The sequence below is a fragment of the Eschscholzia californica genome, unplaced genomic scaffold, assembly GCF_041429995.1.
Source record: "Eschscholzia californica isolate CP2 unplaced genomic scaffold, dmEscCali1.0.p SCAF_4, whole genome shotgun sequence".
NCBI classification, from domain to species: Eukaryota; Viridiplantae; Streptophyta; class Magnoliopsida; order Ranunculales; family Papaveraceae; genus Eschscholzia; species Eschscholzia californica.
The window spans coordinates 14,887,673-15,027,735 of record NW_028238461.1 but is presented as its reverse complement, the minus strand read 5'-3'; the positions used below and the strand labels follow the sequence as shown (position 1 = coordinate 15,027,735).

At 35.7% G+C, this 140,063-nt stretch overlaps 17 protein-coding genes, 7 non-coding genes and 1 pseudogene across 34 annotated transcripts; 14 read left to right on the top strand and 11 right to left on the bottom strand.

Annotated features, from left to right (window-relative positions):
• Window positions 1-12,747: 12,747 nt before the first annotated feature.
• On the top strand, window positions 12,748-18,521 carry LOC147543074 (uncharacterized). Its single transcript, XM_086636171.1, has 14 exons — window positions 12,748-12,805; window positions 14,426-14,812; window positions 14,911-14,973; window positions 15,092-15,289; window positions 15,688-15,756; window positions 15,856-15,924; window positions 16,024-16,092; window positions 16,192-16,260; window positions 16,360-16,428; window positions 16,531-16,599; window positions 16,698-16,784; window positions 16,907-17,488; window positions 17,591-17,763; window positions 18,257-18,521. Exons 2-13 carry the CDS (start codon window positions 14,452-14,454, stop codon window positions 17,725-17,727), a joined length of 1,842 nt encoding a protein of 613 aa, XP_086492297.1. The 5' UTR covers window positions 12,748-12,805; window positions 14,426-14,451; the 3' UTR covers window positions 17,728-17,763; window positions 18,257-18,521.
• An 8,592-nt stretch (window positions 18,522-27,113) lies between these two features.
• Window positions 27,114-31,076, top strand: LOC147543072 (pentatricopeptide repeat-containing protein At2g36730 pseudogene; annotated as a pseudogene). Its single transcript, XR_015224186.1, has one exon. The product of XR_015224186.1 is annotated as a pentatricopeptide repeat-containing protein At2g36730 pseudogene (transcript).
• Window positions 29,520-31,076, top strand: LOC147543073 (pentatricopeptide repeat-containing protein At2g36730-like). The gene has a single exon (XM_086638054.1). The coding sequence runs from the start codon at window positions 29,520-29,522 to the stop codon at window positions 31,047-31,049; it is 1,530 nt and encodes a 509-aa protein (XP_086494180.1). The 3' UTR covers window positions 31,050-31,076.
• A 1,435-nt stretch (window positions 31,077-32,511) lies between these two features.
• Window positions 32,512-34,518, bottom strand: LOC147543071 (DCL-like protein). The gene is made up of 2 exons (XM_086637458.1): window positions 33,996-34,518; window positions 32,512-33,010 (listed from the first exon to the last, which is right to left on the bottom strand). The coding sequence occupies exons 1-2, from the start codon at window positions 34,344-34,346 to the stop codon at window positions 32,663-32,665; spliced, it is 699 nt and encodes a 232-aa protein (XP_086493584.1). The 5' UTR covers window positions 34,347-34,518; the 3' UTR covers window positions 32,512-32,662.
• Window positions 34,519-38,095: 3,577 nt separating this feature from the next.
• Window positions 38,096-40,719, top strand: LOC147543070 (aquaporin NIP2-1-like). Its single transcript, XM_086634996.1, has 5 exons — window positions 38,096-38,346; window positions 38,415-38,639; window positions 39,856-40,050; window positions 40,163-40,224; window positions 40,326-40,719. Exons 1-5 carry the CDS (start codon window positions 38,182-38,184, stop codon window positions 40,585-40,587), a joined length of 909 nt encoding a protein of 302 aa, XP_086491122.1. The 5' UTR covers window positions 38,096-38,181; the 3' UTR covers window positions 40,588-40,719.
• Window positions 40,720-46,181: 5,462 nt separating this feature from the next.
• LOC147543069 (uncharacterized) lies at window positions 46,182-49,637 on the top strand. 8 transcript variants are annotated; one of them, XM_086637536.1, is made up of 9 exons: window positions 46,182-46,245; window positions 46,614-46,654; window positions 47,274-47,535; window positions 47,687-47,758; window positions 48,353-48,429; window positions 48,577-48,733; window positions 48,850-48,930; window positions 49,021-49,110; window positions 49,309-49,637. In XM_086637536.1, exons 2-9 carry the CDS (start codon window positions 46,617-46,619, stop codon window positions 49,423-49,425), a joined length of 894 nt encoding a protein of 297 aa, XP_086493662.1. In that variant the 5' UTR covers window positions 46,182-46,245; window positions 46,614-46,616; the 3' UTR covers window positions 49,426-49,637. The 8 variants fall into 8 exon arrangements, with proteins under 8 accessions (XP_086493662.1, XP_086493666.1, XP_086493659.1 ...); XM_086637540.1 differs by having other exon boundaries at window positions 49,283-49,637; XM_086637533.1 differs by having other exon boundaries at window positions 46,614-46,663.
• A 383-nt stretch (window positions 49,638-50,020) lies between these two features.
• On the bottom strand, window positions 50,021-50,094 carry TRNAI-AAU (transfer RNA isoleucine (anticodon AAU)). The gene has a single exon. It is a non-coding gene; the product is annotated as a tRNA-Ile (tRNA).
• A 2,928-nt stretch (window positions 50,095-53,022) lies between these two features.
• On the bottom strand, window positions 53,023-55,726 carry LOC147543067 (putative arabinosyltransferase ARAD1). The gene is made up of 2 exons (XM_086637475.1): window positions 54,023-55,726; window positions 53,023-53,865 (listed from the first exon to the last, which is right to left on the bottom strand). Exons 1-2 carry the CDS (start codon window positions 54,947-54,949, stop codon window positions 53,341-53,343), a joined length of 1,452 nt encoding a protein of 483 aa, XP_086493601.1. The 5' UTR covers window positions 54,950-55,726; the 3' UTR covers window positions 53,023-53,340.
• Window positions 55,727-62,711: 6,985 nt separating this feature from the next.
• On the bottom strand, window positions 62,712-62,908 carry LOC147543066 (U2 spliceosomal RNA). Its single transcript, XR_015224475.1, has one exon. It is a non-coding gene; the product is annotated as a U2 spliceosomal RNA (small nuclear RNA).
• A 463-nt stretch (window positions 62,909-63,371) lies between these two features.
• On the bottom strand, window positions 63,372-63,531 carry LOC147543065 (U1 spliceosomal RNA). Its single transcript, XR_015224427.1, has one exon. It is a non-coding gene; the product is annotated as a U1 spliceosomal RNA (small nuclear RNA).
• A 754-nt stretch (window positions 63,532-64,285) lies between these two features.
• LOC147543064 (gibberellin-regulated protein 6-like) lies at window positions 64,286-66,031 on the bottom strand. Its single transcript, XM_086635369.1, has 4 exons — window positions 65,957-66,031; window positions 65,682-65,696; window positions 65,547-65,583; window positions 64,286-64,781 (listed from the first exon to the last, which is right to left on the bottom strand). The coding sequence occupies exons 1-4, from the start codon at window positions 66,029-66,031 to the stop codon at window positions 64,600-64,602; spliced, it is 309 nt and encodes a 102-aa protein (XP_086491495.1). The 3' UTR covers window positions 64,286-64,599.
• Window positions 66,032-75,734: 9,703 nt separating this feature from the next.
• On the top strand, window positions 75,735-78,118 carry LOC147543063 (gibberellin-regulated protein 5-like). Its single transcript, XM_086636693.1, has 4 exons — window positions 75,735-76,358; window positions 77,233-77,256; window positions 77,395-77,431; window positions 77,612-78,118. The coding sequence occupies exons 1-4, from the start codon at window positions 76,284-76,286 to the stop codon at window positions 77,791-77,793; spliced, it is 318 nt and encodes a 105-aa protein (XP_086492819.1). The 5' UTR covers window positions 75,735-76,283; the 3' UTR covers window positions 77,794-78,118.
• A 3,645-nt stretch (window positions 78,119-81,763) lies between these two features.
• Window positions 81,764-83,240, top strand: LOC147543062 (zinc-finger homeodomain protein 11-like). The gene has a single exon (XM_086636692.1). The coding sequence runs from the start codon at window positions 82,185-82,187 to the stop codon at window positions 83,076-83,078; it is 894 nt and encodes a 297-aa protein (XP_086492818.1). The 5' UTR covers window positions 81,764-82,184; the 3' UTR covers window positions 83,079-83,240.
• A 1,416-nt stretch (window positions 83,241-84,656) lies between these two features.
• On the bottom strand, window positions 84,657-87,416 carry LOC147543061 (Tetratricopeptide repeat (TPR)-like superfamily protein). Its single transcript, XM_086636691.1, has one exon. It carries the CDS (start codon window positions 87,201-87,203, stop codon window positions 85,275-85,277), a length of 1,929 nt encoding a protein of 642 aa, XP_086492817.1. The 5' UTR covers window positions 87,204-87,416; the 3' UTR covers window positions 84,657-85,274.
• A 1,010-nt stretch (window positions 87,417-88,426) lies between these two features.
• Window positions 88,427-89,638, top strand: LOC147543060 (uncharacterized). The gene has a single exon (XM_086635368.1). It carries the CDS (start codon window positions 88,700-88,702, stop codon window positions 89,636-89,638), a length of 939 nt encoding a protein of 312 aa, XP_086491494.1. The 5' UTR covers window positions 88,427-88,699.
• A 9,386-nt stretch (window positions 89,639-99,024) lies between these two features.
• Window positions 99,025-103,205, top strand: LOC147543059 (uncharacterized). Its single transcript, XM_086633002.1, has 5 exons — window positions 99,025-100,134; window positions 100,236-101,389; window positions 102,019-102,438; window positions 102,527-102,753; window positions 102,861-103,205. Exons 1-5 carry the CDS (start codon window positions 99,965-99,967, stop codon window positions 103,110-103,112), a joined length of 2,223 nt encoding a protein of 740 aa, XP_086489128.1. The 5' UTR covers window positions 99,025-99,964; the 3' UTR covers window positions 103,113-103,205.
• Window positions 103,206-105,292: 2,087 nt separating this feature from the next.
• Window positions 105,293-107,761, top strand: LOC147543058 (large ribosomal subunit protein eL34). Its single transcript, XM_086633005.1, has 4 exons — window positions 105,293-105,624; window positions 105,889-105,968; window positions 107,149-107,258; window positions 107,364-107,761. The coding sequence occupies exons 1-4, from the start codon at window positions 105,546-105,548 to the stop codon at window positions 107,452-107,454; spliced, it is 360 nt and encodes a 119-aa protein (XP_086489131.1). The 5' UTR covers window positions 105,293-105,545; the 3' UTR covers window positions 107,455-107,761.
• On the bottom strand, window positions 107,759-108,707 carry LOC147543057 (glutathione S-transferase U10-like). The gene is made up of 2 exons (XM_086633004.1): window positions 108,338-108,707; window positions 107,759-108,227 (listed from the first exon to the last, which is right to left on the bottom strand). The coding sequence occupies exons 1-2, from the start codon at window positions 108,662-108,664 to the stop codon at window positions 107,853-107,855; spliced, it is 702 nt and encodes a 233-aa protein (XP_086489130.1). The 5' UTR covers window positions 108,665-108,707; the 3' UTR covers window positions 107,759-107,852.
• A 1,664-nt stretch (window positions 108,708-110,371) lies between these two features.
• LOC147543056 (protein FEZ-like) lies at window positions 110,372-112,256 on the bottom strand. The gene is made up of 3 exons (XM_086633003.1): window positions 111,871-112,256; window positions 111,287-111,588; window positions 110,372-111,204 (listed from the first exon to the last, which is right to left on the bottom strand). Exons 1-3 carry the CDS (start codon window positions 112,052-112,054, stop codon window positions 110,524-110,526), a joined length of 1,167 nt encoding a protein of 388 aa, XP_086489129.1. The 5' UTR covers window positions 112,055-112,256; the 3' UTR covers window positions 110,372-110,523.
• Window positions 112,257-117,783: 5,527 nt separating this feature from the next.
• Window positions 117,784-122,178, bottom strand: LOC147543055 (CAAX amino terminal protease family protein). The gene is made up of 10 exons (XM_086633680.1): window positions 121,784-122,178; window positions 121,487-121,578; window positions 121,291-121,398; window positions 120,822-120,904; window positions 120,396-120,529; window positions 119,745-119,794; window positions 119,524-119,616; window positions 119,019-119,110; window positions 118,172-118,278; window positions 117,784-118,063 (listed from the first exon to the last, which is right to left on the bottom strand). Exons 1-10 carry the CDS (start codon window positions 122,054-122,056, stop codon window positions 118,022-118,024), a joined length of 1,074 nt encoding a protein of 357 aa, XP_086489806.1. The 5' UTR covers window positions 122,057-122,178; the 3' UTR covers window positions 117,784-118,021.
• Window positions 122,179-123,036: 858 nt separating this feature from the next.
• Window positions 123,037-126,913, bottom strand: LOC147543054 (Pentatricopeptide repeat (PPR) superfamily protein). Of its 3 annotated transcripts, none has more exons than XM_086633678.1 (3): window positions 123,629-126,913; window positions 123,405-123,519; window positions 123,037-123,249 (listed from the first exon to the last, which is right to left on the bottom strand). In XM_086633678.1, exon 1 carries the CDS (start codon window positions 126,092-126,094, stop codon window positions 123,806-123,808), a length of 2,289 nt encoding a protein of 762 aa, XP_086489804.1. In that variant the 5' UTR covers window positions 126,095-126,913; the 3' UTR covers window positions 123,037-123,249; window positions 123,405-123,519; window positions 123,629-123,805. The 3 variants fall into 3 exon arrangements, with proteins under 3 accessions (XP_086489804.1, XP_086489802.1, XP_086489805.1); XM_086633676.1 differs by having other exon boundaries at window positions 123,037-123,290; window positions 123,326-123,519; window positions 123,629-126,892; XM_086633679.1 differs by having other exon boundaries at window positions 123,395-123,519; window positions 123,629-126,707.
• A 3,160-nt stretch (window positions 126,914-130,073) lies between these two features.
• Window positions 130,074-130,191, top strand: LOC147543053 (U5 spliceosomal RNA). The gene has a single exon (XR_015224457.1). It is a non-coding gene; the product is annotated as a U5 spliceosomal RNA (small nuclear RNA).
• A 1,566-nt stretch (window positions 130,192-131,757) lies between these two features.
• Window positions 131,758-131,875, top strand: LOC147543052 (U5 spliceosomal RNA). Its single transcript, XR_015224456.1, has one exon. It is a non-coding gene; the product is annotated as a U5 spliceosomal RNA (small nuclear RNA).
• Window positions 131,876-132,407: 532 nt separating this feature from the next.
• Window positions 132,408-132,525, top strand: LOC147543051 (U5 spliceosomal RNA). The gene has a single exon (XR_015224460.1). It is a non-coding gene; the product is annotated as a U5 spliceosomal RNA (small nuclear RNA).
• Window positions 132,526-133,105: 580 nt separating this feature from the next.
• Window positions 133,106-133,221, top strand: LOC147543050 (U5 spliceosomal RNA). The gene has a single exon (XR_015224459.1). It is a non-coding gene; the product is annotated as a U5 spliceosomal RNA (small nuclear RNA).
• Window positions 133,222-140,063: the final 6,842 nt, after the last annotated feature.

Sequence of the window (140,063 nt, the reverse complement as noted above, 5' to 3'; positions counted from 1 at the left end):
AGCTCTTGGTCTTCTTTAATCTATTCAACTAGCTCGAAGGAAATAGCGATTAAGGTAATCTACTATCTTCTTATTAGTTAATTACTAATTTTGCATGATGATCTTGGGGATACTAGTGTTAGACATTAGATGTCATTATCCACTATAAACACTAGTATAAGGGTATAAATCTCTTCAGTGGCGTCAGAGTCTCTTGCGATTAAATAGTTTTTGCTAAGAGTCGAACTAATTGATATTTGATATGCTTGATAGTTTGAGTTTATTAAGTTTTAAAAGTGTTTTAAAAGGTATTATAAACTCATGATTTGATTACAATGAATATGATTCAACTAGTTTTCAAATTAAAAATCGAAATTGATGATTGAAATTGTTTCAAAACATTGAATTTCATTGATTTTGAATTGGTTTTCAAAATTGTTCTTGAAAAAATTTCAAAAACCTAGAATTTTGATCCAAAATTGGTTGATTAAAAGAGTTGTTTTTGAGTTTTAGGAAACTCCCAAAAACAAAAAATTTTGAATTTAGAAGTATTCTTAAAGGAGTTGTTTTGAGTTTTAGGAAACTCCCAAAACAAAATTTGGAAAATTTAAAAGTTTCTAAAAGTTTTGAGTTTTAGGAAACTCCCAATTTTTAAAATTCTTTCTAAATTTTGAAATCCTTTTAGAACACTTCTAAAAATTTTCAAAACTTTAGAAGCTTTTAAATTTTCCAAATTTTGTTTTGGGAGTTTCCTTAAACTCAAAACAACTCCATTTAGAATACTTCTAAATTCTAAATTTTTGTTTTTGTGAGTTTCCTAAAACTCAAAAACAACTCTTTTAATCAACCAATTTTGGATCAAAATTCTAGGTTTTGAAACTTTTTCAAGAACAATTTTGAAAACCAATTCAAAATCAATGAAATTCAATGTTTTGAAACAATTTCAATCTTCAATTTCGATTTTTAATTTGAAAACTAGTTGAATCATATTCATTGTAATGAAATCATGAGTTTATAATACCTTTTAAAACACTTTTAAAAATTAATAAACTCAAACTATCAAACTATCAAGCATATCAAATATCAATTAGTTCGATTCTTAGCAAAAACTAGTTAATTGCAAGAGGCTCTGACGCCACTGAAGGGATTTATACCCTTATACTAGTGTTTATAGCGGATAACGACATCTAATGTCTAACACTAGTATCCCCAAGATCATCATGCAAAACTAGTAATTAACTAATAAGAAGATAGTAGATTACCTTAATCGCTATTTCCTTCGAGCTAGTTGAATAGATTAAAGAAGACCAAGAGCTTCAAACGTAGCTCCTCTACTTGGAACACCGAATAGTGTATTTAATCTCCCTCCTTGAAAGCTCGCTAGCACTCCAATGGTGGTTTGATAATAAGAAGACCTTCTTCTTGCTTGACTAGAAGATAGCTTGAGAATTAGCTCACTTTCTCCTCTCTACTTGATGTAGTAGAGTAAAAAAGCTTAGAGAGAAATTTCACACCTTATTCTCTGCCCTAAGAGTATTTATATAGAACCCTAATAAGAATCCACCTCCTTTTAGGTTTCCTAAAACACCCTTTAGAATAAGATTTAGGGAAATTGTCGAAAATAACAATTATTGATATTTTCTCAATTCCCTAAAGAGGAGGTGTCCAAACACCACGAAAATCGGCAGATATAATGCTTATTATATCAGCAACTAACCCTCCAAAATTCAGCCCAATCCGTGTCCTAGAAGTACCCGAATCGGTCTAGGTTCAAAACCCTTATTTCGGGCCTTTTTGCTATCTTTTGCCCAAATTCAATTTAGGCCTGTGAGATATGTCTATGGAACATTCCCAATATTATATCACACTCCAACTAGTCATATCATCCGATTAAATACCTATTCTTATGTGTAACCCGATGTAGGATCCGATCGAAGTTAGCCGCGAATTACTTCGTAATTCGACGATCGTAGTTGGTTTCTAGCTAAACACTACGACCCCTAAATCAATCGGACTTGATAATCTTCTTCATCAATTGTCCTAGCCGACATATTGCTCGCATTGCCATCTTGGTCGAAGGACATCTCCTTCAACTCCTTCAGTCCCATCACCAATAATCCACAATACATATTGTCCCATTGTTTGTTTGGTTTTATTAATAGCTTATCAAAAAAAATTAACCCAAAATTAATTTAGGTCCAAAATTTGGGGACGTAAGATCTAAAATAAGTATTAGATAGAGTATCGGCCTATTAAGAAGCATGGTGGATTTTATAACCATTTTTTATCTGATAAAGAAATGTGTCTTAAAACTCGTAAATTAACCTAAGACGATTATTTTGTGTAAATGCGTAGTTGTGGTCTTTCGCCTTTCTTGTATTTAGAGGTATCAGTAAAGTTACAATTAGACTATACAGTCACCCTTCCGTTTCATATTACAAAGAATTTAAGAACACTTCATATACGAGAAAGTAATTCAACAAACCAAACAATATCTATATAGAAGAAATGTTCGAAAATCTCATACTACACTCAAATAGAGCCTTACTCAGTATCTGCAACAAGCAATACCTCATCCAAGTTACCAGCCGGTGTAGATAGGCATGTAAGTTGCCTGTTTATGTAGAAATCAACTCAGATGTAGGTGAAATCACATGTGTAGGTGAAAGCACAAGTGTATGTGAAACCATAGGTGCAAAAATCAACTCTAATGTAGGTGAAACCACATGTGTATTTAAGGACCCATTTACGATTCATAAGTACGTCCATTGGCAACGTCTGAGAATCTCTAAGACTGCAACCACGAATGTAAGAAGAAGATACCTGGAGAGAAGGAAAACAATAACAGAACTTATTAATTTCTTATAAAATTGAACTTGATACTTTAAAAAGAGAAATAACAAGATAACAAAAGAGAAATATAACAATTCGGTTCTTAAAAAGTCGAATTTGATACTTTACAGAGAGCAACAAGAAGATATTGGGAAAGAAAGAGCGAAACAACATACCTGATTCAATTGCAGAATTGATTCATTTAGGAACTGATTCAACTTCTTAGAAAACCGAGATACTCTAGGGAGAGTAAGAAAGGGATAGCTAGAGAAAAAGATAGGAAAAAATTTACTTTCAGAACTGATTCGATTTCTTAAAAAAACAAACTTGATACTTTATAGATATTTAGAAGAATCTAGTTGGAGAGAAGGAAAGCAATAACAGAACTAGTTCACTTTCATAATTGATTAAAATTCAAAATTACTTCAGTTTCTTTAAAAGTCGAACTTGATACTTTACAAATTTCTTTAAAATTTTGAACTCATTCAATTTCTTAAAAAAACAAACTTGATACTTTTTAGAGTGCAAGAAGAAGATAGGTGTAGAAAAAGAGAGCATTAACAGAACTGATTCAATTTCTTAGAAAACATAACTTGAGCGATAATAGAACTGATTCAATTTCTAAACTGATTCAATTTCTTTAAAAATCGAACTTAATTGATGTTGTCTGGTATTATGGGAAAACCAAGAATCTGGTCTTCATGTTTTAATAAGAATAGGGATAACTTTTAGAGTATCTTTCTGAAATAAATTCAGAGATAACTTTAAGTCAAAAAGATATTATTGTTTTTTGAAACGGATCAAAAGAAACCTAATATAATTTTAAAACAGAACTTGATTAGAAAGTTAGAGAGAGAAAGCCGAGTCGAGTTGTCTCTTTCCTTTAGACAGTGAACACCCTGGTATTAATACTAAAACCAGTCAGATGTTTGTCTCTCAGGATACAACGACTATACCTTTCAAGACAACGACTAAGAGTACTTCGTGTTCTAAAAGCGTGCGAACTTCAAACAAGTAGTAAGAACCATATGCAAGTGACTACTTAAACTCTAAATGCTCTTAGCTTTGAATGCTAAAATTTCCGTACTGTGTTTGCTGGATTCTGTTTGGTATTTATAGAAGTATTGGTGACACTTCAGCCAGGTGCCTATAGACGAATGGATGCTTCCCAACAAACATATTTGACTGTTGGTTTTCGGGTGCCATCTTGACTGTCGATCTCAACGGATCTATCAAGATCTCGCGCCTTGAACGGCCACCGTTAGATCATAAACGGATATATCTTAAGGGTGTCAATCATACTGACCGTCGGAGATTAAAATAAAAATTTGAAACTGTGAACTCCCTGTTAAGATGATATCATCAACATATAAAAGCAGAACCATAGTGTAATTTTGTGAATGAAGCACGAACATGGACTGATCAGGCATGCTTTTCTCAAACCCATAATCATATAAGAAGGCTGCAAATTTTGTGAACCAAGCTCTTGGAGCTTATTTTAGGCCATAAAGAGCTTTATGCAATGAAGGAAAGCATTTGATACATCCAACTGCGTCATGTGCCAAGACCTTGTTATAGCAATAGAGAGAACAATTCTGGTTGTATTTGCTTTCACAACAGGACTAAAAGTTTCATTATAGTCCACACCTTCTTTTTGATGAAAATCCTTGGCAACTATTCTTGCCTTGCATCTCTCTATAGACCCATCACTTTTCTGCTTCAATTTGAACACCCATTTGCATCCAAGAACATTCATGGTGCTAACATATGGTACTAGAGACCATGTTTCATTATTTTTAAGGACCAAATATTCATCATTCATAGCCTGAATCCATTCATTGTGCTTTGATGCTTCCTTAGAAGTAGTTGGTGCAGTGGGTAGTTGAAGAATAGACAAATAAGCTACATTTAAACTGTGAGGTGATGTAAAATGAGCAACAAAATCAGCTGGAAGCTGTTTTGGTTTGAGAATGCCATTTCTACCTCTAGTTGTGATATGATCAGTCTGTTGATGGGGTGTTGGAACTATTGAGTTGCTGGTGTACTAGTAGGTATACTAGAGATGCCCTCCTCATATGAAGTCATACTCCTAACCACATAATTTGTCGGTGGGCTAGTGAGAACACTTGATGTCTCAAATTCAGTGGAAATAGGCTGATAGTTAACCAAGGATGGTAGAGGTAGTGAAATATGTTGCTCAGTAGGCTGATCACTACTAGACTGTATCTGATTGATGTTGGCATATGGAAAGTTGCCTTCATCAAAAGTTACATGTCTAGAAATATAAACTCTCTTTGTTATAGGATCACAACACTTGTATCCTTTATGCTCATTGTTATAACCCAAAAATACACACTGTATGCTTTTGGGGCTAAGTTTATCCTGTCTTAATTCCCCTAAATGTGGATAACAAGCACACCCAAAAGACTTAAGGGATGTGTAGCCAGGAGAAGTATGAAAAAGTTTCTCAAAAGGTGATAAACCATTTAAAGTTGGTGGGGGTAGTCTGTTGATGATGTAGACAGCAGTATTAAAGGCATCAAACCACAAAAACTTCGGTAAAGAGCAATAAAAAGAGAATGTGTTACCTGATTCAGTGATGTGTCTGTGTTTCCTCTCAGCCTTGGCATTTTTCTGAGGAGTATATGGACAAGAACACTTGAATATAATACCACTTGTGTTTAAAAAGTCTCTGAAAACTCCTTGTTTGAGTTCTGGTGCTCCATCAAATTGAAAATAAATGCACTTTTCTTTGAGAAGATTCTCATTTGTAGATTTAAAATGAGTGAAGCACTTTATACTGTCTGATCAGAGTTTCATAGCATATATCCTACTATACTTGCTGAAATCATCATGAAACAAAATATAATACCTCGTCCCATTAGGTGTAGAAATGGGTGCAGGACCCCAAACATCACAGTGGACCAAATATAATGGTGTATTAGTTGTTGATGAAGAGTTTTCAAACGGAAGACATTTACTTTTGCCTAACTCACATGATTTGCAAAACTTCTTATCATTTATATTGAAGACTGCAATTATGTTTTCATGATGTAACTGCTTAAGAACCCCATGATGAGAATGCCCCAGTCTAGTATGGCAAATATCATAAGAACATACTGTCTGAGATGCATGAGCTTCAATAAATCTGGTTTTCAGAGTATTTGCATGAACTTCAATAGGATATAGGTTTTTTTACTAGTCCTTCATCTAACACTTTCTTGGACCATATATCTTTAATGTTATAACCCCGTGACATAAATTCAACTGAACACGAGTTGTCCTTGGTGAATTTTGATATAGATAGTAAATTTCTTTTCAAATTAGGAACACAGAGCACCTTGTTGAGACTGAAATCATGATTAGAGGTACATAACTTTGATGAACCAGTACTAGTTATGGGTAAAAAAAATTCACTGCCCACCATTACAGCTTTAGTCCCTTGATATGGTATGATAGAATTGAGATTTTCTGAATTATGAGTCATATGACTACTTGCTCTTGTATCTGCCAGCCATGATGTATCTGCACTTATGTCCTTAGCAACAACATAACGTTCTTCATTATCGATAATAGTAAAAGTAGCATCTGACAGACGATCTAGAAACACATCATCATCAACATAGTCTTTAACTATGGTTGTGTGACATTCATGAAACACACCATCATCACAATCCTCATACACATAATCATAAAGAACAACATTGTTGCCTTCTAGTAGTGTTTCTTCCTCACAAAGATAGGATTGTGGTTTCACAAACTCAATTTTACATATGTTCTTCTGGCTGAGTTTGGGACTCTGTATGATACCCAGAGGTTTGTTTGGTGTATATCTGAAAAGACACACCCCAGCTGAATGACCCCATCTCTTGCATATCCCACATGGAACAGTAGAGAAGTCAAAATCATCTGCCTTCTGATTTTTATTGCTTGACATCAATACTGTAGTATTTTAAGAAATAGAAGATGATCCATCTTTCCTAGTATAAGACTGATTTCTATAGTAAGAAGGAGAAGGCTTATGTGACTGATTTTGATTTGTTCTTCTCACATAATATACTTCTTGATCATGTTCCTTGGACAGTAACCATTGTTCATGCATAATGAGTCTTGATTTAAGTTGTGCTAAGGTTTGATGCTCATTATTTTTCTTAAGGCAATAGTAAACTGATCATAGTCAGAACTTAAACCTAGAATAACAATTTTTACTAATTCAGACTCACTGATCCTGTCATGGACTGAAATAAGAGAGTCTGCTAACATTTTTAATTCTCTGAGATATACAATTATGGAAGCAGAACCCTTCTTAAGAGACTGTAATTTCTTTCTAGTTGATCTTTTTTTACTCAAGACCCTCATTATGAGTGAGATTAATACAATCCCACATTTCTTTGGCAGAATTCAAACCAAATGTACCATAATAGACTGATTTAGAGTGAGTACTCTTAAGATAAAACCTTACAAAACTCTCTTTACTTCTCCAAAGTTGAAATTCAAGGTTAACCTGTTCAACCCCATTAAAGATCTTAAGTGGTGATGGTTTCTCAATTACACCATTCACAAACCCTAGAAGATCATAAGTGCCAAGCAAGGTCTCAACTTGGTCTTTCCACATCAAATAATTCTTATCATCCAGCTTCTCAGTGATGAAATTAGTAACAGCAGAAATAGGAGGGAGATTACCTTGGTTTGATGCGGCCATGATGAACTCTGGAAGTTGCTGAAAGCTTGCACAAAAAAACAGTAAGTAACAAGAACTTTTGAGTTATTTCTTCAATTTTGATCGATAATATTTGATATTAACTATTATCTTCTGAAATTTCATTATCTTCATTTGGATTTTAGTAATCTTTCTTCGAAAATTTAACTATCTTTCTCTGTATTTTGTTAATTTTGTGAGAGAATGTTCGATTGTTGTTGAGTTCACAAAGAAAATCCTACCTTTTTGGATCTAGTTGGCTCTGATACCATGTAAGTTTTCAGGAACTCTTGATTTTATTCTAATCAAACTCTTTTAGTTACTTACATTCTCTATTTATCGAGATAGAAAAGAAAAGAGAAAGATAACAGAAAAAAAACTGTTATGAAAACAGAAAAATGAAATGAAGTTGAGCTGGGATGAAGATTGTAGTTGGACTTGACCTCTTTGACTGACATGCTCAACCATTGACTGCTAACTTTGACTTGTCAATTATTGTTGACCATATAAAAGACTTCTTAAACCCTAATCTCTTTATTCATCTGTTTATCAAACCCTAGTTCTCACACATTCGAAGAAATATTTTAGATGATTGATTGCTGATTATTTCCCTCAGTTTTTCTGTAATCTAGAGAGATGAAGATAAAGTAACTAGATAGACACAGTTATCTCTTTATATAGGAAGCTGATACAGAGAGAGTGTCGGTAAATTTAACAGAGAGAAAACGATGAGTGACGCGTAAATTTAAGTGTCGGGCTGACAGCCAACTTTAAGTGTCGGGCTGACGGGCAACTTTAAGTACCGGGTTGACTGGCAACTTTAAGTGTCGGGCTGACGGGCAAATTTAATTGACAGACAAATTCAAGTGACGACAAATTCAAGTGACGGGCGAATTTAAGTGACGGGCAAATATAAAGATACAGTAACTAAAGAGACACCTTTATCATTTCCTTCTATGTATGTCAATAAGTTGGGTAGCTATGCTGAAGATAGAGAGAGTGACGGGTTAAGGGCAATTTAACTGATCAGACAAGAGGAGAATGAGTGTATGAGCTTTTTTTTTTTTTTTTTGGAAGTCGACTACGATCTACGTATGTCGTTACATTTGGCACTTGGTACATCATAGATGTGATAAGCTCGATAACCGCCCACTCAAACACTAACGAGACCGGGCATATAGCCCAACTAGAACATGCCCTAAAGGCCAACAACATTATTTACACCCTAATAATCCCAATTCAAATAACCAAAGATTCCACCTTCTTTGGGATTCGAACCTGGGACCTCCAGGACTTTCTGGAGTTTATGTCAACACCTTGGAACCACTTGGGCTACCAACTGTTGACACCTTATAACGAAAATAAGGTTGTGTACAAATTCATCATTATCGATCAACAATGAAGAGTTAGAGAGATGAAAACGTTGTTTTAGAGAGAGAAAGAGAGTATAACCATTATAGGAAGAACTTTGATTCCAAATCAAACTTGATCTATGATGAAGATTTAAAGAGATAAAACCCTTGATCCAAAAACACCATTAAAATACTCTTGAAAACCTTACTCACGGACTGGTCTCGGACCAGTCCGACAGGACAGTTCGAAACCTTGCTTAGGGTTTCGGACTGGTGACGTCGAGACCTTAAACAAAGTTTTGGAGTGACCAATCCCAAATCCAAATCAAGGGCAAGATAAATGAGATAGAGATAGACAAAAAAGAGAGAGTCCAACCGAAATCGACAGAAAGTGCGAGAGATAGAGAGTGCAAGAGAGATCGGGAGAGTAAGACGAATCGAGTGAGAGAAAGTGAGTTACTGGTTGGAGTAGGGAGAGAGTGGAAACCTATCGTACTATGTAAAATGTGGTAAGAGTTTGAACCTCTTTTTCCAACTTTTTTTCCTATAGGAAATCAGTTTCTAACGTTTTTAGTCGAATCAAACGGCTGAACGTCGTTTTTCTTACGAAAATCAACTTGATTTTCTTTGTTTCAAACAGACCCTATATGAAGTTTATGCTAGGAAAGTCCTACATGGAATGAGGAGAAAATAAAAGGGCTATTTTATTTTGGCCCCTATAAGTGTCCGTCAGTTTAATTTGACCCTCGAGGACGAAAAAAAATAACTTTTTCGAACATCCCCTTAGGTGCTAAAATGGAATTCAACCTAAAAAAAAGTCTCAAAACATTTATTCCCACCTCATTTCTCTTTATCTCATCCAGTTCAGCACATCTTACCTCCAGTGCATCTCTCCCTTTCGACACCTCATCATATTCTTTAGTAAAAGAGAGACAGTCAGCAACCTTCAACCTAATTTTTCTTCTTTTTCTTCTTTAGAGTCGTCTAGTAAACTAGACCTTTATGTTATGGTTTACCAAGCTGCTTATGAAGGAGGGTCCTCCCCTTGATCACGGCGAGTGTAGGGAGAGCGAGAAGAATAGAAGCAAAAGAAGGAAGAAGAAAGAAAACTAAATTTTGTTTTTGGTAAAGGTCGTTCGTCTAGGTTTCGACCCGATGACCTTTCGCCGAAAAACAGTGGTGACGTAGCGAGTGAAAGAGATGAAGTGAGATGAGAAGTGGTGAAATGAGGAGAGAATGAGAGATGAGGTGAAAATAGTTGTTTTAAGATATTTTTAGGTTTAATTCCAATTTGGACCCTAAGGGTATTTTTAGAAAATTTGATTTTTTTTGTGCCCTTGGTGGCGGTGAGTAACAATCAGTTGTCTACCATTTAGGGCGTCGAAGCTAAATCAATGGATGGCAGTTTGGCTAAATCAGCGGTCGAAGCCGAGCTGATCAATCGTCAACCGACTTCTTTCAATCCGTTCGGTTTAACTCGACTGAGTTCGGTTAGTAGGCACGACCTATTATGATTTAAGTACCTATAAAATCTATTTCTTTCTTAGTTTTATAATGCTTTTTAAGTAACCATTATGAGTTTATAGTATTATCTAATATATATAGTTATAATTACATAAATTATATATTTCTAATTCAGTCGGTTTGGTTTGGGCGACTTTCAAAAATCCAAACTGAAGTCAAACTAAACCAAGATCGGTTGATTGTTCTTCCAGCCGAGTCGAACCGAACTTTTTTCAGTTCGGCCCTAAAATCGTTAGGTTTGGTTTGGTTCGGTTCTACCAGATTCGGCCTGGTCGGTTTAGCCGACTGTTAATCACCCCTAGCCCTTAAGGGGCAAATCGAAATATTGAACGCTTTTAGGGATCAAAACCATGAGCTACTAACAAATTAATTAGGGATCAAAATAGAATTAACCCAAAATAAAATGAAAATAAATCAATTTAGAGGACATCAAATTTTGAATGTGAATTACTCAATTTATCATCAAAGTTGTTTTTCTTTGTTGTTAACCTAAATTAGAACTGAATTTCAGTGGAGGAGTGGGTATCCAACCACCACTTAAAAAGGTGATAGATGTTTAACATGAGTTTTCCTGCGGCTGTATACTTGTATCTCTCTTCAACAGAATAGATCTTAACACAAATTAGTAAAATATATGGGAAGAAAACTAATGTTAATATTATTTTACAAAAGAAATAATGTTAGCAATTAAAGTAAATACTACATTTTCAAACACATAAATTGAGAAACACAAAAAAACTTACTGGCCTATGATCTAATGATTAATTATTTCCCCCATTCTTCTTTTGCAAACTTCCTTTTATTGTCTCCATTATAAAGTTTTTTAACTCATTGTGATATTTTCTAGTGTATAGCTTGTAATATCACAATATAAGTTTAATAATGGTTCATTATCAGGATTTTTTTTATGTGCTTATTATGTTATTTGATGTATCTTTGGGAATATAAAATCATCTAATATGGTATTATGATAATCTTAAAAAAAAAGTATAAGATAAACAAGTAAAATACTCAATAATGAATTGGAATATTGGTTTTGGAAAAGTTGGAATTGTTTTATTACATCAATCTGAATATTAGTATAAAAATCGACGGTTATCTGTAAGGGTCAAAGTCAAAGAAATTAAAATGTTAATATCTACAACTAAATGGAACTATGGTTGACATAATACGTTTATAACTCGGTAACAAACGTTTCGTTAAAGCAAGACACTTGAATTAAACTGCCATACTTGTTCCGAATTTATTATAGATATTCACTATGGGTCACAGATATTTCCTCAACAAAAAAAAAAAAGATCACAGATTTTGAATCAAAACCCAAAACAACAATTCAAAACAAAACCAAATATAAAACCAAATCACACGTCAATTACAAGTAGTTAATTTAGAAGATAATATTTGTTAGATTAATATTAGTTTATCATCAACACAGTCGCTTAGTTAGGCCCTTAGATGTAACTAGGTATAATGAAGTTTATGGCCTTTAGTGTCTTCTCACTTTTATTTATTGTTGTAAAGCCGCGTTCTTTTAAATTTCAAGTTGTAATTTATTTATTTTAAGTCTGAGGTCGTGATTTACTTTTGTATGTCTCATCTCTCATGTTATTAGTTGCTATGTAAAAAAAAATTAGTTTCCACAAAAAAAAAATTGTAAATGAAATTTCTGATTTAGTCAAAACCATGTAAAATATATTGGATTAAATTTCCTTATAAATGAAAAATTCTGGTTTACTCAAAAACATCGAAATTATTAGTTGCTATGTAATTTTATTAATTTTCCGCAAAATACATCAATCTAGGAGTCAATTCAATTCCTAATTCATAATATATTTGAAAGGTAAAAACAAAAAAATTCTCATTCCAAATTGCATACTCATATCTTTTTTCCACAAATGTGCCTTTTAAAGCCATTTATTAAACATATTATCCTAAATTATACCATTAATAATGTGAAAGAAAAGAGACAGAATTTCTTTAATCAAAATCCCAATCCCTAATTATTATTATCCCAAAGTAAATGAAGTAATAATAGAAAGATAGAAAAAAAAATATTTGGTGTTGGAATATTTTTATCCAACTCAGACTTACTAGACCAGCATCAAGAAATGAAATCTTTCCCCATATATAATAATATATATTTTATATATTGTAGAATTTTATTAAGGATTTTGCCTTAATTACACAACAGAAAATGATTAGACCCTAAATACACTATCAATTGCTAATAAACACCTAAATTTTATGGGTTTCCTTCTACATTTGTCGTTTGACAGAGAAATTGCCATTTGTCAATTTAATGTTTTTCTCTCTCCAAATGAAGAATAAAACTGCAAGAGTACTGAGAAAAAAAACTAGAGAGGGAAAGAAAGGGTTTGGGGATTAACATTGCTGCTGGTTTTGTTAGTTTCTTATACTGGTAAGCAAACACTACTCTGTTTTTTTTTTACTAATTTAATCCTATTTTTATTTAGGTTTTTGATTTATGTTTATATATTTGTTAATTGAATTAGTTTTTGTATAATTGAACTCATGAAATTTTTATTCTAATGGGACACATAAACTAGGGTTTATCATTTTTTTTTTCATTTTTTTTATACTATTGAATTTTTGCAAATTTTTCCATTTTTGTGGTTTAATCAAGTAAAAGTTTGCATCTTTTCTTAATTTTTAATCATAGTTTTAGAGTATAAATGCATGTTGGGTTTGATTATAGAGTTTGGGTTAATGCTAGAGATTCATTTTGACTGAGTTTTAGTAAGAATTAACAAGTCTTCATGAGTTAATCAAAGTCATTGGATGAACCAAAATGATGGATTTTTTCTCTATTTTTTTTCATTATTTTTGAAGTTTAAGTTTTGATATTTTTCTAGTAGATATCAATAAGGGTTTGCTAGATGAAATGGGTGAAATATAGATGAGTTTTTGTTTTATTTTAGTGAGTATCTTAGTTTATTAAACAATTCTTTTGCATGGATTGAAGCTTAAAGGATTTCAGCTTTCTCCTTTGTCCAAAAGCCGATTTACTTAGAGATTGAAAAAAGAGAGGCCAAAATTCCCTTAGGGATTCGGTTTTTGAACTTGTCTTTGATTTCATTGACTCGGGTTGACTGTCTAGATTTAGGCTTACGATTGACTGCATACTCGATAAGAACATAAGGATCACGTCTAGGGTTTGTTTTAAGATTTTTAAAGTACAAGTGTGAGTGATATAACGGTTTACGGGAGTGGCATCCATCCCACACCTTCTTAAACTATGACAAGTTAACCTTGTAAGTACGTATCTTTTATGCAACTGACTCTTAGATTATACACCATCATGTTGCCATATCTAAAAGCATCTTCTTGTCGTATAGTGGCCGCAATATTTGGATACATGTAAAAGATATACGTTTAAATGTTTTCTTTTTGTAATTGTCAACGTAATTTAAGGGGTAAGACACCGTGTCTCGAACCCGCAACCTCAAGGAGGAAACCAACTTGCGGTAATCACTCCAACTTAGGGTTGTCAGTACATTCTATCTCTAGAACACCATATGTTGTCTAGGGTTACAGAGCAACTGTTTTCTCTATAACCCATTACTCTTTCTCAAAATGGGTTAAACCTTAAAGTACCTTAAAGTGATCCGAAGTTGTTACAATGATTCTTAATGTAATGTATTTAAAACTAATCTTTTAGACGTTATCGTTTCTTTTAAATAAGCCCCTTGTTGTGAATCATTTTGACGGCTATTACTTTCTCTTTGCTTGTTATTCATGGTAAAAGTAACTCTAAATATTACTTTTATCAACATTGTCTTTAGATTGTTAGTGAATTAGAATATAAATCCTGCCTTTTGTAGTGGGTGCTTTCTTGTTTGGTAGGGGTATTTACTTTTCTAATATAACATTTTAGTTGTATCTAGATTTATAACTATTTGTTGGGTTTTATTGGAGATAATGTATATTAGTTCGGTCGCTGTCGTTACCTTTTCTATCAAGTACTTACTAGTGTACTCTATTTCAGTCCTTTCTTAATAAACTGCCATTTTAATGACAGTTGGAGAGAAAGATCAACATCAGAGTATGTCAACGGAGCGAAGCCTCACAACTTCTAATGGACAGAATGGATTAGTTGCCAGATCGGCACAAAAACGGTTGATGATACCTGATGTGAAGTGGGACCTAAGGAACAAACAATGGCAAGTTATTGGACCGGAGCAACATCAAGCTATACAAGAAAATGGTAACTTTCAGAATAATGAACTACGGATAAATCCAAGAAAACGAGAACGAAAACGAACAGTAACAGAAGATAGAACAGACCTCACACTCTCCAATGAGGGTCGAAAGTGGAGGACGGAAGATCATGTTGGAGGACTGAATCAGCTCTTGATACTTGCTGACTCCGCTGAATTAGTATCGAAATCTAGGGAGAAAGAAACCGGTATAAAGAGTAGTCCATATCTAGGTTTGTTCCCTTTTTTAACTTCAAATTTCTGTCCATTAGTGCTTATAATTGCTGTTGTTGCCATGTCGAAATAGGACCTCAAATCAACTCTGAAGTTCCGAACATGCAAAACGAGTCTACTACTCCGAAAGCTTCTGGTTGGTTCTCTACTTCATCGCCACGGAAATATCCACGACTTATCTTTTTTCCTATGGTATAACAATTATGAAGAAAAGCTTTTAATGGGATGTGTGCTGATATTTTAAATATTTTCAGATCAAACACATCCAGAGAACCCGCTTGATTCTTCACAAGGGAATCGTAACCGTGAAATCGAAAATACTGCTTTACTCTCACATGGAAAGAAGCGGCTGACAGATATTCGTCGCCTGATTCGCTCAAAAAGTCATCCATTGGGTCAAGACACCCAAGATCGGAATGCACTTGTTACTGTAAATCCAAACCCCGTTGCAGGTAACCTTCTACTTCTATCAAGCCCAGGAAAATGGATTTAAAATCGTATGCTACCCTAATCATTTAATCAACACTTCAACCAGCCGTTTCCTTTAAACGACAAGGACATATTTCTTTCCTAACGGTGCTACTTGGCTCGAATTTTATGGCCCGAAATCTGACGTGGCATGCTCTTTTCCAAATCCGGACATGCCACGCCATCCTCCGGGCAATACTCCGGCAAAAATCCCAGGCCATATAGCTCATTCCTTCTTTGCCACTTGAGCTATGCATGATGCACTTAATTTTCATCTTACCGTAATGGAGCCGTTAACTCTTATATTGAAGATCTATATGCAGGAAGTTAAGCTTGTTTATGTCACATTTGGTTTATACATAATAAAATGTCTTTTAAGCAGATAATCAAGATGCCGAAAAGGTGACTAATAACGTAAACCAAAATGCGATGGGACCTAAGGAGATCGAAGGTACCATCTAGTACAACTCTTATATTGAAGATCTATGCAGGAAGTTAAGCTTGTTTATGTCACATTTGGTTTATACATAATAAAATGCCTTTTAAGCAGATAATCAAGATGCCGAAAAGGTGACTAATAACTTAAACCAAAATACGATGGGACCTAAGGAGATCGAAGGTACCATCTAGTACAACTCTTATATTGAAGATCTATGCAGGAAGTTAAGCTTGTTTATGTCACATTTGGTTTATACATAATAAAATGCCTTTTAAGCAGATAATCAAGATGCCGAAAAGGTGACTAATAACGTAAACCAAAATGCGATGGGACCTAAGGAGATCGAAGGTACCATCTAGTACAACTCTTATATTGAAGATCTATGCAAGAAGTTAAGCTTGTTTATGTCACATTTGGTTTATACATAATAAAATGCCTCTTAAGCAGATAATCAAGATGCCGAAAAGGTGACTAATAACGTAAACCAAAATACGATGGGACCTAAGGAGATCGAAGGTACCATCTAGTACAACTCTTATATTGAAGATCTATGCAAGAAGTTAAGCTTGTTTATGTCACATTTGGTTTATACATAATAAAATGCCTTTTAAGCAGATAATCAAGATGCCGAAAAGGTGACTAATAACGTAAACCAAAATACGATGGGACCTAAGGAGATTGAAGGTACCATCTAGTACAACTCTTATATTGAAGATCTATATGCAGGAAGTTAAGCTTGTTTGTGTCAGATTTGGTTTATACATAATAAAATGCCTTTTCAAGCAGATAGTCAAAATGCCGAAAAGTTGACTAATAACATAAACCAAGATACGATGGGACCTAAGGAGATCGAAGGTACCATCTAGTGCTTTATTTCAAAGTTTAGCTACCACTAGCATTGTCTACTGGCGCTAACTCGGATCTTTTCTGGGGGTGCCTGTTATACATTTCAGCATTGCTAGCAAGATGTTATTCGCGAATGGTAGGTGAGATACAAGGAGGCGAAATACACAAGGAGGGCGACAACCGGACAAGATCCGGTAAATTTTAATTGGATATCCATTGAAAAATTAAATAGCCTTGTTTTTTCGCCATTTATTGGAGCAATATTCGATAATTGAAAAGATAATTTCGTTTAACATTTTAATGTTATCATTTGCAGCTCAAGGAGGAAACCAACAAATAGAAATCGTAAGAGAACAATCAAGCTTGACTAGAGCGCTTCAAATATTTCGCGAAAACCAATATACCATGCCACTTCGTGTATCTGCTCATCCTCGTCCCGTTCAAAATATCAGTGCTTCGCTGATGAAAAGCGATCGTATATTACTTGCACGTCAAAGACGAATGATAAGGTTCCACCTGCGGAAAAAACAGGCTGGCGAAAAACGGGCCCGTAATGTACAACAAAGATCTCTTATTTCTGGCACTCAACAAATGAATGATCCTACGCTCAAATGCGGGCCAGAAAAAAAACAGGCCAGTAATGTACAACAGAGTTCTCTTATTTCTTGTACTCAAACGAAACAAATGAATGCTCCTGGGCAAGATTGGTCAAGCCCACCGGGTTCTCAAAACTGGAATCCGTCGGAAGCTGAGAGAAAGAGATTGTCTCAGGATGTCTGTAAGCCTTTACAGAGTATCAGGCCAAGTACGGAGAATCATGTTATTGGAAGACCACAAGATCCGGACAAAGTGCAAGCTACTAATGACCCCCTGAACACTACCGCTATTGATTTTCGAGGTAAGCTTTCTACACGGTCGGATACCGCTTCAAAACTATCGAATATTATTATGCCGTTGAAATACCGTTTTTCAATTGACATGATTAAGTAATGTGAATCAGAGCAACCTACGGAGCAGCAAAATAACGAATCACTTAAAACTAATACAGAGGAGATCACATCAGTGAAACGAACCCGCGTAATTCATTTGAAACGTCAAGCTCGACTAAGAGGTTCAGTTAGTGAAAACGGGGAATGAGCGAAAATTCCCTATTGAGTCACCCAATAGACGAAGGTACAGATTTTTTTCACTTATATCATATAGATTCTTGTTCTTTCAATATCCCCGTACATAATAAAGCTCTATATAAATGTAAATATATTTATATTCTTAAAATCATAAAATACGGTTATTTTCTCTATTTAATATCTATTACGTACCATTAGTTAGTCAAGTAACTCAACTAATATAGTAATAGAATGAATTTATATTGGAAAAGGAGTGTCCAAAATGTACAAGAAATAGGTCCTTTTAGAGTGGTGGTGGTGGTGGTGGTGGTGGTGGTGGTGGTGGTGGTGGTGGTGTGGTTACAACACCGGGTTTAACGACATTGACGTTCCTTCTTCCGTGTTCGAGTTAGGGGATCTAGTTGCAGTCGAACCAAAATTATCTAGCAATTAACCTCTACCTTCGTCTTTTTCGTGTTTGGGGCCGTGTTCTAAGGGCTTGATGAGCATTAGTTACGAAAATTAACCAAAGGTTTTAACTTGTTGAATTTGCATTACAGGAAATAGGATTGGAGGTCAATATCATCTGGGGTTTCTCGTCTGCAGATAGACTTCACAAGTTTCTCTCTCAGCCACATTCTCATTCTTCACATGAGCAGTTTGGGCAATGAACTAAAAATTCTTCTTTTCTTTAAGTTTTATTTGGAACATCAAATGTTTTAGTGTTATTCAGACTGGGTCGTCAAATACCCAAATTTGGTTAAATAATTTTATTGACATTGTTTTATGATTCAAGCATTATTAGGTCATTATTTTTTTTCTTCATCTTTCTAGTTTTCTGCAGTTTTAAAATATGCTAGCTGCACAAAGGTGTTAAATTGAGGTGTAGGTTGGCGAGACACGACCAATAAAACGTAAAGCTTGAAAGGTGGTGATTCAAGATTAGAACTAAACTAAGAAAAGTGAAGTGCAAAATGGAAAAATAAATCCATATGTTGTCAAATCAAACTATGTGAGTCAAGCACATCAAATAGTGAATCAAACACCCTTTTTTTTATCAATAGCCAAGTAGTTCTAAAAGTTGTTCTTCTTCACTCTATCTAGAACTTGAATCCTTCAATCACAACCCTTGGAGACCCCTAGAAAAGCTTTAGGTTAACCCTTGGTGAAGCCAAGAAGATGGAAGAAGGATTAGAGAAAAAATAAGATGGTTCTAAATACAGTCGATGGGATAATAGTCCAAAATAATATCTTAAAAAGGTTTAGGATCCTATCTTGTCAAAAAAAAAAGGTTTTTAGTCTTTTAGGTAATAGGTTTTTAGTCTTTTAGGTGTGTGGGCCATAGTACCCTCGTCAAACAAAATACATTTACATTACCCATTAAATCCCAATCAAATTCGAGCCCAAAATTAGGATAGAGTCCATCGGTATATAGACCAAAATAATGTTCAAAATGGATTTAGGGTCCAATCTTGTCAAAAAATAGATTTTTAGTCCTTTTGCTCTTGGGTCTAAAAACCCTTACTATCTATACAACAATTCCATCCGTGTCCCAAACCATTTTCGCGAGATTTTAAATTGTGGGGTCGGATCGAAAATTCCAACGACTTAATTAACCGTGAATTTGGGATAAATTATAAGAAACAAAATCAAAAGTTTCCCAAAACGAAACGTTTCCAAAAATCCTAACCTAAATCTTCGAAACGCCATTACCAGAAACTAATCAAACGCTGAAAAGAAGGAAATCAAATTTGAGCGTTATTTGAGGGATTTATTAGCAAAAAACGGATAGAAACAAATCATAATTTCTCTCTCCTCTAAACAGATTAGGAAATCAATTTTTCTCTCTCTTCTTACAAATTTGGACCAAATCAATTGTCTCTATCTTACTATATATTTTTTTTTTTTATTCAAATCAATTTTCTCTCACTAAACTTTCAGATTTGGAAAGAGTATATTTTCTGGGATCAATTTAGCGTGATTTGGGGGTTAATATACAAAACTTATATATCACTTTCTCTCACTTAATTTTCAGATTTGGAAATAGTATATTTTTCTAGGAACATTACAACAACATTTGTTTTCGTTTTTACTCATACATAAATACACATCGAATACAAATTATGAAACAAATACGTAAATTATGTGTTATTTATGACGAGGAAACCAACATTTGTCATGTATACAACGTATTTTATCAGCTGTATGTGTGTCATGTTCAATAAATTACACATAATTTCTTTTACATTACACATCGTTTACATTCTGTTACAAAAAAATCGTTTACACTATATTGTCGAAGAACATATGTAGTCTTGAGCAGGACAAACAACATTTACACTATATTGTCGAAGAGCATATCCAAATGCTTTTGCACCACCAGGAAACAAATGACCAACTCCAGTAAATATTTTATCCCAACCATCAGATTTTAGTTTTGTGGTCTTACTTAGATTGGATGATTCTGTAGGAAATTCCATAAGTAACAGCAAAACTACACAAAAAAAAAACATATACATTTGTCAGCAAAACATATAATTTACTAGAAACGACATGCATAATGAAATAAATTATGCATACTGTTTGTTAAACTTCATAATGTGTTAGGAGACAAACATAACTTTAGTTTGAATCACAAGGTCACTGTTATGTGAAAAAAAATATGTATAATGTGCAATAAATTACATACAATTTTTGGAACATTTATTGTACTATAAACGGCAACTGTTTTGGGGAAAAAGTACGTGTAATGTTGAATAAATTATATATAATTTATGCAGATTTATAAGATGTTTTTAATATTATTTATAAAGTATGTATAATTTGTAACAAAATACATATATTTTACATTCTGTTATAGAAACATCGTACAGAAGATGTTTGCGTTATGTATGTGTTATGTTCAGTAAACATCATGTAATGTCGTGTAAATTATATATCGTTTACATTCTGTTACAACCAAATCGTACTAAATCTACTCTGGATAAAAAATGATATGTAATTTGTTGTAAACGATCCGTAATTTATTTTAAATTATATATCGTTTGCATTCAGTTATAACAAATCATACGAGATCTTCTCTGCATCAAAAATTGTACGGAAACCTTGATGAAGATTTGAAAAAATGATCTAAAATCAAAATCTATAACCTAAAACTACTAAAAAGTAACAAAATACATAGAGACAAACACTTCTTAATCGAATAAAATGAATTGTAAAGACGGATTTAACATTAACATCATAAAATCGGTTATGAATCTTAGAGAGAGAAAATATTGAATAATGATGAAGATTTGATTAGATGATAGAGAGAGAAATTTTATTATAATGAAATCCATGAACAAAGTTAAAGATGAAGATGAAAAACATTAAACAGAAAAGAAGAAACCAAACCCTTAAAAATTACCTGAAAAGCAATATTAAATCTGATTTAATGGAGGTGTTCACAGCTACTCTAATGAAGATGAAACAAGCTTTCTGAGTTTAATGGAGGTTTTGTTATGTGAATCGGATTTAGAGAGAGAAAATAAAGAGGTTCGGTTACTAAAAATAATGAAGCTAACCTTACTTTGTTTAGAAACGTGATTGGAGAGAGAATGTGGGAGATAAAAGTGGAAGAAGATATTTATGGATTTTGAAGATAAATCAGTTATAATATATGAGGAAGGTTAGATTAGGAATTATGATTTATTTGGTATTCTAGGGATTTGTGTTTTCTCTCTAGATGAGACCAAATGGACGAGATATCCATTTATATTATTATTTTGGTTTTAAATAGGACCCGTTTTTTGAGTTATAAACTCAAAAATTAATTAGGATAGTCCTTTCACTTTCCAAAACCACCCCCATTAATACTCAAATCCACACCCCCATTAAATACCCAAATCCTCTCATTTAAGAAACAAAATAACTTTTTTCTTCTCTCTTTTTCCCTCTCCCTCACTCTATTTCTCTCCCCAAACAGTTGTCGATCCATCACCCTCACTTGAAGATCTTAGTCTCTCATCATCTCCATCTGCTTATTTCATGATTTGTGGTGGGAGTCGATCTATATACAAGTTTTCATGTAAAACAAGGGTTTAGAGTTTTGGAACACCATTCTTTTTCAAGCGAAAATGGATTTTGATTTGGATATCTCTGTTTTTTCATTAGTTTAGGGTTCTTGTGATTCTCTGTATTACACAACATGTGTTTTCTTCTTGTTTTGTTATTTTGATTCAGATTTTTCAGATTTGCTTCTTGTTTTGTGTTTTGGGGTTTGACAAAACAATGTATGTTTTTTAAAATACATTTGTTGTTTTTATTGTAATAACGAAAAATGTTCGTGTGAGTAGAAAGAGTTTATGTGTATGAAAAAATACATTTTTTTACTACAAATGATATATTTTTATCAATGAATAGTATGTGAAACTCGTATTTTAGGGAAGTTTTATAAGGCCTCCCCAATTTTGGTAAAAGGCCTCCCCATGAACCATTTTACTTTGTAAATTATGATTTAGGGCCTTTTAACAAAAATGAGGGGGCCCTATAAAATTTCCCTATATTTTATTTTCAAAACATTATTACTCAGTTAAAATAGATAAAAGTGATTTTACAATATTTTTTGTTAGCTTAGAACAGATGCAAAAATGTTTTGTAAAATACATTATATACAATTTTTAATAAATAAATGATCAAAATTGTTAGTCTTATGAGGAGCATTCTTTGAAATTTCATTTGAAAAACAAGTAATGTATTATGATTAATGTGTTTTTAACTTCTTATTTTTGTTTCATTCTCAATAGCTCTGGGTATGCATGCACACTGATCTGTACAATAAGAGCCCAAGACATGCTGATACATACAGAAGGTTTGTGAGATGGTCAGTTGATGACTTGTTTTCGAAGTCTGGATGAGAGATCTGGTAGGTCTTGAACCAGAAAATGTATATATTGATGGAATCAGTACATGTTTTGTATTAGAAATAACACATATTGATTGAATTTTTTTCACCTAAATATATTGTTCATTGTAAATAATGTATATTACTTAACAGAAAATACATTTTGGTACTGTTTTTGTTTAACACAATATATAAATAATATGTTATTTATAAGATATTTTACATCTTCACTGAATATATCCATTAATATTATTCATTTGATACAGGCAAGTGAGAGAGTTGTTGATGAAGAAAGTGAACACGAAATAAATTTGTTAAAGTAGGTGGTTCTTGATTAAACTCGCGATTGAAGTTCATCGTCTCCATTATATGCATACGAATTGCATCCAACATCGTTGTAATTGGAAGTACCCTAGCGTGTCCAATCTGGTTGTTCAATGACTCTGATAGTTATGGAGATATAACAGAGTACCTATGTAACAATAATAAATTAATAACTTTTTTAGGATTTATCTTAAATGTGCACATGTAGAAATTGTGATATGCCCAATAGGAATAATGTTTTCTTATTCATAAATAAGTATAATTTATGCAAGGTCGTGGCTGACAATTTTGGGGCCCAGTGCCAAACTTTAATGGAAGCCATTTTACAAAAATTCGAGTTAAAAAATTTTTTTACACGCGAAGTAACAAGCACAAATTTGAAATAATTTACCTGAAAACGTTATAATAAATCATTGATGAACCAAATTAATGGTGTGTTCTGTGATTGTCCTAACTAAATAAAAGTCTTCTAATTTGTACAAAATTTTAAAAAATTAGAATTTCGATTTTTCTTTTCCAAGGTTTAGAAAGATAGATTGAAGAAAAAAATTATCGAAAGACAGATTGAAGAAAAAATTAAAAAAATGCTTCTTGTGGGAGATGAACCCATGACCTAGTGTGCCCAAACCAATCAACCTTACCAACTGAGCTAGGATCCATCTAGTGCTTTACAATCAATCTTCTTTCTTTATATACGCTTAATTAGACAAAGAAGTAATGGGCCCCTAGTGGTGGTGGGCCCAGTGTGGGCGCCCTGCCCGCACTGGCCCATCCACGGGCCTGAATTTATGAACAATTCTCTATAATTGGAAAACATGTTTTGTTTTTTAAATGTAAGAATGATAATTATATGCTGAAATATGAAAATATAAAACTTCACCAATAAATAACGCGTTATTTAAGAAGCAAAACAAGAATCAGAGAACAAATTGTGTACTGCAACAACATAATAATCGTGAAACAAATATGTGTTTTTTTCTATAAAAAACAGGTTATGTTTTGTAAAAATGTTGTATTTCAAGATCTGATAACAAATTAGCTCATAATTAAAAACTCTGGAGACAGTATACGGATGATGAAGAAGATGGAGGAAATGAATTATGAAAATAACGATTTTAATAAAAAAAAAAAAAATATGGGAGATGATGAAAAAAATTGGAAGATGAAGAAGATGATGCGTTTTAGAGAGAGAAACTAAAAATAATAAATAACTTACTCGATTACAAACTGATGAAGGAATGTCTCTATTTGATGAAGATGATGAACAAGAACGATGAAGATGAAACAAAGACGACTTCTCTAATTAGTTGGAGATCGCTATGAGAATGGATTTCGATTTCTGATAGATAAATGGAATAACCGACGATGGAGAGCTTCTCGGTTTTGCTTCTTACACAGAAAACGATGATAGAGATACAAAGATGGAGAAATAATAGTGGTTTTCGGTGGTGGAACGATGATTATTTTAGGTGATGGAGAAACGGTGATGTAGAAACAATGGTGGTTTTCGGATTTGAAGATGATGAAGAAACGAACAGTTATGGAAGAGGTTTTAAGATATAGATAGAGAAAGAAAGAGGGTTTCTGTTATGGAAGAGAGACGATTGGAAAAAAGAAAAATCAGAGAGAAAAAAAGGAAGAGAATTTTGGAGATGTTTCTCAAAAGTGGGTATTATATACAAGGTTATAAAGGGTATTATGAAAAATTATAAATCACAGAGATTTGTGTTTTCTATGGAGATGGGTCCATTTGGACTAGATATTCATTATAAATATTATGTTGGTTTCAAACTCTTTACTAATATTAGGGTGGACTAAATGTGGGTTTAGGTGTAGATTTTTTGACCAAAAACCCAAATGTTTTTTTAAATGTCGGTGCCATCGACGCGGGACGGTCTGGGATGCTCTCGTCCCTATTGCGTCCTGGACTCTCGTTCCTTGTCGTCTGAGACTTGGCCCAACTTCATCACTAGCTATGTTCCTTGTGTCGTCCCTAGTGGTTTAGCTTGTCTTTTGTATGCTCTGGGCGAGAGTTAGAAATGGTTGGTCGGACCTTTAGTGCAAACTGTCCGACCATCTGATCCTTCTCTCTCCTCTCTTGCTTGCTCTTTCCTCCTTTTAAAACACAAAACCTAACTTAAAGAAGATGATGAATATTGTCTGTTTTCTTTATTTCTTCGTTCTTTCCATAATTCCCTTAGCCATTTTTCATATTCACTTTTCTAAGTTTTTAAAAGGAACAAAGTACCTCTAGGACTATTTGTCTTATCTTTTCTTCTAACTTTCCGTTGTGATATATATATAAAAGACCAAAATGCCCCCAAGACTCTTTTATCTGTTTCTTCTTATGATTTCGCCCATGTTTTTTCCCCCTTAGTTCCTCCGACTCTTTTGCTTTATTTTTTCTTCAAATCTGCCCCTAGGGTTCTTTTCTCTCTTTCATTTTGCCTGAAAACCAAAATACCGCTAGCACTCATTTTGCCATCTTGACTCTCTTTTTTATTTTCCTAAAGTCTGAAATGACCAAATCGCCCTTAGTTTTTCTGATTGCTCTCTTGTTTCTTCATAAGTTTACAATGACCAAATTGTCTTTGGGTATTTCTTTTGCTTCTCATGTGTGACACTCTAAGGGAGGTCTGGGGATGGCCCAATGAGGCCAGTGCACCCGCACTGCCCCCCCCCCCCCCCCCCACCACCACAAGGGGATCATTTAGTGCCTTACCCATTCTCTAGTTCAACATATTTAGGAAAGAAGAGTAACTTCATTGTAGTGGATCGGTACTAGCTCATCTGGTAAGTTGTTTGGTTTGTGCATAATAGGTCTTGGGTTCAACTCCCAGTCTCCCATTAAAAGCATTTTTTCAATATTTTTGTAAGTTGTAACACCCAACTCTCTCACTCTTTCTAGACTTCTTCCACTTTCAAATCTTTTTGTAATCTTTTTTTCTTAACAACTTTTCTCTATCACTCTATCGTTCGAAACTTTAATTTCAAATTATGTGAAAAAGAAAAACTGAAGCTCTAATTTTTGTAAAGTCCTATAAAATTGGGGGATTTTTATGTGGTTAGGACAACCACAAAGCAACACCATTCGTTTGAGTTTATCAATGACTTATTATAACGTTTTAAGCTAATTATTTCAAATTTGTGCTTATTATTTCGCGCGTAAATTTTTTTTTACTTCGAATTTGTATAAAAGAGTCCCGATTGGAATTTGGCATGAGGCCCAAAAATTGTCAGCCACGACCTGCTGTAAGGTCTTGTTCACCATTTTTTTCTTCTTTTCATTCCATTCTGCCCTTCCTTGTCAAGTTCAGATGAAAAGTGATGTTTTGCTCCGTTATATTCTGATATATTTGCCTAGTTTCGTGTGTGCCGCCAACGATGAACACACACATAATTTATTAAGAATTTGACATAAACCTTACTAACTCACGTAATTCACATTGCAGTTTGTAATCATCCAAGTCAAAACTAATGGGTAATGAATGGAGAAGAGTTAGACATTACATTCTTAGTTATTAGAGTACCGTTTTTTCCATATGATGTTATTCTCATACTTTTGAATTTGATGCACGTTGGATGCAAAGATTGCTAGTCTAAAGAAACTACTTCACCAATCTCTTAGAATCAAAGAGATTGGAGGTTGGAGTTAATGACTTCAAATAACTGGAAAAATGTTGCAAACGAGTGGGATGAAAAGAGTTTTTGGAGAATTCCATTCGTTTTATAAAGTTGTAAATTTTTCGTATTAAATGCAGTATAGGTTTCAGGAAGTTTCTGATTAGTTAAGGCGATCCAACAAACTTTGCTTTAATTTGGAGACAATTTTAGAAATATTTCCAGTTGACGAGAGGGACTGGAAGTGTAAGAAATGGATTCATTTAGGTTGGGTTTGTGTTTTGGTTGTAGTATTTGCTCCAATTGTGACACACCCAACTTTTGGAATCTCGAGGCTCTCGTTACTAGCTAATTGTATTCGATTACTCTAGCTAGTAAAGACAAGAAAAGTCGGTCCTCGTCAGATTTAGAAGAGAAATAATCCCCTCTTTCTTCATTTGATTGAGATGCACCTGTGATCGACAACGGAATGATAAGATGTTGGTTAATGTGTGGGGCCAAAAGGTCATGTTGGTCACACTCGGGGGTCTAAAAGGAATTAACCTTGTTTTCTTGCAAAAACCCACTCATTTTTGTGACAGACTGATGGCATGGGTAGATTTCCAAGTCCAACGGCTCATCGTCTCTACCTCCCAACCAACTTTAACCATAATTTGAATTCTCCCTCTAAGAAACAAAAATGCCTCTCCCTCCTAAACGATTGTTCTTCCATGAAAGAGTTAAACCAAATTCACTCTCACCTCCATACCTCCGGTCTTCAAACAGATCCACTGATAGTAACAAAGATCCTCCAATTTTGTACCTTATCCCCGTTTGGAAACTTAGATTATGCTCAAACTTTACTCTATCGTTCTTTTAATCCATTACCCACTTCTTGGAACGATCTGATTAGAGCTTATTCAATTAGTAATTCACCCAAAAATTCAATATTGGTGTTCCTCGAAATGCGTAACAGAGGAATTAGACCTAACGATTTTACTTTCCCTTTCTTACTCAAAGCTTGTGCTAAGCTTTCAGCACTTAAAGAAGGGAAGCAGATTCAGGTTGAGATTTTGAAGAGTGGGTTGGATTTGAATGTTTATGTTCAGAATACATTGATTCATTTCTATGGGTCTTGTAAACAGATTCATGATGCTCGAAAAGTGTTTGATTTAATGTCTCTTAAAACTGTAGTTTCTTGGAATGCTATTATTACTGCTTGTGTTGAGAATTCAGTGTTAGATGAATCAATTATGCTTTTCGCTAGGATGAGAGTTTCTTGGTTTGAGCCAGATGAAGCTACTATGGTGATCTTGCTATCTGCTTGTGCGGAGCTTGGAAACTTGAGTTTAGGGAAATGGGTTCATTGTCAAGTGATAGAAAAAGGGTTGTTGATAAATTGTCAACTGGGTACGGCGCTTGTCGACATGTATGCCAAGTGTGGAGCTGTAGATCGTGCACGATCTTTGTTTGATAGGATGCCTGTTAGAAATGTATGGACTTGGAGTGCAATGATATTGGGGTTAGCTCAGCATGGTTTGGCAAATGAAGCTCTCAAACTGTTCACCAAAATGAAGACTACTTCAATTCACCCTAACTATGTAACTTTTCTTGGAGTTCTTTGTGCTTGTAGCCATTCGGGACGGGTCGAAGACGGGTATAAATTCTTTCACGAGATGGTTGACGTCTACGGAATTCAACCTACGATGACACATTATGGTGCAATGGTGGATATCTTAAGTCGATCTGGTCATCTTCTTGAGGCTTATACTTTCATTTTGAACATGCCCATTTCCCCAGATCCGATCGTGTTACGGACTTTGCTCAGTGCCTGTAACATCCATGATGTTAATGGTAGTAGCGGGGTCGGTGAGAAGGTGATGAAGAAGTTGTTGGAGTTGGAACCTAGAAGGAGCGGGAATTTCGTGATGGTTGCTAACATGTATGCCGAGGTTGGGTTATGGGATGAAGCAAAGAGTGTGAGGAAGGTAATGAGAGAAGGAGGGTTGAAGAAAATGGCAGGAGAGAGTTGTATCGAGCTAAATGGTTCTATTCACAGGTTCTTATCTGGGGATGATTCGCTAGTTGATTATGCTGGGATATATCCATTACTTGATGAATTGAACTTGCACATGAAACATATGATTGGAAATTACTGAATTTGTTTCTCGATATCAATGTCGGGGGGTCGGAGTTGATATTTGATTGAGTGTGATCTCGCTAGGTCATGTTTGGCTGGCAGGAATGGAATGCTACATTAACAAGAATCCCGTTCGGTAATGATGTTTTTTGTGCGTTGAAATTCATCAGTAATTGCATTGTCTAAGTTGATTAGGCATCTCTTTGGAAGAGGGACCCCAAACCCAGTGGGAGGTTACTTTACGAATCCCTCTCCATTGGAATCATCATCAACTCTCTGACAAACCAAACAATATTGTAAGGTACTCTGATTACTATGAATCACATTTACGGAATTGTTATTCCTGGCCATCAGATTTCTTTCAAGTGCCCTAAAATGGCCTTAATGAATGAACAGATACACGGGTAGCAGGTTTCGACATTCTTGAAGACTACTAGCGAAGTTGCATTCTTGATTTCTCTAAAGGGGAAATGGACCCATTTTTCGATTACTTGACAATGAAATATATTTCAAAAGAACTTCCAAAGATCGTCTATGTTATACTATAAAATGGACAAACAGATTCGTCAAAGGAGAATGGAGTTAGTCTTGATACATGTAACAATTATTGTTCTAGAGAGAAGCTAAAATGAAGCTTAATCAGATGACGAAACATTCAGTTTCTTTTACGATTTGATCTCTCTCGGTAGAAATGGCTTCAATGATGAACTAGTGATAAATTTTATTTCCAATGCATAATCTAAGCGCTGAAAGCTTGTCAAATGGAAATGGAAGAAAATGGTTTATTTTACAATAGTCCGGATTTATTTTAAGACTATTTTTCCAAAATATTTTTGCTTTGCCCAAAACATGGCCTTTGTGAGCATAGACCAACGGCATGGGTAGATTTCTAAGTCCAACGGCTCGTCGTTTCTCCCTATTAACCAACTTTAACCATAATTTGAATTCTCCCTCTAACAAACAACAATGCCTCTCCCTCCTAAACGATTGTTCTTCCATGAAGCAATTGAATCAAATTCACGCTCACCTTCATATCTCTGGTCTTCAAACAGATTCACAAATAGTAACAGAAATCCTCCGGATTTGTACTTTGTCCCCATTTGGGAACTTAGATTATGCTCAAACTTTACTCTATCGTTCTTTTGATCCATTACCCACTTCTTGGAACAATCTGATTAGAGGTTATTCAACCAGTAATTCACCCAGAAATTCAATATTGGTTTTCGTCGAAATGCGTAACAGAGGAATTAGACCTATAGATTTTACTTTCCCTTTCTTACTCAAAGCTTGTGCCAAGATTTCAGCACTTAAAGAAGGGAAACAGGTTCAGGTTGAGATTGTTAAGAGTGGGTTTGATTTCAATGTTTATATTCAGAGCACATTGATTCATTTCTATGGTTCTTGTAAACAGATTCATGATGCTCGAAAAGTGTTTGATTTAATGTCTCTTAGAAATGTAGTTTCTTGGAATGCTATTATTACTGCTTGTGTTGAAAATTCAGTGTTAGATGAATCAATTATGCTTTTTGCTAGGATGAGAGTTTCTGGGTTTGAGCCGGATGAAGGTACGATGGTGCTCTTGCTTTCTGCTTGTGCTGAGCTTGGGAACTTGAGTTTAGGAAAATGGGTTCATTGTCAAGTAATCGAAAAAGGGTTAGCCATAAGTTGTCGATTAGGTACAGCTCTACTCGACATGTACGCGAAGTGTGGAGCTGTAGATCGTGCACAGTCACTGTTTGATAGAATGTCTGTGAAAAATGTATGGACTTGGAGTGCAATGATCATGGGGTTAGCCCGCCATGGTTTTGCAAATGAGGCCCTCAAACTCTTCACCAAGATGAAGACTAGCTCAATTAGACCTAATTATGTAACTTTTCTTGGAGTTCTTTGTGCTTGTAGCCATTCAGGACTGGTCGAAGACGGGTACAAATTCTTTCGAGAGATGGTCGACGTTTACAGAATTCAACCTGTAACGCCACATTATGGTGCAATGGTGGATATCTTATGTCGATCTGGTAAACTTTTAGAGGCTTATTCTTTCATTTCAAACATGCCCATTGAGCCATATCCCATTGTGTTGCGGACTTTGCTTAGTGCTTGCAAAATCCATGACGCTAGTGGTAGTAGCTGGGTCGCTGAGAAAGTGATGAATATGTTGATGGAGTTGGAACCTAGGAGGAGCGGAAATCTCGTGATGGTTGCTAACATGTACGCCGAGGTTGGGTTATGGGATAAAGCAAGGAGTGTGAGGAAGGTAATGAGAGAAGGAGGTTTGAAGAAAACGGCAGGGGAGAGTTGCATCGAGATAGGTGGTTCAGTCCATAAGTTTCTATCTGGGGATGATTTATTAGTAGACTATGCTGAAATATATCCGTTACTTGATGAATTGAACTTGCATATGAAATAAGAATAATTCCATTTTGCCCCATAAAAATGACCAACTCACCAAAATGACCCTATAAAGATGCGCAGCTTGCAGTATTGTCCTATTTTTTCTTGGCCGGTGTTACGAGGAAATAAAAAAAATTTCGGGGTGTGAAGTTTTGGGTGGAAACAAAAAAAATTTACTTAAAATTTTTTGGTTCCTCCAAACAACCAAATCCTTAACACATTTCACCTTCTTCTTTCTTTCACCTGCAGCTATCATCTCCGGCGGCTTCCACCATCTCCGGCGAATTCCACCATTTCCGGCGACAAATTTTTTTTTTTTCCTCTCCATCTCCGGCGAAGGGTAGGTCCCTCTTTGCCGGAGCTCGTCTGGTTTGAACAAACCAGGTGAGTTAGGTCTCTTCAGACCAGGCGAGTCTGGTCTGTTCAAACCAGACGAGCTCCGACCCCCTTCGCCGGAGACAGAGAGAAGAGAGGGAGAAGAGAGAGAGAAGAAAGAGAGAAGAGAGGGAGAAGAGAGAGAAACAGAAGAGAGGGAGAAAGGGGAGAGATAAAATGATGAAGTCGGCGCCCGTCGCTGGCAAATCCGGCCGGCGACTTTTTCCCAGCGACTTATAAGGTGCGTTTGGTTTGGTTCTTTTAGGTTTCCACCGTCTTCCCGGAAACTTTTATGCTTTCCCCAAAACAGTGGCCTTTTTCTTCCTTTAGTCAACAGCAAAAGATATCTTTTCCTGAAAACCATTTTGGAAAATTGAATCGTACAGATTATTGAATGAATATCTTGGGTGGTTTTTCAATGAGATTAAATAAACCACCTTTTCGTTTCAGTTTCTAGATGGTGGTGGTAGTGGTCACAAAAACGAAGGAGAAGAGGGGGGAAGAAGATGAGAGTTTTTCTTTTCTTTTGCTGATGGGGTCATACAAAGAGCAGATCTCAAGGGCACCCAGGACAGTTTCACGCCTAATCAGGGCACAAAATAGGGCACCCAGGACAGTTTCACGCCTAATCAAGGGCACAAAATAGAACGATAAAAAAGGAGAGAAAAATTATGGTGTTAAAGTGACTAAGAAATACGCACAGGGTGCCAAAACGAAAATTTGTCCTCTAAACTTGAAGTGCCAGACCCTCCACGTCACGGGTCGTCGCCTCATAAACGGGCGGTGCCGGACCATTTCTGGCCGACAGGGCCAGTTGACCTATGGATCCTAATGTAGCTAACACCCATATCAATATCCACCTTCCATACAGAAATATGAACAACCTCATCCAACCAGACAAGCTTAAACATGCAAATGCCCCTGAGTAATATGCCCCAAGGCCTGAAAATGAGCACGATTTTTGCTGCTTAGAGTTTTGTTCCAATCTGTCACGAAACAACCCTAGCAACAATTAAGCACATATAACTGTTCTCTTAAATTTGAGAACCACATCCTTCATCTGGTACAAGTAGGAAGAGAAAACTTCAACCACGATAATCGAATACTCAATTCGGAATAGTCAAAATTGGGATTAATAACTTAAATTTGTCTCAACACGTCCTATAAAGCAAGAATTATAAATAAAATACTAGCTACCTCCAGAGCACAAATTAAACCAGTTTAGGAACTCATGGTGATGTGAACTTCTTCAGCTTAGTTTCTAGATCGGCCACCTCTTCCACGGCCACCACCACCTCTCCTTCCACCACCGCCTCCACCTCTGCCTCCACGGCCTCCACCTCTACCTCCACGGCCACCACCACCCAGTCCTTTGTTAGCATCTTGGTTTACTTTCATGTTTTCAGGCAAAGGTAGTATGTGATCAACACACTTCCTGAAACTAAAGTCATCCACAGATTCATCTTCCCTAATGAGAAAGAAGCAGCGACTTTTCCACATTGGGTGATATCGGATTTGGAAGGCTTTAATCCCTCCTCCAATCTTCTTGTCTGACTCTGTGTGTCCCTTCTTGAGCAAGTCAAGCAAGATCATGTACTCGTACTGCGAGTAAAAAAAGCAGTACCAATCGATCAATTATCAATCAATAAAATAATGATAAAAAACTGAAACAAGTTGAAGGTACTAATGATGATAAACTAAGAATGTAGTATAATATAGATATATTGAGGGCCAATTGGCTGACACGATCATTTACTTCCAACTAAAAATGGCCTTACAGCAAACCCCAAAAGATATAAAGTAGGTGTCTCTGAGTAGATTTTGTTAGCCCTCCGTTCTTCTTTGATCAATTCCATGAATGGTTATCAATTAAGTCGGTTCAGGGTTTTATTCCACCATGTAAAGAGTTGCGAAACAGAGAGGGAACACAAACTATACTTCGCGTCTGGTTAGAACATCCAACTCTTCCATCTTTTAGCCAATTTATATCTATTCAAATGGGTATTACAGAAAATAATTCCCTCGTGCTCGTGAAGAAAAACTAACAATATAACATGGATTTCTGTCTTCCCTGTTCTAAAAAATTCCTTGAATTCAATGGCCTAAGATATTAAATCCGAAAAATTGGAAAATGGGAATTAAACACTGCTAAATTAGAACCATAAACAGTTGGTATTTCCTAAAAAAGAACAGCTTAAGCTCAATTGGCCAGACTTGACTTCAATCTCCAACTAGTTTGACAACTCTTAACTTATAAGAAACAGATTTGGGCAACTTCTACTTAAATCAATGGTTCAACTATTTAGCATCAAATGAACTAAAAATTTGAAAAACCCTAGACTGTTATTGACCATTTCTTGTTTAAAACAAGTTTTTTTGCTACACTTTTTTACTGAGATTCTATCATTTCAATAAACCTGCTATAATCTTTTGCTATACAAATTAAGCAAGTTCATCAAAACCCTAACCTTGATTCCTATGTTGCTAAAGTTCCCACCTTTAATATAAAAAAAACAGATTGATATATGAATTATAAAATACTCATGACGAATTAGGGTTTAGTAAAAGATTGTGAGAAAAATTATACCTTGTTGACATCAAGGTTAGGAGGCCAGTAATGAATAAACTTGTGAAAATAATCAAACATCTCAATCGAAGTATTAAATTTCTTCGGTCCAAGATTAACAGGTTCAGACATTTTCTCATCTTCTTCCTCTGTTCCTTGACCCTTTTCAAGCCTTTCTTCCTCAACCGATTTTTCAACCTTTTGTTTCTTTGAAGCACCATCTTTTTCTTCTTGATTTTCATCCCCGTTTTGTTCTTCTTCTCTCGATCGTTTTGAATCACCGTTTGGTTTTGAGGTTTGATCTTCGGTTTCTACTTCCATGTTTTCTTCGGTAGTAGCTGTTTGAGGAATCTCAGGAACTACTTCAGCCATATCTTCTTCGAGGGCTCTGAAAAAATCTAGAGAGAGAAAGAAGAGTGGGAACGGAGGAAGGAGAGAGGGCGTATTAGAAACCCTAGAAGTGAACTTTTATAGGTGAGTACAGTTAGAGAGAGAGAAGTAGAAAGAGGGGGAAAAAGGCTTACGTATTTTCTTTGTTTAGGGTACGGTGGTTACTGTCTATAAGAGGTATAAACTAGGAGGTCCCACGTTTATTGGTTGACCCACGTCTTTATTTTGTTATTTCATGAAAACGTGGGTAGTTTCCACTCCATAGGAAAGAGTTATTTACTTTTTGGACTCTTAGGGGGGGGGTAGTGGTTCAGGACATTGGAGGACACTCAGAGACAAAATGTTCCAGAGACATTTCAAGACATTTCGGGACATTTGTCCGTAGACAAAATGTCTTTATGGACATTTCAGGACATTTGATTCATAGACAAAATGTCTCAGAGACATTTCAAGACATTTGGTTCATAGACAAAATGTCCTGGGGACATTTCAACATATTGAATCCATGGGCAAAATGTGTAGTGGATATTATTATTATTATTATTATTATTATTATTATTATTATTATTATTATTATTTATTATTATTATTATTATTATTATTATTATTATTATTATTATTATTATCTCATCATTGAAGGATAATTGGTAGACATTTATTATTTTAATATTATTATTATTGTCAAACCATATGAAATAATATATTTGTACTCATGTTTCAATAATATATTTTTCGACTTTTGTGGACATCTGTGGATATCTGAGGACATTGATGGCAGTTGGTAGACATTTATTATTTTAATGTAATCATTATTGTCTAATCATACGAAATAAATTTGCCCTACTACTTTGAAAATATATTTTTCGACTTTCGTAGACATCCGTGAATATCTGTGGACATTGATAGATATTTAGTTGATATTTATTATTTTTAATATTATTACTGTCTTACCATATGAAATAAAAAAATTAATTAATATTTCCAAATATATACTTTTCGACTTTCGTAGACATCTGTAGATATCTGTGGACATTGATGGACAATTGGTAAATATTTATTATTTAATATAGTTAAATGTTAATATAATATAATATAATATAATATAATATAATATAATATAATATAATGTAATATAATATAATATAATATAATATAATATAATATAATATAATATAATATAATATAATATAATATAGTATAATATAATGTAATAATAATACAATAATATAGTAATATAATAATAAGATAATATTATAATAATATAATAATATGATTTGATAATAATAATTATTTTTATTACCTTCCTTACTCAAATATATAATAATAATAATAATAATAATAATAATAATAATAATAATAATAATAATAATATAATAATAATAATAATAATAATAATAATAATAATACAATAATATAGTAATATAATAATAAGATAATATTATAATAATATAATAATATGATTTGATAATAATAATTATTTTTATTACCTTCCTTTCTCAAATATATAATAATAATAATAATAATAATAATAATAATAATAATAATAATATAATAATAATAATAATATAATAATAATAATAATACAATAATATAGTAATATAATAATAAGATAATATTATTATAATATGATTTGGTAATAATAATTATTTTTATTATCTTCCTTACTCAAATGTCCCCAAGTGTCTTCCATATTTTGAGAGACATTTTCTCTCCAAAAGCTCTCCAAATTTACACTAAAATGTCTCCAAATGTCCCCAAAAATAATTTGTCTTGAAATGTCCCTAATTTCGTGTCCCGAACGAATAACACAGACATTTGGAGACATTTGAAATGTCTCCAACCAATAACACGGACATTTGGGGACATTTGGAGACATTTGAAATGTCCCCAACCAATAACACGGACATTTGGGGACATTTGAAATGTCCCCAACCAATAACACGGACATTGGGGGACATGAAAATGTCCCCCAATGTCCCCAACCACTACCCCCCCCCCCCCCTTATTTTGTGACCAGTTTCTTTTTTGGTCACTTATTTTTCGTAAATTTAAAATTGATTTTCGTTTTTAAATCGTCAGTTATCTTTAAAGTTTAAATTTACAAAATTACTTTTTTCTTCTTCGTCCTTCACAATTTTGATCCAAGGTTAGATCATTCATTCTTGAAGATGGTGGAATCAAAAAAGCCACTTTCATTTGTGTCTTAACTAAATCGGTCAGATTTGATGAAGTATTCATGGAGATTCTATGATATTCAATTGAAAAAAGAGGTGGAATTGATGATGATGTTGGTGGTGGTGATCAACTTCAGTAGTAATATCAAATAAACTAGATCTTCAATGTCGCTGATTCAGTTTACTTCGTATGAGAAAATATTTCTGTGAGTGACTTGTCGTGACAAAATTTATTGAAATTTCTCTTTAATCTCCTTTACCTACTTTCAGTAAACCTAAGAAAAACAATATATACTCTTCCTCTGTCTATGGAGCTGAAACGACCAACATTGTCAGAGAGAGAAAGTTCTAGAGAGAAAGATGAAATCTGTGTTTGAATTAGGCAGTGGCATTAATATCAACGTCTTATTTTGCATTGAAAACGCTGCAAGTTCGTAAGTTGTGGCCATTGATGCGGCAACGCAAACAATTCCAAGATTGATTGATTTTGAGTTTGAGATTTTTGAAATTGATGAAGAAGGAGAAGGAGATTTATAATCATTCTACTCTCTCTCTCTCTCTCTAAGTTATGGTTTACTTTTTTTTGTTAAGAAGTTATGGTTTACTTGGTTTTCTAACATAGATGCAATTTCTGTTTTGCCTCATTTTTTAGAATAAGGGTAATTATGGAAACAAAAGTACTAAGAGTTAAAGTTAACTAACGATTTAAAAAAAAAAAGGAAGCTAATTTTGAATTTACAAAATAGGAGGTCGAAAAAAAGTTGGTCTCAAGCTAAGGGCCAAAAATAAAATAACCCAAAAAAAATTAGATTGACAACTTATAGACAAAGAATTCAGCAATAACAAGACAATTCGTGATAATTCAGATGAAGGATAATCTGATCGTCCCAAGCAAACAAATTAGAGACAATCACTTTAATTTTTTATTCAATTGATTTTGACAATCCAAATCTTGCTTCTGTAATGAAAACTCTTAGAGGAACTAATGGGTGCAACAACTATCTGCCAGCGAAGATGAGGACAAAGGTATTAACATACTGTAGCATAAGATGTTACGGTGATTGTCATCTCCCTAGGGGGAGTAAAGGGCAAAAAAAACAAAAAACAAAAAAAAAAAAACAAATTTAATTTTGGACCCAAAATGAAGATAATTCTTTCTTTTTGATAGATCCACTTGGAATCTTAGATTATTGATTAAGATTAATGATTAAGATTAATGAGAGAAATGAACTTTGAATAGAAAATATTATGACTTAATGTATGTCTACTGGGCTTATGTCAAAATGACCCTCTTTTTACAACATCAATATTCAAACTCTAGTCTTTCCCGTAGAAAAATATACATGTGATCACTCAACCAAAATGAATTTTAAAAATGATTACTCCCTTTAAGATTCAAACCTCATCTCCAAATAAGATAAACACACATTTCACCACCCAATGACCCAATGGAATCCAAATTTCACAGTTTGGGTTTGAGTTAAAGAATAAAAATGTCATTTTCAATTCTTTTTCTTGTTGTATACATAAATTTTGAGTGTAGTGAAAAATAAAGACATAGTATTAATAACTAGTAGGCAGCTTTTGCATCTCAAACTCATCACTCAATATTTCTTCTTCCTCTCCTCTGAATTCCAAAAGAAATGGAAACAAATCCAAACACCAAAGATGACTTAATCGAAGATCAGCACCATTCTAATATGATGAGAATCATGTCAGTCGAAAACCCAAGACCCAAAGTTTCTTCAAAACTCAATTTCATTTCCAAATTATTTCAAAAACATTACCCACAAGGCTTTCTCAAAAAGGTTAATTTTCACCTCTTTCTCTCTTTAAACAATCCTCTCTCTCTGAACAATTCTGTTTTTCTAAACAGGTGATTGCAGAAATAATAGCGACATTCATGTTGGTATTTGTGACATGTGGATCGGGTGCATTAAGTAAAAGTGATGAAAAAAGAGTGTCAAAATTAGGAGCTTCGATTGCTGGTGGACTCATTGTTACTGTTATGATATATGCTGTGGGTCATATTTCCGGTGCCCATATGAATCCTGCTGTTACTTTGGCTTTCGCCGTCGTCCGACATTTTCCATGGAAACAGGTATCAGATAACCTCTCTCTCTCTTTATTCATCGTCGTCTTCTATTTTTCATGAGAACGTCTCATGTAATCTATATTTGTTCGTTCGTCATCTTCTTTTTTATGCTTGCAAAGCGATATACCAATTTCACATTGAAAGTTGATCAGATTTTGCCCAATGAATCAAGAGAGAGAAATCAAGGGTGAAATGTGGTCGTCTATATCAATTTTCTCACCTAAGTTAGAAAGAAAAGACAGACCCGTTATACAAAACTCAAGTAGTTTTTTATTAGAGAACATGTATTTTTCGAAGACTTTTTTATTCATTTTTTTTCTTACTTTTATCCTAATTGCATGACAAAAACCTTATACTATTTGCCAATAAATAGGGTAATTGAAACAAAAATAATTAATGGTTTATTTGAGTATTTTGGCTTCATTACCCTCACTTTTTTATAGGTGAAAACAACAAAAGTATTACATGATATATTTGTACTAATTAGGTTTTTTTAGAATTCTAAGTCCAGATTTGTTGTTCGTTAATTCGAATTTAGAAACAAACAGAGAAAAATCGTGTTTTTATTATTCCGATTCTGAAGTAAGGAATTAGAATCCGAAGAATATCGGTCCCGGTTCAATTTGATTCTCCATGACCAAGATATAGACGCATGGGTGGGAACAAAGGTTAGGTCCCATTCCCATCTAACTATATTAAAGGCATTGATTCCTTCCCAAACACACTGACCCATATAGGTTGTTTCTTGAACCCTTGGTGGGTCAAATTCAATTATTCTTAGCTTTTCTATATGGAATTATATAGGCTATACCCTTTTGTGGGTATCATAATCATAACATAAACTATCTTGCACGAAATGTCTTATAGGATTGAGTTGGATTGACCCTTATGTGAACTAGTGATACTGTTCATTTTAACATTGCTTTTAAAATGCGTCACACTTTAGCATCCTATCCAATGTGGGACTACTTACAACTGTAATATCTGTTCATTTTAACATTGCTTTTAAAATGCGTCACACTTTAGCGTCCTATCCAATGTGGGACTAGTTACAACTGTAATATCTGTTATTTGTTATTTGTGATAGATATATTTGTTGAGTTACATATATGTCACAATATGGCTCTAATAGAAGAAACAAAAATCACATAAAAAGACCAAATAAACGTAATAAATATTTTTCCTATTTTCCTACAGTTTGAATTCTAATATTGTTGTCTAGGTTCCATTTTACGCAGCAGCTCAACTAATAGGAGCTACGGTTGCATCGTTTACTCTACGCGTGTTACTTCACCCAATTAAAAATATCGGTACAACATCTCCTGCTGGAACCGATCTTCAAGCTCTAGTAATGGAAATAGTCGTAACGTTTTCAATGATGTTTGTCACATCTGCAGTTGCAACCGATACCAAAGCGGTAAATGTGATATTTACATTCTCTTGAAAATGAGAAAAACAAAGTGAACGAAACTTTTCAATTTGTCATATTATTGAAGTCTTGTACATATTATCTCTTGTAATTGTTATAGATAGGTGAATTAGCTGGGATAGCGGTTGGTTCCGCTGTTTGCATAACTTCAATCCTTGCCGGGTACGTATATTGTCAATTTTTTTTATTTTTGAATTATAGTTCATTATATTTTAATAGCATGAGATATGTTTAAGTTAATCTTGGATTATGTCTTGTTTCAGCCCAGTATCAGGTGGATCCATGAACCCAGCAAGGACTATTGGGCCTGCGATAGCGAGCAACCACTATAACGGAATATGGGTTTATGTGACTGGGCCTGTGTTAGGGACAATATTGGGTGCATGGTCATATAACCTAATAAGGGTGTCAGATAAACCAGTTCATGCAATTTCATCGTCAAGTTCATTTAAGATTCGTCGATTGCTTAGTAATGGTGAAGAACAAAACAACCCCAATAAGGATCCTCTTGCTGATGCTCTCTAGTTGAAACCTGTATGTGTATGTATCAATGTATTATATATGCACGAAGGATTATATATAAACGAAACGTATATGTATGTAAAATGTATGTGGATTTCTGTTGTACCTAGATGAAATAGACTAGTTTTAGAGGCACTCCAAGACTTGATAGCCCAACCCTCACGAAGGCTTAGCCAGTCTCTTTTTAGCAAAAACAAAAGCTACAATAATTAATCGAAAACAACAACTGATAACTCAATTAGTCTCCCATCTCTCTAGAAGACTAAGAGGACATGGGGTTCGATCATTAGTTTACCCTGTAAATTATCTCATGTAATTTATGGTGTAAATAAAACTAAGTAGTACTTGTTCAAGTGGTGTGTAGGGCCTTGATGTAGTAGATGGGTTCAAAGGGTCTTTCTATGTTCTTTAGGTCACAAGTGTCGATGTTATTGCGATGTATGTGCTTGTCAATTCATATTGTATTCTCATGATGTATCAATGATATATAATAACGTAAAAACTCTGAAGAGTCATTGTCTAAAAAAAGGATGACAAAATATACGAGTACGGCTTAAATTACTAGGCCCAACCCACAAACCTTCTTGATTTGTTTTAGTCACTTGACAAGTCTTGTATGGAACAAATGAAGATCACCGTAGCCATCAACGACCACTGTCTTCTTTTTTGCACTCCTCTCACAACCACCTCCCCTTTGTCACAAAGGAAGTGGATGTGAGAGAGATAGTGGTGGTGGTGAGCAATGGTGAACTGTTGTTGAGTAAGAGATACATGAGAAAGATGGAAGAGAAGATGTTGGTAAAGATGTAAATTTAGAGGAAGACTACGAGAAACATGGGCGCCAATCCGAGCACCACTAAAATTACCCAACCGAAAAATGTCAAGAAGAGAGTGGAGTGCAATGAAAGCCTTTTATTGTTGATCGTTAAAGGACAAAGATTATTCCCAAGATTCCAAACAAGTGTTCGTCTACTTCATTTAACGGAGCCTTCCAGTTTTCATCGTCGCTTTCTATAGGAGTATCTTTGTTGACGTGTATCCCTCATCCTTATGCTTTGGCTTATTCATCTTGTTCAAAATTACTAAAATATCCACCCCAATCTCAACTTACCAAGCAAAATTTGTGGATAAATAAATGTGACCGAGTAAGAATTATGAAACAAATTCTCCATAGGAATCTTATGTGATGGGTTGTGGTTCGTATTTCTGATGATATTGATACATTTAACTACGAATTGCAGGAAACCATATGGGATTTCTATCTAGATTGTGTATGTTGTTCTTGTATCCTAACATTACTTGATGGATAAAAGTTAATTTTGCTTTTCTACTTAGAGAACTACACGAGTAAACCCATCAAATGACTTCGATACATCACAAGATGTAATTGTTAGAATAATATATGTAATAGTTAGGGGTTGTTTAGTAATTTGCCCTTTAAGGGCCTTTTAGTCTTTTATCATTAGTATATATTTGTTAAGTTGTAACCCTAGTTTAATTGAATGAGATTTATAGCCTCCACAATGTTTCTCCTTTTCCTTCTTCTCTTTGATTATTGTTATTGATTTTCACATGGCATCAGAGCATGGTTCATGAAGTTTTTCTATGGGTTGAGTTAGAATAGGGGAGAAGATGAAGGTGGTTTTGGTTTTTTTTTTTTTTAGATATTAACAGTTTTACTAGTAGGATTTGTTGGTAGTCTGAAAATTTGATTTGAGTTTTGATTTAAGAAACCAGGACGGTTTTTGCTGGTTTTGGATTTTGGATCGGCTGGTTCTTTGGTAGACCGGTTTGGTGGGTAGTTTGGAGGAGTTGTATTTAGGATTTGAAAGGCGGTTTGGCTCGGTGGGTACTTTAGCAAAGAATTTGAGAGGTTTTTGAAGTCAAGGAGAAAACCAGGAAGGATTTAGTTGAAAAGGGGGATTGGAGAAGGTTATTAGATTGGACTTGGCTGGTTTTTGGGTTAAAAAAAAAAAGGTTGGCGAATGGCGTTTTTGGATGGGAAGATTAAGGGGGAAGTGGTATACCTGGGTTGTTTTGGATTTTGAAAGAAGATGGCTGATTTGGTTGGGTGATTTTAGTTTGGTTAAAAGAAGGGATTCAAATTTATTGGCGGTATTGGTTTGTTTAGGCAGTTTAACTGTTTAGTTTGTTTAGGCGGTTTGCGATTTGTTGGCAGTTTAGAAGAAGGTGGTTTACAGTGGTTGGATTGGTGCGTTATTTTGGATTTGCTTGGGTTGTTTTGAAGAATTGGTATTTGAAGGTTGGTTTAAGAGACTTGTATTTTAAGGGTGGTTTTGATAAATCTGGTTTTGAGAAGAGCCATTATTTGAACAAGGGTGGTTTTGGTGAATTTGGTTTGAAGAAGAGGCAGTATTCGAAACATAGTTTGAACAAGGGTGGTATTTGAACATGGGCTTGTTTGGTTGGAGTGCTAGCTGGAAAATCATTTTCTTCATTGGACCGTTTGGCTTCCGCAGGAAATTTATTTTTTCATTGCAGATCTGGTATTGTTACTTCGCACTTCTTCTTCGTATTTCTTTAGCTAGTTTGTTTGGTATTGTTTTGATCTTTGGTGTAAAAAAAAAAAGGTGGTTGGATGGGAGTTTCGATTTGATTGGTAGTTTTGAGTGGGCATTGAATGGTAGTATTGAATGGTGTAGGAGGTATTGAATGGTAGTTTGGCTGAGATTTGATTTGAGTGGTTTTTTTGATAAGGTGGTTTTGGAACTTGGAGGTGGTGGTGTTAGTGAAAAATTTGAAAGTGGTTTTTGGATTTGTCATTGAACTTGTTGGTAGTGAATTTGTTGGCGGTTTTGATTTGCATTTGAATATTGGCAGTATTGCATTTGGATTCTGGGTAGTATGACATTTGAATTTTGAGCAGTACTGCATTTGAATGTTGGCAGTATTGCATTTGGATTGTGGGCAGTATTGCATTTGAATGTTGGCAATATTGCATTTGACTCTTCTTCCTCCTCTTTTGGGCAATATTGCATTTGCATCTTCTTCTCCTCTTTGGACAATATTGCATTTGAATCTTCTTTCTCCTCGTTTGGGCAATATTGCATTTGCATCTTCTTCTTCTCCTCTTTGAGAAATATTGCATTTGGATCTTCTTCCTCCTCTTTTGGGCAATATTGCATTTGCATCTTCTTCCTCCTCTTCTCCTTTTGTTGTTTAGCAATATTGGATTTTGGTGGGCAATATTGGATTTTGGTGGGCAATATTGGATTTTCGATTTTGGTTGCGAGTATTGGATTTTGGTTTAGCGATTTTGTCGTAGTTTACAGTATTTGGTTTAGCAGTGACTTGTTCACCAAGTCACACTCGGTTTCACGCTTTCGTTGCTTAGTTAGCAAACTCTCGATACTTTTCAAAATCGCATCGTGAGTTTGATGGAGGGTGTTAGAATAATATATGTAATAGTTAGGGGTTGTTTAGTAATTTGCCCTTTAAGGGCCTTTTAGTCTTTTATCATTAGTATATATTTGTTAAGTTGTAACCCTAGTTTAATTGAATGAGATTTATAGCCTCCACAATGTTTCTCCTTTTCCTTCTTCTCTTTGATTATTGTTATTGATTTTCACAGTAATATGCTCGTAATTGTTATAATAAATTACTTCAAATGAAAGTAATGTGCCTTCTTCTCAACAAAAAATAATAATAATGATAATGTATCTTCTTGTTAATCTAATTCGATTTTATGTCTGCATTTTTTAGACATTTTCATATATTTAAAGTAAGATGTTAATCGAATTTTCAAAGAGTAAAAAAGTTATTTTGTTTCATAAATCTAATGTACCACTTAAAGAATTCGACTTGAATGTACCACTTAAATTAGACGTAAAACCTGATAAACACGCACGTATTTAAATAGGAACTTAATAATTAGTTATGACAAACTAATGCATTCTTGTAATCTTTCTATCGATGTACTTCCAAACTAACAACGAGGGTTGCGATCGTTGCAAGACTTAACCCAACAGTTTACGACACAAGTTGCCGACAGCTTACCCATTTTAGCGGAAGAGTGTGATATTTGTTACATCTATTAGTTCGTAACACCAAAAAGAATTTTATCCGATTATTTCATTTTTACCAAAACCGACAACAGGTTGGGATCGTATTTTTGTTGTATTGCGATTGATTAACATATTAAATTGTCGTAGTCGTAAAATTTAGCCAACATAATTTTCGGTACTTTTTAACACAATAAACTAGTTAAATCATTAATTAATTATTCATTAGCTAAAGATAATATTTATGTATTTAAAGATAAAATTTGTCGGAATATGGTAATATTAGAGAGAAAGCATTACACAACGTGAGAGTTTGGGTCTTCAATCCAACCAGTATCATAACTCCTGAACGTCCACCCAACCCAAGATCGAGGAAGGAAGCCGAATCACAAAAATTTGTTGCATTCTACTCGGTGAAATAGAGAGTTACTTATGGCTGGAAGGACCAATCTGGTCTTTCATAAAAAAGAACGGCACACGGAACTGCCATAAAACGACTTACTACCAAATTCGTCGATCACTTTACGAATATTTATTTTTATTTTTCATTTCTCGTTTTTCAGTTTCTGTATTTTAGACGGAAGTGAAAATCAATGATTTCTTGAAACTTAAAGATAGTTCATTGAAGTTATAGACACAATCCATCCTGTGATATATCAGACTAGGGGTGTACACGAGCCGAGCTCTTAACGAGCTACTCGAGCTCGGCTCGACTATTGCTCGTGCTCGACTCGAAGATTAACGAGCACGAGCTTAACACGAGCTCAAAATCGAGCTCGTTTATGTAAACGAGCCGAGTTTGATCATTCTTTAATGTATCACGAGCTACTCGTGAAAAACTCGTTTAACATACTCTTATAATTGTGTAGTACATAATTATGTATTAGTATTAAAACTCGTACATGAAATATTAACTATTAAAAAATTATCGGAATATGAATTATTAATCATTATTATTGTATGTGACAAATGATCATTGAAGTGTTTTGATAATTTAGAAAGTTTTAATTTGAAGTATTATGATAAACGGACTTAAAACAATGCAAGCTCGAGCTCGAGCAAACTTATACGAACCGAGCTTGAACAAGTGGACAATTACTCGAACGAGCTCGACAGTCAAATACACGAACTGAGCTTGAACATCTTACTGCTCGGCTCGGCTCGGCTCGAGTACACCCCTATATCAGACTATCACCCCGTGATGATGTATGCTCTATAATTCTCAATTGTGCTTATGAAATTGTGTAAACACAACATTTGTTCCCACAATCAAATGAAGTAAATTAAATAATGCACAAGGGTATTTTGGTAATAGAGAACAAGACGACGAAATACCTAACCGTCATGCATAGAAACAAAAAAAAGTAAGAGTCACGCAACTCTCTCTGATACGTGACAGAATTACTGAAAAACGTTAACAATTTACTAACGTCCGTTTACCGCGCTAATACCAACAAAATTAGAACCTATAAACGTTAACGTCCGTTACCGGAATCTAAATTAGGTTCGGAGTATCCGACCCGATGATAACCGTTTTTATACCTATAAATTGAGGGCCCTACTACTCAAGTACATGAACACTCAGCCCGCGCGCGAGCGAGCGAGAAAAGAGAAGCTTCTTCTCGCCCGACCAGTCCAAGTACATTTCTACTTACTCTCTCTCTCTCTCTAGATTTTCTCCTCCACTTTTTCTTTCTCCCTAGATTTTGTTCTGTTCTGCTCTCTCTCTAGATTTTCTCTTTCTCTCTAGATTTTCTCTTTCTCTCAAGTATATGAAGTCATTTTTTTCTTTTTTTCTAATTGCATGTTTTTTTTTCTTTCTGAAATTGGGGAATTTCTAGGGTTTACTCATTAGATTGAAGTGTTAGGACTTGAAAGTGAACTTCTTCATAGAGGATTTGATGATGATTTTCTAGGGCATTGACACATTATAACCGTTTGATGATTCTAGTTTTCAGATTTTGAGTTGAATTTCTTTATCCTCTGATTCGTGGTTTTATAATGCAGTAGATGGAGAAGAACAACAATTGGGGTTCTTCGGCGAAAAGGTTTAGAAGGTTTTCTAAATGCTTTATTTCAGATTTGGGAGCTTTAATTTGAAAATGTGGCTTTTTTATTTCAGATTTGGGAGCTTTAATTTGAAAATGTGGCTTTTTATTTCAGATTTGGGAGCTTTAATTTGAAAATGTGGCTTTTTATTTCAGATTTGGGAGCTTTAATTTGAAAATGTGGCTTTTTATTTCAGATTTGGGAGCTTTAATTTGAAAATGTGGCTTTTTATTTCAGATTTGGGAGCTTTAATTTGAAAATGTGGCTTATAGGTGGTGTTTGTTTAGATCTGACTCGTCTAAATCTGAATTGGCTGACTCAAATCGACCGTGATAACCAATCGGACAACATTCTGAGAGAATTTCGACTTTTGAGTCAATTCAGACCTTAAGTCAAATTTCGTATCTGAACCTGACTTGTCTGACTCAAGTAGACCGCAAATCAGCCTGAATGTGTAAGGAATCAGACATCACGAGTCGGACAAAAACAAACCGTCTGAAATTTGACTCGAGACAATTCAGATTTCAGATCTGACTACGGAAATAAAAACATTCCCATAGTGTGATGGAATTTTGAAGCATCATGTCTAATTATTGTTTGTTGATTTTGGTGTGACAGAACAAGTGGAAATAATTCAAGTGAAAGGATAAATTTTAATCAAGGAATGGGGGATCATCATATAATTTTGCATGTTGATAATCTTCTCAAGCCCGAAAATTTGTCTTCCATTAGAGGACCTAATGTTCCTGAATTTGAGGGAAAAAATGATGATCCTGATGAAGATGAACCACTAATTCAGATATTAGAGTGCCGCATTTGCCAAGAAGAAGATCACTTGGTGAATCTAGAGAATCCATGCTTGTGTAATGGTAGTTTGAAGGTATACCCTTTCTTGAAATCTTTCTTGGTATTCAAATTCGATGTTTTCAAAGTTATTTTAGACTAATTTCATATTTGGGTATTTGAATTATGAGGCATTTTCTCTATGAATTGATTAATGAGCTGAAAAATCTTATTTTTTTAAAATCTAGTTTGCTCATAGGAAGTGTGTTCAACGTTGGTGCAATGAGAAAGGAAATACAATTTGTGAGATCTGCCAGAAGGTATAGATTCTCATTTCTTTGTCATCATCTCCATCATGTATTAGTGGTGTCCAACGCGTCATGCCGTGGTAGCCAGTTGTGGTGTGTCTAACACGCCATGACAACGGCTCTGAGACGTTGCCATGGCGTTTCTAGATGTGGTGGGTTTGTACAGGGTTTGCCGTGGCATTTCCGGGTCGACACGGACTGTTGGCCACCACTATCATGTATTGCTTAAAGATAAGGGTTTCAATTGTAAGTAATGCATGTTTCTCAAAGTTTAAAGATGGATTAGGGTTTAGCGGAAAAAAAGAAGAAGAGCTAAGAAAAAGTATTTCTTTTTAGTTTATTTCGAAGTTGGAATTTTACGAATTTGCATAAGTCACATTTTACTTGAGCTATTTTCATGAGCTTCATCAATGTAGTTATTGATGATTAGGTGCCTAAACACTACCCACTAGTGAATTTAACTTCGAATTTGAACTAAAAGTTAGAGCTAAATCTCTATCTAGTTTGATGATTATTCGCATTTAAATGATCCTTGACCATGACTTTCAAGTTCATTACCTTTTGAGTTGTGATGATACCAGTAACCATTCTGATTCTAATGTGCAGCCATTCGAGCCTGATTTTACTGCACCAACTCCTACGCCTACTCCACCACGCTCGCAGGATACTGCTGTAGATATCAGGCAAATGCTTCTCATGTCTAATTTCAGGATTAGGGCATTGCTTTTTTCTGCTTAGTTGTAATTAGTCCTTTTTAGGTCATTTATGGCTATTCGACTTACTGAGTTACTTTCTTCCATGTTCTCTTTGTTCTCGGATTCGTGGTGCAGTGAAAATTGGACAATATCTAGCAATGCCAGAGATATGCATGACCCTCGGCTCTTGGCAATGGCAGGAACAGGGCGCAATTTCTTAGAGGCCGACTACGATGATTACACTATTAGAGATACCAATGGATCTGCATTTTGTCGATCGGCCGCTTTAATTGTGAGTTCGTTTTGAAGATTAAACTTTTAATGACTATTTATGATCGATTTTTGCGAATGTCTTGTTGATTAAAGTCTTCTTCTTTACCTAATGTATTTGTCAATGTTTAATCGTAGTTAGTGGCACTTCTACTCTTGAGGCATGCATTATCAATTACTGGTGTTGATGGTGATGCTGATATTGCTACTTTTGTCGCAGTAAGACAATAAAATTCATATTCTTGGTATTTGATATTCATGGTTGTCGTTAATTATATTGCTCAAACACGTTGAATGAATTTTGAACAGCTGTTCTTGTTGCGGGCAATCGGGTTTCTTTTACCATGCTATATCATGGCATGGGCCGTCAATATTCTCCAACGTCGAAGACAAAGAGAGGTTAGTTAATCTCTTAGAAGCACTGTTAATAATAATATATTTTGTGTCTTATATCTTCTTTTAAACTAAATCTGCAAACTTGAAAAAGGGGTTGGATGTGGATTTGAATGGGAAATTAAGCTACCGACGATGATATAGATGATAATATGAAAGAGAATTGACCCGTCTATAGTATTGTCTGTGAATTCGTTGAACCAGGATGAAACAATTGGGGCAGCAACAGACGTGGCCATTGTGCTACAATCTGATCAAAATGGAGGATTGCAATTCACTATCGGACTCGCTTCTGCCATGGATCCTCCTCACGGCGAATAGATTCAGTCAATGACACGACCTACTGTAATTATTATCCATCTGTTCAGGTAGGTACAGCCGTACCGTTTCATGTTTGTTCGAGAGAGAGAAAGAGGTCGTTTTTTATTCCGTTGTAGTTGATTTGTGAGAAGTGTGTCGATGTACAGTCTTATATTTTGTTTTGGAGGAAGAGTGAGTTGCTTGCTCAATGGCACAGCTGAAAAGTTCATGTTTAATGTGTTCTCTCCTTCTCTACTCTTTTTCAGTTTCAATAGATATATGAAAAGAAGACTCTTCACTCCCTGCCACAATCCGGGCTGAATTCCGGAGGGGTATGTGGCTGGACAGGACTTTTAGAGAAAGTAAAACTATTTCTCTCTAAATCCTACCCCATCACATTTTGATCAGGTTTCGACCGAGATTGTGGCCGGGCAAAGTAACATCGTTGTAAATATATTGTTTCCTCTTTTTAAGCTCTCTATAAGATATTTTGATTTACAATTTTGTTAATCTATTTTTACGATAGTAATAATAAACGCTTCTTTGGGAGAACGGAAAAACAAAACGAGAAGAAGAAAGTAAAAATCTGGAAAATAAAACGAAAAGGAAAAAAGTTTGGCCCATGCAGGTCTCGAACCTGCGACCTTCGCGTTATTAGCACGACGCTCTAACCAACTGAGCTAATGGGCCAGCTGATAATTGTGTCTTGTTTCTTTGCTTATCTACCTCACATCCAGTAAGATATCTAAAGTTTTTTGGGACAATGGTTGTTGCCTCAACTTCAAAGTTCAATCCATTCTGAATAAGACAATTCATAGTTAGAATACTGTCTGCTCTTTATGGAAGGGATGTTGGATCTGCGCCTATAACAAGAGCACAAGAGTAACAAAATGATCATTCACACCTGAAGAACATGATCAGCAATGGCAAAAGAATTGTAACAAGGGGCAATTTTATCATGAGAGTTATTTCTTTCTCACTGGGAACTTGTCTCGGTCGTTGATATCACCTTAAGCTCGGTGCTAATTTATGTCAAAGTGCCTCTGAATCCCGAGTGTTTATGCTCTCTTTTTAATGTGATCTCGTTGCTATGACCCTCTAAACCTAGATTGGTTGTGCGCACTAAGCGCAACCTCTGATCTTAGAGCGGTTGTGCTCCCTAAGTGCAATTTTTTTTTCAAATGACCTCTAAATCCGTGATTATGCAATGTTTGCTCGTCATGAATGTCCAATATTACTTGGTTATTTTTCGTTATCTACACCAAATCAAAACTTGATTAACAACCAATTCAGTCGTCTCAATAAAGAGGATGTCAAAGTTGTCTCTTCAAGTTATTTTCCAAATTGCACTTTAGGTTTAATCCTCCGTTCAATTTGCCGGAAGGTAATGAGATAAGAGACCAAGGGAAGAAGGAAACTCAGAAGAATAACCGGAATATGACTCGAAGACGAAACAAACATATAGTAGATTAGGATTTTTTTTTTTTTGAGTCAAACGATTAGGATTTCTTTTATGTTTATCTTTTTTATATGTTTCTATTCTTATAACAAACAACATCTTCAATATTAAAAATAAAGTTAAAGATGAATCTACAACTCACTCCAATTTCTTAATCTATCAATATCTATGTCACTACGACCTCGTAGAGGAAGGCTAATGACATAAATATGTGTACTCACATGTGTAACACATTTGGTGGAATATCAAAATCTTTGAAAAGAATATGGTTTATCTTATGTTGGCATTTGTCCTATGGGAAGAAACATTATTAAAGCAACATTATTCAAAATTTGGTTTACAATTCTCATGTATTATAAGAACTATATACTCAATAAAAGGAAGAGATGGTCCATACATGGATAATAGAGCAACTTAAAAACAGAGAAGAAAAAGTAAAAGAAGATCTAGTAAGAGAGAATTATGGAGAAGCCTTGTGGTGGGTCTTTCTTTGGAACTTTGAATAGATGAGGGTTTAGGGCTTATCAATTCAAAGAGAGAAAAAAAAAAAGCATAAAGAACAACAATTTAGCACAAGGAAACATGAAGTGTTTTTTTTTTTTTTGTTCTCTTTGGGCATGGATATAAGAGCTTGGAATTCCTAAAGAGATCACTGCACAATATGGGCATAAAGCATGGCTTTGTTTTTTTCCTCTACATTTTATATTTTTATTACTTATATGTATAACTTGATTCCACCCTCTTCAATATTCTATCTACCCTTTTTTATAGAACACACAATAGCCTTGGTTTCATAGATTCCATTTTTAGCTACCATAGAGTATATATATACCCAAGAGCTTTCAACATTAAAAAAAAAAAGTATATGCAAGAATTCAACAATACTATTGATAGCCCAACATTACCATAAGATTCTAAATAAGTTATTGGTCTTTAGGGCTTAAAACCAAGTTGGAGAAATTGGTAGGCCTTATCGTGATGTACTTTTTGTATTATGTTTATTAGTACGCCTTAAGTCGTGGTTGCAGTTTTATTAAACTAGTTTCGTAGAATAAATCAACCAGTAATATTCATGATCCATATTATATGTTTATTAGTCTAGAAACTGGTATTATGTGTATTCTCCATAGAAGATCAAAGTTCAAATCTTACTGTATAATAAACCGGGTATACAGAACCAAAGCATGTACAGGTGGCCGATTGGAGTAGTCCAGGAGACCGGATTGGTCATTAGTAGTAGTAAACAAAAGCAAAGACAAATGATAGAGATTTAGGGAGCAACACAAAAAGATACTTAGCTTCCCTAGGCTGCTGTCTCATCTCTCTCTCTCTCTTTCTCTCTATAAGTGTCAGACAATTCTTAAACAGCCTTAAATTGCTTGGAATTACAAGCTTATGATTGAGATGAATCTAACAACTTCCCTTTAGGTGGCTCTGGGTCCCTCCTTGATTTCCTATTTTGAACATCCAAAATCCCCATAAGAAGCAACTCAAACTCAAAAACTCATCATATCTACTGAAATTTTGTCCATAAAGAGTAGAAGAATTAGTGTGTTGTAAATCTACTTACTCTCTAAAAACACCATACTTCTTGTCTATTGAGATTTTAGAAATCATGGGGTTTTGTACTTATAGAGTGTTTATTCTTCTTCTTGTTTGTTTTGGGTACTTAGTTTTTTTTCAAGCAGAACAAACTTTTGCCATTAGAAACATGGACTTTGTCCTTCAACAAGATCAAGTACACCCGAAGAATGCACGTGAACTTGACGGTGTAAGTATCGATGATTTGAAGACAAAGAAAAACTCTGCAAATATGTCGTCGAAGTTTGATCCTTATAAGTCTAGCAAACGAAATTTTCGAAGAGGTTCAGACCCCATTCATAATAGAAGTTGAATTTTTTAAGCATAAAAGAAAGGCAAGGTAAGTCAAGTAGAAGAACTTTCTTGGGGTTTTCCTCCATCTTGAGCATTAGAAGTTTTTGTTATAGAGAGAGAGAGATGCCCCATTCAACCTAATTGATGTCTAAGATTGTGGGGATGAGATCCTTATAAGAATAGACAGAAATAGCAGCTTAAAGATACAAATTACAGGGTTTTATTTTGTTGGAAGAAGATTAGAGGAGGTGTTTGAATTAGTTGTTCTAGTTCTTGCAAAATATAGCAAAATTCTATCAGCTTTTACAATTTTATTCATATATAATACATAAGAGTGTCATTGATTAATGTCGAATAGATTTCACTTTTTTTTTCCTTTTGGTGTTCATTTTATTTCCTTCTGTCTTCGCCCGAATCTAACATGCTTTAACAACATTAAAGTATAATGAGTTTAAACCACAAAGCATAATGAAACAGAGGAAAACTTTTTCAGATTCAAATTCAAAGGAATAGAAAACTTGTATAAATGGCATTTGATGCACAATATCTTTACATTCTTAACTCTCTAAAGAACTCCAGAGGGTAACCCGATCTTCGAGTTTTCAGATTGTCGAAGTCTTCCTCATTATCTTATATCTTCGAAATCTATTCTCTTTGAGTCTGAATTGAGCTGAATGTACCTTACGTGCAATTGCACCCCAGATCATCTCAACAGCATCGCCTGGCAGAGACGGGTACCTATACTCAAAATGAGGAGCTACTTCTTTTAACCTCTTCCACATTTTCGTCCAATTTTTAGGACGAATCTTTCTTAGTAGATTGACTAAGTATCCTTTCTTTATAGCGTCAGATGATCGAATGAAGATACAGAACTCTGAATAATCTAGGACGTCTTCGAAAGGGAGCTCAATTTCGTCGCTGATGATTACTGGAACACAATGGCTGACAATGGCATCAAATAGGCGGTTAGAGGAAGGAGTATCACCGGCGATATTAAGGCAGAATTTAGAGTCTGCCATTCCTTTACTTGCTTGATGAATCCCATTTCCACGAACCGTACCAAACATAAAGTGTACATCTTTCTCGTCTTTGAGTAGATAATAAAGTTCTTGTCGAATAACTCCTCCCTGAAAATAAATATCAAATAGAAGATTTAGAACTTATAAGACTAATCTTACGAACTTCGATCTTTAGGGGAGGAAGGTAGTTGATCTCATATTTTAAGCCGATTGGATGGCACTAGAGCATAACATAAAGGAGAAAAAATGGACAAGACCCACTTACATCCTTCCTATAAATTGCTCCTTGAAAATATGCCAAGATCGGTCGTTTTTCATATGGAGCCGATTCATCAACACCGATTGTTCTTACAACGTGCTTGTACGGAGCTATTATATCTTTTTCTATGTTTGCTATCCCAACCGGGTACCGTCCAAAATCTGCAAGCACAAACATTGCAGATCCTAGCTTTTTTCTAGCACTCAACATGCTATTTGGGTGGTGAGCTACAATTATATGATCCTTCCCACCCTTTCTCTTCCATTCGTCTTGGCTCATTAAAAACTCGATTAGTCTATCCTGCAATATCCGATCCATACTAACTTTATGTTTCCTCCGATGTAACTTATTAGAGTGTCTGTTGTAACTCAGCGATGAGAAAAACGGGACAAATATCACATCGGCCAAACTTGAGTTACTCACTCGAACTGCACAACAAGGTCTTACCACACCTAGAGGGTTCGATGAAAGAAGATCCAGAGTGAGCCAATACTCAATACTGTGTTGCAAATTTAATCCACCTGGGTAAGATGGGATCCGGCCGAGATTGCTAATATTAGGCCATACTCGATAGCCTTCTCCTTTCCATCCCAACAACCCAAAGTGGAATTCAGGTGGCAAATCATACATAAACACCTTAAGAAGAGAGTTATTTGGGTTACTGATATTACCAATTCGAGAAGGCAGACACGAGTTATTATGACTTTTATTATTCGAACTATTCCTATTCGGTTTGAAGTGAACCAATGAGCTATTATTAACAAGTATAAAACTGTAAACAGATTTAGACATTAATGAACTACCAGTTGATTGAAGAAGGAAAACAGAAGATAGGATTAAAACAAAGATGGAGACAGTAATTAGGTAGGAAAGAAGTTTTGAGGGTTGCTTACTCTTCTCTGACATGAATGAAATATAGTAATTTGATGTCATGGATGAATCAATTCAATGTGATTTGCCACCAAATTAAGAGGTTTTAGCTCATACCCATATTCAAAATTCTCCTCATTATGGAAATATGAATCCTGTTTTTCAGAATGGAATCTCAAAACCACTAACCTTAAAAAATTCTATAATTTCAAAGAATCTCCTTTCTTTGATGAGCCATACAAAATTACCTAAAATTTTGACCTAGATATATAATGAAACCCACAAGCTTCATTAACTCAATAAAAGTAAACCTTTTCCTTACCTAGGTTTAGAGCCTTAGAGGTTTTCTTTATTTCTTGGACTTGGATGATGGTAGAGATTGAGAGCTGCTTCAATAGTGAAAGGGTTTAAAGGAGATTCATTAGCTTCTCAAATTCCTTTAGAGTAATGATTTCATGTTAAAATAGAATTGTTTTTAATTTTGTTCTTAAAAGGATATAAACTTCAAAGTTGATGAAGAAGTACTCTACTTAAGAATTAAATTAATAGTTTATTTAGGGAAGCTAGTATTAGTCAATGAACTACCACATATAATTTATTAGCGAGGAGTAGATTGAAATGAAGATGGGAAAAATAGAAAACCCATGAACACTTGAGAGAGTAGTAAGTAGGTTTCAAAGACAAATCGCATGGGAAGTTTGGAATTTTGTGATTTATAATGCCACCATCATTCCATGTGTATTTGGAAGACAATCTTCATTGTCCAAACACTCCAAACTGGTTAAGGAAACATCCATTTAAAAGCTCATTCAATGGACAAAATTGTCAAACTCTCCTACCATTAATAAAAATTATTTATCTTGACGAAACAATATTTTAATTCCAGTTTAAAACAGACATTGGAGATCTATGACTATCCTTGTTATTGTAGAAATTCATGATAATATGATAATTGGAGATAGATGAACATAAATAAAGGACACCATTTTTAACGAGGTTCAGTCGGACATTCACGACCTACATGCTACATACTTTATTAGCCACAATTGTGGTGATTCGTTACAATGATTGATTATGAATGATTTAATCCTTGGAACCCTTTCTTATTTATAGGGAAATTAAGGGTCAGGGTTTCCTAGTTTCTCCTAACTAAACTAAGAAACAATATAAAATATATCTAATAATAATATTAGATATATTACAAGAAATATTCTAAATATATGAAACTGAATATTCTTGATCTTCACATATCTTCAAATATCTTGGAATAGTCTTGATCGTCGGATCTCCTCATCTCGATTCGTCTCTTATATCACGTGTTTACACACGTATCTCAACACTTATCTTGTAAGCCAATTGGCGGCAGACGTAGCCAACATGTTTTCTTGCTCACGTGGCTAATAAATTTAGGCATTGGCTTCGTTTCATAATAAAATAAATTTTGGTTCCAGTTAGTCGGACCTACTGTTCTGTCGATAATAAACCTAATTTTCACTATGAATGAATGGAAAAATTGTAGAGTTTTTCCAGAGGGTTTTAGCATTTCTAACTCATTAACACCCTAACACTTAGCCACCTCCAACTCCACACGTCAAAACTCGAAAATACGATTTACACCGTTATTGATAAAAAACACTTTATAAAACTAGGATCGGCCGGGATCACTAGAACAGTTTCTCATGTCACAAATTGGACAAACATTGACTTATATTCAAGATATTTTCAACACAGTAATTCTACAAAGTTCGTAATTTTCTGATACCTATTGTCATATTTGGGAATAAACAAACTCCGATTATTTACATGTAACTTCAAGTTGTACCTGTTAGAGTTCACTCCACTCGGCTAAACCGAGTGGATTAGGCTCACACAATTATAGTAATCCTAGTAGGATTAGGATTCCTATTACAACCAAGATTGATGTAGTTTAGATAAACACATACTTAGATATAGTTTTATTTTTCTTAAACTCTTCTTGTAAACCTATATAAAGGATTAGATCCATAATGTAAAACCATGTTATTGTGAATAAAGAAAAGGTATTTACCTATCTCTCTCTCTCTCTCTCACGATTAACACTTTGCTATCATCATCTTTGGTTCCAACCGAGAAGACTAGGATCAACTCTCGGGATTCAACCGAGTTCTCTAACCTTCTCTCTCGGTCTCACCCGATTATCTTCATCATCATCCTCTCGGTTTCACCCGAGAGGTCCTGCTGCTCCTCTCGGCTTCACCGAAGGATCAATCCTTCTTCATCTTCCTCGGCTCCATCCGAGTTGATTATCAAGAGGTACGTACCTCTTCACATGGTATAAGAGCTAGAATTCAAATTTTTTTTTTAAGAGATGACTATTCCCGAAACTTCGGAAACCTCTCAAGTTCATCACAACATCAATAGTGGGCCGTTTGATGTCCACCATTCGGATTCTCCCACTACTATTCTTATCACACCACTTCTAACCGGTGATAACTATCCCTCATGGTCACGAGGAATGACTAAAGCCTTAAGAGCTAAAGCTAAGTTAGGTTTTGTTGATGGAAGCATCGAAAAACCAACCGATCCTAATGAACTAGAACAATGGGGACGATGTAATGATCTCGTTTCTAGTTGGCTCATCAATTCCGTTGATCCACCTCTTCGATCATCCATCTTATATGATGAAACGGCCTCCGATATATGGCACAATCTCTATGATCGTTTCCATCAACGTAATGCTCCTAAAATTTTCCAATTAAAGAGAGCGATTTCTTGTCTTAGACAAGACAACTCCGATGTTTCTACATATTTCACCAACCTCAAGGCTCTTCAAGACGAACTAAATTCCTTGATTCTAACCGAGCCTTGTACATGTGGACATGGTCGTTCCTTACTTGAAAGAACAAATCAAGATAGGGCCATGGAATTTCTTCAAGGACTTAACGATAGATTTTCATCTATTCGGAGTCAAATTTTATTGATTGAACCTTTTCCTTCGATTCTTAGAATCCATTCACTTATTAAACAAGAAGAGGTTCAACAAAACTTAGTCACTCCTATGAGTATTGACTCCAACAACTCGGCCCTTGCCGTTGGAAACAATGAGTTTAATCAAACTCGTTTTAATGGAACCGAGAGACAACGTACAAAACGTCCTCGTCCCTTTTGTGAAAATTGCAAAATCCATGGTCACGATGTTTCCTCTTGTTACAAGATACATGGGTATCCACCCAACTATGGTCAAAGAGGACGAAACCATACACGACAAGAGACCATCAATCTCTCGGTTTCTGACAAAACCGGCCAGGGGGTGCCTTCAGCAACATCCTTCACTAATGAACAATACCAAGGCATATTGGCACTCCTTGACCGCAATAGGCAACCGTCCACAACCAATTCTCAAGGCAACACCAACAAGGACCCTCTAATCAACCTTACCGGTAAGTATTACTCTTCTTTTCATCCTCCTTGGGTCATTGACTCGGGAGCCGCCAAGCATATTTGTTCGAATATATCTCGATTCTCCTCTTATTCCCTTGCACCACCGGATTTATACGTCCGTTTACCGGACGGTTCACGGGTAAAGGTTGAACATATTGGTATTGTCTATTTTTCAAATAGATTTTATCTTGAAGATGTTTTTCACATTCCATCTTTTCAATTTAATCTTATCTCTATTTCTCAAATCTCTAAATCACTTCGTTGTACCGTCTTATTTGACCGGAATTTGTGTCTTTTTCAGGACCGAACAACGAAGACGGAGATTGGGCATGGTAGCCTTCATGATGATCTTTATTTCCTTCGCACGGAGCGTCCAATTTTTTCAATTTCTAGTCTTACTAAAGATAGTTCTAGTAATGAGTCTTTTATTTTATGGCATTGGCGTTTAGGCCATCCATCTTTTAGTCGTTTTCAATATTTCCATTCCAAACTTCCTTGTTTGAATTTTAAATATTTATCTAATAAAGTACCGTGCGATGTTTGTCCACTTTCTAAGCAATGTCGTTTACCTTTTCCAACTAGTACCACTTCTTCTTCTCACATATTTGAGTTGGTACATGCGGATTTGTGGGGACCTTTTCCGGTTCCATCCACCTCCGGGTGTCGATATTTTCTCACCCTTGTAGACGATTATTCACGTTGTACTTGGATATTTCTTTTGGATTCTAAGTCCGATTCAAATAGGACAATTATGAATTTCTTTACCTATGTCTCCACACAATTTAATTGTAAAATAAAAAAATTTCGATCGGACAATGGAACCGAATTTATCAATTCCTCTCTACAAAGTTGGTTTGTTGAACAAGGGGTTACCCACCAACGTAGTTGTACTTATACACCCCAACAAAACGGGGTAGTTGAACGTAAACATCGCCACATCCTTGAAGTGGCACGTTCATTACGACTCCAAGCTCATCTTCCTCTCTCTTTTTGGGGAGAATGTGTTCTCACCGCGGTTTATTTAATCAATAAATTACCGACACCCATTCTCAATGGAAAATCACCCCATGAAATCCTCATGGGTGTTGCTCCTAACCTTTCACATCTACGTGTCTTTGGATGTCTTTGCTATGCTCGAATTCCTTTGGTTAAAACCAAGTTGGACGCCCGCTCTTCCGCCGGTATATTCCTTGGATATCCCAATGGACAAAAGGGTTATCGTGTTTACGATATCTCCACACGACGAATATTTGTTTCTAGAGACGTCACGTTCGTTGAAAACAAATTTCCAATGTCTCCCTCATACTCTTCGGCAACACCGAACCACTCCGATCCGGAACCATTCCTTTCCATCGAAGATGATGACACCTTCGACTTCCCAACGACTGGCAAGACCTCCACTGTTTCGGCATCACACAGCAGCACCATCACCGATGGAGCTGCTGTTCCAGACGTCCAGCAGACCACCGATGGAGCTGCTGTTCGGCAGATTGTCGATTCAGGGGTGCCTTCAGACACCCCTGCTGGACCGGGTTCCATTCCCGGTCCATTACACCAGGCACCATCGCCCGAGGTGCCTTCAGCGGCCGCTAGTGACACTCCCCATTCTGGAGCGTCTCCAGCAGCCATGGACAGACCTATACCCGACGTTCACTCGACGGACCCAACACCGCCCGAGGATAATTCCGACCAGATGGTTGAGATTTCCGGCCGTCCATCACGACTGCGCCGACCACCGTCCCACTTGAAAGATTATGTGTGTTCCAACACAAGTTCCGTCAAGTACCCACTTGAAAACTACTTCTCCATTAATTCATTCTCCACATCTCATCAACAATTCCTCTCCTCTGTATTGTCTACTACCGAGCCTACCTCCTTCACTCAAGCAATGAAATCGTCTCATTGGAAGGAGGCTATGGCCAAGGAAATCTCCGCTTTGGAAGAAAACAAGACATGGTCCATCACTGATCTACCACCCGGCAAGCGACCTATTGGTTGCAAATGGGTATACAAAATTAAATTCAATTCCGATGGTTCCATCGAACGCTATAAAGCTCGTCTTGTAGCTAAAGGTTACACCCAAATCGAGGGACTCGACTATAACGATACTTTTGCCCCAGTTGCAAAACTCGTTACTGTCCGTGTTCTATTATCTATTGCCGCCATTAAAGGGTGGAATCTCCATCAATTGGATGTCAATAACGCCTTTCTTCAAGGCGATCTCCATGAAGAAGTCTACATGAAACTCCCTCCCGGTTTTTCATCTCAGGGGGAGTCTAAAGTATGTCGTCTTCATAAGTCCTTATACGGTCTTAAACAGGCCTCCCGTCAATGGTTTTCAAAGTTCTCCTCCGTTCTTATTGAACGGGGTTTTTCTCAGTCTAAAAGCGACTATTCTCTCTTCACTTTCCGTTCTCACTCCACTCAAATCTTTGTTCTCGTCTACGTAGACGACATAATTATCACGGGAAATAATGATCATGCTATCTCCCAGTTGAAAATATTTTTGAATAAAGCCTTTTCACTCAAAGATCTGGGTCGTCTGCAGTACTTCCTTGGTATCGAAGTATCTCGCTCATCACAAGGCATTTTTCTATGTCAAAGGAAATATGCTCTTGATATTTTAAAAGATTCTGGACTCACCGCTGCACGTCCTTCTGAGTTTCCCATGGAACAAAAATTACGTCTCAGTCCCACCGATGGTACACCTTTACCAGATCCGTCAGTGTACCGTCGTCTCATAGGCAGACTACTTTACTTAACGGTTACACGGCCGGATATCACTTTCGCCGTAAATAACCTGAGCCAATTCATGCAAACACCTAGCCAAGTACACTTAGACGCAGCTCATCGTGTTCTACGATACTTGAAGGGTACTCTTGATAAAGGAGTCTTCTTATCCGCAGACAGCTCTCTCCACATTACAGGATACTGTGATTCGGATTGGGCTGGCTGCCCTTCAACCCGTAGATCAACTACTGGATATTTTACAATGATGGGTGATAGTCCACTCTCTTGGAAATCAAAGAAACAACCAACGGTTGCTAAATCATCTGCAGAAGCAGAATATCGAGCTTTGGCCATTCTCACCTGTGAACTACAATGGCTCAAGTATTTATTACTTGATTTTGGAATTGATCACACAGACCCGATGACAGTTTACTGTGACAATCGGGCTGCACTCCATATCGCTGATAACCCCGTTTTCCACGAACGTACGAAACATATTGAAATAGATTGCCACATCGTTCGTGAGAAGATCAAAGACAACGTCATTGCCACTCGCTTCACCACTTCAGACAACCAGTTAGCGGATATCTTCACCAAACCACTTGGAGCAGAACCGTTCAAGAACATTATTGGCAAGTTAGGCGTTACTTCCATTCCCGCTCTAACTTGAGGGGGAGTGTTAGAGTTCACTCCACTCGGCTAAACCGAGTGGATTAGGCTCACACAATTATAGTAATCCTGGTAGGATTAGGATTCCTATTACAACCAAGATTGATGTAGTTTAGATAAACACATACTTAGATATAGTTTTATTTTTCTTAAACTCTTCTTGTAAACCTATATAAAGGATTAGATCCATAATGTAAAACCATGTTATTGTGAATAAAGAAAAGGTATTTACCTATCTCTCTCTCTCTCTCACGATTAACACTTTGCTATCATCATCTTTGGTTCCAACCGAGAAGACTAGGATCAACTCTCGGGATTCAACCGAGTTCTCTAACCTTCTCTCTCGGTCTCACCCGATTATCTTCATCATCATCCTCTCGGTTTCACCCGAGAGGTCCTGCTGCTCCTCTCGGCTTCACCGAAGGATCAATCCTTCTTCATCTTCCTCGGCTCCATCCGAGTTGATTATCAAGAGGTACGTACCTCTTCACAGTACCTCAGTATATACTGTACATATGGAACTTTTCAACTTCAAATGCCTTAATCTTTCAATTAATATATATTTATTTATATAGACAATAATTGTCGTCAAGCCAGATCCTTAGTGTGAGAACTCAGCCAGATACAATGGTTAATAATCGATAACTAGACGCAAACTTCCTGAACCTTGTGGAGTTACTATACCAGATTTTTGGAATAAGCTTCTTATTTTTCGAGTTTCGATCATGGCCACAGACCCATGGAGAAATAATGAGAAAATAAGAAACACTCGTGAAACTGTAGATATACTAAGTTCGAGATTGTAAACGAAGGAGGATTCCAAGCCAATCAAAATGCGTCAACAAAAGGCTTCTGCATACCTAGTTCTATTCAGTGTACAAAAGGTAACCTGAATAGTCCGACTGGACTAACTTCACCCCTTTAGGTCAAGTGTACAAATCATTCCACAGAAGCTGAAACATATGCTTTTAGTATTTGATAAAGAAGAATTGGGTTTTAGATTTGGAAGGGGTGCGCCTGGCCCGTGCAATAGTGCAACACATAGGCGACGCTTGAGGACCCCAATGGCAAGCCATTGTGATGGGACCTCCCCCAAAGAAAAATTAATTTAATATCGTGTGAACCAATGGTTCACATATCAGATATTAAACTGATAAGAACAGATACTACACTTGATCTTAGCCAAAAGGCCGAGAAAGGTATGCTTTCTACACTATCTCTTTTGTGTTTTTGTAGTAGTTTTTCACTTCCTTGCTTGCTTAAACCCATCTATGTGGGACTATATTTCAACCCGCTCTTTATATGCTTATTGATTGATTCAATTAATTTCCAAAAAAGACTTTCATCTAGGGACTATTTTTCTTAAGCTAGAGGATACGGATAGACCGCTAAAACGTAACAGAATACATCAATTCAGTTCGCTTGATTCATGAAGAACAACCAGTTCGCTAGATTCATGAAGAACAGCATACGAACAGACTGCAATTTGTTGTGAAAACACGGAATGAAGATTGTGAGTTTGTTCAATCAGAGTGATCGCAATTGTTGTGAAACACAAAAAGAAGCTAGGGAGTTTGTTCCATATGGAATTGTTGTCAAAGCACAAAAGTAGATAGATTATATGTATAAAATTCAAACACAAAAACAACATTAAACTTAAAATTGGCAGGGGCCGCGCGAACGCGTACCCCCTCTATAACAAATTATGACGTAGACTCCACCACTTGGGTAGATCTTAGGCGAGTGCCCCTCCTAAGTGCAATGGAGGTCACTAACCTAGGCCATGGTCCTTCTTGATCAACCATTGACCCCGTCCAGGTAAGTATGTTTTAAAGTCACTCGTTCACCTTATCTTGTACAAAGACTCTACATAGCTTTCTCTTTCACTTGTGGATGTGGGACTATAAGTTCTGGAAATAGCACAACAACTTAATCAATTTTCACTTACTAGAACTCAATGCTGGCCCAAGTAGCTTGAAGTGCAGCTCTATAACAACCCAAAATAACTATACATATATCCCATGATTTCATCTGTTCCATCCCTAATGCAAAAACAAATGAGTTTAGCAAAATCCTCAAGCATACATTCTCATGATTTCAATGCCTATCAACATCGAGCACTAGATTTCATCTTCTCCGATATCAATCAAAACTATTGTAAAAGCGTGCACAATGCATATTTTGATCACAAAAGATGATGGATTTTAAAAAGAAACTCTGAAAATCCTATGTGAGTGTTGCATTTGAGATGCTCTAAGGGTTAACAAGCAATCAAATTTATTCTTGAGCTAAAAAATAAACGTGTCAATCTTGATTGACAAAGTCTTTATGCCCCAAGGACTTTTCTTTATGCCTCAAAACCGCAACCTTTATTAAAGTACTCTGAACCATAACCGTTTGAAAGCTTTGAAAGTTCAAGTAATCAATACAAATATCATAGGTAAACTTATGAGATGATGTTGCATTATTAGCACTGAATTTAGGTACACAAATGGTTAGGTTAATATAAATACACGGCTTCTTCTCAAATAAGAAAATTTACCCAAAAATTTGAGCAGAAGTGATCAAAGCAAGAGTTCATTGGATTAAAGAGATAAAATTTAACATTAAAATTCAAAAAAGAAATCCATTTAGAGCCATTCACATATTTGGGTATATTACGAAACAAACAATAATACCCAATGTAGGAGTGACGGATTTAGTTACATGAAAAGAGAAAAATCAGAAAACAAAAAACAAGAATCACAATAACAATAAGAGGTTGATCGATAAACAATGATACAACCCGATAATAACTTGAAAAAGCAAACAATTAATTTTTCTTACTAACAAGTACCAACTAACTAGCACAAATTATAGTAGTAATAAATCAACTATGAATGTGGGACTAAAAATCAAGGGCATTTTGGCCTGCCTTGTTGGGTCTTCCAGTTGTTGTAGCAAGGGCATACAGCTTTGTTACCATAGTAGCCTGGAGGAACGCACAGGCAAGTTTTGCAACAATATTGGCAGAAGAACATGCATGGCTTCTTGTGTGATGTCTTGCTACACCTTTTTAAACAACGCCCATAACATTCTGCACATTTACATTTCTTTCATCACTTCTCTTTTCGTGATACTTTTTTTAGTCCTTGCTAAAGGCAGCCAGTCGAATGACCCTCTACTATTTGACCTTCTAAAACACTATACTGACTACATTTTACGGCCCTCTTTACTTAATTTTATGACAATTGGAAGAGTAGTTAAAGTTTTTGTGAAAATATTAAGAAAAATCCGAAGGCAAATAGCCTCGGGCTGGGCCATGATATTTGCTCCACTGGTCGGCCTGTTCCGAAACGTAGGCCGTTGTGGGCCTTTGTTAGATGGCTGATCCATTTGACATCACTACTCTCTCTATAATCGATTGAAACCCAGGGTTTCAGTGGATTTGGCTCTCCCTCTACCTAGGATCAACGTAAACCATAGGGTTTTAGTCTATCATAGGGAGAAAGATTGGAGATAGTGGTGGTGGCGGTGGAGGAGATGGAGTTCTTTTTTTAGAGGTTGTCGACGACGGTCTTCAGTGTTAAATCTAGGTACTAAGAGATTGGTCGGGTCAATGTTCATTCAACCAACTCAAAGTAACCACCTGCTCGTTAAGAGCCATTCTGTCAGGCGCTGATAATGACTCCCTATTTCCTTGTGTCAAAATTGAGTATTTTTATTATATTGAAATTCATAATTCACTTCGATATCATATCCTCATTGCAACTATTCGACTAGATCGTGCTTTGTCCTATGTATTAGGACATATTCTCCACCACTTAACAAAAGAAAAAGAGTAAGTAGAATGAAAACTTACGGGAGGGTTTTACACTTCCTGGTCCATAGTACCGTTTCTGTTCATATTCAATTATTAAAAATAATGTCAAATTATAATCCTTTTAAATGAAAACTTTAGGTAAAAAAAATTGTGAAAATTATAGAGAAAACATACCTTCTTGGCCAACACCTGCATATATAATAAAGGAAAAATATTAGGAAAAAACATATAATGAAATCATCAAATGAATCTTGTATATTAGTGTTCATAGTTAGGACTAGTTAACTATTGACTTATAAAGTGGGTATCGATCGTCATATCCAGCATTCACTCGTCCGACTGGATCTCATAAGATCAACACCCATCCGAAACCAACAAATACTTATTTTTTAGACGAACGAGACAATGTATAAGTTCTTGAAAGAAAAAAAAAAACAGGTTAGCATTACCTGAGTGGATTCGAGCATAGAAATGGCCAAGAGAGCCAAAAGAAGGAGAGCTACTATCTTTGCCATTGAAGCCATTTCTTGAGGAAAAAAAAACACTTTCAAGTAGGAGAAACACAAGAAGGAAAAACTTTTGTATTGGTTGAGAATTATTTGGATATTTACTCGACTATAAATACAACATTTCTTGTGACTGTCCCACTAAATTATATAATAATAATTATTATTTTAGTATTACATTATTTAAATATTTAGTTGACTTCCCAAAAACTTAAAAAATCACAAACCGTCTCATATTCTTATTTTTTGTGCATTTACTCCCCATGTTAGTCCCTAGTATTCCGTAACTTGACGACGTTAGTACTATAACATTTATTTAAGAATCGTCAACCAATAAAAAAACGCGTGTTGTACACCCACTGTGGGTGTAACGGGCACAGGTAACGGAGAAATCGGTAACTCACGGCGCTAATATCGGGAAACCCCTTGACTTAAACCAGGTGACTAGTTCTGAATCAGACAAAATTCCGCACGGCCCGCTGGATAGTGGGTTGTGGGTCCCGCTTTTTCCTATTAAACCGTACTACGTACCGGAATTACCACTTATCCGTGATTATCTCTTCTTAATACGTACACTAAAAAATCCTCTTTAGCTCACTTATGACATTCAACAGTTATTTCAGTTATTCTGATAGCATCTCGAAGAATGTGAGGAAAAATATCTTTAAAGGGACATAACCGTAGATTAATGTTTGACCGTCAAAGTTTACATTAATGGTGATTTTTTTATCTCCTAATCCCGACTTACCTCTTTAAAGGTAGACTTGATGAAATATCAGACAGAGTAATGATGCTAAACAAGAAAAATTAGGCGGACTCTGAAAAGAAATCATATATGATTCATTGGTTTGTCGTGTTTCGTTATTTAGTGATCGGAATCATCGAAACTGTGAATCGTGACAAAGCACATAAGATCTCTGCTTAAAGTCTACGTCGATTTCTTCTTATTCTCTAGCATTTTCAACTCAATTAATGTACCCTAGGGGCTAGGGCTGTATATATCCGACAATTAGTTTAAAATTTCCAGTATTCAAAACTGTCCAAGCCCGCCAAACTGTTCGGGTTTATTGAGTATCAGGCGGTCGTGTCTCGGGTTTTTAGTATGAAAATACATTTAATATCTAAGAATTTGTTAGTCTCTTTTATACATCCTTTTACCCGCTCACCACAATATTTTGTCAATTTGTTCACCACCGCCCAACACATTACGTCCACAGTTCACCACCATAAGAGTTTTTATATAATTGGAAATACAAGAATTAGAAACCTTTATATATATTTTCTTCTTACTTGGTAGTCATATTCTTTTTTTTTTTTTAACTATTGGTAGTCATATTCTCTACTACACATCAAACATTGTCTTTATTTCCCTAATGGCCCCCTACTTTGTGACCAGCTTCCCGCGTGGCCCCCTACTTTACAAGAAATACCCATATGGCCCCCTAAAACCGTTAACTTTAACTTTCCGTCACTCTCTCTCCTCCATCTCTTTTTCTCTCTCTGCCATGTCACGCCACCTCATCTGTTAGGCCACCTCATCACCATCTCCGGCAGAAGTTGCCGGCCGGCCAAATTTCCGGCCGGCGACCTTCAAACTAAAAAAAAAAAAAAATTTTTTTTTTTTTTCTCTCTCTTCCTCTCTCTCTCTAAAATTACTCCGGCGAAGGGAGACCTTCGTCGGAGTGGTCTGTTCTTCAATGAACAGACCAAGGTCTGTTCTTGAAGAACAGATCTCGGTCTGTTCTTCAAGAACAGACCTGGTCTGTTCAGTGAAGAACAGACCTGGGTCTGTTCAGTGAAGAACAGACCTGGGTCTGTTCAGTGAAGAACAGACCTGGGTCTGTTCAGTGAAGAACAGACCTGGGTCTGTTCAGTGAAGAACAGACCTGGGTCTGTTCTTCACGAACAGACCGAGATCTGTTCGAGATCTGTTCTTCAAGAACAGACCGAGAACAGACCTCGGTCTGTTCATTGAAGAACAGACCACTCCGGCGAAGGTCTCCCTTCGCCGGAGTAATTTTAGAGAGAGAGAGGAAGAGAGAAAAATAAAATAAAATTTTTTTTTTTTAAGTTTGAAGGTCGCCGGCCGGAAAGTTGGCCGGCCGGCGACCTCTGCCGGAGATGGTGATGAGGTGGCCTAACAGATGAGGTGGCGTGACATGGCAGAGAGAGAAAAAGAGATGGAGGAGAGAGAGTGACGGAAAGTTAAAGTTAACGGTTTTAGGGGGCCATATGGGTATTTCTTGTAAAGTAGGGGGCCACGCGGGAAGCTGGTCACAAAGTAGGGGGCCATTAGGGAAATAACCCTAATTTTTATAACAAAAATAATAAGTCTTAAGGGGTAAACTCAATCACCAATTAGTATCTAGGGGGTAACGTCAAAAAACTTTTTAATAAACGTAGTGCACGATTAAAACAAAGATTTCAAATGGCCAACAGTAGAGCATCCATTACTTCTCTTCGAATGTATTATCCATCTTGGAGACGTTATCAATTCTTTCAGTTTGTTGGGAAAATGGAATTTACTTCAAGAACAGTCTTAAACAATGTAAGGATGAAATGGTCAACCGCAACTTAGATTTGTCCAGACTCAACTCAAATGCTATGGCTCAATGGACCGAAAGTTGCAAGACCCTATAATATCATCTACCCATCACTTTGGCGATGTTGTTTCAGACTACCAGATATGTCATATGTCTGCCTTCTTAATCTATCTCTCTATAAGCGTCTTCAGGCTTTAGTTATTATACTTAATAATTGTCTAGTGTTTATCATTTGTACCAGCCTTTATTTCATTGTTTTGTATTTTCTAATACATGTGAGTTGCCTCTTACAGGATTATCTCTGTTTGTCTTTGTTTTTGTGCTTCTCTACGTACTATGTGTGAGAATAGTCCCACATGGGAGAATGGGTAACTAGCAACCAAGAATATAAAGTATAGGTTCTCTCCACTCATTCGTTTTGAGTTGGATAACCACAAACTTACCACTATGAATGTCTTTTGACAAAAATAAAAATACTATAATGTACAAGCAATGGTAGCTGCTCCATAGTAATTAAAATGCTTGCAGTTTTTGCAAACTATCTGTGCATAAATGTGAAAAGAAAACATACTTATGTTAGAGGTGTGGTGGAATAAATGATGGCATGATTCCCATGTGAAGAAGATGTAGAAATTACTCAAACATAAAATGCAATTAAGTTAATTAAGGAATAAATATACAACCATGCATTAAGGGCGCCCAAAATGTCCCATGTGCTTTTGCATTGACCTCATATCTATAGTATAATATATAATAGTATAAGAGATGGTATAGTACATATTGTGGTAAATAGTTACGTGGGTGCAATCGTCACTGGCGCATGATACCAAAATATTCAATTGTTATTTTTCACAATAAAATTGGTCGAGTTGAGAGGAATCATAGGATAGATAGCTTCACAATTGATAATGAAATCAAGTTTTATAAGGACAGTAAATGATGAATAAGATAGGTATATCCCGTGCCCTAGGGCACGGACATTTGAGAGAGATTTTAATTAGGTATTATTTTATTCATGAAAGAGAGATTTTATTAGTTATTACAATTTTCTTTTTAACCCTAGGGTATATCCCGTGCCCTAGGGCACAGACACTTGTATCAATCGAATGTTACAAAATTTATTGTCATATTTTATTGAGAGAAAGATTTTTAGTAGTTATTATTTTATTGAGAGAGAGAAAGAGAGAGATATTTTAATTTCTTTCTTTAACCCTTGAAATTTTTTTTTTTTCGTAAATTAGTTATTTTATTTCTAAGAAGGAAAGGATTATTGTTTGTTAAATAGGTAACTTTATTTCTACGAAGGACTATATTTTAAATTTTGAGAAGGGCTTCCAGACAATATGCATAATTAAATAAGGATGTTTGTCACAGTCATCGTTTTCCCTTCTGTTTTATATAATAGATTATTTTATTGAGAGAGAGATATTTTAATTTCTTTTTTTAACCCTTGAAATTTATTTTGTTCCTTTTTTTCGTAAATTAGTTATTTTATTTCTAAGAAGGAAAGGATTATTGTTTGTTAAATAGGTAACTTTATTTCTACGAAGGACTATATTTTAAATTTTGAGAAGGGCTTCTAGACAATATGCATAAATAAGGATGTTTGTCCCAGTCATCGTTTTCCCTTCTGTTTTATATAATAGATATATATATATATATATATATATATATATATATATATATATATATATATATATATATATTTTAGGATAGGCGAACATTTTTCTTCTACGTTTTGTGGACTCAGAACCAAGTAAATACTAACAAAGGATATGTAACTACACTTTTTGTTATGTTGGATCGTTTTGTTAGAGCAAAATATTACATATGAGGTACTATTCATTGAAGTAAAATGGTCCTTGATTTGTTTGAGAAAAACAGTTGGAATAGTTTCTGCATTTACTTTTAATTCTTCCTTCAAATTTGTAATTACTAAACAATGATTCAATTCCGCATAGATTTATCTATTTAATTGCTTAGTTATACTTATATTATCAAATCGGACCAACTATATTTTCTTTTTCCAACTTATAAACTCGTAAAAAAGACTAATTAGAGACTAAATAGTTGAAATATTCCAGAAGAGATCGATAGTGTTAAGTCTCAGAAAACTATCTGGGTAAGAAAATGTAAGTGAATAAACTAGCAGTAGTTTTTTTTATTAAAATTTCTTGGGTTATTTCCCTAATGGCCCCCTACTTTGTGACCAGCTTCTCGCCTGGCCCCCTACTTTACGAGAAATACCCATATGACCCCCTATTTCCGTTAACTTTAACTTTCCGTCACTCTCTCTCCTCCATCTCTTTTTCTCTCTCTGCCATGTCACGCCACATCATCTGTTACGCCACTTCATCACCTTCTCCGACAAGGTCGCCGGCCGGCGACCTTCAAACTAAAAAAAAAAAAAAAAAAAAAATTTTTTTCTTTCTCTCCTCTCTCTCTAAGAACTCCGGCGAAGGAACCCTTCGCCGGAGTTCTTAGAGAGAGAAATTGTCTTCTCAATTGTTTTATTTATTTCTTCAATCGGCTGTGTCATTGTCTATCGATCGGCCTCTTATTGTTGTTCTTGAGATTTTCATTTTAGTTTCTGATCTTTCTTCGATGTAATGGCAAATCCTAGACTCCTACTTTGGGTATTGTAGTTTGTTTTGTTATATACCCAAATATGAAAGTGGCACTCAATGAATTCTCTTAATTTCTTATTCTAAGAAGCATTGCCTTCATCGAAAGATGGTCGTAATGAACTTATGGATTCAAGCTTGCAAAATCATTCTCTTAACAATAAAGGGCATTTGCCTATAAAATCTTCCTATGTATCATGTAATGTCCATAATGAACTACTAACAATATTAGTCATGCTCATTAAGATAGACAACTAGTTATCAGAAATTTATTTACTCAATTTCAATTAGCAATGGACTCTAGTAATACCTATAACGATTTACATTTTTTTAAATGGGTTAAATCCGTTTTAGCTACCAATTTGTGACTAACTAACCTTTTGGTCCCATAAGTGTCCGACGGCTCGATTTGGCCTCTAAGGGCAGAAAGAAATTCAACTTTTTCTGGAATTACTCTTGGGGTTCAAAATTGAATTAATTATATAAACTTCCAAAACATAAAAGCCACCTCATCTATCCATCTCTCCTCCATTTCATCACGTCTCTTCTCCACTTTATCACTCTCGCCACCTCATCAACTTCTCCGACGGAAGTCGTCGGTCAACCAAATTTCCTAGCGACCTCATTTCCTCTTGCTCTTCTGACGCAGCGGAAACCTCAGAAAAGAATTAGATTTATGTCTAAAACTTGTGCAGAAAAAGTTTTTAGATCTCCGCCTAAGACTTGTAAAACTTGAAACTAACAAGATTAAGCTAAAGACTTAATTTTATTGATCAAAACTTGATGAACTAAACAACTATCAAGTCCCATTTATATAGCAGTAGGGGTTTTCTAAATCTAAACAAACTCTAATAGAAAACTTCTAATAAATAAAATACGAATTTCCTAAGCCTATTCAAATTCTAATAACAACTTCTAAATAAATAAAATACTAAAATCTAAAACTTAGATAATTACATAAAAATATAAAACTAATAATTCTCTACTAAGAAAAATAGGAAATTACAAAAATAACTAAACCTAATGATATCTAAGATTCTTCGAAGATCTTCTGAAAAATCTCTCTGCATCAGTCTCCTCCATTTAAAAAAACTCCATCGAGTTTACTGATTGACTTAAATATACTCCTTTAATATACCATTTTCGTCAATTGTGCATAGGAACCACCAAACTTTCAGATTTGATTGAAGACTTTATTAGGTCACAAAGAATCTGTTGTCTATAATTGTAATGTGACTCAAACTCCCTTTTCACCCCAAAAATAAACTTATATAAATCATGAGTATAGAGATTGAAGCCTATGAACTTCGATGAAGACTTTCCAACGATAGTACTTAGCAATTTATGTGAAACAATTTGAGATTCACAAAATTCTGAAAACGGATTTACGTATGTTGGAACTTCATTTGGACTAAAGTCTAACTTGCGAATTTTCTCACCTTTGATTCAACTTCCTTTGACTCAACTTTCTAAACAACTTCAATTTCTTGAACAACTTCTTTGGAAACAAATCCCTCATCGTGTAAATTAATATTATGAGACTTTTTCGTGAACATAATAATGTCGGATTTTGTTTCATGAATAATATTATTTGAATTGTCTATGGTCACAACTCGTGGTGGTTTAACATTCTCTAAGTGAGTTATTTTTACCTTTTTTATATTTAAGCGAGGTTGTTATTCCCTTCGAAATCCAAAGTTCCCATAGCCCCGCTCCCGAGCTTCGATATTTTGGGCCAAGTTCTACACATCTTCAATAGTCCATACTCTAACTATCCCCACATTTTCTTGCAAACTAAATTTTAATCCGTTTAGAAAGTGATTTGCTACAATAACTTCATATTCTGTAATGTTTTCCATATTGTTTCTTTGGGCCAATCTTGAAAACTCCTCATAGTACTCACTCGTTGAACGCAACCCTTATCTACAGTTCTGGTATATCCTGAACAAGTGTTGTTGATAATTAGGAGGTAAGAACCTCTCCTTCAGGTTCTTTTTCATAGACGACCAACTCCAGGTGGGTGTCTTTCCTTGTCTCATTCTTAGACGTTGTAATTGATCTCACCAATCCGCGTCAATCCCGTTAAGTTTACAAGCAATAATTTTAAGGGTTAATTCCGTTTTGGCCCCCGATTTGTGACCAACTGGCCGTTTTGGCCCCCAATTGTGTCCGGCAGTTCGTTTTGGCCCAAAAAATTCCTAAATGGCCCCAAATTTTTTCAACCTCCCAATTTTACCCCCATGGCATTTCTGTAATTATCTTTTTTTTCTTTTTCTTTGTCCACCTCATCTAACAATCACCACATCACTCTGTCCACCTCACCCTTCTTCTCCGGCGAAAGGTGGTCGGCCGGAATAAAAAATTCCGGCCGGCCATCTTTACCAAAAAAAAAAAAAAAAATTTCTTCATCTTCTTCATTTCTCTCTCTTCTTCATCTCCTTCTTTCTCTCTCTTCTTCATCTCCTTCTTTCTCTCTCCTCTTCTTCTTTATCTCTCTTCTTCTTCTTTCTCTCTAACCCCTCTCTCTTCTTTCTACAACCAGGCCTTGAAGGTCTGGTTTCTACAACCAGACCTTCAAGGTCTGGTTCTCCGGCGAAGGGGCTCCGCCCCTTCGCCGGAGTTATAGAGAGAGAAGAGAGAGGGGTTAGAGAGAAATAGGAAGAAGAAAGAAAGAAGAGGAGAGAGAGAGAAGAGAGAGAAAGAAGGAGATGAAGAAGAGAGAGAAAGAAGGAGATGAAGAAGAGAGAGAAAGAAGGAGATGAAGAAGAGAGAGAAATGAAGAAGATGAAGAAATTTTTTTTTTTTTTTTGGTAAAGGTGGCCGGCCGGAATTTTTTATTCCGGCCGGCCACCTTTCGCCGGAGAAGAAGGGTGAGGTGGACAGAGTGATGTGGTGATTGTTAGATGAGGTGGACAAAGAAAAAGAAAAAAAAGATAATTACAGAAATGCCATGGGGGTAAAATTGGGAGGTTGAAAAAATTTGGGGCCATTTAGGAATTTTTTGGGGCCAAAACGAACTGCCGGACACAATTGAGGGCCAAAACGGCCAGTTGGTCACAAATCGGGGGCCAAAACGGAATTAACCCTAATTTTAATTATCTGCTCATTGAGAATAATAGTCGACATATTGACTTGTCATTCGACCTTATCTAACCAATCAATGAAGTCTTCTATAGGTAAATACCCATCAAAGATTGGTATCTGTTCATTGATCTCGTACTCATCATAGTTTCTATGTGAGTATACTTGAATTGAGAAATTAGTACCTTCATCTCCTGAATTGTTAACATAATGTTGAAACTGTTGCGTTCTTCCTTTTATAGGCAAATATCTATCGAAGATTGGTAATTCTGTCTTCATCTTGTACTCATTATAACCTCCACATGGATGCACTTGCATTGAAAGATTGATACCATGATAATGTTTCTCCATATTGATTGATAACAAAATTGGTAATAGAAAAATAATGTGGAAGATTTATTTTTTGTTAAACCAACATTAGATGCATCTTTGGCAAATTCATCGATGTGTTCTAAAGTGATGTTCGCGTAGATGATATCGAACCAGACGAAATCCTCGCTCTTGATGCCAACTGACGCAGCGGAAAACTCGAAAAGTATTAGATCTTCGTCTAAAACTTGTGAAACACACAAAAAGGCTTTAAATCTCCATCTAAGACTTATAAAATTTGAAACTAACAAGATTAAACTAAGACTTAATTTTATTGATCAACACTTGATGAACTAAACAACTAACAACTGCCCTTTATACAGCATTAGGAGTTTTCTACATCTAAATAAACTCTAATTATCAACTTCTAAAGAATAAAATACTAGTTTCCGAAGCCTAATCAAAATTTAATAACAACTTCGAAATGAATAAAATATTAGAATCTAAAACTTAGAAAAGTACCTAAAAATATAACACTGATAAAATTAATAATTCTCTACTAAGAAAAATAGGAAACTATAATAGGATACGTGATATAAAGACGGATCATAAAAAAGAGATCCTGCGGTCAAGATGAGTTCCAGAAATAATATACGTGTGTAACACGTGTATGTACGTAATGAATCGATAAGACGAGATCCGACGATCAAGAAAAATTCAAAATATTGAAGATATAGTTTCTTCGAAGATCTTCTAAAAATATTCCTCTTTCTGTCTCTTGTTCTTTTTTTTGTTCTTCTTCTCTTGCTCTTCTTTCTCCTTTCTTTTCTTCTCTTACTTCTCTCTAGGTTCCCCTTCCCATGTGGAATAAATGATGGCATGATTCCCATGTGAAGGTATAGAAATCAGTCAAACATAAAATGTAATTAAGTTAAGGTATAGTTATACAAAGGTGGTTAATGTGTCCGGCCACAATGTCCCATGTGCTTTTGCATTGACCTCATATATATATATATATATATATATATATATACTATAGCAAGTATAGTATTATAGATAGCATAGTACGTTTAGTAGTGAAAAGTTACGTGACTGCAATCGTCATTCGTCACCTCCACATGATGCCATAATATTAAATTGTTATTTTTCATATAAAAATTGATCGAGTTGAGAGGAATAATAGAATTGATAGCTTCACAATCACAATCGATCAAATTTTATAAGGACAGTAAATGATGAATAAGATACTAGGGTAGACAATTGTTGTCTTTCTACCATTTGTGGACTAAAAACCTAAAGAAACAATATGTAACTATACTTTTAGTTTTTTTTTTCTAAAGAACTATACATTTAGATAAGTTGGATGATTGGGTTAATGCACAATATTATATAGGAGGTACTATCATATTTACTTAATCATTACTACATTTACATCCACATTTTCTCCTTATTTGACAGTTTATTGTTATCTACTCGATCTCATTGTTGTTCGCGATAATTTTAATTTTTTAATGACATTTAAGTATAAGATGTTGTAATGTTGGGAGGTAAAGTGGTAGTGCAAATAGGTTTAGTACTATAATAATAATAATTTAGTGATCCTCTAACCATATATCTTGTATTTATAGTCGAAGCAATCCCCAGACAAATCTCAAATCAAACTGATACTTTCTTTCTTGCTTTCTTCTACGTATAAGGGTTTTTTCTCAAGATATGGCGTCAATGGCGAAGATAGTAGCACTCATGATATTGGCTTTCGTGGCCATTTCCATGCTCGAATCCGCTCAGGTAAAACCAACTCGTTTATATTTTCTCTTCCAAGATTTTGTACGTTGTCTCATTTTCTATCCCACGGTCTCAGCCCCTGACTACTGCAAAGGCCCAAAAGCGTCACAAGTTCATTTCCCCTGCTTAGTGCTCCGTTATAGTGAAATTCACGGTAGTTGTGTAGTAACATGTGGATCTTAATTTCCATTGACGAGACCACAGTTGTAATCTAGACGTCTTAATAAACAAGTAGGTACAGCCAACAAGTTGGGTTGATCTTATATACTTAATCCTTAGAGCATCTCCAATGCAAAACTTAAAAAAAATTCTATTTGGCTTATGTATTGAGTCTCAATTGAGATTCTCTTTCCTATGTGGCTAACTTGAGTGTCTCTAATTCAAGTCCTTCTCCAATGCAACACTCTAAAAAACTCTAATAGATACACATGTCATACATACATTTAATAGGAAAAAGTGGTTGAGAAAGAAAAGCTTTCTATTGGTTCAAAAATTAAATTTGATGACTAGGACACTTAAGACTCTCAAAAGAGATCTTAAAAATAGAGTTTCTAGTTGAGACATCTTAAAACTTAATGCTTCCACATCAACTTAAGATCTCAATTGAGTTTTGCATTGGAGAGGTTTTTTCTCAAAAAAAACTCTAAAGTCCTAGGTGGCACTTAAGATTTTAAGATTGAGTCTTGCATTGGAGATGCTCTTATGATAAAAAATTCAGCTGTCAAATCTGATGACAATGAAAACCCACTTTACAAGTTGGTGACTAAAGCTCCACAAACACTGTTTTAGCCTTAGTTATGAACATGAATTTACGAAATAATTTGGTAATTATCATATTAGTCTCTTTTCTAAAATTTATTCCTTCATACAAATGCAGGTGTCGGCGGCTACATATACAACGGTAAGTTTTCTCTATTATTTCTACTAATTCATTAGGAAAAAAAATTTAATTCAAATGACTGATTTTTTGTTCCTTGATATATCCACCAAAACTTATTCTAGAACTAACATTGTTTTTTTTGACAATTGATATGAATAGAAACCGTATTATGGACCAGGAAGCGTGAAACCCTCCCGTAAGTTTCCATTCTAATTACTTTCTTTTTCTTTACGATGAAGTACAACATTGTCGAATAGTAGAATATACATTGTTCCGATCCAAATAATGCATTTTAAAATTAAAGAATACTCACTTTGTGAATATAGAAAATATTAAAAAAAAAAATGGGAAGTGATGAAAAAATGTAAATGTGCAGAATGCTATGGGCGCTGTTTAACAAGGTGTAGCAAGACATCACACAAGAAGCCATGCATGTTCTTCTGCCAATATTGTTGCAAGACTTGCCAGTGCGTCCCTCCAGGCTTCTATGGCAACAAAGCTGTATGCCCTTGCTACAACAATTGGAAGACCCAACAAGGCAGGCCAAAATGCCCTTGATTATTTTTAGTCCCACATCCAATGTTGACTTACTATGATTTGTGCTAATCAGTTAGTTGGTATTTGGTAGTAAGAGAAATTGTCTTTGCAATTGTTTTTATTTATTTTTTCAATCGGCTGTGTCATTGTTTATCGATCGGCCTCTTATTGCTGTTGTTGTGATTTTGATTTTAGTTATTGATCCTTCTTTGATGTAATGGCAAATCCGACGCTCCTACTTTGGGTATTGTTGTTTGTTTTGTTATATACCCAAATATGAGAGTGGCACTGTGGCACTCAATGGATTTCCTTAATTTCTTATTCTAATTTGCACTTGGTTTGATAACTTTTGCTCCAATTTTCTTACTTTAAGGTTAAATTACTTTGGTGCATTGGCGCCTTTAAAAAATCACTTTCTTAAGTTAATTTTTGGGTATATGGGCCTTATCTACAACCTAAAGCCCAACTTGTCTTTCCTTAAAAAGAATTGTGGGAAGTTATTAAAGCACACACCCTCGATTGGTTAATAGCACACTTCTTCTCCTTACAATCCGATAATCTCAAATACTTGATGAAAGTTATGAACCGATGATTAATCATAAAGAATAAAAAAAAACTCGTTGGAATTTGATAGTCACAAGAATAACTTGGGAATTAAAAAAAATTTTGTCAAAGTAATTGATTGATTATTTTGTCACAACGAACGAAAAAAAAAAAGTTAGAAATTTTGCGGAAGCTTAAATCAGGAACATTAACCTGCTCATGATACCATGTTAAAATCACGATTATATAATAATTAGAGATATAAATTTAAATAGTGACACGATAATATAACGTGGTTCAGTTGGATAATCGCGACCTTCATCCACGAAGAGTAATTTCTTTACTAATAATCACCACATACAATTGTGAGGTTGATCGGTTACAATGGTCAGACATAATTCGATAATTTAATTCCTGGAATCCTCTCCTATTTATAGAAATATTAGAGTTTGGGGCTTCCTAATTTCTCCTTACTAAACTAGGAAACTAGATACTATCATTCTATTATTTCCGTTATATAGTTACAAGAGATATCCTGATATAAGAAATTATAGCTTCCATATCTTCTAATATCCTGGTTAGCTTGATCGTCGGATCTTGGCCTATACGATCCGTCACGTATATCACATATCCTATTACAATAAGTTACTCTTAACTACAGTGAACTTTAATGTATTTGTTTTATTTGGTTGATTATAAGAAAGTGCATATGTTTGAAGAATGATCTATCAGGGTTAAAACTGTAAGTTTGGACCATTTTTCGGTAACAGAGTCGGTGGGTTCAAACCGGTTTTGGTTTGCATAATCGGTTGAACCCTACCACATTAATAAAGAACCAAAATCGGTTGGGTTAAACCAATTTTCTAAACCAAAAACAACTTAACCCCACTGACTTCAAAGTGGCGAGAGAGTGCTAACTGGAGATGAAATTGGAAGGACAAACCAATCTTTGTTAACTAAAATCGATTTGACTCCATCGATTCAAAGGGGAGCATGAGTGCTAATACAATGGGGTGGCCCAAGCAAATTGATCAGAGTCAGGGGGATGGGAGAGACGTTATTAAAAGAACAAGGGCGTCAATAAAACTGCCCAAGAATTTTTCCACGACAAGGCATGGATGCCCCGCGAAATTAAACTAAGGGTTGTACTCCATCGGACCCACATCTAGTATGCCCAACCTACATCTTTATTTTCTTTTCCTTACATCTTTTTGAATTGTCAGCGTACTCAAATCATTGACTTCTAAAGGTGAAATTACCGCTCCACCAAAGAGTTGTTGACTTTTAGTTACATCAAATACACTAGTTTCTGTCTTTTCGAATATTAAACAAAAAGAATTAAGTTCTTTACAATTTATCTCAACAACAAAAAAAAAAATTCTTTACAATTTTAAGACACTAAGCAAATGAGATGGTTGAGAAGCTATGACTTGATAGTTTAATCAAATAACTCGGGGAATCTAGACAACAAAAAAAAGTAAACCAAAAACAATACTCATATCTCGTAATGGTTCAATATTGTACCAAAAATTGTGCATGTGAACAATATAAATCATATGGGATGAAAAAAAAAGGAAAAAATGGCATAAGAAAAAGTAATTAAACCCCTATCCTAAGATTATCCCATTTGTATCTTTCCGCGTGTGCCTCAAAAGATATTCATCAAAGCTTTTGTCAACCTTATCATTATCTTGCTTGCAACAAAAAAAAAATCTCTTATCATAATCTTCAAATGCTGGAGGAGTTTATTTAGAGAAAAAATATCAATCGTTTTTATTATCAAACTAGTAAAGTATTCCTCTTGAAATGAGTAATGGCAATTCCATTTGGTAGGGGACCTATGATCTCAAAACATATTTACCCGTCCATCTTTTGTTATACTCCCATGTGATATGAATATTAGTTTGGGGAAATTTTGAATTGAAGGGCCTCCTCCCCTCACAAACTCTCTCTCAAGTTCATCTAGATGGAGACGTGTTTAACACGTACAAGGGACCGCCTTTAAACTCCTCCTACGTATTTAAGTAATGCTCAATAACAAAAATTTGTATCGTTTAATTTATGTTTAGGCTGCAAAATCGAGACAATTTAAGTAAATATTCAGTTAATTTCAAGTGTCATAAGAAAATGTTATCTCTCTAAATAGAAGAATTTGTTAGTTCCACGACACATTGTTCAGAAGATTATATAACTTGGTTTATACTGCAAATTTAAACTAAATAAGTATTTAAGCATTTTGGTTATACTGGCGGGTCGAAGGACAAACCAAGTCAAAGATCAAATTTATACTGAAAGCATGTAACGATATTGCACAATTAGGTAGGACAAACTTGATCCAATGCTTTCGGTTCTTCCATAGTTCCATATGACATGCTTTCCCACAACAAGTTGATTTTCCTTAAGTTTCCTCGCTTTGAAATCAAGTTTGTCAATGGATGTTCAAAAGCCAGTAATCAATCCGAGCTCGAATTTGATACGAGGAAGTATTTTGAATCCTAGATAGTCGTATTTGAAGATTGTTATCCGATGTATTCATATTAGATTTGAATAATATTTGATCGATAATTAAAGGATGGTGGTCGAAATAGGGTTGAGATCTATCCCAATATCCAATATCCCATCCCCTGGTTAAAATGGTCTGGTCTGGGTAGTGGGATTTATTACATCCAACAAAACTAACCCTCATGGGTGTCAGAAACTTAACAACACAAATTAAGATTCAATAAATACAATCAAATGGATAACTCCACTTTTAGACCCCAATTTGTGAAAACTAGAAAATAGGCCCCCATATACATCCAACTAACTAAGTTAGCTCCAAAATTGACCATTTTATCTATTAATTTGTCATTTTTTTCTATCTTCGTTACCCATTAATTTCAAACTCTCTTTTTCTTTCCGGATGTATCTCGATCATTCCGATAATTCATTTACGTATTAATCCTCGTCTTTCTTTCACTCTCTCCTTTTTCTCTCCATCTCTATAACTAAAGTCTTAACCGATGACGAAGTTTGTAAGATGTAATAGTCTAGAAAGAGAGAAAAGTGAAGATTTTAATGAAGATTATTATGAAAGACATGAGAGAAGCTCTTGTTCTCGACAGGAGTTCAAATCTAATGATTGAAGTGGAGATCAATATGCTTATGTACGGAAAAACTATGTCAGAATATCACTGCCCTTTGGTTGGTTACCCCAATTGCCAAGTAAGAGACGTAAAAAAGAAAAAGAATATATGTAACATGCATGAAAGGAGTGAGAAAGAGTGACTTGCTAGAATGGGGTCGTCTGACCTTCTCTGGCCACGAGACTAGTTTGGGGGATTGTAAAGAACAGAGAGAAAGAAAAGAGGACAACAAAAATTTGAAAAGATATAGTAAAATTGAAAAAAAGAAAAAAAGAAAAAAAGAATGACAAGTTATAATTAACTTACATAATAGTCGGTTTGGAGGCCAAAACTGCAAATTGGACAAATTATTCTAGTCGGTCTCAAAAGGTCAAAATGAAAGAAATTGACCAATCAAATAATTGCCACCTGTCTAACTAATTATTTTCCTAATTCCTATTTTAACACCTCAATCTCATCCATTATAGACATAATCAAGATTTTCTTTTAAACCATTTTGAGCACATTCAATCCATTATCCCCTCTAACCATCTTTGTCTTGTCTCATCAAACCCATTCATCATTTCTTCTACCATTCTAAATTGTTTGAGCTAAAAAGAACAAAATAAAAAGAAACCCTAATCTTCCTTCTCCCATCTCATCACCAAACCACCCAAATCATAAAAACTTCCAAAATTTCACCTTCTTAAACCCTAATTCCTAAAACTAGAAAAGAAAAAAAAATCTTAATGTTTCTTTTCAACCATGGCTGATTTAACAACTATTACTCTAACTCCTTCAAACCCATATCTAACATCACCACCACCCACCACCACTCCAACCCCCACTACCACCACTCCTGAAACTGATACTGAAACACCTCCTACTAAACCCACCACCGACCACCACCATCACCATCACTCCAAAATCTTATCCTTCACAAATGGCTCACTCAAGAACCACCACCACCACCAGAACCACCAGCTGACAACCCCAAGGGTGGTGGTGTATAAAGAATGTCTTAAAAATCATGCTGCAAGTTTAGGTGGTCATGCTTTAGATGGATGTGGGGAGTTTATGCCATTATCAACAGCTACTGCTACAGATCCAACTTCATTAAAATGCTCTGCTTGTGGGTGCCACCGGAATTTCCACCGACGTGAACCCAAAGAAGGTTGTGGTGGTGGTGGTGGTGGTGGCGCCGCTACCCAAATCATTGATTTTCAAGCTCATCACCAAATACCCACACCAACTAAAGATCAAAGCCCAACAAATTCAATTTCCCCACCACCAATTTCACCAACTTACTACCAATCATCAGCACCTCATATGTTGCTTGCTTTGAGTGCTGGTCTATCTAGACCATCAACTAAAATGACAAAATCAAATCCAATTATGGGTAATGGTGGAAGGAAGAGATTTAGGTCAAAATTTAGTCAAGAACAGAAGGAAAAGATGTATTGTTTTTCAGAAAAGGTTGGATGGAAGATACAGAAGAGAGATGAAGGAATTGTTGAAGAATTTTGTAATGAAGTTGGGATTGGGAAAAATGTTTTGAAGGTTTGGATGCATAATAATAAATATACTTTTGGTAAGAGAGATTTTAATGGTACTAGTAGTTCTCATGTTGTTACTAATGGTTTTTCTTCTTCTTCTTGATTATCAAACATATAGAGAGAGTCTTGTAGAGAGAGAGAGAGAGAAACAAAGAGGATGTTGTTTATTAATTTGATTAGTACTTGTTTATCTCTTAATTATGTTTTATTACTTAGTTTTGAGATGAGAAGAGAAGAAAGAAAATTGAAATTTATTAGTTCAAAATCTTCTTTTTTGGTAGATCAAATTTGTTAGTCATGTGGGTTTATTTTGATTTCTTCTTCTTCTTTCTTAAAATTTTGAATTACTTTGATGGAATGTTACTTTCCTTACAGAACTGAAACTGATGGTGGAATAGTCTCACATTGGAGAAGGAGTCATTAGCAACCAAGAATATAATGTATAGGTTCTCTCCATTCATAGCCAATTGGTTTTGAGTTGGATGTCCACAAACTTAATATGGTATCAGAGCTAGGTCCACATGATAGACTTAAAAATCACACGTGTTCCATGTCACCCGAAACAAAAGAAAAATACGTGAGAGAGGAGAGGAATTAATCCAAGTTCATCACTACTGTAATTATTCATGTTTACTATTTGAGAATTTAATTATAGTTTTTTTATTATGTTTCAAATCTTGTTTTTCCTCTTTGGGTAATTGAGATTAATTAGTCTATGCAACAATAATCATGAGATTAACAACTTTAAGTAACATTTTGATTAGTTTAAAGGTTTGGAGTGGTTTAATTAATGCTTTAGGTATCATTTTTTAACTTAATAATTCATATAATAGTGTTTTACTTGGGGAGCAAAATCTTGTTGGAGATAATGTTGTTACGAATTGGGGATTTGGTTGGTGAGTTTAGGGGAAAGTAAAGTCCTAGTCATCATCTTAATTAACTTTTTAATTATTTGTTAATGTTTTCTTAATTTTCTTCTCTCACTTATATCTCTTTGGTTACTTTCCTTTCAAGGAACGGAATTATAGATTAGGGAGAAGAATTCAGTTCCCCTTTCCATGTTTGTATGGAAGGTTTGGTTGGTTAGTTGGTGACCTCTCTCTAATTTTTTAATTAATTAACAGAGTAAATTAATTAATAATTTAATTTATGTCGGAAGTGATGGGGGCACACTCCATACAATTAAGAAAAGTTTTGATTAAGAATTTGAACAGAATGCAACCACAAAATTGAGATCTTCAGAATGTTCGTTAAACTTTACTCTTAATTCAACATTTCACATTGAAATCTTACATCATCATATTTTAATCGCGATCTAGATCGACATTTTGTCCATATAGACTGAGACAAATTTTATATTTTCCTGAAAACACGAGTCTTACTTTTGTTAGGGGTTCTTTGTGAGGGTTAGGTTTTTTTCCTTTTCTTTGGTTTTCGTTCAAGTCATTAATAATAGCCCATAGTGATTACAAATGCTTCATGAGATGTTAATCTATTTGAAAAGAAAAATGCTAGGGAACATAAAAAAAATCAGACAGATTCAGGAACAAACGCTTCTGATGATTATGACCCACTGAAACACGAATTACGGCAAGCCCCGTAGGGTTTCTGCCCAGAGACCACCTTATTTTTCTTGTTCCCTAACATTTCTCATTTAAAAAATTATGAGTATCACAGCATATTTATCGAGCTTCAATCAGGAACAAAATTCTTTACTTCAAATAGTTCATGTCTTATCATGTGCCCTTAGAGAACATGACTGAAACACCATAAATTATGACTAGTAGATCTTATGAAGGAATCAGAAGAAGTGGATGAGTAATTCAATTCAGATTAAAAAAATTGGTTTACTGTCAAGAGATGTGACCTCATTTGGGCTTCTTGAGCTGTGTCCATGTCAGTCTGAAGCCCTCTTTCAAACTGATCTTTGACATTGGTTCTAAAACTGAAAACCTTCTCTGAGATGATCAAAGAAACCCTAATTCAACCTTTCAGAGCTTCTTTTCGCACAAGTAATCTTGTAGTTCTTCAAATCGTTGTATGTTGATGAACTTTAACAAGTCTGGTGTACCGGACAGTAATGGCCCTAGCAACCTCTTCGCTGTTTCTGTCAATCAACTTCTCTGCTTTATTGAACAATCTTCGAGTACTTGACTGGTGTGATATCTACAGTTCTACACCATTAAGACTCTCTTGTTCATTTCTGTGACTATTGGACCACCGGTCAAGAACTTCGGATGTCTATGACTTGATCACAGAGTCATGAAATCCACTACTTCTCGCGAAGGCCTCAAATTCGTTACCAATAATCTCTACATGAACAATTTCCATCTTGGAATAAATGAAAACGATTTCGATCTCTCACAACAATCTCCCTTTTATAGACCTTCGAAATTAGCTTCATCACAGTATGACAATCTCTACAAACTCTCAAATTCTTCAGAATTCTTATCAAGCTTCCAGTACATAATCTAGCAATACCAAAAGCAACTGCAAGCTTTTCACTATGAAGTGAAACTGCATTTTCTTTCTCTTCATCTTCGATATCGTGAAGAACAGTCCCAACTTCTGGTATATAACCTCCTTCGACTTTAATTCTTAACATAATCTCTGCTAACTTCTCGTGTGCTTCCTCTTTAACCCCATTCAGTGTTTCACCAACAACAAAACTATACATAACTTTGTCAACTTCAATCATGCTCCAACCAGGATCCTTCTTGATTTTCCGATCAGTCATTGACCTTCTCACAGCTCCTACGTCGTTCCACTTCCCGGCTACGGCATAAATGTTTGATAACAAAACATGGTCACTGGAATTGTCGGGATCTAATGCATAAAGTGTCTCTTTCACTTTCTCTGCTAATTGGACTTCCCCGTGAATACTACATGCACCAAGTAGTGTCCTCCAAATAATGGCATTTGGCTCAATCGGCATTTTTATAACAAACTCGTAGGCCTGGTTTAATAAACCAGCCCTACTATACAAATCAACCATACATCCGTAATGCTCTATAGATGGTTCAATCCCGTACGTATCTTTCATCTTATGAAAATACCTGACTCCTTGTTCTATTAATCCAGCATGGCTACAAGCATATAGAAGTGAAATGAAGGTAATCCCATCGGGCCTAATTCCCGATTGCTCCATTTCAGAAAAGAGCTTTATTGTATCTTCACCATACCCATGCATCGCAAAACTCGCCATCATCGAAGTCCAAGAAACTAAACTCTTTCTTTCCATCATCCTATCAAAGACCAAACGAGCCATGTCTACATTTCCGCATCTTGAATATGTATCCAAAAGTGCATTACTCACAGAAACAATTCGATCAAGCCCTGCCTTTTCGATATACCCATGTAAGATTTTCCCAAGCTCAAATGCACCGGCTTGTGCACACGCTGACAGAACCCCGGTCAAGCTGACCTCACTTGGCCTCAGCCCAACCTGCAACAAGTTTCGAAAAAACCCAAAAGCTTCATCAAAATTCCCATTTTGAGCAAACCCAACAATCATAGTGCTCCAAGAAACCGGGTCTTTTGCTGGCATATCAGTGAAAGTTCTTTTCGCAGATTCTAACTCCCCCGATTTCATATACCCAGCAAGCATCAAATTCCACGACGTCAAATTCTGAAAAGGCATCTGATTAAACAATATCTCAGCACCCTTTATATCTTCACATCTAAAACAAGCAGTAACAATAGCATTCCAAGCAACAACATTTGGTTGAGACAATTCATCGAACGCCTTTCGAGCAGATATTATACACCCACATTCAGCATACATACTAACTAGAGTAGTCCTAACAAAGAGATGGGTGTCTAATCCATGAATCAAAGATTGACAATGAATCTGAATTCCAGCATTTACAGACTTATAATTTGCAGAAGCTTTGAGAAGGAAAGCAAATGAATAACTATCAGGTAATGGGGTGGATTTTCGAAGCATACCCATGTATGTAAATAGAGAGTTCTGGGGTGATTCAGATTCAGATATTCCTCTAATTAGTGTATTATACATGAATATATCAGGGGATTTGATTTCATGAAAAAAATGGCGAGCGTAATCAAGAGCATTAACAATGGATATAGAAGAGAGAAGGAGAAGTTTACCAGCGATAAATGGATCGTTCTGAAGTCCAGATTTGAATGCAAAAGTGTGGATTTGCTTCAGATTGTTTAGGGTTTTGCAATCCTTCAATAAAGAGATGCAAAGTTGTTCCTTAGTCATCTTCTTCGTTCCGAAATATGTTTAGCTGTTAAGTTAATGATGAATAATGGCGGGAGTGTTCTTGTTTTCCTAGCCGTTGGATCATCCAACTTTTAAATATTTTATATCTATTTTTTGTTGAAAGTTTAAATATTTTCAATCTAGTTATTAGATTGTAAACCCTAGATACGAAGAAACCATTTGAGAAAAGAAACAAAAAGTATATCCATCCATCCCTCCATTTCCCTCCCTCCCCCGCCCTCCGCTGATGTGGCGACGTATCACTGAGTATATTTTCTCACTATTCTCTCTCCAATTGCTCCACACTCAAGTAATATGTCGCCACATCAGCGGAGGGTTGGGGGAGAGACCAAAATGGAAGGACGAATAAAATTTCTCCTTATGGTTGGGTTCTTCTGGCTAAAACGTCAAAGTTGAACCTTGTTTTTACCAAGTGTGATTCTTATATCACCTTTATTTTAAAACGACAAGATTTATTATTGTTTAATTTTTTTTTGAATTACATTGTATAACTTATGTACCACTGTTACACTTTTAGCTACAGTTAGGCTTCGCAGTTCTCGTGTTAGCTGTAAAACTTCCTTTGAATGCCATCTAGGTATGAGTGTGACTACAAATAGACTTCTTAAAGTTATTTTTAGTTTCTACTAATAAGCCAAATACAAAAACATGTGTCTTTTTTACATCTTAACAAACCTACCTTAACACACACAAGAAACTACGTTAACACACACAAGAAACTTGCAATGATCATAAGTTGGGGCGAAAAAGACTATCAGAAAGTGACTCCCTTAAACGTTATATTGAATATCAATTGGCTTTTCGATTGGAAAGAATTGTACGCTAACAATGGTTAAGGCTCACTCTCATTTTTTTCTTTTGAATTAGTATTTCCCCAAAGAATAGAGTGTTGAAAAATATGAACAATTTGTTTTGTAAAGTTAATTTAATTTGAATATACTTTAGTTTGAAAATAACATTTGAATTTTAAATATATGTCTACTAGTTTTTGTATTTGAATTATAAGTTTTATTTCAAATTAAGAAGATGTATCTCTACAACTAGTTTTTGTATTTGAATTATAAGTTTTATTTCAAATTAAGAAGATGTATCTCTACAACTTTAACTACTTTTATGAAAGGTTGCAAACTTTCATAAAAGTTGTCTCATTCTTTATAAATAAGAGAATTAACAAGAGAACACTTCACTTAGAAAATCAGAAATATCTTTTTATTCTATAATAAACTCTTAGCCAAATCTTGATTGTTCTTGTGCTCCTTAAGTAAATCTTCACATATTACTTTGTGCAGATTTACATAAGGCTTGTCATATCTTGGGAGGCAATTTGCTCATAACCTATAAGTAATCTCAAGTGGAGAGGGAGCAAATATTGCTTTAAGGAAAGTGTATTTAAATACACGTTTCAAGTCTCTACAATCCCTATATTAATTTGTTGTATTACTAAATTTTTCTAACAATCTTAAAGCAATAGCTTGATGGAGACCGAGACTACTATGGCAACAATTAAATTGATGAATCAAGATTTGGTGAAATTAGATCGTTTTGATGGTACTAATTTTACTCGTTGGCAAGACAAACTGAAATTTCTTTTAACTGCTTTGAAAGTGTTTTATATTCTTGATCCTACACTGAAATCAATTCCTGAACCAAGCGAAGAAGATACTAATGAATTAAAGGATGAAAGAAAGAAGAGAGAAGAAGATGAACTTATTTGTAGAGGTCATATTTTAAATGCATTGTCTGATCGATTGTATGATCTCTATATGGATACTCGTTCTGCCAAAGATATTTGGAATGCTCTAGAATTTAAATATAAGGCTGAAGAAGAAGGTACGAAAAAATTTCTTATTTCTAAATATTTTGATTTTAAGATGTTTGATGATAAACCTATTTTACCCCAAATTCATGAATTACAAATTATTGTGAATAAAATGAGAGTTGTCAAAATTGACATTCCTGAGTCTTTTCAAGTTGGTGCAATTATAGCAAAATTACCACCAAGTTGGAAAAACTATAGGAATAGGATTCTTCACAAATCCGAAGATTTTACATTGGAGGAAATCCAAAAACATCTTCGGATAGAAGAAGAATCAAGGTCAAGAGACAACAAGGTGGAGAATGATATTGGCATATCTAAAGCCAACATGGTGAAAAAATCAAATCATCCCAAGAAGAATAAAGAAAAAATTTCGGGTCCGAAGAGGGTTCAAGGAAAATTTAAAAAGGCTTTCCAAACCATAAAGAAACCTAAAGGTTGTTTTGTGTGTGGAAAAGTGGGACATTATGCTCGAGATTGTAAATTTCGTAAGGAACAAATGCAAGAGGCAAATGCAATAAATGAAGAGATTGTTGCAGTTTTAAGCGAAATCAATGCAATTCATGGAAAAGTTCCAGGATGGTGGTATGATACATGAACCGTGATACATGTGCCACGGTTCATGTATCATATGATAGAGCAGTATTCAAAACCTATGATTCAATAAATGATGGTCAAGAAATTCAAATGGGAAATGAAGTGCGTTCTAAAGTACTTGGTAAAGGTAATGTTGAACTTGTATTCACATCGGGAAAGAAAATTACTTTATCAAATGTACTTCATGTTCCTGATATGAATAGAAACCTAGTAAGTGGTGACTTATTGGGAAAACCTGGAATAAAGTCGGTGTATGAATCGGGCAAATTAATTTTGTCTAAAAGTGGTGTATTTGTTGGGAAAGGTTATTCTTGTGATGGAATGGTGAAACTATGTACTATGGAAAATAAAATTAATAATAATATTATATCTTCTACTTATATGCATGATTCTTTTAATTTATGGCATAATAGATTAGCACATATTGGTGTGAGTACTATTAAAAGAATGGTTAAATGTGGTTTATTATCATGTGATACTAGCAACTTGAATAAATGTGAAGTATGTATAAAGTCTAAAATGGTGAAGAAACCATTTCAAAGTGTTACTAGAACATCAAAAATTTTAGACTTAATACATACCGACATTTGTGAATTAAATGTGAAGTATGTATAAAGTCTAAAATGGTGAAGAAACCATTTCAAAGTGTTACTAGAACATCAAAAATTTTAGACTTAATACATACCGACATTTGTGAATTAAAATGGTGAAGAAACCATTTCAAAGTGTTACTAGAACATCAAATTAAATTAACTTGTTATCTAGTGATAATAATTGTCAAATAGATGTTCATCAAAATAAGTCTCAAAATGAGATATCTTCAAAAATTCATGAACTTCCGAATGAACCTCGAAAAAGTCAAAGAATAAGAAAAGAAAAAGATTTAGGTTTGGATCAATATGACTCTCAAAGAATTTCTTTCAATTTAGTTGAAGGAAATAGAGAAAATGTGATTAATGTGAGTCAAATCAATTTAGAAATTGGAGATGATCCTAAATCTTTCAAAGAAGCAATGGCTTCTAGAGATTCGGCGTTTTGGAAGGAAGCTATAAATGATGAGATGGATTCAATTATGTCAAACCATACTTGGAAATTAGTTGATCTACCACCCGGTTCAAAGGCAATTGGTTCTAAATGGGTATTTAAAAAGAAATACCATACCAATGACACACTTCAAACATTTAAGGCTAGATTAGTAGCCAAGGGTTTTCGACAAAAAGAAGGAATAGATTATTTTGACACATATGCACCCGTAGCTAGAATTACTTCCATTAGATTAATGTTTGCTATTGCATCTATTCATAACCTTCATGTACATCAAATGGACGTAAAAACCGCATTCTTAAATGGAGACCTTAATGAGGAGGTCTATATGGAGCAACCGGAAGGATTTATTCTTCAAGGAAATGAAAATAAAGTATGCAAACTTGAAAAATCCTTATATGGCTTAAAACAAGCTCCTAAACAATGGCATAATAAATTTGATAGTGTTATTACTTTAAATGGTTTTAAGCATAATAGTGTGGATAAATGTTTGTATTTCAAAACTTGTGATAGATATACAATTATTATTTGTTTGTATGTTGATGATATGTTACTAATCTGTAATAAACTAGAAGGCATTCTAGAAACTAAGACATTTTTGTCTTCTACTTTTAAAATGAAAGATCTTGGAGAAGTTGACACTATCTTGGGAATAAAAATTAAGAAAAATAGTGGGGGTTATTCTTTATGTCAATCTCATTATATTGAAAAAGTACTTAACAAATTTAGTCATCTTAATATAAAAGAGACTAATACCCCATTTGTTCCAAGTATCAAATTAATTCAAAATAGTGAAAGAGCGGTTGCTCAACTTGAGTATGCAAGTGTTATCGGAAGTCTTATGTATGCGACACAATGCACAAGACCGGATATAGCATATGCAGTAAGTAAATTAAGTAGATATACAAGTAACCCAGGTATTTCACATTGGGAAGCAATCAAAAGAGTTTTAGGTTATCTTAAAAAGACTAAAGCTTTAAACCTTCAATATTCAAAATTTCCTGAAATTTTGGAAGGATATTCAGACGCAAGTTGGATATCTAGTGGAGATGATAAAAAATCAACCACGGGTTGGATATTTACTTTTGGTGGTGGAGCAATTTCTTGGGGATCCAAGAAACAAACTTGTATAACTCATTCTACTATGGAATCCGAATTCATAGCATTAGCGGCAACGGGAAAAGAAGCTGAGTGGTTAAGAGACCTACTCATTGAGATTCCATTCATTAAAAAACCAATTCCACCCGTTTCAATTTTTTGTGATAGTCAAGCCACATTAGCACGTGCATATAGTGGAGTATATAGTGGCAAGTCTAGACATATTAGTCTACGACACGAGTATGTAAAACAATTAATTCAAGATGGAATTATTTCGATTACATTTGTGAGATCAAATCAAAATCTAGCGGATCCTTTTACCAAACCTCTGCGAAGAGATATGGTAAAATCAACATCTAGTGGGATGGGGTTGAAACTCTTACATTAAAAGTCACCAATGATGGCAACCCAACCTAATACTAGGAAATAACTAGTCTTAGGTTCAATGGGTAACAACAAGTTATTGATAAGTGACTAGTTCAACACTTTAATTTATATATAACCCCATTAAAAGATGAAAAGTGTTGGTTGCTACGAAGTGAGTTTGAGTTTAATACTCTTAATGAAGTTCAGTCGATAATGACAAGTATCTCTAAAGTAGCAAAGATACTGAAAGAACTTCAACTATGTGAACTTAGAGGTGGTGCCGCCTCTCATTAGATTAGAGTTTGTCTAAGGATAGTTCATGAAACCAAGAAGCACATGACCATAAAAGTGCTAAGCGAGAATTGTGCGGAGCAGAAGAACAAATGTATTGTGTGTGTGTGGTGTAACCGGTTTTATCATAAGGAATAACTGGTTCAAAGCTACAAGCTACCTGGGATTTCGATAGAACTTTGTGCACTTACACTAAGGTATGGTTCAAATCGAAAGATACCATATTTTATGCATTAATACTACCTAAATATATTTGGCTAAGTAGGTTTCTAATAAAATTGTTCAAGTGGGGGATTGTTGAAAAATATGAACAATTTGTTTTGTAAAGTTAATTTAATTTGAATATACTTTAGTTTGAAAATAACATTTGAATTTTAAATATATGTCTACTAGTTTTTGTATTTGAATTATAAGTTTTATTTCAAATTAAGAAGATGTATCTCTACAACTAGTTTTTGTATTTGAATTATAAGTTTTATTTCAAATTAAGAAGATGTATCTCTACAACTTTAACTACTTTTATGAAAGGTTGCAAACTTTCATAAAAGTTGTCTCATTCTTTATAAATAAGAGAATTAACAAGAGAACACTTCACTTAGAAAATCAGAAGTATCTTTTTATTCTATAATAAACTCTTAGCCAAATCTTGATTGTTCTTGTGCTCCTTAAGTAAATCTTCACATATTACTTTGTGCAGATTTACATAAGGCTTGTCATATCTTGGGAGGCAATTTGCTCATAACCTATAAGTAATCTCAAGTGGAGAGGGAGCAAATATTGCTTTAAGGAAAGTGTATTTAAATACACGTTTCAAGTCTCTACAATCCCTATATTAATTTGTTGTATTACTAAATTTTTCTAACATAGAGAAGCTATAGCTTTAAAGCCGCTCTGTGAAGTACTCCAACAGCAATAGAATGTGTCTTACATCCTATGCCAAAATATATGTTGAGATTAATTATGAGGTAGTTCCTCTAACCTACCTTGTCATGTATCTCTAAATTTCAAGAGACACGAAATAAAATCGCCTTTTATAGTTGTTGTTTGATCTTTACTATAGAATTACATTTTACTTTTTTTTTGTAAGAGGTATATAATTAAAACAAAAGAGCACGGTTAAAATACCTATTCAAAATACATTTTTAGGAATATATTTCTATAATCTGTTGCCATGATTTACCCGTGTCCATTTCGCGAGTTTATCATTTAGTTTGTTGTGAAACATAGTCATAGTGAGCCCTTCAACCTGCTGCAATATTACATTTTACTTGCTTTTGTAATATCAACTTTTACTTATAATTTTTTTTTTAACTTGTTACCAACTTTCGGTAGATTTTAAGATGGCTGACTTGAAAAGGACATGCGACCCAGCCAAATTCATTCATTTCAAAACTTAATTTGAGAATGCGAACAGGCAACACATTGCTTGAGTAGTTAATAATTCAAGATGGGAGAAACAATTAGTTAGAAGTTTAGTTTAAAAAACATATTAATTTCAAAATCCCCTATACAAGTTAGAGAAAAACATCGCCATAATTTCAAATTATTTTGTCTAATGATAGGTGACATTTAAACAATTACAGATATGAGTTTCTAGTGAAATTAGTTAAAAAAAGTTTTCTTGTTCATCAGATCATAATCTTGACATTAACATTAACTTCATGATGTAATATATGCATCAACTTCAACTACGACGGATTTTGGTTTGAAAATTTGTTGAAGAGATGGAACTTTTCTGCGACAATAATAAACTGATCATTATCCAATTTCTCAATGGAATGATGTAAGGTCAATTGCAAGACATTTTCTTGTCCCATCACCAAAGATAACTTAAGAGTTTGACCTCTTTTTTGGATGATAAAATTTTGGAATTTCAAAAGGGTTAGTTTATCTGTCTCATTTACTCTTCCTTTGGGTTTTGTCAAATAGAACCAAAAAATGTTGTTGAAATTGTCAGGTATGAACCACATATGAAGTTTTTTTTTTTTTTTGTTGAGAAACCACATATGAAGTTAGTTCTCTGTTTTTGGATATACTATCTTTTCTAATGATATGTCTTGAAAAGAAATGAATGCTTTCAAAGTTTAATTGTCTTGTTAGGTAAAAATGATTTCACAAGAAAAGAAGACTTCACTCATCTACCAAATCAGGAAAAAGTTTCAAAAATGATATATATCCTATAAATTTATACATATGGTTCATTATCCTCTATGGGTTGGCATATGGATTTTAATCGAGTGGTTGAACAGTTCCCTCTCACCTCAAAATCTTGGTTAGTTTACCATCTAAACTTGCCTAGTGTAATTGGATCAGGTTTGGGATTACCCAAACCGCTTCCTCCTGGGTTGGAGAATTTCCTCGGGACCGCGAGGCATTCGGGCGAAGGATCCTCTCCTTTGTCGGAATAAATAGAGAGAGAAGGAAATCGAAGACAGTTAATTGAGGTGGTGATGGGAAAAGAGGAGGAAAAAAGAAAAGAGAGAAAGAGAGAAAAGAAATGCGGTAGTGGCGTTAGTCAGAAATTTGACAAAATCTATAATTTCCTTTTAAAGTTTTGTACCCAAAAAAATTTCCTGTTTCTCCAAAACGTCGGCCCTAACTATTTTACAAAGCAATGGTGGACACTAATTAGTAATTACACTCGTTAAAAAAACAGAAATTATGTGAAAGGGTTATTCATTCATACATTAACCCCCAACTACTCATCGATATTACGACTACACTCCAAAATGAAATTATACCTGCGGCTGACCTCCATTTTCAATTTTTCTGTCAGATGTCAATTAAGTGGTTCGGGTGTCAACCACATGCTTGAGTTTTGACAAAATACCTTTCATAAAATGTTTAGGGTGCGTTGACCCCTAGCTATTTAGTAATATTAGGACTACACTTCCAAAACAAAACATGTTTAGTATTGACTCTCACTCACGATTTTTCTGTCAAATACCAGTTAAGTTGTTCGCTTACCAACCACATGCCCGAGTTTTGACACAAGTACCTGTTATAAAATATTTATGTAGTTTTTTTTTTGGAAACCGATTACATTGTCGTACAATTGGCATTGAATACATCAAAGATGTGATAAGCTTGCTACCCGCCCACTCAAACTCTAACATGACCTGACCGATAGCCCACTCAAACTCTTAAGACCTATAGCCCAACTAGATAAAGGCCTAAAGCCCAACTACACTACATTATTTATACCCTAATAATCCCCATTCAAATAACCAAAGATTCCACCTTCTCTGGTTCGAACCTGGGACCTCCAGGGGTTTCTAGAGTTTATGTCAACACCCTGGAACCACTTGGGCTACCAACTGTTGGCAAAATATTTATGTAGTTAACACAAGAAAAATCTTCAGAACTTTAAAACTCTTAAACCAAATCTCCCACACACTAAAAATTATTTCATTTGTGTGCGCTTTATCTCTCTTGGAATTTCCCTCTCTTTCTTTTCGAAATTGACGAGCACGATTCAAAACATGAAACAAGAGAAATTTTTGTCCAATTATTGAGGATTTTTTTTCTAGATCTATATGATAACCAATAGAGTACCAAATAAGTAGTCAATCTTCATTTTGGATCACCTCTAGTGTTTTAAAACAACCTTAATTGTTTGAGATTCAACAACATAGACTCAAAATTCCTTTAAAAATTCTATAGATGCATCATTTGGAGTTTGTTTTGATGAAGATTGATCCAGAATAGATGTTGACTACTTATTTGGTATTTGATCTTCGTTATCATATAGATCCATAGAAGTCTTGAATCACTCGATGAATATCTTCAATCCCTGAAATATTTTCAATTGTTCTTTAAGAAGTTTTCCTTTGTTTCAAACTTAGAATCATGACTGTCAATTTTCAAAGAGAAATAAAAACAAAAAGAGGTGGAGATTCCAAGAATGATAGAACGAATGGAAATAAGATCATTTTTTAGGGTTTAAGAGAATTGGTCTGAGAGATTAAGGATTTTCAAAGTTTTTTCTTGTGTTAACTATATAAATACTTTATGAACGGTATTTTAACAAAAGTCACACATTTGGTTGGTAGCAAACCACTTAACTGATATTTGATGAAAAAAAAATCAAGAATGAGTGTCAATTTTGGACATATATTCAATTTGGGGGTGTGGTCTTAATACCACTTAATAACTGGGAGTTAATGTCTAAATAACCTTAAATATTTCATGGAAAGTACTTATGTCAAAACTCAAAGAAGTGGTTGAAAAACGAAACACTTAACTGATGTTTGGCGGAAAATTTAAAAATAAGGGTCAAACCCATAATAATTTTCAGTTTTGGGTGTAATCTTAATATCGTTGAATAGCAAAGGGTCAATGTTAAAATAACCCAATGTGAAATGCACAATCTCAACTTGATGGTCAAACACCTGACTAGCATCTGCAGCTTAAAGTATTTCTAATGCTTATGTGTCAAGTCTCATTTGAGATTTTATTTTCTAGATGGTCCTGTTGAGACCCTTAATTTAAAAGACATTTCCAATGCAACACTCTAAAAAATTAAAAGGTTACTGACGTACGTATCATTTTTTTTGGAAATAATGGTGTCGTGTGCTAGAAGGGTAGTTTTGTTTTTAACTTGAGTGGACAATTGAGATCCTTAAGAGAAAATTCAGATATTGAGTTTCTAATTCTTGAGACATCTTAGAATTAAATGTTTTCACATCATCTTACGACCTAAAATGAGTTTTACACGAGAGAGGAAAACTAAAAAAATCCTAGGTGACACTTAGGCCACGTTTGGCGTGCGGGAATGGAATGTGATTCATGCAAATCGCATTCTCATAACGTGATTCCTCAGAATCAGATTATTTCAGTTTGATATTTGGTTTGACCAAGAATTGGAATTCGATTCTTGACAGATTCCTAACTTGGTGCTTGGTTCGTATAGGAATAGGAATGTAATTTTTTTTGTAAAAGTCATGTTATATCCTTTTACTTAAACTAAATAAATTATACGTCAACTTTTTTAACCAATATTATCTTTTCAATTTTGTAGATATGAAATAGTAACGAAATATACCAATTTAAGTAGTATTTGAAGAAAAGTCTTGACAAAAAAGTTTATTTAAACGTAATAAAATCAATTGGAATGAACAAAGAAAGAGAGAAAAGGAAAAAAAAAAAAGTAAAGAGAAAGAGATACGTTCAAGCGAGATTTGTTCTGGTGATGGCTGAAACCCTAATTTTTTTTTTATTTTGTAGTTATTATATTATGTGAAGAATGATTCTAATACCATGTAGTTAGGTAGGGACAATCAATCCGTAGTGATGGGAATCTAGGAATGAATGGGGATCTCTATTAATATCAAAATGAACACAAGAATACCTACATCTCACTGGCTCGGAGAAAGACGAAGTAAGGTTATTGGCAACTACTAAGCTAGCACCACGTCGATCAAGAGAGTCAGGAGCCTCTTTGCTCACTTGTATGGCACTGGCCCTCGTAGTTCATTTGCCTGGGTCTCAAATTGAAGTGGATATATAGGTGTTGCTATTGGCCGCTTAAAGGCACCTACTAGAGGAGGGCAAACATAGATATCCGTCGTCGTCACAAAAGCAAATCAAAGGGACACAGAAAAAGCTACATACAAACGGATGGGAATTAGAAAGTTTGAGATGATACCTAAGAAGACCACATTATTTGCATTAAAGTGGAAGAAAACAGAATCCGAGCTTTAATATTAGTCATTCTAATATTTTATTAAGGATAATTTTGTTAATAAATATTAAAACAAATCATTTTCGGAATGGGAATCATAAACCCATCCCCTCCATGAGTTTGCTATTACCCCATTTATGGGAATCCATTCCTGATGGAATAAGAATCTCCTGCATTCTCGCGAGCCACACAATAATCAAGATTGTGATTCCCAGGTATCAAATTATATTCTCCTGCGCCAAACATGACCTTGAAAGATTTGTCAATAGAGTGTCATTGTTGATGACTCTTCATTGAAAGAAATTCCTCTTCTTTCTCTTCTCCTCCAACCACCACCACTGTCACCTGCAACTAACACATCACCATTTTTTTTCATTGTTTTTCTCTTTTCTACACTCTCTGCTCAAGCTTTCTCTCTTTCTATTTTGGTGAAGTGCCCTCTTCGCCAATAAGGAGAAAAAGTTTGAGTAGAGATTGAAGGAAAGAGAAAAACAAAGAGAAATAGTAGTGGTGGCGGTGGTGGTAGGAGGAGAGGAAACAAAATATACTCCAATTCTTATGGAGATTCACCGAAAGAGTGCCAACAACCCTTGCTTGGAGTGATAAGAGGTATAATCTTCCACCTTAGAGGTCAAGAGTTCGAAGCACACACCGAACAATTCAAAAAAAAAAGATTCACGGAAAGAAAATATATGGGGGTAGTTTGGGCATCTAAAATATGTCCCCAAAATTTTGGATGCGGCAATAAAATTTTAGGATGCCCCAAAGCCACTGTCAACCATGTACTTTTCACATATTATCCTTGATAAGGTGGGTGATTTGGAGAAGTAAGAAAAGTATCCGGGGTGAAAAATTTTAAAGGGTGAAAAATAAAAAAAATTATCCAAAGGCACCTTTTATGTTGCCGGCAGAGAGTCGCTGGGCGGCTATTGCGCGACGACAACTCTCCCTCTCTCATCTTTCTTTCTTCTCCTCTTTCTCTCCCTGCTTCTCTCTCTTTCTCTATCTATGTTTCGTCGAAGGGGAGAGCCCCTTCACCGAAAAGAGCACGAATAAGAAAGAAATAGAGAAGAGAAAAGGAAGAGGGAAGACAATAGAGGAAGAGACGAACTTGATGAGGAGATCGTCGACGTTGATGGTGGAAGTCGCCCGAATTTGTTGGAAGCTGTCGGAGTTGATGGTGGTAGTGGGAGAGGAAGAAGAAGTTGAAAGGTCGTAGTGTTTGGAGGTTTCCACCCAAGATTTGGTAGCCGGGATAATTTTCTTATTTCCCTAAATCACCCCCCTTGATAAATTTTTGAGAGAGAAAAACGAGAAAAGTATAGAGAGAGTCACAAGAATAGTGGGATTGAGGAAGTTTCTAATGTGTGAGTTGTTTAGTTTCTCTTCTCTACTTCTATTTCTTGAAATAGACACAAAAAACAGAGACAATCCAACTAATCAAAATCTTCTTTCTTCTTCATCTTGTTGATTACTGTTTGAAATCCTCCATTATATGCATCAGAACTGATAATAACAGATTTTGAGAGATTTCTAAGCAACCCAAGAGAGAGAGAACCGAATATTTTGGGTCACAAGTTCCTTTCTTCTCTCCTTAATCTTTTGCTTCATCTTAGCCCCCTTAATCTCTATTAATTAGGTCAGGTTTCAACCTCTCTTCCCGATTCTCACTCTAAAAATCTCGTTTTCTCTAGGTGAAAAGTCACCTTCTAAGAATAATTCAAAGCTCATAATCAATATCTTCATGAATGAAATCTACTCCTTTTTCTTCTTCAAATTCACCTTCAATTTCATCTTAAATTTCAACAAATACAAGTACTGATAGTATGTTGTTGGATTAAATTAATGGAAAATCCAAAGAGATTTAACTTTAATACCCAATTTAACTTTGTGAATAAACTATCTGTTTATGAATTCTTCTACACGAAAATGTTTATCTTCATTAGTTCTATCTTGGGTTTTATCAGCTACTTCGTAATTTATCTGGTGAAGTTCATAACCAGATTTTTATTCAGGTAATCAGAAATTTTGAAATTGAATTCATGGGTTCTCTTAATTTTTCCATATCTTAAATGGGTTCTTGTTGTTTTCTTATAATTCAAATTTATTGTTGCAGATTTCATGTTAGTGATGACATTCAAAAGGAAGAATCAAATTTCCTTGCTGTTCTTCCCCAAAAAATCAATGAATCTGATTCCAAATTCGAACCAGAAACTGAACCTGAACCTGAAATTGTCGATTTTTCCGATACAGAGTATGATGGATTTAACGAAAAAGAGTCCCCGGAATTCGTCTTCAAGTTTCAGTTTCAGAGGTATGAAGATAGTATTAGAAACAATGGAGAATCTGAAGAATTTCTTAGCCTGTCTGACAATGGCTTCACTACTACTACTAACACTAGTAAGTATCAGTTAATGCCTGGTAAGGGTTTTAGTGGGTTCATGGAAGAACCAGAAGTTATGAATTTTAGTGTTCAAGAATTCGATTTTAATGAAAACAAAGATATAGTTCATGATGGGTCATTGATCAAAAAGAACTTTGATCAATTCAGTTCAATTCATGGTGGAGTTGAGATTTTAGCAGAGAAAGAGGAAGTTATTGGTTTTGATTCGAAGACCAAATCAAATATTATCGACGATAAGATTTCGTATGTGAATCATATAATTGAATCGAAAGGGGAAGAGTTTTTATCAGAAAGAGATTTTGGAGTTGGAGTTGAACTTGAACCCATGGTTGAGTCAGTTGGATATATTGAAAATTCTGAAGAAACCATTATAGATGAGAATTCAAGAACAATGGAACCCAGATTGAATGAAAATGAAAATTTTGGAAGTCCTAAGGAAGAAGAAGAAATGGATTTGCAGAATTCAAGTGTTTTAGGAACAGAGTTTTTGAGTGAAAGTGAATTTGGTGAAAAAGAAGAGGAGAAAGAAGAAAACCCACAAGATTTTGAGAATTCTCAAGAACCAAGTTTGAAGAATTCAACGACATCGGGTTCTGAAGATTCGAATCGATTGGAGACACTATGGGAACACCAAGAGTTAATAGAGCAACTGAAAATGGAGATAAAGAAGGTTAGAGCTACAGGATTACCTACCATTTTAGAAGAATGTGAGTCTCCAAAAATGGTGGAAGATTTGAAACCATGGAAGATCGACGAACAATACTTGCACGATGATCGAATTAGCCAACTTCACAAGTTCTACAAGATTTACAGAGAGAGAATGAGAAAACTTGATATCTTGAATTACCAAAAGATGTATGGAATAGGTAAGTTGACACTTTTTAGTTTCATTTCCTTTTTGTTCATCTTTTTGTGTCTCTCATTGGGCCTGACTCTCCTTGTAAATCGACTTTCAAGGAAAGGTATGCCTAAGCTCACCTACTTCGCAAATTCTAATGCTTAGCCAATGTGGGAGAGGCAGAATGTTAATACGTGCCCTCAAGGCAAAGGCTGGAGTTAGGAGGCACTCGGTGTGAGAATAGTCCTCACATAGGAAAGAGATAACCTCTTAACCAAGAATATTATTCTAGGTCTTTTCTACTCATTGTCACTTGGTTTTAAGTTGGATGACCACGCACTTAACATGGTGTTAGAACTAGGCTCACACATGATAGGTTTAAAAGCGACACGTGCTCTATCTCGTATAAAAAGGAAAAGAAATACGTGTATATGCTCAAAAAGTGTCACATGTGAAGGGTGGGTGGGATCGGAAAAGTGTGATTTAGTAGTCAAGAATATAATCTAGGTCATCTCCATTCATTTTCAATTTTTTTTTGTTACAACATCCATTTTCAATTGATTTTGAGTTGGTTGACCACAAACTTATGTACTTTGCAAACTCTAATGCGCCGACCATGTGACATAATGCTAACATTTAATGAATTGTAAATTACAGGTTTTCTTCAAGTGAAAGACCCACTTCAAGCAATTTCTTTTCGAAAGTCAGCTACTCCAACACTCACATCAATTCTTGCACAAAACTTTCGATTATCGAAAAGAAAGACGCAGACGCCCGAGACAGAATCAACATCAAAGTTCATCTCAGAGTTACAAAATGATTTAGAAGTAGTATATGTTGGGCAACTATGTCTTTCTTGGGAGTTTCTCCATTGGCAATATATAAAGTGTCAAGAGCTTTTTGAAGCCGACCCATATGAGACTCGACGATATAATGAAGTTGCAGGAGAGTTTCAACAATTTCAAGTCCTTGTTCAAAGGTTCCTAGAAAATGAGGCATTTGACGGCCCGCGTGTTCAAAATTACATAAAAAATAGATGCATTCTTCGAAACCTTCTTCAAGTTCCTGTCGTAAGAGGTATTATATTTTCAATTCAAAACCCGTGTTCTACATTAAATTTGCTATAAGCTCGGTCTAAAGTGAAGGTAAATCCATTGAAATGCAGAGGATTCCGAGGTCAAGGACGACCAGAGAAGAAGAAGAAAGGATGCAATTACATGTACTATGTTGTTAAAGATCATTGAGGAATCAATGCAGGTATTATGGGAGTTTATTCGAGCCGATAAAAACGAAGGAAACATGATGTTAAAAGGGTTTTTAGGACATCAAGTTGAACTCCAAGACCCAGAAGATTCAAAACTTCTTCTTGAGGTTCAAACAACTCTTCAAAAGGTCGAACTCTTTAAACTTTCACTCAATCTTTTTTATTCATTCCCCCATTTTGCTAATGTTTCTTGAATCATACTCTTAATTTGGTTTAATTCTTTTGTGACATTTAGAAGGAGAAGAAGGTTAAAGAAGTTTTGAGAATTGGAAACTACATAGTGAGGAAGTTTCAGAAGAATAACGAAGGAGGACCGAGTAAAGGTCTTTTCTATTCTCAAGTGGATCTTAAATTAGTGTCAAGGGTGCTAAGTATGTCGAAATTAACAAGTGATCAACTGGTATGGTGTTTAAAGAAATTAAACAAGATTAGACTTGTAGATAGGAAAGTTCACATGGATTCCTCATTTTCTCCTTTCCCATGTTGATTGATTTCGGATGTCTTTTATTGTTAATATCCCGCTATATATACGTGTGTACAATTTTGATAGACATGAAGAGAGTTCGTATATTTCTTTCTATTTTCCCGTCTTATAGTAATGAGGTATTAAAGTACGAGTTTCGTTACAAAACTCAATATTCATGTTGAGCTCGTAAATTAGTGAAGCTCAAGCAGTTACCAACATTGTTCTTGTTTTTGTGTCTCAAACCCAAGCCCAAAAATTGTGTAGTTTTGTTTTTGACAAACGACACGAGCACACCAGAAAGGTTCGGAGACTTACTAAGATTGAGCTTGGGTCGCCCTTGTACGATATTTTGATCCATTGGATCATTTTCCATGGATTAAGTTAGAAAGATATAAGAGGGTGTGAGTGCAAATAAATGAAACCAGGGATATGGTTTTGGCTCATGAACAACAAAAGCCCTCCCCATGAAACAACCAACGCTTGGAATCAGGTTGAACTCGATCGACCCGGTGAAATAAACGTGTCGGATTCGAGTTTTGAAGTTGCACCTGACATCCGACCGAATCCGAGACATCGGATTAGTATTTGCCTGATGGTATCCAGTTGCTAATTAAAAGAATTATGTTGTCTAATTTTATGTAATTAGTGAAAAAAAATTATATTTAAGTCAAAAGTGGGATAGAGATTTCTTCAATTTTAACTTAAAATTGGACAATCTGTGTTAAATATAGATCATTTTGACCCAAAAGTGATCAAAATGGCCTACAAAGAACTGCCATGAGGGAGTAAAACACCAGGTGACCCGAAGAGGTATGTGGGCTTGGATGAGTTTTGAACCGGTTTGCACCCAACTTTTTGATAAGTGACTGGACATACAATTGTAGAGTCCAATTAGAGCAACTCCAGTGCAGTGCGGGCCTTGCTGAGACCAAAAATTCAAAAAATTTTGAAATTTTGAATTTTTGGTCTCAGCAAGGCCCTCTAGTCCCGACCGACCACTTCAGTCGACCCTAAGATTAGGGTCGACTGAAGTTCCCCAACATGACTGTTGGGGACCCAACGGTCATGTTGGGGGTGATTCTAGCCGTTGGATCAAATCCAACGGCTAGATCTTCTCCTTTTCTTTTTCTTGTTTCTTTTAAAAAATTTTTTACAAATTTTAATTATTTTAAATATTTTTTAAACTCTACACATTAACAATTAGAATACATTCCGCCAACATGTCGGCCTTCGTATAATTCTCCGACTTTGGGAAAAAAATTATTTCGAAAATAGTTCAAATACATGTTTCGCTCATGAATAAGATCACACACGTTTTCCACACACCTACAAAAAAAACACACATGCGTGTCCCACATGCACAAATTTTCGGCCTCAAGAGAGGCTGAGGTTGGAGTTGAAAATTTTGGATGAAAAAGTGATTTTTTCGGCCTAAGACAGACTGAGACTGGATTTGCTCAGCCTAGTACGACGAGGGAGTAAACCCCCCCCCCCCCCGGTGACCCGACCTGCTTAGGGGTGGGAAAAAAATCCGGAAGACCGGTATCCGACCCGTTCGACCGAGATAAAAAGTGTCCATGGACACCCGATGGTCATAACGGTCAGTGTCCGACCGGCCCGAAAGAATTGGCGGGCGGTCACGGTCAAAATTCTATGTCGAAGGACCGACCGCTAACCGACCGACCAATATAGACCGTCTAAATAACCGACCGGTACGAATGACCGAATAGGTTAACCGACTAAACTGTCCTCATTTTTAGAAGCGGACCGTTGAATTTTTATAGACATATGAATATATGATGGTCATTGGCTATAGTCATATAGTCCTCTGAAAGACCAAACATTTGTACATGACTTAATTATATCTTGTCAAATGATGATCAACTGTGTTTTTTTCTTTTTTATATTTACTTTTGATTTCTTGGTTAAACATCTTCATTTGTAAGTAATTTTGTTTGTGGTAATAAAAATAAAGTTCCGAATTTAAGTAAACTTTATTGGAAAGTCCGGACCGAGACCGTCCGGTGTCCGACTGGCCCGGTAAAATAAACGGTCTTGGACGGTCAATGGACAAAGAATTCTTAAGAGTGACCGTCCGATGCCCGAATAAATAGGTGGTCACCAACAGTTTATGTCCGAGTCGACCGGTTCGATAAAGTTAGAGTCCGGTACCGACCGGTCCGGACCGATTCCCACCCCTAGACCCGTTCCAGTTAGGGTAGAGAAAGTAGGCCAAGTCGCCAAGAGAGCCCGTCATTTCCATTAAGTCGCTCATCATCGTAAACTGATCTCAACCGTCGAACAAAATAAATAATAGCCCTAGGATCTAGGTCAAATCACTCTTTAGTATCCTTTACATTAGCATTCTCCAGCTTCTTTCATTCTTCTCTTTGTCCAGTGCCGGAAATACGTTTTTAGTGAGAGAGAAGGAAGGAGAAGAAGAAGAGAGAGAAAATGGTCCAGAGACTAACATACCGTTCAAGGCATAGCTATGCCACCAAATCCAACCAGACAAGGGTCGTCAAAACCCCTGGTACTTCCTCGTCTTATTCTTATAGGGTTTCATCTCTATGCACTGAAGAAATCTTTACTAAACCCTAGTTTTCCTTCTTTACTATTTTCTTGGTTTAGCTTTATAACTAGAGTATTAATATTGATATGGTACATTTCGGATTCTTGAAAAGGGTATTAGGTTTCCTGAACTTGATATTTTGTTTTTTAGGGTTTCATTTTCAATCAGCCATGTTCACTGTTTGTGCTTACTGTTTTTGATGTTTTTTTTAATGGAAAAATGAAGGTGGGAAGTTGGTTTACCAGAGGACTAAGAAGAGAGCAAGTGGACCTAAATGCCCTGTGACTGGGAAGAGAATCCAAGGGGTAATCCATTCTTTGTTATCTGATTGTTATGTATAATGTGTTTGATCTATATTTGATTTTATGTTCTTGATTTCTTCGATTCAACCTCAATCTCAAATCTCAATATACTTTGAGGCTGTCAATACATCAATGTTGTTATTTTTTCCATTTGCATTTCTCTATCTGGTTTGTGGGTGTTTATGTATATTATGTTGAGCAAATGATTGAACTTCCCCATTTTGTGTTTAAATCCCAAAGTCGAAAAGAAGTTCTTATGAGTTTTTCATCGTTCTTGATGCCGAAATTCTCATTTTTCCTATATCGATTGACGATTGTATTGTGTCATTTGTTGTGCTATTAATATTTGTACTACTTTTGTTTGAGGGGTTGGTCCCACTAAGAAATGTATACTGTTGTTAGGAGAAAACATAGTACCACATGCTATTGGACTTCTTTCCTCGGCTGGAAGGGTTAGCAATGAAAATTATTTGCTCTACAGGCCTCTTATAGGCAGAACCAAAGAGAGTAGTGTGGGGAGAGGAGTTCAAACCGACTCCAGCCCTGGAGAGTATATGAGAGTACTATAACAAAAATGTCGGGTTTAAACGACATTAATGATTTCGTATAGTATGAATAATCCTTCATTTTATGGCTGCAATAATATGTTAGTACTTGATATCTATAATTAGTTCTCACTGTTAAAACACTTAAACTGATTAATATTTTAACGTCTTTAAAGTTGTTTTGATCCTTTAGGAATTTTCTTAATTTTGGATGTTTTTCTTCTGGTCTGTCTTGAGTTATCTATATTTCTATTTAAGCTCATATGTCTGTTATTGTGCTATTGTTATGATGCTATTGTAGTAAGTAATATGGAGAGGTTTCTTTTGTCCATGCCAGGCAGTCTTATTTCCAAGTATGTGGTATCTTTTATGTAGATGACCATTTCAGTGTTCTACTTTAGGTATCTCTTACGAGATTTTATCGACCTATATTTACCTCGTACATGACCATGATTTAGTCATTCAACAAGTTAAAAAGAAAATTCAATTATGAAAATCGAAACACCCCTCTCCTTTTCATTTGCTCTACTTATGAGGCATTCAAAAGATTTGGGTATCTAAATTCTCACTTCAGCTTAATTGCTACCACCTAGTAGTGTATATTCTAACTCGAATTTCGAATTTGGATGTGGTTTCAGATTCCTCACTTGAGACCTGCTGAATACAAGAGGTCTAGATTATCTAGGAACCGAAGAACTGTGAATCGTGCTTATGGTGGAGTATTGTCTGGTAGCGCAGTCAGGGAAAGGTGATTTTCTCATCCCTATTTTCCACACTTTAAGTCAATTGACTCAATTCAACTTTTGGTTTCGTTTGATAATATTGTCGGGTCTAATGTCGTTTAACTTTACAGGATCATCCGAGCTTTCTTGGTTGAGGAACAAAAAATCGTGAAGAAGGTTTTGAAGATTCAGAAGGCTAAGGAGAAGACCACCAAGGCCTAGACTTACAGCGAAAGCAAAAAAGCTTTTGAGTTAGTTGCTCAAAAGAATTTTTGACTTTGAGAGATTGATGAATCAATTATCAATGGTGTTTCCTATTTTAAGAGTACTCTATATTTTGGACCTCATGTTTTCAGTTGGTTTTGGATCGTGTTCTCACTAGTAGTAGTACTATTTCTTGTTCGACTTTGACGACAAATCCATAATTAGTCCTTTTTCCCCTCACGATGTGTTCTTTATTGACTCTTTTGAACATCTTAGAATGGTATTTGAATGTTAGTTTAGTAAAGTATGATCACTTCAGATTTCATATGCGTTTTCGGATGTTTTTTTCAATTTATTCTCTGCCAACATATATATGGTGCTAGAAGCAAGATTACAGTTTCAGAATACATTCTTGGTTACGCTTTTACTGTTTGAAGGGTCTTCGATCGAAGTTGTTTGAGTAAAGTGGCAAATCCTTCGTGAGAAGGTGCTATCTCTTTAGTAACAGGATGATCGTTCAGCGAAGTAACCCATTTCAGAATGAGAGGGTTCCTGTTCGGATCAACAAGCTTAACACCATAAGCTTCTTCAGCAGGTTCATGAAGACCTAAATACGACCACAATACAATGTCCAGAAAACCAGGTATCAATCCATTATAGAACAGGTTGCCATGGGAAAATTGTTTCTGCACACTTTCTTCCAACACTTTTAGTTTCTGATACAAATCCTCGGCAGTTTTCATTTGTTCTTCTCCTTCTTGCCTTTGAATTCCCTTAAGACAGGCAAAAACCTGCGCATATTCAAATACCCCGAACCAGTCAGTTCCGAAATTGGCTTAGTCAATATGCATCCTTACTTGGTAAAGAAAGATGGGTTAGTAGAGAATGATTTACGACTAACCTGAATCTCTAGATAGTTGGCCCAAAAGCGAACTTTGGATCGTTCGATAGGATCCCGAGGGAGTAGTAATGGAAGATTCTTCCATTCCTCATCGATATATTCGAGGATTATGAGAGACTCACTGATTGGTTTGCCTTGATGAACAAGTACAGGGACTTTCTTATGAATTGGATTGTAGCTGAGGAGTTGTTCACTCTTGTTCACAATATCTTCTTCAACATACTCATAAGGTATACCTTTGAGTTTCAAAGCTATTTCTACTCTCTTGGCGAAAACGCTTGCCCACATCCCTAAAAGCTTCACTTCCTTACCTTGGTCTTCCTCCATCTTTCTCTCTCTCTCTGTCTACAAGACTCCCAAATTGGATCTTAACCTTCTTGGTAGGGAAGGTGTTTATATACCTTTTTTAAAGGTGGGTGCTTTGGGGACTGTAGTTTTGGTTGGGGGTATTAGTCAAATTTGATCCTAATTGACTGAGAGGGCAACTTAATTTTGAGTCAACCCGTTTGTGTTTCACCACCTCATTTCCATCTTCACCAGACAACCACCACATTCAGCCATAAGAATCGTCACTATTTTTCTCTCTTTTCTTCCTCTCTTATAGTTTGGGAGTGAGAGAAATGGTGGTGGTGGTTAGGGGTGGTCGTTAACTGTGGTGGCGGTATAATGACATTTATGTAAGCTATTGAAAACATTTGGAGTACATCTCGTGCACCACCTGTTCTATCTAGATAAGAAGACCATGGAGAAAAATGTTTTCTCACTTTTGTGAAAAGGTGTGCAAAACTAGACTACTCATCGTCCTATTTAAGGCGGTAAGTCAATTGCGTTGCTTGTTTGACTGCAAGTGGCAGGTAAGACTAAAAAAAAAAAAAGTGGTTTTCTTAATCGCAATGATGTGAGAATTCTTCACCTTTAATTCAAAAAGCATGACTATCGTGACATAACTATAGAGAAGTATGTAGAATGTTGTAGATTCAAGGGGAAGGGTTGGTTTTCTAATATCTGATTAGAACTTCTTCGTCTCTCGATTGTCATTGTCGTGTTTGGAATCTAATTGGGCTTTTTTTAATGTGAAATAGTACGAGTTTTGTTTTTTTTCTTTTATTTACACAAAGCAATTCGGTAGTAGGGTTTGACTTGTTGTCCACGACAAAAGATCGACTTTCATGTGAAGGGAAAAACTCTTGTCATCTAAGGCGTAGGGGTTGCAAACAACAGAGTAAGCCTTTTGGGGTTGGCAGAGAGAGGAGGGACTGGGACGTTAGAGTAAGCCCTTTGCAATTGGCAGATACACTCTTGGATCTGGGCAGTCCCGGGAGTTTCTTCTGGAGAATCGGAGTGCCCCTAAACACTGGACGAACAACTATCTCTTGATCACAATGTTGGATTTGGCCTTGATGGGAAAATAGAACACCTCACAGACCAGGAACTACGAGACTACCCCAGAATGAAAGGGGTGATTGAAGAATCGTACCATTCGAGTCTTTTTCCATACTTTTTCTTTGGAGGTCTTGAAAAGTTACAATTAATAAGATTTACCTAATCCTCCTTTCCTGAAAGAAAGAACGTAAACTTATTTTTCTGTTTTGCAAGGGTCTCCCGACGACAGAAGAACAAACCCTCAACGGTTTTCAGATAGGGAAAACAAAAATCTTACGGCCTAAATATATTGGAAATAATCTTCTTTAATTTTAGGTCTTTCCATAAGACATCTTCGAAACAAATAAAGTCTAAATGATTGAACATTTTATTTTCTTGTAATCTCATGGTATCAACTCACAACTAGTGAATTCACAACATGAGTCTGGTGCAACCATCGGTTTGCCTGGTTAACTACTCATAGTTCCCCTTAGAGTGGCCTAGTCTCAACTCGCACTACTAGACTGCAAAATATCAACTGTCTTTGGGGTTTGAATCGAACCAAGTGTTCTTTCACCTTGTATAAGAATCTGATAACTTCGCTTATGAAGTGTTTTTTATGCTCAATCTCAAATTTATGTTATGTTCCTGTAAAAAGTAAAGAACACGACCAAAAGAAAAATAGACATAATCCATTCGAAATGTGTGTAGTTGGAATCAAGAAAAACTATACAGCATTACTGTAAACAAAATGTTTCTCGTGTCGACTCCAACTTTCTAACTCTAAGTTATTAAACAACTACTTCTACTCTAAAGAAATTTGATTAGATATAACACTTGTTTGTTGAATAACTTGTGGACATATCACTAGGACAAGGAGGAGGAGAATCCCATGGTAAATTTTGTTTCCATATATCAGGCGATTCGAAAGGATACCCAACTGAACGAACGGCTCCCCACTGATTGTTAACTTGATACGGATTCGGGTTTTTCCTCAAACATGTTTCTTCTTCACTTGTGTTCATATTTCCATGCATTTCTTGTGGTAAAGTCATTGAGAAGCCATTACTTCTCTGTTCAGGATCTCCAAGTAAAGCAGGGGATAAGTTTAAAAGCAAGTTAGCAACATCCACTGAGTATTTAGCAGGATCTGAGATTTCAAGCTGTGGGTATGAATAACTCGAAGGAAGTTCATCACTCAAAACGGGAAGTTGAGACGGTTTATAAACTGTTTGATTTTGATTCATTGGTTTGTAAGAGTGAAAATCTGTATGCGAAAAGCTAGTAGAAGAGTGTTGAAAATCATTGCTTGGACAGTACTGAATTGATGATTTTGCTTCGTTTGTGCAAGAGATGTGGTTTGAGCTGAATTGAGTGCAGTTTGTTCCATAAGTAAGTATATCTGAAGTAGTTGTTTCGGGTGCCCGAGAAACCCAAGAATGAGAAAGAGCTCTTTGTGCCATTGAGTTAGTTTTCTTGAAGATTCTGCAAATAGCCCATGAATCCTGCAAACTCGAAGAAGGAGAAAAATGGTAAGTTCTTATGCTTGTTTTCATCGAATAATGAGAGAAAGTAAACTTGACTTACATTTGGAGGTGGGGTTTTATCGATGGGCCTCTTCGAATGGGTTGAATCAGTGAGTGAAGGGAGTCTAAATTCATGCATCATCCAGTCTGTTTTGATACCTTTAGCAGCTCTACCTTTGTAGAAAACAAGTGATTTCTTTAGGCCTATGCATTTAGAACCTTCCGACGAGTAAATGGGTCGGTCGGTTCCCGTTGCTTTCCAAAACCCGGCTCCGGTCACTCTGTTTGGCCTTGCACTGTTTCTATATTTTCTGTCCCTTGGGCAGTAGAAATACCATTCTTTCTCACTCGTACTCGCGAGTTCTGTTTACACAAGTTAGAAACAGCAATAAGTCACAAGTCGATCAAAAAGTATAAACAAATCAGTAAAGAACCAACGTATATGAAATAAGTCACAAGTCGATTAAAAAAATGAACAAATCAGTAAAGAAACAACGTACTGAAAAAACACGTATATGAAATAAGTCACAAGTCGATTAAAAAGTATGAATAGGTCAGTAAAGAAATAACGTACTAAATGAACTAGAAAATGTAGCGCTTAAAAATTATCGACACTTTTAGAGAAGAGAGAGAGAGAGAGATTACTTGGAAGATCCCATGGATCATATTTGTAGATATCTAGTTGCTTGATAAGCTCAATAGAAAGAGTTTTATGTTGAATCTTTCTTTTCAAATAAAACCCAACAAGTTCTTCATCAGTTGGATGAAATCTAAACCCAGGCAGCATAATTTCATCTACCTTCTCATACTCTTGTCTATTCTCATCCATAACCTCTCTCTCTCTCTCTCTCTCTCTCTCTCTCTCTCTCTCTCTCTCTCTCTCTCTCTCTCTATCTCTATCTAAAAATAACTCAACAAACACACAAACTAAAACATGGGCAACTTATTTTCTCTCACTAGACACTCTAACAAAAGCTCAAACCTTGAACCAAAAGATAGAAAAATAAGTAAGAAAAGAAAGTTGATACTCCAAATAAGTTCAATGTCTAAACCGCATTATATGGTGTCTTAATCCCTAACCTTTAGCCGCATTTTCAGGATTACTGTAACAGAGATTTTGATGACTCTCTAGAGAGAGAAAACAGAGTAGATAGAGAGAGAGAGAGAGAGGGTAATTAATCAAATCCCATGGTAGCTCAAATATATAAGAAACAACTACCAAGAAATTCAAGTCAAAGAAAAGTTTGATTTTCAATAGAAACTATTAATTCTCTCATGAATTTCTTCATCTAACTTAAACCCATAACCCTATTATTATACAAATTTAAGAAAACAAAACAAGAAATTGAAAAATCCCAAGAGACTAAAAAATCAGCAATTTCTTAGGGATTCTTAAATACTCATTACATGAAGCTTCTATTCTATATATCCTCACTTTAGTAAATCAAGATAACCCAACCTTCCAAACTAATAAAATGTGAATACAAAAACAAAAAAAATAATCTTAAATTTTGTATTCAATCCTAAAGATTCTCTGAAAATTCTTTTTAGACCCTTCTATTCTGATTTTTTAAATTTCTCATCAGAATCAAAAAATTCAGTTTCTATTCTTCCTGATCAGAGCTTCTATTCTTCCTTCTCCCAAGAAGGCTAGTGGACTTCTCAAGTGTCATAAGTTCATAGTATTTTTTTTAACTTGTTACATTGAAAGTCATTAAGTTGCCTGTTTAAATTGACTTTTTAACTTAAATGGGTTAATGGAAAGTGGGTTATATCTGGTTTAATTTGATGCCTAGTTTGCTCATGAATAGTTATGGATTGGTAGATTTGGAGGGGTTAGCATTGACTGTATATAGTTTTAAAATTTGGGGTATATACGATAATTGTGAAATTTCAACAAATTTTGAAATGGATATTAATAAGAAAAGTTGAACTTTAACTTGTAAAAATGGAAAAAAGTTTGTAATTTATCAGCGAGAGAGGTTGAATTTTCTGATCACTCTAAAACCGTACGAAATCAACCCAAAACCAGTGACAAGCATTTTTAAAGGATTTAACCATTTCGAAAAAAATTCACACACTAGATTAAGAGATAATTTATAAAAAGAATAGGATTTCTAGAACCGGCTTCTAATAAGAAACGAAAATCTTTTGAAACCTTATTTTTAATTTTTTTTCTTCAAAATGTTCAAATGCATTCTGTAACCGACGATGGTGATCAATCGGAAGAGGAGATACTACCGGACGATGGTGATCAATCGGCAGCAGTTACCGACCATAGACGTTCTCCACTGATCATGGGCACGGGTAGTAAAGAAGTGGGTAGTTACACACCCACTAATCTCTCACTACTTTAGTTTCTGTTTCCAGGGTTCACCCCACTATGGATTCCCAACATGGGATGGGGGCCACCATGTGAATCATCACATCTAGTCTTATATAGCAAGGAAGGGTTAGGAAATCAAAATGAACTGGCTTTCTGCTACTGTGAAGCAATGGCGAGGCCCACGCAGTGGCCCAAAGATATTTGGCCCATTAGTTGTTTTTCTTTTGTCTTTCTGTTGTTTTATTTTAACTTCTTGACTTTGTATTTCATTACTGCTTGGACAGTCTATCAATGAAGTTGAAATTCCAAAAAAAAAAAAAAAAAAAAAAAAAATTTCTTCAATGAACGAACTATATGTGATACCCTTCAAAAAAGCACGAAGAAATTTTAGGGGTTTGATGAAGATTTTGGAAAAAAAATCAAAATGAAAATGGTAGAAGTAGAAGTCAAAGAGTACTCGGACGTCTACAGACATAAAAGTGTTCCAGCTATAGAGGTACCCAAAATAAATAGGCAATAACTAGAATGACATGTGTAGAGCTAAAATTCATTTGAAGTACAAGGGTGATACAAGTATACCCTTGTTTTCGCTTTCAGGAAGACGAATTCATTTCACAGTGTTTTATAGTTGTTAAAAGAGGGAAATGTCCTTTGTCTTATTAGTCACGTCAGACAGGCGTGCACAAAACACAGGGACGTATTTTCAATCGTTCTTTTGAAATATTTAGTACAACTCAGGGTTGTATAGGAACACCACTGTGGTAGTTCTTTGTGGATTCTGGCTATTCAGGCAACGTATTTAAAGTGTTGTTTGTGATTGTAGCGAGATAGGTTGTGACTTGTGTACAGTTACGAAAAAGTATTTCCATCCATTTAAATTGTAATATTTTATATTTTTAAAGTTTATTGGTTATGTTGACCATTTGACTATTGAATGAACTATCTTATTGTTTTATACAAACAATGATAAACCCTCTAAGTCTTTAATGAATAAACATATATTAGTATCCCTATTTTATGAATCAAATACCAAATGGAAAAATAAAATGGAAGGCTAGAAAGGGAATATAGATTGGTGTACCATGGGAATGTAGAAAATATAGGAGAGTGTCGAAAATCAGATGAACTTCAATATGTATTACGAACTTTGAATGCAACTCTCTGAAAATTTAAGTATTTCAAAGTTAGTTTGTTTACTATGATTTCTGATTATATTTAAGTAAGACGTGGTTGTTTTCGAGTAAGTATCGTTTGAATCTGTGATCGTTAAAGGAACGGGAACCCTTTCAACAAAAAAAAGGAACGGGCACCCGAGCCTTTCCAAACATCCCTTGTCTATTATGCGTGCCCAATCTGATCCATCAAATATTCAAATGGTTCTGCATGATCACTATAGAGTTTCCTCAATCCACATCTTATCCCACCTGTTAGATTATATTCAATCAGTGGCGAGGCCAGAGATTTATCCCAATGGGGGCACCTTTTAGTCATAATTCTTCAGAAAAATCAAATATACTTATTTAAAAAAATACATCTAGTGGTTCATTCAAAATCCAATACATATTTATAATCGTACAAGACGAATATACATCATTATAATAGTTCTCAAATCATTGCATCATTCTCATCGTAAGCGCAAGTTGTCATTTATCTATACATTTATCATTCAATATCGTAGTTAGTTTTAACAATGCTCGTGCCTGAAAATAATGGTGGATCTATGATTTATAAATATGAAATACCTAGAGCAATATAAACACTTTAATTCATACCATATCAACGTAGTTGAAGTGCAAATTAAATTTAAAAGAAGAGCGACTGCCACATAGATATTTATACAAAAGAGTTAGTACGGTATAAAATTTAAAATATATATTAGCATAAAATATTTATGTTTTACGCCTTATTAGAATTAAGCAATATAATTATTTATAAAGAGAAAATGTTATCGACTTCTTTTTTATATCCACATTAATTTAAAATACAAAAAGGAAGAGGAAAGAAACAAAGGAAAATAGTTGAATTACAAAGGAAAAGCAAAAGAAAATTGGAGCCGGAGTTAAATTAAAAGAAAAAAGTTGAGGCCTGTTGGTTTCGAACCCATGACCTAGGAAGGAACTATATAAAATGGGTTCTCAAGTTTTACCAACTAAGCTGCAGCGAAGATTTGATAAATAGGGTGCGTTAATCAATATATATTTCACTTGGAGTGTATCTGTGTAAGCAAATAATAAAAGCAACATGGGCTGTGGGGGCTCGTGCCCCCACATGCCCCTATGTGGCATCGCCCCTGTATTCAATACGGGAAAGAAAATGTTCATCGGTGAGTGTCGTAGACGTTCACGGCGTAGATATACTTTTTTTTTTCTTTGATAGATGTAGGACTATAACTAGCTAAGTTTGTATTACTTTATATTATAGACCTTAGTTGTTAATATCCAATTCATATGAAATCAGATTTATTATACAAACCCAATCCTGAAATCCTCATATTACCATCTCTTGGATGAGCCCAACCCACTATAAAATTACAAGCTAAAGGTTCAATTCCAACAAAATCTTCAAATTGGAACCCAAAGCTAAAGGTTCAATTCCAACAAAATCTTCAAATTGGAACCCAACATTTTACACTAATGCCAATGAGCCACTTGCTAACAAGTGGGCCAGTCGTTACAACAAGATATCAATGTATGTGAAGATGACCAACTAACAATGAGCATAGGATTCGGACAGTTTGATCATTCAAAATCAGTAGCTAGGAATCCCCACTTTTGTTTCCTAAGTTTCTTGTTTTCCACCATTTTTATTGTCTAGAGAGCAAGATCCTGTCTAAAATTAAAGGATTAATTGTTGGCGAGTCCTCGTATTGTGATTAGCATATATGTTTGGTCCATAAATTTTAACATTATAATATTTGAGTACCTAACTAACTGAATTTTAACTACGAAGTTAATTTTTTCACTTTTCAATTTGATATTCGTTTGAATCATGTACTTCAAAGACGAGATAGAATGAAGATGAAGGCAGAAGGGGACAAACATAGTAACTTCCCTTATCTCTCTCTCTCTCTCTCTCTATTCAAACATATCGAAGAGAAGGGGGGGGGGGGGGGGGGGGGGGATTCTTCAAATGTATCATAGATAAAGAGACGTTGGCCCTCTCTTTCTCTTGCCTTTGAAGAAAAAAAGAGTTCACAAGAAAGAAGGAAAAAGTACAAACTAAGAGAAAAGAATATAACTATTTAACGGTTAACTGACAGAGCAGTTAATTTGGAGATCGAATAGTCTATTGGCCAAAATATAAAGACCAGAAGAGGCATTCGTTCATTTTCTATTGGGGAAAGGACCAAAAGAAGTCTCAAGATTGTACCATGGGCGGCTTACACATGCACTCCAATATCTCCATGGGCATCATCAGCCATGATATGGTCCAACTTTTGTGAACCCCCAAAAGCCACATCCATGAACACCATTTCAAAGATTAGTATATGGATCATCTAGACCTAAAATCGAAAATAAGTATAACGAAATTAGAGAAAAATAAGGGTTAGATTAATAAATATAAGAACATTTCCAAATAAAATGAATTGAGTTGGCTAAAACTAGGACACCGATCAAGTGGTGACAATAATTACTTCTAAAGTATGAACGAATACTCTGAAGCCCCACGTGTTCTTTCACTTAGTGATCGTGCGGGGATGTTCAGAGTCGCAAAACTAATTAATATGATATTCCAAATCGATGTGGAGCCCTAATCATATTAATTAAACTAATGATATAAAGTCTTAAGTTTCCTAACCATGTCCCCTGTAAAGAGAACAAGGGAAGTACATTCTTAATGAAGAAAATAGTTTATTTGGTTTATAGGTGACTCCAAATTCAGTGAAAAGCTCTCAGACTTTAGCCATCCCTTTCTTGCACTGCCTAGGGTTTTGAATAGACTTCAAGTGAAGGAAAAAAGGTGAGTGAGTCAAAACTCTTGAAACCCATGTTGATTTCTCCTCTTTATTCCTAGGTGAAGACTTCCAAATCAAACAAAGTTTTGCATAAGATTTAAGGGAGTGCCCGAGTGGAGCGATAGGCCGGAATGGAGGACCACATTGGCCTACCTAGAGTAAGAGAAATGGGTCTGACCGTCCGTTTGACATTAGGCCAGTTTTAAAACATCTAGTCATATTTCATATCTGAAAGAAAAGAAAAGCAGCCACAGACTCCATGTCTGTAAAATAGCAATTACAAATCCAAATCATTTTGTTCTTAAAAAAAGTAATGGTAAGGGTACTTTTACATACAGATTTGGCTGTTATAGCTTTCACATTACAAATATATAGTAGGATAGACTAAAGGACTTGTACATTTGAATCACCATCTATGACATTGTCGATCAATTTGACCATTTTTAGCTCTATTGATCTGGTTTCCTTTGTTTACTTCTCAATCGCTTCGGAGAGAGGTTAAAACTGAACCTCTTTTACGAAGCCTGCAACAATTCCTTGATATCGTATCCTTGGAGCTGGAGTTAACCAAAACGAAATCATGAGCATTTCTAGAAGTATCACACTAGATCCTACGACTAAGAACGCTCGAAACCCAAGTGAATTATATCATGTAAGAATTTAACCTGAAGGAATGTGAGGAGCAAAATCACCCCGGAGTTCCAGACTGCATGTATGGTAATGGGTGTAAGAAGATTACGTGTTTGAGCGTATGAGAATCCTAGTGTGGTTCCTGGTTCAATGAAAAAATTCCACTTAAATACAAACTTACCCCCATGAAACAACCAATATATATTGCTGAGGGAATACTAGACTAAAATCTGACTCTAAATCTAAATTGGCTCGAGTCAGATTTCAGAATGTTATTTGTTTATCTGACTAATGCGTCCGACTCATCAGATCTTAAAGTCAGATCTCGAGTCAGATTCAATATCTGAAATTAAAAATAAAAAGCACCACCCAAAGAATGGTTCAGCAAGCAATTAAAGTAGTCGACGAAAGCGGTAACTAGTAACTATCACGTGGTAAAAACAACAATTTTCTAGGACTTGACAGCAGGCCTGCCCAAATATTTAGGAGGCCCGGACCAGAGTTAAAAGTTTGGGCCCTACGTAATACATGTTAGGAAAAATAAATAATAGTGCTTAGGGAAGGATTTGAACCCTTGATCTTTTGCATGTGATTTAAACTCTAAAGTCTAAACCATTAAGCTAGAACTTAAATAATATTATAAATTCGTCTAGAATATAATTATTATTTCGAAAGTGAAGCACAAAAGCTAAACAAATTGCGGCCCTTGACTACGTTGGGGCCCAAAGCGGGCGCTCCTGCTTGACAGAGGCATATGTCATGTGCTAACAACAATTTTTTTTGAAATGATGTGCTAACAACAATTGCTAGACAGTTTGTATGCTTTACAGAACAAAGAAGAGTAATTTTCAGTATTATTAACCCAAGAGCTGAGGTGGGTACCTAAGACAAAGAGCTGAGGAAACTGTCCAGGTGTAAGATGCGCAAGAGCAAACATTGCAGCAGTTATAAGTACTGAAACTGGTGTAGGTACCCTGCCGGAAGAACAAGTATATATTAAAATATATATAAACAAAGGTCCAGAAGAAACGACATCCCAATTTTATGCAGATCAGTATTAAAAACATCAGAATATGACCAAGTTAGTCTCCCCCCATATATAGGACACCGAAGTTTCAGAGAAACGATACAAAGAGAATATCGATAAGGTGTACAGAAGTAGACAGTCGGATAAAAGGTTTGATCATTTTCAGAACAACGCTGAACCCACCATAGATGCCAACAAGATAGAGAATCACCATAAATACTTAAAAAGAGAACACCAAAGTGTAATTGTTATTCATATTTGCAAAAGTTCATAGAATGCCTAACAAAACATAAAAAGCAGATACCTAGCGAAACATGAATAGCATTTTGCAGTTCGCAAGAATCAAGAGTAGAGCTATACCACTTAGTAAGGGATGTCATCAAAAACCCTCTGAAAACGGTCTCTTCAAGCAGTGGAGCCAAAACACCGGTGATGCCTACTAGACAAGCGGTACTGTCCAATAAAAAGCATATTGTCATATGAAAATGTTGTCATTAACTCTTACTTCGAGGCATTTTAGATAGAAAAATAATATCAACAATTATAATTTATAGATGATTAATGTGATTCCAAGGCAGTACCTAATACCTGAAGAGCCAATCAAGGGTAGTAAGCGAACTAGAGCATCGGTCTGAAAAAAAGTTAAAGAACAACTTTAAATCTTATAAACATAAATATTACCACACGGATTTAGTCAAGTGGGAAATCTTATGCCAATTATGATGTTTGAACTCCATATGGTGGAAGAAACATTATCCCGAGGTTCCCGCTAACACTGTGCTGTTAAGCTAAATAACGATCACAAATGAATATTGGACATCAAACTCCCTCAAAAACAAAGCAACTTGACGAAATATCAAATCAACTCAGAGCCGAAACCAATAGATGTATGATCTTAAGTGAGTAGCCAACTCCAAGAAGAAAAACAGAAAGGACTTCAAGGAAGAAAAACACAGCCTGCACATTTACCGGGATACCACATCTAATTGGGGGGCACCGGTCAACATTTTGTTAACCTTCTAGAATGTATGCTATCTTAGATCCTCACTAATAAATTCTTACTTCGTTGCAGAGAAAGAAATTAATTTAAACTCAATTAGAGCAACCATTGCTTAAAAAGATAGACCCGTAGGAAGCAAAGAAAGCTTGGTAAGTAGAAGATAAGTAATCTTAACTAGCTAATGATAGGCAGATTAACTAAGAACTCCTTAAATGGCGGTTCCATATCTTACCTCTCTTTCTGGATTCTCACTGCTAAACAAGGCCACTACAGCTCCTATTAATGCTATAGCACCAATCGCACCACCAAGACCAGCTCCAGCCCACAAGAGCCACCCATTCTGTAGACTGAATGGTTCCTTCAATTCTATACAATCAAAAGATTATTCATCTATAGAAATAAAAGAAACGAAAATAGTAAGAAAGAATATCTAAAATCAAAAGAAAATGAAAGCATAAATTTTTTTAAAAAGCATCTCTCTGTAATAGGACAATAAGTTTCTGCAGCCAAGGTCTTAAAAATGTCATTGACTCTCTTCATCCTCCGTCTCTTCGACAATATGTAAGCACACTTAATTCACATCACCCTTGCGGAAAAAAGATTAATATATCGTAACTCATTTCGCGTAAGACGGTTGGAAAAGCTTTAGGTTATGTACCATAGCGGAATAAGTCATCTGGAAGAGGTTTGAAAATGTTGGTGAGACCATATATAACTCCTAGCACAACTGCAGTAGCAACCCTGCGGATAAAAAAGTTAGATGAAGATGTTATACACAAACCCATTAAGAAATTGCAAGGTCCAAATGAGGAAAGTCAAGATGCAACGTGACCATCTATACAATAAATTTACCAACATTAACCATATAAATGTGAAATAAACGAGTCATCACGAATTTCTTGTGCAATAAGTTTAACTGGATTAATTGATTATAAAACTTTACATCCTCTGAAAATGTGTAGCCAATGACACCATAGAAGGTGGGTTGTCTATTAACACGACCAACCATGTGTACCATTTAGTATCTCATATAATGGCATACATTCATCAGAAGATGAGTAAAAAATCGTCGGGAAATAGAGATACGAGCTCCGCGTAATAGAAACGGAGGATGTAGTGATGCTTACCCTTGGTCTAGAAATAAGAGTTCAGCCTTCTCATCTAAACTTAGGTCTCCAACCTGAAAACCTAGATATGGAACAAGTGCTGCCTCTACCAATCCTGTCAAAACAAAACTGCCTGAACAAAAATTAGTCTCATTCGCCACTTCGAAGTAATAGGAAGAATTCCACAACACAATAAAACTGGTGGTGAGGGAAGTACCTTAATGCACAAGCAAGCATGGTGAGAGAAACAGTTTGCCATTTCCATGGCACATCCCAACGTCTAAGGATTGGCCAATCTAGTCCATCTTCCTGAAAAAGAAATTCCCAAACTAATCAAACACAATTTAGATAAAAACCCATTTGAAACTGATAAAATTATTCTAATGTAAGTAACATAAAAATTGAACTTCACCCACACCAAAAAATTAGAGAAGTAATGATTCATCAAATTGGGAATTCGAAAATAGAGAAAGAATGGTAGTCAAATTTAGGGATTTGAGGTTCAAAATCCAACCTTTTCACTAAGATTGTTCTTATCAGAATCTTTTTTGCCATTGTAAAAGCAAACAGAATTGAATCTTCTCTCAGAATAATTGGTCTTCTTCAAAGTTGAAAACCCAGAAATAGGTACATATTTCTGGAGTGAGAAACTAGGGTTTCTTCTTAGAAGAATTGAAGAATGATGATTTAGTAGCTTGGAAGTTGGAAGCTTTGAGGAAGAAGAGAAATGGAGAAGTGAGGACTGAATTGGAGATAATGATGATGATGTTATTATCGCAGTAACCATCTTTTGAAGTTCGAATTTCTTGAGTTTAGCAACAAAAAAAGCCCTTAAACCCTAGTGATTTTACTCTGCAGAGAGAAGAAGAAGACGAAGACGAAGACGAAGAAGAAGATAAGGTGGGTGAAACTTTTTAGCTGTTGGAGAACGGGTTGTTTGAACGGGTCAAATTTGAGTATTAGATCCGGGTTTAAACGGGTCAAATTTGATCTCAATAGAAGATTATTGAGCAGAGTAGGGCTGGGAAAACCCCCGAGAACCTGAAACGTGTATGAACACTGTTAGAACCCATAGACACCGAGAATCCGAAGGGGGTCCAATCTGATGAAATAAACGAGTCGGTCTTGGGTTTTGAAGTGTTACTCGACATCCCACACGAGTCCGACCCGGGCAGTATTTGAATGACCGTCCACTCAAGAATAAAGAGGGAATGAAATTGGTTGAATCCCGAATGACCTTCATTTATAATGGTCGATCTTTTCAAAATTTCATTAAGCTCGAATGACCTAGTCTTGGCATTAAAATTTCATTAAGCTCCAATGACCTAGTCTTGGCATTAGTGCATGTAGAGTGTAGACATCATCTAAAGGTGTTAGCTCCCTAGAGTAGTGCGTTCAGGTGCCCTCCTTTTGAATGGTGTAAATTCAACCCTAGACCGTCCCATAAACCGAAATTGCACGAATTTTGGACGCTAAGGATTTGTCTGAATCCGTCCGCCCCACCCAAACTCAATGAGATAATAAGCCTGTGGGCACCCTACCTAGCCCAATTCCCACCCTTAGACTAAAGTAAGTAAGGGTCGGGGGTGGATTGCACTCGAGGGTGGCGCGAACAACATTCCACCCGGGCCCACCCCATTGGTCGGTCCAGGACCAGTAGTGCCTGCTTGGGTATCAGGAACCCACAAACTCAATCAACCTTCGGCGTTCGTGGGGATTCGGACTAGCGGGCAATGGACCAATATAAAGCGTCATCACGTATGATAGTGAACAAGATATAAAATGTGTTTTATAAAGTTTTAAGGTTTAAAATCTTCTTGACATATAAATCCCCAATCAAACAATATTAAACGACTAAAAATACATAAAAAAAAAAAAAGTATCAATGTTGTATAGACACTCTCCCAAACATTAATAGCAGCATATAAGCTGTGTAGGACTTCAGCCTTCCAAAGCTATAGTTGGAGAAATGATGCTTTCCTAAAACAAAACAATATATCAGGTTAAATATAGCTTTCGACCTCCTTCGTACTTTTTCTTTTTTTTGTTGAAACACCTCCTTTGTACTTGAATGACTTATAATGAGATGATGTTGTTGGAAATCATACTAGTTCTTCAAACAAACCTCCTTTTACCTTCACCCTGCTCTTGAATCTTGGCCTTCCACTACTAATAACCGCAGTATCTGAACTGCTTCTCTTGTTCGACGGAGCTTTCACATTCACAGATATTTCGAATTTCTTCTTTTCTCTGGTCAAGAAAAGCAGGAAGACCACAAGAAAGAATAAAAGGAAAACATCAAAGCTACGAACAAGACAACATAATTCATGTTACCAGTTTCAAGTTTCATCTCACCAACCTTCTCAGATGCAGTTTCATGTTACTAGTTTCGAGCTCTTGGCGTGCTTCTATGTGAGCTTTCAGAGTTGAAGGGTTCCGATCATCATGGATTTCGCCGTTTAGTCGTTGTTCTCCTCTTCTGCTTCATTACAAAGTCAAAATGGTGAAAAATATGTTCTCTCCAAAAAGAATGGTCTTACGAGATTTTTCTTCGAAGCCTTTTCTTCAGTTTTTTCTTGTCTCGAACTCCATCATATAGAAGTTCATAAGCATAATATGTAATATATCCTTTCTTTAATAACTCTTCGACTAGAATTTTCGGTGCTGCTATATCCTTCTTATCAGCTTCAAATATCGTATTCACGATCTCTGGGACTATACCTTTCCCAACCATAACACGGATTATACCAACAGCTTCATCAACCCTATGGGAGATACAGAGGCAGTTGATTACTCGTCCGAAAGTTGTTAAAGACGGTGTGAATTCCTCATCAATCATCTTCAACAGAAACTTATACCCGTTATCGATATTTCCCGTTTTGCAGAAAGAATCAATCAGCACACGATAAGTGTAACCGTCAGGGGAGCAATCACTAGTACCCATTTCATGAAACAGCTTTTCTGCCATATGAACATTGAGCTTTTCGGAAAATGCATTAATCATGATATTAAATGTCGCGGTAGAGTGGAAAAAGTCGACTTCTTGTTGCAATTTTCGGAATAGTTTGTGTGCTCCTTCGAGATCGCCATTCTTGCAGAAACCATCAATCAATGTGCCAAAAGTTACGATATCGGGGTTTAAACCCTCACTTTTCATCTTCATAAGCAAATCCGAAGCTTCTTTAACATTTCGAACTTTACACAAACTCTCTATTAGGATATTATAAGTGATAACATTTGGATTACAACCCCTCCCCACCATTTCTTTAAATGTTTCTTCAACATCTTCGACTTTCCCAGCCTTGCACAGACCATTCAATACCGAATTATAAGTTATCACATCTGGAGTGACACCATGGTTCCACATCCTATCAATAATCTCTAACGCATTGTTCAACTTAAGTTGCTTGCAATAGCCATCGATCAATGTATTAAAGGTAAAAACATCAGGAAGATATCCTTTGACTATGGCATCATTCATGATGTTATTAGCATCCGATACGTAACCCATCTTACATAATCCATTAATGACGATATTATAAGTCCACATATCCGGGTTGCAACCATTTTCCGACATCTCATTCATTAGTTGCAAAGCCTGCATGATAAGTCCTTGCTGAGACAAACCCTTCACGAGCGAATTGTAGGTAAGTATATCCGGCTTCAACCCTTTCTCAACCGCCTCATTGAATACTTCCATTGCCCTATCTATATCACCTTCAAGACATAATCCATTAATTAGAGAACAATATGTTACTCGATCGGGAACAAACCCTTTAAAAACCGCATCTTTAAGAATCTTCGATGCATTCTCTACTAAACCCAACTTGCAATATCCATCGATAATAGTGTTATAGGTAAAATCATCTGGTTCATAACCCTCATTTACCATTCTATGCAGATAAACCTCTGCTTCTTGAACCTTAAAGTTCTTACATAAACCGCATATAAGTGTATTATATGTGACAATATCGGGCTTAAATCCCTTACCATTCGCACAATCAAACAACTGAATTGCCTCATTTAACCTCGTATCTTTGCATAGCCCTTGAATGAATATATTGATCGTAAACAAATTTGGGTTCGTTCCCCTTTTCAATATTTTGTTCAAAAGTTTTGCACTTTCTCGAACATCCCCCTTCTTACAAAGTAAATGTATAAGCTTGTTAAATGTGGTTATATTAGGAACAAAACCTTTCTCAATCATCTCATTAAACAACTCATAACCCTCGATTCGATAATTCTCTTCATAAAACCCACCTATCGTCGTACAATATGCAACTGCGTTAAACTCACACCCTAATGAAGGCATATTCTTAAGAAGCCTAAGAGCAGCATGAGGTCTACCCGTTCTACAAAACGATTTGATTCTAATAGTGAAAGTATAAGCATCGGGAACAATTTGTTTGTCTAGCATTCGTAAATAAACCTTATGAGCTTGATCAAAATACTTATATTCGATCAAGATATTCATAACCGTATTATAAGATAAAACAGATGGTTCACAATTAAAGAAATCCATTCTCTCAAACACATTCACAGCTTCTTGAACTTTCCCATTTCTACCGTAACTTTTCATAACTCCAATATAAACTCCTTCTAATAAACTATTATCGATATTCGATCTCATGTCTAAAAGAACACTTTCCATAGCTTCGAATTCTCCATGAAAACCAAGCTTGTCAATCATACATTTATATGTTAACACATTGTGCTTAAACCCATCTTCTTTAGTAGCTGAATTGAACATTTCTAGGGCTCTAATAGGGTTTTTCTGGTATTTTACGACCGCAGCTACATGTTTGGGAAGTAAAGTAGCTCTCATTCCAAATTATAATCTAAAAACTAAAACCCATATATAATTATAAACTTAATTGCTATAAAGAAACAAAAATGTTTATTCAACCTTCATCAGATTCAAGTTCCAGTAGCAATCCTAAATATATACAATATAAAAAGCACAAACCATATTGACATTTTAACCTAACAAAAGTTTCAAGCAACCAATTAAGTTCTAAAAAACAAAAATCAAAACTTTTTGGTATTCAATCGGATAAAAATCGAAACTTTATGTATAAATAGTAAGTGGGGAAGCAATAAAATTGGGAAAAAAGAAAAAATTGATCCTACCTTTGTAAAGAGCTAGACGGGGAGAGAGATTTGGGTGGAAAGATTGAAACTTTTTGGTAGTGAGAAGAACAGAAATCAGTTCTTGATAACTAAACAAAACGAAGAAGGATGAGAGGGGAAGGATGTGAGATAAGTAACTGTTGGTAAGCTCCGGAATTGAATGAAAAAAAGGGAAGATGGGAGTACAAGAAACCCACTTCGGTTTCTTATAGAGAGAGAGAGAGTCTGACCAGAGAAGAAGTAGGAGGTGAATCTCCTTAATGGGCAGGATCTAGTGGAGACTGGGGGACTTGGGTGGGGTGGGGGGGACTTGGGTGGGGTGGGGCAAGCTAGGGTATATCAATGAAACTACTGACCCTTCAAGAAAATGTTGCTATGCTCCTTCACTCTCGAGGGTGAATCGGGTCGGGTGACGTGACCGAACGCTTTAGAGAGAACAATTGCGAAAAGATCTCTCCATGACTCCATCTAAATCTGACCACGTCGCCGGGTCAGGTTTTCACCCAGGAGTGTGGTCAGGCATTATATCACATTTGTATAGATAAATTAAGTTATTACAAGGTAGACTATTTACATAAGAACCAGATACATGTGAAAATTTAAGGTGTTGAAAATTTGAAAGAAGACCGAAAATTTGTTCTTTGATTGACGTCTTCATTCAATCGTCCAGTGATAGGATTGACAATGGTCTTGAAGAGTTTTTTTTTTTTTTTTGATGAGAGAAGTCTTAAAGAGCTTTAATTTAAGATAAGTTATCTCCTTCCGTATGATTTTTTTATATCTCTGCTCCTTTGCTCAGATTAACCCCATGAGAATGGCTTTGGCTTCTCCTTCGTCATTGTTTTGTGTCTGATCCAAGCTAGTAGGAGTTGCTATAAATTTCCAAACTGAGAGTGAGCTATAGTACCAATACCTACTTTATGATTACTTTCAAATAAGAGGCGTCATTGTTCATCTTAATGACATTTGAAGGAGTAGGTTGCCTGTAAGGACAATATGAAATCAAATGTTTCTAGTAATTTATAAGTAATCAATAGAAAACATAAGGTGGGAGTTGTTTGAGCTATTTTAATCACATCTAGGTTTCTAAATAAATCACATTAGCGTGATAATTAAGTTAAGTTCATGTGTCCAATACGTAGATTTCCATGAAAATATCCCTTAATTAAAATATGTTTTAATTAGAGTGTCACGTTTAATACTAAAACAAACCAGATAGCTTGAGAAATGTCATAATAAATCACATCATCTCCTTGAAGTTAGAAAGGTTCATCTTCTATTTGACAGAAATGACACTTTTTTTTTTTGTTGAAACTACAGAAATGACACTTGGTATTTATTTTAAAGAATTTATTAAACCTGCTTGTAATTGGGAGAGCTTTAGTAGCACATTTCTACATGAACAATTGGATTCTTAGCAATGTCGATAATTTCCATACCCATTCCATTCGATGCAGTGAGTTGTTTGTACATGGACTCTACTGTGTAGTTTCCTCCTTTTGTGAGGGGCCATCTCATGTGGTCTTATTTGTTTGGATTAAAAGGAATTGAAAGTATCTTTTCCATTTTAGAGGAGTCAATTGTATTTTGGTAAGATATGTATTCCATCTTCCTTTTTGAATCAGTTTACTAATTAAATTTGGAGTAGAGTTACTTATGTTCTGAACTTAATCATTTTCATTTGGAATTGATTTGACTGTCTAAATGTATATCTGTTTCCTTTGTTAACTTCCCAATTGTACACGGTTGAGTTTGTTTTCGAGTACTCTTCTAACTTCAAGAAGATGATGGCTTAATGATTGTGGACGGAGAGGAGCTAGGAAAACATTTGACTTTTAGTAATCTAACCTAGGTTTTTTGGGTTCAGTTAAAATACGCCACGCAACTTTTCTTTTTTTTTTTTTTTTTTTTTTGAGGAAAGCTTAATACATTAATAAAGGAAGGTTACATAGTACACCCAAATCTACCAGCGAAAAGGGTTAAAACGTAACACTAGTCTAACCATGGTACTAAAAACGAAATCCGCCAAACTCAAGGGGGTGAATAATCAGCAGCCAATCTGTGTGCCACCGTGTTGTTCTCACTTGGACAATACCTAGCTAGGGTTACATGCAGTTGACGCGTGCGCTCTCGAAGATCGTTGATGTCGTCTTGTAATCTCCACGGGATTGTTGGATCATCGGCCGAGATTAAATCTAACAAAACCCTAGAATCTTCTTCGATGATATAAAGCCTGTCCCTCCTATCTTCCATCATTTTGACCGCCAACCGAAACCCTAACATTTCGCTATGCAGTGGCGAAATCGGCGAAAACTGATATGTTCTAACCTCTTGAATCATCCCATTCTCGTCTCTTGCCACTGCTGCGCAAGCTGCTCTGGTTGTTTTATTCTTTTGTTTACTCTACTTACGCCTGCCTTCCTCTCCGAGCAAGACGATTTGTAAGGCGGGCAACATGTGTGTCCAAACCGATGGAGAGGGCTTCGGAAAGTGACTTGCTAGCTTAACATTCCCATGGGATGAACCCTAAGGGAAGTTCAATGTAGTCTATTATGAATGATATTAGTTTAAGACTCCCTGATTAGTTTAAGACTCCCTGGGCATTTTCTTTTCAATGCCCAGACTTGCGACTGACAGGATCGACATCTAAAGGCAGGTGGAGACACTAGAACTAGTTCAACGAAAAAAAAAGGTGGAGACACTAGAACTAGATTCACCTAAATATTGTTAGTTTATGTAAACATAGAATTGAGAACTTTTACTGTTTGATCGAGGCAAAAAAATCTATTTTCTCGAGGCAACTATGCGTACTTCGTAAGGGTGCAAACAGTTATATGGTTCCCAAGATACAACAGTCACGTCGTTCAGAAATAAACACTACAATTCTTTATTCTCCGTCAAACTTACTTATTAATGTGCTCTCCTACACGACTCTAACTACTTCAAATTCGGTCTATAAAACTTCTACTAAAATCCCTTTACAAACTTATGCCAAAAAAAAATATTAGCTATTTATAGAATTGATGTGACTTAACAAAATCCACAAAATGTTTCTCCATTAGTTGCGACTCTCTGTTCAGAACAGCGACAATCCTTAATTTGTGTCTCCTACCAAGTACTCATTCGATGTTATTTATACTATTTAGATCCTAATAAATTTTCCACCAAATGTAGTTGATATTATTATAAAGTACCCTTAGACGACAAATATCTTACGAATTGTAATATTAACTTTTAACATTTAAAAATAGTTAGAATATACTTTCAAAATGTTGGTAAAGATGAAGTATATTATAGTCCAATAGCAACCTTTGTATCTCTTCATTTTCAAAAGATGAATTAGACTTGTCGAGGTCTGTGGTAATCTATAAAATTACTTCCATTTTAGAAAAAAAATTCATCAATCATTCACTAGTAGATTACCATTTTACAGGGGCTTGGGATAATCCAAGTTAGGTACTGTCCCCATAGGTGAAATAGGAGTTAGATTGCTACTTCAATCATTATTCGAAATTTGTCCATCGACCTGCTAAAGAAATAACGATCGAGTAATTTCCACTACTAGTATCCACAAATGAAAAGACTAACTTTAGTACCACATGGTAGAAGAACTAAAGAGAAGCATTTTTGCAGCATTTCAAATACAAAGAGTGATTTTGTAGCTAAAATCATGGAACCGTGTGGTAAGCACAAAGCGAACTATTCTTTCGCCTTTTACTAAAGAATACCGTGTGCTTGCTACATTAAACGGTATACACTTATTTTTGGAAGGATTTTCCTCTTTTGGAGAATCCCCATCAATGCTTAAACCCCAACCTATTATTCACTTCAGATTACCATAGCATGAACCCTACTGGTGGTCAAATAAATATCTAAAATCAGGTGGATGACCTTAGTAAGTTCTAGTTGGTATTATTCAATTTTCTCCAGCAAATATAAGACATTGTTATAACATTTGCAACAGCTGGATGGTAATATCTGTGTCTTCATTTTCATTTTCAAGAGTAGAATCATACCCACGAGTGTTTATAATTTTCTATTATAGCGCCGCCATTTCAAACATTTGTACCATTTTTGGAAAGATTTTATGAAAAATCTCAATGTCTTGTGCGTTTTTAAAGATTATGAAACAAGACATTTTTTATGACATGTTAAGAACAATTTTAGGTCTTGTTATTCATTTACTGCAACTTTGCTGCATCTTCGTTTTATTTGGTTGTTTTATTCCTTTGTTAATGCAACATGTGTGTCCAAGGCTCCAAGCGGATGGAGAGGGCTTCGGAAAGTGACTTGCTAGCTTAACATTCCCATGGGATGAACCCTATGTCCCTTCAAAGTTCAGTCTTCTCTATTATGAATGATACTATTATTAGTTAAGACTCTCTGGGCATTTTCTTTTCAATGCCCAGACTTGGTCGAGACTGTCAGGATGAACATCTAAAGGCAGGTGGAGACACTAGAACTAGATTGACCTAAATATTGTTAGTTTATATAAATATAGAATTGAAAACTTTTATTGTTTAATCGAGGCGAAAAATATGTTTGCTTGAGATAACTATGTGTTCTTCGTATGGGTGCAGACGGTTATATGGATTCCAAGATACAACAACACGTCGTTCAGAAAGAAACACTACAATTTTTTATTCTCCGTCAAGCTTACTAATTAATGTGCTCTCTCACACGACTTTAACAACTTCAAATTCCGTCTATAAAACTTCTACTAAAATCCCTCTACAAACTTATGCGAAAAAAAAAAATTGACGTGACGTGTAGAAAATCCACAAAAAATGTTTCTCAAATAGTTGTGACTCTCTGTTCAGAACGGCGACAATCCTTAAATTGTGTCTCTTTGCAAGTACTCATTCGATGTTATTTATACTATTTATGTACTAAATAATTTTCCATTCTAAAGTACCATTAGACGACAAATATCTTATGAATTGTAATATGAACATTTAAAAATAGTTAGAGTATACTTTCAAAATGTTCGTAAAGATGAAGTATATTATAGTCGGATAGCAACCTTTGCATCTCTTCATTTTCAAGAGATGAATGAGACTCGTCGAGGTCTATGATAATCTATAAAATCACTTCCATTTTAGAAAAAAAATTCATCAACCATTCACTAGTAGTACCCATTGTACAGACATTTTTTTTTTCTTAGGATAATCCAAGTCAGGTAATGTCCCCATAGGTGAAATAGGAGTTTGCTAAAGAAACAACTTTTGAGGAGTATCCACTATCTAGTTTCCACAAATGAAAAAGATTACCTTTAGTCCCACATGAGAAAAGTACGAAAGAGAAGCATTTGTTGCCACAACTATAAAAACAAACAGTGATTTGTAGCTAAAATCATGGAACCGTGTGGTAAGCACAAAGCGAACTATTCTTTCGCCTTTTACTAAAGAATACCGTGTGCTTGCTACATTAAACGGTATACACTTATTTTTGGAAGGATTTTCCTCTTTTGGAGAATCCCCATCAATGCTTAAGCCCCAATCTATTATTCACTTCACTTCACATTACCATACCATAGGACGAACCCTATGTGTGACTGTTCCTTCTGTGTAGTCTACTCTTTGGGCAACCCTTAAGCCTAGATTTGGTTGAGACAGACTAAATAAACATCCAAGCTCAGGTAGATGACCTTATGAAGTACTAGTTGGTATTATTCAACCATATCCTTCTCCCGCTTTTAAATTATCATTATTGGTGGAGCACGCAACCTTTATCTTTATTGGTGGAGCACGCAACCTGGATGGTAATATCTGTGTCTTCATTTTCAAGAGTAGAATCATACTCACAGGTGTTTATAATTTTCTATTAAAGCGCCACCAAACATTGGTACCATTTTTCACAAGATTTTGAAATACTCCAAAACATTGAGCCAGTATTATAACTGTCTAAAAATAAAAAGATTGGCTTTAGTCCCACACGGGAGAAGTACTAAAGAGAAGCATTTGTCGCAGCATTATAAAACAAACGGTGAACTGTTTACAATAATATGGAACCGTGTTGTGAGCACAGAGCTAACTATTCTTTCGCCTTTTACTAAAGAATACCGTGTGCTCGCTACATTAAACGGTATACACTTATTTTTGGAAGGATTCTCCTCTTTTGGAGAATTCCCATTAATGCTTAAATAACAACAATTTTTAGTTTTGTCACTTCACTCTCTTTTTTGTTGAAATGTCATTCACTCTTCAACATCAAAAAAAATATATGTGCTATTGGTTGAGGAGGCCACATTACGAATGACCGTCTAAGTGAAAAGGTTACTGGTTAAGGCCACAGTACTTGAATTACCGTCCAAATGAATAGGTAGGTTAATGGTTCAGGCCACATTGCTTTAATGACCGTCGAAGTGATAGGTTATTGGTTAAGGCCACATTACTTGAATTACCGTCCAAATGAATAGGTAGGTTAATGGTTGAGGCCACAATGCTTGAATGACCGTCGAAGTGAATAGGTTGTTGGTTGAGGCCACATTACTCGAATGACCGTCGAAATAAATAGGTGAGGCCACATCACTTGAATTACCATCGAGATGAATAGGTTACCGGTTGAGGCAACATTATTTGAACGGCGTGAATAGTATTTTGATGTTATTTCTGATTGGGTTTTAGTCCCACATTGGAAAAGTACCAAAGAAGAGCATATTCTAGCAACTCTAAAGTAGAGACTGGAACCTTGATTGAATTCATGGAACCGTGTGGTGAGCACAAAGCGAACTATTCTTTCGCCTTTTACTAAAGAATACCGTGTGCTCGCTACATTTAGCGGTATACACCTATTTTTGGAGGTTTTCTTCTTTTGAAGAAAAACCCTATCAAATCAATATCAACATTTTTTCCTTCTACCTAAATTATTCAAGATCAGGATTTCCGGACATTGCTTTAATACAGCACCAAAAACCTCACAGAAGGAGTTCCCGAGTTCGAAGTCTCTCGAGTCCTTCACCGGGATGTTCAACAATTTCTTCTCGAGGTCCGTCTACAATTTCTTCCCTATTCCTTCACCAGGATGTGGGATGTTCAAGCTCGACCTCGCAGCCTTCTTCATACACAACACCCCCCTCTCATCTTCATATACATATGCAATCTCATCTACTGAACACGTATTGCCACTATCATCCTCCTCAGCCGTTTCGGTCTGTTGCAAGAAATGAAAAATAGCTAACGGTTAAAACAAAGTCAATCTTGTGTCGTTGTATGATTTTAAAATACGTATAGGTTTCTTACCATGACGAACTTCTCTCCAATGGTTTTATCATTCTCACTAGCTAAACTCGGGAAATAATCAACACCAGTCAGAGGTTTCGAAGGTTCTTCCCTCGTAGTCATCCCACCATCAGTTTTTTCCGCTTCTCCTTTTTACCATCGGTTGGATGAAGGTTGGGTTCCTGCATTTCCATTGATAACCGAAGTAACAGCATGCATTTCTCGCGTGAGAGGAAGAAATGATTCAACTTACAGTAAGACTGAACAAAGAAACATAGCCAAATAGAAGCCAAACATACTCAACATTGAAAGTCCGACATTCACTTCGAATTGCCCTTTCACGAGCCTTGACCTCTTTCAATTCCTTCTCTATATCTTAACACTAGCAACCAAAGCACGAGCCTCCATTTTCTTATCCGATGCATATTTGATTTCTGCAGATTGCGCTCGCATCTCATGCAACGCCTTCTCAAGCTGCAATCCTGAAAAGTGAGAACTTCACGGAAAAGAAAAAGATTGTTGATATCAGAGAATCAAAATTATCGAGTCGTAAAGAAAGAGCAACCGTACATCAGCCAACCATTGCTTCTCAACCCCGAATGCGTTTCTCAAATTTTCTTCCTGCCTCTCCACTTCAAGGAGTGCTATTAAGTTAGCCGCTTGTTCCCTGTATTAGGCTATCACAAGTTTCAGCTAATGCTTGCCTAATTTATTCATTTTCAGAAGTCCATTGTTTCTTCTCAATTAGAAGAAGCCCCATGTTATATTGGTAGTCGAAAAGCTGCCAAGAAAATGAGCGAATAAGAAACGGAAAACATGAGTTCATTCAGTGGTTTACTATCTACTCGAATTTAAGACTAATCATGTATTCCTTGCTTCAGTGAATGGATTACTTGAGCACTTGATTATAAACTTCATATGAAACTCGATTCGAAAGATCGCATGTAAAATAAGCAAACATTGTCTAAATGATAATTGCAACTAGGAGTTGACTACTAAATTACATTTCAAATCCCAGTAATCTAACTCAAAGGCCAAATTTTCCAATTTTTTGGGACCATAGGACATCCAACTCAAAAGTACTTGGCAAATAGTGAAGAGGACCTAGATATTATTCTCGGTTACTATGTCACCATATCCGCTTGTGGGACTAATCCCTCACACCCTCCGCGTGTGGAACTAATCCCTCACGCCTGCATGTGGCGTTACTTTTTTTCATGTTGATGACATAGTTGTGATGATTTAAAAAAGATTGACAGACTAGACATGCCTAGCCAAAGATGTTTGTTTCACTTCCTCCTAGGAAATATGTCATGGTATTTGGGAAACTATGGTTAAGGTCATTACTGAAGGAGTTATTCTGAAAACTCTAATTGCATAATAACAAAAAAAGAAAAAAAAAAAAAAAAAAAATTAAATAACAACTTAAACATTGAGGTAATGCATATACAACACTAATATTTCAAGCTAAACATTTAGTCTACACACCCAATCCAAAAAACGATGGAGTTATAAAAATGAAAACCATCGCTTGAAACGAAGAACCTTCGGCCTTTGAATTCATGGAAAAAATATAAAAATCGTAGCTTGAATCCATGAAAACCATAACTTAAAGAAAAGAACCCTATCCAGATGATTTTCAACTTTTCAGACTGAGCTAGTCCGAGACGTTTCGGGCTGGACTGGGGCAGTCAGGACGGTTTGTCTCCTCTCTGTCTGGCCCAGTCCGAGGACATGATTTGGGCCTCGGACTTGTCAGTCCGAATGGGGGGAGCCTACAGTTGTCGGAGTTTGACTAAGGTCAAACTCTCTTGGGAGGCCCCTACCCCAATTTTGGGACGCGCCTATAGACGCCTCCTTATTGTCCTCATATTTTTGTGTCGACGGCATAGTGGTGATGATTTAAATAGATTGACAGACTAAAGACATGCCTAACAAAAAAACTCTACTACTTCAGCTTGATGGGAAAATACTACATCCACACAGCTAAAGAAATAATATTGAGTAGTTTCAATTGTCTAAAAATAAAAGGATTAGTTTTAGTCCCACACGGGAGAAGTACTGAAGAGAAGCATTTGTTGCAGCAACTATGAAAACCAAGCAGTGAACTGTTTCCAAAGTCATGATTGTGATCTCTGTCAAAGTCCCAATAAAAATAGACGGCCAGACTTATACCTCATATCTGTCAAACTCCCAATAAAAACAAACGCTCAGACTTATACCTCACGTAACCGTCTAACCTGTTTTGTTATATAGAATTACCAGCGAAATGAAAAGGTTATCGTTGAATGATTATATAAGTTGTTCCATTTGACGAATTAAGTTGATACACCGTGATTTATAACTTAGGATATTCCCGTATGTATAATTATCAGTTTATAACTTAAGATTATTTCCCAAATAGCCCCTAACTTTGTGACCAGCTTCCTGCCTAGCCCTTTACTTTATCAAAAATATCCAGATGACTCCCTTTTTGAGTTATCGTTATAACTCCGTTAACCAATCATCGTCTCTCTCTCCTCCATTCATCACCCCTCTCTGCCACCTCATCGTCTTCACCGACAAAGGTCGCCGACCGACTAATTTTTCGGTCGGCGACCTTCAAACCTATTTTTTTCTCTTCTTCTTCTTCTCCTTCCCCTCTCTCTCTCTCTCTTCTGTTTTCTTTCTCTCTCCTGTTTTCTCTTTCTCTCTCCTGTTTTCTCTTTCTCTCTTGTAACTCTCTCTCTACACTGCTCAACCGCGATAGCGAGGAAGAAGAAGACCTTCAGATCTGTAGCTCTCTTATTTTCTCTCTTTCCTGTTTTATATATATATCTCTCTCTACACTGCTCAACCGCGAGAGAGAGAGAGAAAGAAGAAGACCTTCAAATTTGTAGTCGTGATTCTGCTCAACCGTGAGAGTGAGAGAGTTTAGAGAGAGAGAGAGATGGTGCACAATACGTATTATTCGTTCGAGCTACTCAAGCTCAAGAACAATTCAACAAAGATTGAATCCGTAGGATCATACGGTTCGAAGATTTTCAATGGCTGTTCTGATGGTTCCCTGATGATTTACTCACCAGAATCATCAATTTCTTCTGATCGATCTCCAACATCAGATCGGAACATTCATCGCCCGTGTAGGAGGCAGTTTCCAAAACTAGTAAGAAGCGGTTTAGGATGGCTTCTTAGATTGGCGGTTTAAGGCAGTTTCCAAATATGACATTGGCGGTTTAGATGCATTGGCGGTTTAGTGCCAATTCAATTTGGTTTCAATTTTGGTTTCTAAATTTCGTGGTTATGTCGGCTTATAACATATTTAAATAGGGATTGAGTTCTTGACTAAACCACATCAACAAACACATCAACAACTCTTCTTTAGAGAGCTAGAGAGAGAGAGAGCTAGAGAGAGAGAGAGCAAGAGTGAGAGAAATTTTTCATAGTTTTTTTGAGCGGTGTTAAATTTCTCGGTCGTCGAAGATTTAGTATAGAAGGTTAATTTCTATACGGTACCATCTTGGGACGAACTTGCGGGTTGTGTGAGTCGTCTTCATATATCCTTCAATAAAGATTTCTTGTTCGTCCGAGGACGTAGGCTTTAAAGCCGAACCTCGTTAAATTCTGTTCGCATATTTGATTTTGACTTAGCTTTTTGATTAATCTTCATAATCGGATCAATTTCTAGGATAGGTTCGATAGCTTCCGCGACTTTTAGTTATAACAATTGGTACCAGAGCCTTGTTGAGATTGAACGAAGAGAAGATGGGATCGAGAAGTGGTACGGTCAAAGCAGGGAAATATGAGATAGAGAAGTTCAATGGGAAAAACGATTTTTCTTATTGGCGGATGCAGATGAAGAATTTGCTAATCTCGCAGAAATTACACAAGACGTTGACGGGAAAGAAACCAGGAGATATGTCAGATGAGGATTGGGAAGAGTTAGATCTCGATGCACGGGCTACCATTATGTTGTGTCTTGAGAGGGACGTGGCGTTCCTAGTAGACGAAGAAACAACGGCGGCGGGTGTGTGGTTAAAGCTAGAAAGCAGTTTCATGACGAAAACTTTAACGAATCGGGTCTACTTAAAATCCAAATTATTCACATGTAGAATGGAAGAGGGTTCTTCTATTCAGGAATATGTGAATAGGTTTGACAGGATTATCTCAGATTTGAAGGATATTGATGTTAAGGTTGAGGATGAGGACCAAGCCCTCATATTGTTACTTTCATTACCTAAATCCTATGAGAACCTTGTTCAAACTTTGATGCTTGTTGGTGATAGTCTAACCATGGAAGAGACGAGAAATTCGCTATTAGCGGATGACCTTCGTAAGGTTGCTACTAGCAGTATGGCGTCGGGTGGAGTAGACAAGGAACAAGCACAAGGGTTGTTTGTAACGAGGGGGAGGAGTAATGAAAGGGGAAAGGGAAAGGGCGGGAAATCTAGATCCAAATCTAGAGGCTCTTTCAAGAAAACGTGCTTTAGTTGTGGTGAGCTTGGCCACTTGAAAGCGGCTTGTCCAAAGATAAAGTTGAAGCAAAAGAACGAAGGATACAAGGAGAAACAAGAGATGCAAGAGGCGGGATATGTGTCAGAAGAGGCGGACGAATGTTTCTCGGTGATAGAGGTGTCTGAGAAGATCTTCGATAAGTGGATGCTTGATTCAGGGGCGTCACACCATATGTGCCCAAATAGGGAGTGGTTTACTACCTATAGGAGTATAGATGGTGGTACAGTTATACTGGGTGATGATAGTATATGTAAAACTGTGGGACTCGGAACAATACGGATCAAGATGCACGATGAAGTGGTGAGAACATTGACGGACGTAAGACACATACCCGATTTGCGGAAAAATCTAATTTCCATTGGTGTGTTGGAGAGGAACGGCTGTAAGATAATTATAGAGAATGGCTCCATAAAAGTCGTTAAGGGTTCTTTGGTGGTAATGAGAGGTACTCGTTACGGAAATTTATACAAACTTTTGGGGACACCAATTACGGGAGATGTAGCAGTAGGAATCAGTGGAAGGGATCCAACGGCTAGTACGAGGCTTTGGCATATGCGCCTTGGGCATATGTCAGAAAAGGATCTATCTTTGATGTGCGGGAAAGGCTTGTTGAAGGACATGAAGAAGCCTTGCATGGAGTTTTGTGAGCATTGTGTGTTCGGGAAGGCACACAGGGTGACGTTCTCTACAAGCAAGCACAGGAGCAAAGAGGTGTTAGACTACGTACACACCGATGTCTGGGGACCGGCAAAGTTACCTTCCAAGGGTGGTTCCAGGTATTTTGTTACATTCGTTGATGATCATTCGAGATTTGTCTGGCTTTATTTTCTGAAGCATAAGAATGAGGTATTCAACACATTCCTGGTGTGGAAAGCAATGGTTGAGAACAAAACTGGTCGAAAGCTGAAGACGTTAAGGTCGGATAATGGGACCGAGTACACGGATGGGGCATTCAAGGAGTTTTGTAATCAGGAAGGCATTGTGAGGCACTGGACAGTAGTAAACACACCTCAGCAGAATGGAGTCGCAGAGAGATTGAACCGTACACTACTTGAGAAGGCTAGATGTATGCGCTCCAATTCGGGATTAGGCGTAGAATGGTGGGCAGAATCTGTTGCTACAGCTTGTTATATTGTGAACAGGTCTCCACATTCTTCTTTAGATGGCGGCATACCTTACGAGGTGTGGTCAGGTGAACATGCAGATTACGGGAGACTTAAGGTTTTCGGTTGTACGGCCTATTACCATGTTAAAGGTAACAAACTTGACAATAGAGCAAAGAAGGCAATTTTCTTAGGATATGCTACAGGAGTCAAGGGTTATCGGCTATGGTGTACGGAAGACAAGAAGTTTGTAATCAGCAGAGATGTGGTGTTTGACGAGTCATCTATTGTAGCTATGGCGAAAGCTACGGTGCCTAGTTGTGGTGATGTTGGGTCTACTAAAGCTCAAGTAGTGGAAGTAGAAGCCGAAGACCAACGGGTTTCTAGGAATCATGATTAGGTGGAGCATCAGGATAATACTCAGGATGAGGAAATTGATGAACCCGATCATGAGGAGGTTCAAGGGGAAGGTACACAAGTTTTACAACAACAACAGCAGGATGTTTCGGTACACACTAGGCCGAAACGGTTATATAAGCCGGTACAGAGGTTAGGGTCAGACAAACCTCTTAGGCATTACGGGCAAGCAAATGTGGTTGAGTATGCACTCTCGGTGGAAGACGACGAGCCGGTCACCTTCAAACAAGCTATTACCGCGGCGGAAAGAGAGAGTTGGTTAGTTGCTATGCAAGAAGAGATGGAGTCCCTTCACAAGAACAAGACATGGGAGGTTGTCCCATTTCCCGAAGGGAAGTCTGTTATTGGTTGTAAATGGGTGTACAAGAAGAAAGAGGATTCTTCCGAGATCAAGGGTACAAGGTATAAGGCAAGACTAGTGGCCAAGGGT

Bases quoted from the DNA above. Each gene is read 5' to 3' on its own strand.
- LOC147543055 (XM_086633680.1), bottom strand. From the start codon at position 122,056: ATGGTTACTGCGATAATAACATCATCATCATTATCTCCAATTCAGTCC. The intron at 120,530-120,821 runs GTACATAACCTA...TTGATTGTATAG, and splicing joins AGATGACTTATTCCGCTATG to AATTGAAGGAACCATTCAGT. The intron at 118,064-118,171 runs GTTAAATTCTTA...GGTTAACTCCAG, and splicing joins TGCTCCTCACATTCCTTCAG to CTCCAAGGATACGATATCAA.
- LOC147543061 (XM_086636691.1), bottom strand. From the start codon at position 87,203: ATGACTAAGGAACAACTTTGCATCTCTTTATTGAAGGATTGCAAAACC.
- LOC147543074 (XM_086636171.1), top strand. From the start codon at position 14,452: ATGTCAACGGAGCGAAGCCTCACAACTTCTAATGGACAGAATGGATTA. The intron at 14,974-15,091 runs GTTGGTTCTCTA...AAATATTTTCAG, and splicing joins TACTACTCCGAAAGCTTCTG to ATCAAACACATCCAGAGAAC. The intron at 15,290-15,687 runs GTAACCTTCTAC...TCTTTTAAGCAG, and splicing joins AAATCCAAACCCCGTTGCAG to ATAATCAAGATGCCGAAAAG.
- LOC147543056 (XM_086633003.1), bottom strand. From the start codon at position 112,054: ATGGATGAGAATAGACAAGAGTATGAGAAGGTAGATGAAATTATGCTG. The intron at 111,589-111,870 runs GTAATCTCTCTC...TTGTGTAAACAG, and splicing joins TGATCCATGGGATCTTCCAA to AACTCGCGAGTACGAGTGAG. The intron at 111,205-111,286 runs GTAAGTCAAGTT...TCGAGTTTGCAG, and splicing joins ATAAAACCCCACCTCCAAAT to GATTCATGGGCTATTTGCAG.
- LOC147543064 (XM_086635369.1), bottom strand. From the start codon at position 66,031: ATGGCTTCAATGGCAAAGATAGTAGCTCTCCTTCTTTTGGCTCTCTTG. The intron at 64,782-65,546 runs GTAAGTTTTCAT...GTAAATGTGCAG, and splicing joins AGGAAGTGTAAAACCCTCCC to AATGTTATGGGCGTTGTTTA.
- LOC147543073 (XM_086638054.1), top strand. From the start codon at position 29,520: ATGGGTAGATTTCTAAGTCCAACGGCTCGTCGTTTCTCCCTATTAACC.
- LOC147543063 (XM_086636693.1), top strand. From the start codon at position 76,284: ATGGCGTCAATGGCGAAGATAGTAGCACTCATGATATTGGCTTTCGTG. The intron at 77,257-77,394 runs GTAAGTTTTCTC...TGATATGAATAG, and splicing joins CGGCGGCTACATATACAACG to AAACCGTATTATGGACCAGG. The intron at 77,432-77,611 runs GTAAGTTTCCAT...GTAAATGTGCAG, and splicing joins AGGAAGCGTGAAACCCTCCC to AATGCTATGGGCGCTGTTTA.
- LOC147543054 (XM_086633678.1), bottom strand. From the start codon at position 126,094: ATGAGAGCTACTTTACTTCCCAAACATGTAGCTGCGGTCGTAAAATAC.
- LOC147543059 (XM_086633002.1), top strand. From the start codon at position 99,965: ATGGAAAATCCAAAGAGATTTAACTTTAATACCCAATTTAACTTTGTG. The intron at 101,390-102,018 runs GTAAGTTGACAC...TGTAAATTACAG, and splicing joins CCAAAAGATGTATGGAATAG to GTTTTCTTCAAGTGAAAGAC. The intron at 102,754-102,860 runs GTCGAACTCTTT...TGTGACATTTAG, and splicing joins TTCAAACAACTCTTCAAAAG to AAGGAGAAGAAGGTTAAAGA.
- LOC147543069 (XM_086637533.1), top strand. From the start codon at position 46,617: ATGGAGAAGAACAACAATTGGGGTTCTTCGGCGAAAAGGTTTAGAAG. The intron at 46,664-47,273 runs GTTTTCTAAATG...TTGGTGTGACAG, and splicing joins TCGGCGAAAAGGTTTAGAAG to AACAAGTGGAAATAATTCAA. The intron at 47,536-47,686 runs GTATACCCTTTC...TTTAAAATCTAG, and splicing joins TGTGTAATGGTAGTTTGAAG to TTTGCTCATAGGAAGTGTGT.
- LOC147543057 (XM_086633004.1), bottom strand. From the start codon at position 108,664: ATGGAGGAAGACCAAGGTAAGGAAGTGAAGCTTTTAGGGATGTGGGCA. The intron at 108,228-108,337 runs GTTAGTCGTAAA...GAATATGCGCAG, and splicing joins CCAACTATCTAGAGATTCAG to GTTTTTGCCTGTCTTAAGGG.
- LOC147543070 (XM_086634996.1), top strand. From the start codon at position 38,182: ATGGAAACAAATCCAAACACCAAAGATGACTTAATCGAAGATCAGCAC. The intron at 40,051-40,162 runs GTAAATGTGATA...TAATTGTTATAG, and splicing joins TTGCAACCGATACCAAAGCG to ATAGGTGAATTAGCTGGGAT. The intron at 40,225-40,325 runs GTACGTATATTG...GTCTTGTTTCAG, and splicing joins ATAACTTCAATCCTTGCCGG to CCCAGTATCAGGTGGATCCA.
- LOC147543062 (XM_086636692.1), top strand. From the start codon at position 82,185: ATGGCTGATTTAACAACTATTACTCTAACTCCTTCAAACCCATATCTA.
- LOC147543058 (XM_086633005.1), top strand. From the start codon at position 105,546: ATGGTCCAGAGACTAACATACCGTTCAAGGCATAGCTATGCCACCAAA. The intron at 105,625-105,888 runs GTACTTCCTCGT...GGAAAAATGAAG, and splicing joins AAGGGTCGTCAAAACCCCTG to GTGGGAAGTTGGTTTACCAG. The intron at 107,259-107,363 runs GTGATTTTCTCA...TTAACTTTACAG, and splicing joins GGTAGCGCAGTCAGGGAAAG to GATCATCCGAGCTTTCTTGG.
- LOC147543060 (XM_086635368.1), top strand. From the start codon at position 88,700: ATGGAGACCGAGACTACTATGGCAACAATTAAATTGATGAATCAAGAT.
- LOC147543067 (XM_086637475.1), bottom strand. From the start codon at position 54,949: ATGACATCAAATTACTATATTTCATTCATGTCAGAGAAGAGTAAGCAA. The intron at 53,866-54,022 runs GTAAGTGGGTCT...ATTTATTTTCAG, and splicing joins GAGCAATTTATAGGAAGGAT to GGAGGAGTTATTCGACAAGA.
- LOC147543071 (XM_086637458.1), bottom strand. From the start codon at position 34,346: ATGGCTGAAGTAGTTCCTGAGATTCCTCAAACAGCTACTACCGAAGAA. The intron at 33,011-33,995 runs GTATAATTTTTC...TTTTACTCGCAG, and splicing joins CTAACCTTGATGTCAACAAG to TACGAGTACATGATCTTGCT.